Consider the following 113,745-nt stretch of genomic DNA (forward strand, 5'->3'; position numbering starts at 1 on the left):
TGTCTGTAGGTTGAAGTTTATTCCTCCAAATATATGCAAAACAGACTTTTAATAAAAATGTCACAATGCGCTTATCTCTGGCAACTATTTTGAAATGTAATGAATATGTCTGAAATTCTAACATAATGAAATGTGTTTTATTATTAATCATAAAATTAATTGAGACATTAGTATTTTACAGAAAAGCTATATCTATTATCCTCAATCATTGTCGAAAAACAAACAATAATTACTAATCTAAACTTTTCTGACAGTTTCACCGGTTAAAGAGACTGTAACTTTACATAAATGCTCATATTAAAATATATGTTTTGTTTCCTAATCATATAAACGCACTAACTACGTATTATTTACAAAATTAAAAATTAATTATATTTTATATATTTTTCTAGTAGGTCTTGGTCAACCATAGACATTAGATAGTTAACCGGTGTAGTATCTTTTTGTCACTGCTGATAACAGCTTTGGCAGACGAATTGTTTCCGAAGCAGGGCGGTGTAGCAGAAGAAAATTTATACAGTGTATTTTATTTATATTTGTAATTTGTAACATTATAGCCTAGTTATATGAGATTTAGTAGTTTCAGATGTACTTATAAATAGGATTAAACATTAGGTGTACGTTTCACCAGTCGAAAACTTCAATGCTACATTTGTCAATGGATATGTCTTCATCTGGTAAGCTTATCAATAGTGTAAACATTTTCTGCAGCCTGTTGCAGTAATCAATACTTGGCTGAATATGTTCTCATAATTTTATTTAACGATATAAAATTATTAATTTATATTCCTCAGAAATGTAAATTTTAGTATCAGTACTTATATTTATGCAAACTACAAAGTATAGTTTGTTTTGTAAATGGTCCAGGTTGCCATTTAAATACTAGGCTAACTTGTCTAGGTAGGCCTAGGCCAGAAGAAAATGAAATATATTAATTTAGGTTGCCTAAATTCAAGATAAATACTTGGCAAGCCTCGTCTTTGCTATATATGTATAGAACTATAGTATAATTAATGTATAAAATGACAGTTATAAATGTTAAAGACCACATCTCTTTAGAACAATTAGGTTTGTACTCAAGAGGGAGAAGCAGTGTGTTACATGTATGCTTGGCTCATTAAACTGGTAATTCTGAGCTGTGGTTGGATCAACATAAATTTGGTTTATTCTTTTGATTAACCTTTTTAACACCACAAGTTAAGGTAATTATCAAAACTAGGCCTAGAGCGGCAAACATGAATTGATTCTGCTGCAAGTGATGAGTTCAAAGGCCATATGGCACATTAAAGCATTATCTGTATGGCAATCATCTTATCTGCAAACCGGATATTAAAACTGGATAATACAGATTGTGAAAAAAGTTCACCTATAATAATTCATTATTAGTATGGTGTCAATTGTTTAAGGCGTCTTGAGTGATCGGGAGTTTGGTGGAAGAAGCTTATTTTTTTTTTTTTTAAAGATTTGAAATCTTGTAAAAATGGATTGTATAGAGCAGGTCACTCAGGATGCTCAGAAATTAAAAAAATAACTCGAGCTTGCACTTTTCTCAACCACATGTACACCTTTAATATCCAGTTGGTACCATAGGGATAATGGATAATTACCGTGAACAAGGCTGGGCTACTGTGGGGATAAGAAGCGTTGTGTGAACTTTTAATTTTTTCGCTGAAGCATCAATTCATGCTTTGCATTGACATTTACTCATTTATTAAAAATACCATTAATGTATGGTTACAGAATAATTTGATTTCTTTGAGATGAATCCTGTCTTCTTTTTAGCATAATTAAGCTCATCCCCTTGGACTTTTATCCTAAAGTGATATACATACAATTGGAAAATAATATATTTAATAGAAAAGATTATATAAAAGTACTTCAGTTCCAGCGGAGCAAGTACTTTTGTGATTCAATATCTATTAAAATTAAATTATATATCTTTTTAAAAAGGTTAAAGTCTACCTGCAATATATTAGACGCCCAATAATTTTCATGTAAGTTGCACCTTGAGATAAATTGACTCATCTACGATATGAGTCATTGCTGGCCATTACTCAATTAAAAGACTGGTCTTCAGCCTGCCTTCATTCAGTCGTCCAATACCAGTATTCAAAGAACTCCTAAATAGTCTCATTCCAGTAGGTTCTTTCATTGCGTCAGCTATCAAGGTTTTCTACCCATTAAAAATTCCTAGTGGTTGCCTAGTTTGAATTGATAGCATGTAGCGAAATACTAACCTGAGATGTAGCTCATAACTAACCAGTGTTGGAAGATCTTTTAAAATGTAAAAAAATTGGAGCAGACAAAACATTATGAAAGCTCTCATATCACAGCCTCCTTATGGCTCATATTCATAGAGTCATTATTGTTTAGTACGGGCACTTTTGAAAGGGATAACCATAAGACTACCAGTATTTAGATTGTATCATAATTTTAAAGACAAATTTTAGGCATTTTGAAATTTTTTGTTTAAAGATTATACAATCATTAAATAACATAAAACATATATTTTATTATTATCAAAATACAAATCATATCAAATGCTAAACATGCAAAGAACAATAAATTATAATTAATTACACCATAAAACAAACCGAAAAATCAACCATATGTTCCTAGGCAAAATTTGAATTGAAGGTACCATATTCTCAAAACTATTTGTAACTGTTTGAATAATTACAGGTAGATATTTTCATAAGTTATACAATTTTTCATATTTCGTCATTGTCAAGAAATAATTTTTACATGTCATATTTTTCATCGTCATATAATTTCACAGTACATTTTTTAAAACTATTTATTCAAAAATGGCTTATTTTAGTAAATGTATATAACTAAATTTAGTTCTTCTAGTATGTTTAGAGTAAATATAGCTTATAATTTTATTTGCCTCTAAAACATCATATTTTGTATGTTAGAGTGAGTCAGTGGTCTTGAAGGAGGTGTGAGGATCACTCACTTGCACTGATTCATCAACGTTTTTAATTCCTCCCATTTTTTGTTTCTTTTTGTTCTCTTAGGAAAAGAAGCTGAGAAATATCTCATTGCACTTGTAGTCCTTATAGGACCTTTGCGCTGCTTCCAAAGTGACAGGATACGAGTAAGGGTGAGCGTAGGAGTCAAGATCATGAGGGCGAATTACAGGCATTATATCTCATCCATGTCACCTTGGAAGATAGGTAGGCCAGCTCGGTAACAGCCTCTTCAGCCAAAGCGGGCAGGGGTGGCACACCCACGTCCTTAGGAGCAAGTGCCTCTAACACTTAAGGAGACCCACCAACTCCCAACAGTCATCCTCTGCAGTAGAGTAGACCTATTGATCTATCCTTGCACCCCAATATCTCGGCATTTGCAATCAGTGAGTGATGTGCTGCTCCTGGACATCCATCAGGTTTCCCAGACTTAAGTGACACATCAGGTTTTGCTATACCCAGTGTAGGTTCAACTGGAAAGTATGAACCAGCCAGAAATGAACCCTCTTGTTGGTTACTGCCTCTATGTTCTGACAACAGCTACCTTGCAGTAAACAGGCTTGTGAATTTTATTCAAAGTAATTACTTTGTATAGCCTAAATGTATATAGATATATACTTTGTAATGTCTTCCAAGTAAAAGACATAATGTTATTTTCTGAATGTTCATTTTATAATAACTTATAAACATACAAAGTACCATAGTGAATGTCACTTGGGTGTAATAATATAACATCACCTCCCTAAAACTCTGCCAATTCTATAAAACTCTTTCAGTGACTTTTTAAAATTAATTAAAAATATAAAAACTCACATAAATAGTAGTTGCTCATGAACACTGTGTTCAGAATAAAGCACACTATACAACAATTTTCAAAATTACATTTCATGAGTAGCTGATTGATATAAGCTGGTATAGGTGCTTTTTGTGTTATGCTCATCATAATCCATAAAATAGCTATGCAAATTTAGAATATATATATATATATATATATATATATATATATATATATATATATATATATATATATGACCTTTTAATGATCTGGTCAGAGTGGTAATGTGCTTCAGACCCAATTCTTGTATATATTGATTAGAGGTTTCAATTTTCTATAAAGTCAAAATAAAAAATAGTTGTGAAAATGTTAAAAGTTCTTAAATTGTAAAGTTTTTACTGTATTATAAATAATACATCCTTGAGAAAAAAACCAATACTCAAGAATCAAGAACATTTTATTGTCATCCCACATAACAATTTATTGACAAAGTCATAGTTTAGTACAATATTCATAAAAAATGTACATCAAAATATAAATTTCAACCATGGCCTACAAGAATACAGCTTATACAATGATTTAGTGTATAAGTAACCATAGAGAACAGAGCATAGATTACATGAAAATCACTTAAACTACAGGACTATATTTCTTCAATAGAATAAAAAGCCTTTCTTTAAACCATTTAGACACAGATGTTTTAACATTTTTACAAGAAATGTCTCTTACTAATATGCATTATATATGTTTTTTAGAGCCTAAAAATCTTTTGATTGATTAAGTTTTGATTTCTGGTATAATGATTGTAGATTGAGATTCTCAATTTAAATAATTGCAAATTCATTATACACACATTAAAAGCTGTAAGACAAAAATAGAGGGAAGCGTAAGAATATTGTGTTCTATGAAATATTATTTACAGGTATCACCATAACTAAGATTGAAAATTGTACGTACAGCGTTCTTCTGGTACAGGAAAACCTCTTTAGTGCCACTAGAGCCATTCTAGAGAAGGGTACCATACATAAGGTGAGAGTGGAAAAGAGAAAAATAGGCCTTTAAAACTAAAGTTTCTTAAGTAAAAATATAACCCTAGATAGGCGAGCACATAAGGCATCAGTATAGGTTTTCCAGGTGAGCTTAGAATCAAGATGGAGACCTAGTAACTTGACAGACTTATTCACAAAATTGGCACTTAAGCTAAAAATTAACTCTTAGGCTAAACCAGAGGGGCTACTTGCAGTAAACCAGAGGTAGGGTCTCTCTTTCATATCGTTCACCATTATATGATTCAGTTCTGGAAGTTCACTGGAGCACATCAAGGTAGTGTCGTCAGCATAAAGGACACAGGGGCCATCCCTAAATTACGTAATGCTAAAATCAGTCTTTTCAAACCCTTCCTCCCCTGCTTGTAACGGACTTGTAACGATATCATTAATGGTGCGTAACGCTGCTGAAAACCCCCTGGAGTGTTAATGTAATTTAGAGAAGGTCCCACACTTGTTGGGTAGGAATTTTGGGAGGTCAGTAATGAAAATCACGAACAAGAAGCGGCCTAGTACAGAACCCTGAGGAACTCCCACTGTCACCCTCTTAAGATCAAACATCTGGTTGCTTATTTTGACAAATTGGTACCTATCAGACAAATAAGAACTAAAGAGGCAATTCAACAACTTAAGCCCGTAATTTACCTTTCCAATAAGTTCTGATTGAGGAACAGTGTCAAAAGCTTTGCTAAGATCCTACAACAAGGTACTTATCTCTTGTCTGTCTTTAAAGCTATTAATAATGTAAGAGACAATCTTTTCAATTGCCTTAACAATCGAGAGATTATGTTTGAAACCAATATGTTAGCTTTATATAGTCATAAATAACAAAGCTATGAATTGTTATGTGAATACTTGTAAAAATGAGTTGGCAGTCTGAGTGGGCATATATGCCTTTGCTAAACCGCCTGGCTGCATTTGAGGTGCATTTAGTCAATAAGTTGTTTGGCAGTGATAGATATAAAATAGGCTTGTAATTTTTGCTTACATTTTGAAATATCAGGTGGTCTCAAGGGAGTTAAAATTTTAAAATCTTAAATTTTAGGACAAATATTTCAGGATTAGAAACCTACAACATAAGTTCTCCAATTATGTGCTACGTTAGTCATTTTTAGGTTCTCGTTACCTGGTAATAAATGTCAAATGTGCATACAGCAGTTGCTCTGTAGCTAACATTTTTGACCATGATATGTCCGATAATTTATCTCCAGTGAACTTTCTATCGCTTTAGGGAGATTGAAATACTGAATATTAAAAAAAAGGCATACTCATTCATTCGTTCATACGTCTGCACAGTTTAAAGGTCTGAGATGTTGGACTTCGTATCTGTATTAGAAAAAGTGCAGGCTCAGCCAGAGTGACCAGACGCAAATTCTTAAAAGAAGGACTTTTGGGGGTAAAAAAGGAGGACATTAAAGCAAAAAGGAGGACAGTAGTAAATATTCTTTTAAACTTTGCGGAACACTTTTACTTATACATTATTAAAAAACCCCACATTATAAATTAGTAATGTATAGCTGCTTGTAATGCAAATAAAAAATTCAAACTGAATTTGTTTTACATATAAATCGAAAAATAAAATAAATTCATATTATTACAGTGTACATCGATGGGCTAGTGATAGTATTATTTGAGGCTATTATTTTGTATGTGGCATAAAATTGAATTACTTATTGTTAGAATTTTTCTCTTTACAAATTATAACTGATTTGAACCCAAATTTTTAGAATTGTATTAGAAATAAATTTTCTAAAATAGTTGGAATTTATTCATTGTGTTGGTTCATTACATTATTAGTAAGCTTTACTAACTGGCATAAATAAGAAATTATCACTATACAGAAAAATATATAATGTATTATAACAAAATTAACTCATAAAACATAAATAGGAAATCAAGGGGTGTAGCGCCAGTGTAGCTGAGCGGATAGAAACAACACACACACAGTCAGTGACACTATAGACAACACTCAACATACAACTGAATCTAACAGCAGTTCACATGCCATGGCATTACGTGTGCACTGCAATAATTTGTCATGGTGTATCTTCGGGATTTCGGAAATTGGAAGAAATTTTTAATGTGATGCTAGTGTTTGTGAACATTTAAGCGTCCACAAAATAGCCCACATTTGACATAGTTTTAAAAAAAACGGGAGGACAGTACGACAAACATTAAAAAGGAGGACATGTCCTTCTAAAGCCGGACGTTTGGTAACCCTGGGCTGACCCAGCAGGGATCACTTCTGGCTGGTTTATACCTACCAGTTGAACCCACCACTGGCCACAGCAAAAACCGATGTGCCACTTCAATCTGGGCAACCTTATGGATGTCCAGTAGCGGCTTATCACTAACCGCAAATATTGAGATTCTGGGGTTCATGGGCAATTCAATAGGTCTAGTCTACTGTGGAATATGGCTGTTGGAGTTGGTGGGGTTTGTTCCCTTACCTCAGAGGCTCTTGTTAACCTCAACAAGGGTGTGCCCCCCTGCCTACTTTGACTGGAGAGGCTGGTTCACAGCTGGCCTCCCTTCTTCCGGGATGACTTTGAGATGTAGTGCCCTAATTCTTCCTCATGGATCTCGATAGGAGGCGGGCCCCTACTCCCTAACCTTACCCATCCTGAATATCCTATCACTCCGGAAGCAGCGCAAAGGTCCTTACAGGACTAAGTGCAATTTATAAGCTTCTTGTCCTAAGAGAACAAAAAAAAAAAAAAAAAAAAAAAAAAAAACCCTGGGCTGAAATCCTGTCAGTGATGGTAGTACTTTTTATCAGTACTAACCACTATACCGACTCTCCCTCTTATTCTCTTTTATAAGATAAGTTATGGTACTTTTCTTTGATATCAAACTTGTAAGTTGTTTAGAATTTGCAGCATAGAGAAAAAATATAGCTGTGTTGTTGAAACACGTGATTAGGCCTAGTCATGGCCTTGTCTGGACTAGTCCGTTTCTAAAAAAAGGAATATTTTTAATTGATAAAGTATTAAAAAGCATCAATACTAAATTATCTCAGAGATATATGACTACTGTCTTATTTAAAGAAATATTCTGTTAGAAAGCCCCAAGATTGTTTTTCCTCGTGTAGTGGGAGCCCAAGTACGGCTCATCTGCTACTAATAGCAGCCTTTGTGAATATTGGTTGTACATGACAGCAAAGGTTGGTGCTCAGGGGTTTGTGCTGGTACTGACTCTCAGTAAACATTCTTTAGAAATGATAAGTGGAAAGTTTACTTTTATCTTGAGTGTGCTCGCATATGAATAATTTCCCTTCACAAGTCATAGGAATAATGCAATAAAATCCCTTAAGCTTTTTGGAGTTCATTGAATTAATTATTTATACCCCTGAAAGCTTTCCAAACTTTCCAGATTTGAAAAAAATTGAATTTGAATCATATTTTTTGTATCATACCATTTATGCTGTTTAAGTTTGTGTTTATTCATTAAACTGAAGTTTGAGAGTTCCGTTTTGTAAACTTGACATCCTTTCAGAGAACATTACTTGAAATACACCAAAGTATGTATATTAATAAACATTTCCACAGTTGTGGGAGTTCAAGCCTTGAGCTGTCAGCTTAAATAAGTAAGTGGGTTTAAAATCTGATAGATAAAATCGACTACGTATTGCTGTGTAATGCAGCCTATTTAACCCATAGTATAGACCCTTATTCAGGGGGCCGGGAGTTCCGAGGGAGGTAGCCCCTAATATGTGTTACAAAAATAATACAATTGTCTAGAGACAAGGGTAAAACTCTAGCATAAAATAAAATTAATCCATTTATGAGTTTTAGCTTTAACAAATTAAAATAAAAATCTTAGATTGATTTAGGAGTTATAAATCTGCATTAGTTACTTCATTCAAGCCCGTGATCAAAAGAAACTCGTTCATCTAGTGGCACCGTTTCGTGACACGGAGCAAGCTCACGTATCATGTGTCATATCTTGACACTTGGAAGCTTAACCCTCCGAGCGTCCATCATATTTCCCTAAACGTCCACCTGTTTTTATAGGTTTTGCAGTCTTTTTTTTTGCATAATTCATAAAAAATCTTAAGAATGGTTTAAATATAGAGTATTATACATAATTTTTCTTGTAAAGAATCACAGAATATGATTATATAAAAAGAAAAATTAAAAAGAAAATTTTCTTTTTGCAACAGCCTATGAAAGGGAAAGACATATTTTAGAAAATATTTTTTTAATATAAAAGTATCCACATGTTATTATTATACTACTTCTAGAACAATTTCATAATAGGCAAATTATAGAAAATTTAGTCATGAACACATAAATATACAGGGTTATAGGGTTCTGTGAATATATTCATAATGTTATACAAACTTACATGGATATGCACAAATTTGAATTTTTGCCTATTTGGTATTGCTAAGTAACACAACAATAAAATGTTCTATTGATGTTGGAGCAGGCTGAGGAGATACTTCCTCTGGTGCTGTTCTTGTGAGTTCATCAATTACAACCATCACAAATTTTCTTCTGGGCTTAGACTTGTCTGGGTTTTTTTAATATAAGATGAAGGAGTCAAAAATTGCCATGTCAAGGAGATTATAAAAGATTTTTTTCCAATAGTGAGTGGTGGTCCGGGAGTATGATATGTGATAGATGGATTTATCATTCATGTCCACTCCACCCATGTATAAATTATACTGCTGTATCATGTATGGCTTTATAGCCTCACAGTGACTTTTGAACCGGTAGGTCTTGGGCATGACAAGCTGTTGACAAAAGGTATACTGGTTTTCGGGTTTTTTGTTTGTTTGTACCCTACTGCTAACACAGGCCCTCTTCTAAAATAAACACTCTGTTGTTATATTATTATAATATTATATATATATATATATATATATATATATATATATATATATATATATATATATATATAATATTAATTATGCCAATAATAGTGCGGGTTGAATTAATTTGATTGGCAAGTGCCCGCCGACGTTTAGAGAAAGGTGCCGTCAGCCGATGCTCGGAGGGTTAACTTTGTCAATAGTGATTTGAAGTCTTACATTTAATTATTTGATTATAACCCAATTTCTTATAGTTATGAACATGTTTGCAAATATCATAGAAATCTGCATAAATAAAACAATTTAAATTTCAATTAAACATTATTTATTGCCTGGTTGATTGATATTACTTGCATACATTAAGCATAGGAATTTCATTTCAGCTAGAAACCTACTCGTAATTATTTTCAGGGCCGACTTTCAGTGTTGTAAGGTTAGTGAAAGTAAGTTTGTTATTTTACATTCGTTATGGCTGCAAAGTAGATAGGGACATTACTTCATGGACTTAATTCAGTGGGTAATAAATAAATGGTTACTGAAGCTGTTATGTCTCAATGCATTATCTGAACAATAAAATATTCTTACCTATTTATAGAAGTAATGGTCCATTTTTCAAATATATCCTGCATCTTCAATAAATAATAAGTAAAGATTATAAATGATTGAAATATCAGTCTACTCCATTTACATAGAATATGAGTTAAAGAAATTAGGTTCCTAAACTCAAATCCTAAATATGCTACTGTACAATTACATACATTATCTACTCCCCCACTACTAAAGAATAGGAATATAATACTACGTTATTTGTTTGGAAGTTTAGAAGTGGGTTCATTATGTAGTGGGTATTTATAACAAAAATAAAAAATATATTGTGTGAAAAAGTTTTTCACTAATTTTCTTCTGATTTCAGATAAAAAGCTGAAGGAAAAGCTAATAGAACATGTCACAAAAGAGGTGAGACAATTAAGAAATTTCATTAGAATTGGTATCAAGTTGAAAGTTGACATTATTGATGTGCTGTATGTATTTTGTTTTCCAATTATTCCCAATTTAGTAAAGTAGAAATTTATACAAATTATAACATTAGGGGCTCTCTGTGTTACGTGTTGAAATTACTTTAATTTTTGAGATTTTGTCAAGGAAACAAACAAAAGTTACTAATTGTATAGGTGTTCAAATTATCAAGGTTCAAAATAGTGAAGTTCAACTGTAAAGTAAAATAAATTACAGAGATGAGGGAGTCATGATTGTAAAATTTAAAACATTTAGAGCGCAAGAAACCATGTCGCCAACATTAGCAATAGTTTTAAGTATTTCGCCAAATTAATGCAATTATAGCACTACTATTGTTTCCAAGTGGTTGACCATACCTTAGATGGGAATGAAAAATGGCGTAATATGTCGTGATCAACATTTCAGTACTGATACACTAGATGTGCAATTATCTGATGTTGATGGGACCAAAGATATTTCGGATAAGGTGAACCATCATTAAAACTTATTTCCAGTTGGTATTGATATCTATAAACTGAGCAGCGGCATCACACACGTGTATACGCCTATAGTGAAGTTCTGTATTTGCTATATATAGCCATAGAATGTAACAAATTCCTAATGAAAAGCTAGCTAATAGCATAATAGTGTATATCGCTCTAAGTATAATTATTAAATGTACTTCGGATAACCTGGAACTTCAGATAACCGCATTTCAGATAATTGCGCCTCTAGTGTACTATATTTTAAATTTTAGATAAGGTATGTAACTTTGGCTCGTACAGACTTGTATCAGCATCCCAATTTAGTCAACAAACCACATTTATATATATATATATATATATAAATTCCTTCCTATTAGTTTTATATGCTCTGTATGAATATGAATATTCTTTACTGAACATATTCTTAGAGAACAGTACAATCGTCAGATTTTATTTTTTTACAGCAGGTTAGAAAGTTCTGTTTAAAAATTAATTTATTATGTAGAATGGATGGTCTTGAAGCCAGAGTTTTAGTTTGTGTCCAAACTGCAGTCGGTCTCTCCTCTTCAGTTCTAGTGGGAGGGCATTCCACAGCTTTGGCATTCTCCGTGGACGCTAGGCGGTGAGCTGGAAGATGGTAGTTTGCAGCATGCCGAGTGTTGTAGTCATGTTGCTGTGCTCCAGTCATCACTTCATCGGGTGATTTCAGGTGTACGTAGGTCACAGCTTCCAGGATGTATAGGTTAACCACAGTGAGAATCTTCAGTTCTTGAAAGGCTTGCCTGCATGATTCTCTTGTGCGTAGGCTTGCAAGGATCCGAATTGCTCTCTTTTGGTGTGTTAGGACCCGTTGCAGGTTGCCTAGTGTGGTACCTCCCCATAGTCTGTATGTTTACTTTTGAGGTAGAGCTTCCATCAAGAGTAAAAATTAAATTTCCTGTTTTTTTATTGTTTACTACCTCAAGTTTTGGCTTAAGCCTTTAATAATTTGTGAAATTCCTCTTGTTATAAAATTGTAAGTTTCAAGACTTGTAGGACACCTCTAGACTGAACTTTAGGATGTTATTGTATGTTTAAGTAATTTTGTTTGAAATGTCCCAAATATTAGACAGTACTATTTGTAATATACTGTAACGACTTGCACACTATTGCTTGTACCAAAATAAAATGAATATCTCACATAAATATAAACACAGCAATGCGTAAAATCCATAATTTATTCACATATACTGTTTTAACTTAAATTATAGATTATACTGTACAACTAATCTATTGACAGTTAATTAATTATTTAAAAAACTAATGTCACTTAAAAGCATGAAGATCTTTAAAGACAAAAGGTTTTACACAGTAAAATTAACAACGTTAATTAATTATAAGAAAAAAATATAAAATATATACTATATTGTGATTCAGGAAAATTTCTTATGTACATTTAGAAAATTGTTTTAATTTTAATTTCTGTGGACGGATAAAACCATATATTCTTTTACATACAGTTGGAGGAATTTAGCTGTGCTCGTAGGGTTCTAATACTACCCTTTCAACAAATAAATGCTATCTGTGTGGCGGGTTGCATTTACGTGCTAGCCGCTGAGATGAAGGCGCAACAATCTCTTTAACGACTTTAAACTCACAATTTCGATTTGCCGATTAGTATTGACGAATACGTTATTTTTAAAAACACTTTAGACAACACTATAATAACTTAAAAACAAGGATAAGTCCTATTATTGCTATTATTTGGTATTCTCTTATTATTTAATTCCACACAAAAATCAGCACTGTCACAAAACAGACTGGTTGTAGTGAGTGTGATGAGTTATTTGGGTCAATGCGATTCCTGAAAGGAGGGTTTTACCCATGAGTCACAGGAAATGTTTTCGGGACGCAGCGCATAATGCTACCCCGCCACCCCTCCCGCCTATCACCACACACTCAAGGTCATGCGCGCAGCTAAAGTCCTCGAACTGTATTAGTGGCAATCTAAAATTAATGGGATCTAGAGGTAAAAGCTTATTTAGAAACTATTTTATTAACGATGATAATTTTTTTTTACAATGGTTGAAATACCTTAACAGTATGTCATATGGCCCCGCCCTTCTAGTGGTGGTATTGTGTATTTACTAACAAACAGTTGTATACTAAAGCAAATTGTTTAGTGTGACGACTTTTTTCTACATAAAGTTAAATACTTGTTTTGTGTATCTAATATTAGTATGAAATCCTTTTTCTAGTTAATATTTTAGATTTAATTAGGACGTTTGTCTATTTCCTGTTCATTTCTCGCTTATTAATTTGTTTTAAGTCACATCATGTTGGGATGTTAATTAAAAACAAAACTGAATAAAATCTAATTATATTTTTAAGATTCCAAAAAATGTTGTTGTGCAAATATGTTTTCCTTTTTAGGTCAAACAAATTATGGAGGAAGCTGTTACACGAAAGTTCGTTCACGAGGACAGCAGCAAAGTCACATCCTTATGTGGTATGTTTTATAATAGTATTTTAATAAAAATTATGTTTTAATAATAAAAATTCCATTTCTATTTTTAGTTCATAACAATTCATCTAATTAAAGTACTGGAAATAAAATGGTAGTTTATGTCAATTAATGTGTGGTGTCTTAAACTCTACTTTTATTTTCAATTTTTTCTGGTTTTAACATTTTAAAAATACAGTACTAGCCTAATGTCAACTGTAATATATTGCAAATATATGCAAAAGCATTCTGTAAGATGTTTTACCTGTGGGAGAATTACGCAGTGTTTTATCATTCATCAGATATTGATGGAAATTTTCAAATTCAGGGACAAAAAGTCTATTATTGTTCAGCCTTTATTATAATTTGCTTGTAAAATTAAATACAAGTATTAAATTAGCTATTTATGTAAAGTAGTTCAAGTCCATAGTTAAACGTAAGCTATGTAAATTTGTGTTTGTTAGTTTAAACATTTTGCAAAATGTTAAGCAAAGTAGTGTAGAATATTCATGAAGCAATATGGAGTGAAGGTTACTAAGTGATATGGAAGGACACTTTCCCTATTAAGCTAACCCGTTTCTGCTTACATTTTCTCTCTATAGCTGCTGAAAATTATCATTGTAGGTAGTATTGATAATATTTTATAACATGATTTCATTATGTAATCCTTCAATAACCAAAGCTAAATCAACAACTTTTATGTTCTTAATAAATAGAGTTGGTGTATCAGTACTAGTACAGAGTTTTCCAGTCTGAGGTATAGTTGTATAATACAAATAAACAGTACTAGTACAGAGTTTCCAGCCTCGGGCAGAGTTGTATAACACAAATAAACAATACTAGTACAGAGTGTTCTAGTTTCAGAGTTGTATAACTCAAAAAACGGTACTAGTACGGTGTTTCAGTCTCAGGCAGGGTTGTATAACACTTATAAGCAGTAGTAGTACAGTGTGGTCTAGTTTCAGAGTTGTATAACTCAAAAAACGGTACTAGTACGGTGTTTCAGTCTCAGGCAGGGTTGTATAACACTTATAAGCAGTAGTAGTACAGTGTGGTCTAGTTTCAGAGTTGTATAACTCAAAAAACGGTACTAGTACAGTGTTTCAGTCTCAGGCAGGGTTGTATAACACTTATAAGCAGTAGTAGTACAGTGTGGTCTAGTTTCAGAGTTGTATAACTCAAAAAACGGTACTAGTACGGTGTTTCAGTCTCAGGCAGGGTTGTATAACATATATAAGCAGTAGTAGTACAGTGTGGTCTAGTTTCAGAGTTGTATAACTCAAAAAACGGTACTAGTACGGTGTTTCAGTCTCAGGCAGGGTTGTATAACACTTATAAGCAGTAGTAGTACAGTGTGGTCTAGTTTCAGAGTTGTATAACTCAAAAAACGGTACTAGTACGGTGTTTCAGTCTCAGGCAGGGTTGTATAACATATATAAGCAGTAGTAGTACAGTGTGGTCTAGTTTCATACAGAGTTGTATAACACAAAAAACAGTACTAGCACTTAGAGTGCCATTCTCAGATAGAGGCATATAATGTTAGATAAACAGTAATTAATTTTAGAAGTAATTAAAATTGTTAAATATATCTAACTGAAAATCAAATTTCATACTCAGATTCTTACTCTAAGATCATCTCTTAGACAGTAAACCATGCCAAAACAGTAGCAGTCATAGAAGGTAAACAGGTTTTTATATCAAGAGAATATTGTTTCAGAGTCATATTTAGTATGTAGGCTAAAGCTGTTAAAATTGTGTATTTATACCTAAATACCAGTTCTATACTGCTACAGCATTGCCAGTATAGACATCACATATCTATGTGCCTCTGAACTACTCTGCTTTACTGTGAATGAGTCGAAAAATATAAGTTGTTTTGAATTCTTTAAATACCTGAAATCTGATCTTGCACATGTAAAAGTGAAGAAGCAATATTGTAATGTATAGTTAAAAGTTGTAACTCTATACACTACTCCAGTTGAGGTAAAATGAGTTTTTAAAACTCTTATTCATTGATGGTTTTTTTGTTTATTGAATGAAATAAAGGTGGGGACTACAAAACGACAAAATTTAGGTTAATACATTTGCCTAATAAATCTATCCTAATATTCCACCATGTTAAAGTTAGCTATGAAATGAGATGAAAATTTCTTTGTTTTGACAGGAAAAGTTAGGCCTCATGGTCTTTTTTACACTTAACTTGCATTTAATACAAATAAATCAATCAAATAATCAACTATAAAAATATACAATGTTTTAACAAAAATGTATTAATATCAAAGATCTTACCAAATACAAAAAAATCACTCACACATACACACATCTGTCCAGAGTACTTCGGACAATTTGATGAAGGTCATATGCTCTATATATCTTCTTTACTCCACAATATAGCCACAAACTGGGCACAGCCTTCTATGGTAAGAGAAAGGGAATTCCGCAGGCAGTGGCAGCCCATAAAGTAGAAAGTTCCTGAACATATAAAAAAGAAGTGAGGAAATATAAAAAAAATTAAGCATCATAAAGCTTGAAATGAATATAAGAACTAATATTGGCTTAGTACTCTTTGGCAAAGCAGTCATGTAGGTGGTGAACAGGTTTTAATTTAATCACCTCTTAACAGTATTGATTGCTAATGCACTAAGAGTGCATATTTCGTCTGAAGATTCAAGAATATTATTGAGAATCGGGTTCGTAATAAACATGTATGATGTATAATTTTAAATGCAAATGTTTTATACAAATTTAGATTCTATTCAGCAAGTTCCTATTCTATTTTCTTGTTTGAGTCACTTAAAATTTCAGCAAATTGTAGAGTCATTGATTAATCATAAATAAGTTATTACTAGTAATCATTGATTGAATCTTAATAATTTAGATCAAAATCCTAGTACAATAAATAATAAAGGCGTAATAGGAAAGAAATTCCTCTCGTTTTATTTCACAAACTTTGTTGCGAAATGTAAATGCAATATTACAGTAGCATCAGTTAGTAAAAAAATGGTTTGATTTGTTCAAAATAGACTTTAAATAATTGGATTTTGGTAAGCTGCGTTCCATTTTTTATAAAAGTAATATTAATGGAAATGAACAAATATTTAACACTTCACCATTGAATATAAAATGTTAAATTTTTTAAAATTTTATATATCCAACCCTTCATATAATGGAGTATATTGTTATAGTTATGTAAAAAAAAACCCCTTTGAACGAACGTGAACGCTCTTGGAACGAATTATTCTCCTTTCATGTTGGAAACATTTATAAATATCGTAAAAACAAGCAAACATTCCTAAATGTGTCAGATGCTGTATGTTATATCCTGTGTCAGAATAATATTAAAATGGATGCTCATTATAAAAGTATTTTCTCAATGTTAAACTCTATAAGGAATCTCAAAATTTTGATCTCTCATATCTTTGTTATTAAGGGAAATATCAAAAATGTTTAAAAGTCTTAAAATAAATGATTTTTTATTGAAAACAATAGTAATATAAAGGGTGTTCCATAAGAAAAAATAAAGTTGACCGCCATATTCGAAAATGGTGGCAGTTTTAAAAATGTTGATGTAGATATTTTTAAATGCTTCTAAAAATCAAAGGTAAAGGTTCTTCATTTAAAGTTTCCTGTCAGATTTGTATTTTCCAAGATCATAATGGTCGCCTACTTAATAAATCCATCCTGTATAATGTTGTAATTCATTTTAACCCATTCAATTTCTTGAAGATTTTGTAAATAAAGATTTTCATATTTGTAATAAAATACCAATATTTCAATTGAAGATGATAACATTAGAGTGGATCTGTCTTTACAGGAGCAGTAGAAGCATGTCTGTCACAAGGGCTGAGAAGGAGGGCTTTGGGCCTCTTCAAGACCAGTTCCACGACTGCTCTCCTTCATAAAGTGGGGAAAAACTTTGAGCCTGCTGATCTTATCTCTAAAAAAGTCAGAGAAATCGAAAACGCTGATCCCAATAGGTGAGCATCAACTTTATTCTTATGTGCCCCATCCTTCTTGTATTTCAATATCATTCTGACATATGTTGAATTTGTAACTAATGAAATATGTTTCAATTTTGCTCACGTCAGATATGATTTTTACTGGCTAAATAAACTTAATTGACATTATCTTCATTGACTGGACTATCCCAGACATGAAAATCCGGGACACTAATCCCAACCTCGAAACCTTCCTTAACACACTCAAAAACTTCTCATATCTCATTATCTGGAAAGTGTTGTCTTCTTTAATGTGGGTCTCAAACTTGAGCATTCTCCACAACCAAAACATAGACGGCTATTTTACACCAAAAATAGTCTGTTTTCCCGTCTCAGAAAGCTAGCAGCTCCCAACCAAGAAAAATGAAACTTGCCTATCAATGGATAACCAAATCCCATGACTTCCTAACCTCAGAATCAGATAAATAATTCCACCTGCTTTCCAACCATCAGATTTAAAATCAGCAAACTACATTAATTTATAATTGCCCGTTTGAAGTCTTTATTGTGCTACAATTTGCATCCTCAACTTATGTTGTTGGACAACAGTCCATAACCTGTTGTGTGTTGTGAACTTTTTTTCTGTCACCGTTGCTGAGGAAGCACTCATTAATACTTTTATGGTACACTTGACAAAAGTCAGGGTTGCAAAAGTTTTGGTGCATTTCATTCATTGATTCATTAATTCAAATGTTTGAATCAAAACATTTGGTTCGGTCCACCAAACGGACTAAAACACTTTGGTTTGGTGAAACATCTGTTTACTGATGATGGCTTACCACAAGGAGGCCATTATATTTCAAGATTTAGATTGTGTTAGCAATTCCCCATCACGGTTTGAACCAGAAAACCGTGATGATAGTCAAAACTCAGAACACAGAATTGTTTGATGTTTTTTGCAGTTTAACATTTTTCTACCTAGGCCCCTCTAATAGGCATATTAGCTTTCTTTAGTAACCTTTCCCTTTTGTTTTTCATTTTGTGAATAATATGTCCACCATTGTAATGTGACTGTCACTTGCAGGCGTTCTTCATCTAGTGGAGACAGTATGAACCGTATCCCAACTGCCAGCATTCTCACCAACAGTTCAAGCTTTACGAAACCTCCTCTACAGAAGAAGAATTCATCTGGGAGTGGTCTCACTGCTACCTGTCAGACCCCTAAATATCTCTGGATTCGTTTGGCTCTTTTTGAAAAAGTACTTGCACGCATAATAGACCATTTAGTTCAAAATAGCAGGTACGTGTGGGTGTATTAAAAAAACAATTTTTCTAATCTTTTAATGGTGTTTACGATAGTTATGAATGTAAACTTTTCTTTAAATAAATCCTTATTTGCGACTATCGATTGTTTATTTAGCTTTTAACTATATGAATAGGTCCAGACATGGCAAATCGTATTATCTGATTAATTATATGAATAACTTGTGTTATAAAAATACCTCTGATGTGTTTACTTTTTGCATATGACATTTAGTGGAGAGCAAAATCAAGTTTATTATTTCTATAGGGTAAAATATAGAAAAAATATGAAAATTTTTGTTTTTTGTTTTGATTTTTCTTTCTATTTTAAGGTGAAAAAAGCTTAGTCTACTAATAATTTTTTATTAATTTTTTTGCTCATTCTGGCATTTTACTATTTTTATGATTAAGGCGGATGGAAACAACTGGCCTACGCACAGGCAGACTGCCTGTGTAGGCTTTCCTATAGATTATTATTTTAATATAGTTAACATTTCTGAAAAAAGTAAGATATTTATAGATTAGTTATTACACTAAGTTTTATGTATTTATAATAGTTTAATAGTGTATTTTGTGTACGTTTTGACTGGAATAAACTTATTCATTCATTCAAAAAAGTTGAAACAGCTAAATATGATACAAAAACCATATGTCCACGAGAATAAAAACATAAACTATTTAGTGTGAAATTGATGTTTTAGTTCATGTTGTTACGAACGGTTGTTGCTGTTCTCAACATAAATAATACAAATATTTCAATGTATTTTTTGTAAACTTTAAGTACAATGTGATATGGTTGATATCGTTTTTAAATGGCTCTTGTTAACCCTTTTACTGCCGACGTCCGACATATCGGACGTCAGCATTTTTGCCGAAAACGCCAACGTCCGATATGTCGGACGTCTGTTTTTTTTATCGTTACTGGCTACTGTTATGTTCAAATGCCAAAATATTCTGTATTTTGGTTGTTTAGGAGCAAAGGATAATGAAAGAAGCCATTTGAAGAACTTCGGATTTCTATTTTCGTCGTCTTTGACTAGAATTGACGAACTACCTAGACAGCTGTCAAAACCAGTTGATCGGGTTATGTTACTGAAATCTTCGTTCATTGTTGTTGTTTACAATGTTATCGAAAGTTTTTTGAAGTGTTACTTTTGTTGATCAAGGATAAAATGAGTAAAAGAGTTACATCTAACTCTCCTGTGAGTGAGGGAACAATAATTAAGTGCAAGACAAACTGAGTGACGATTTCCTTCAGAATTTGTCAGATTCAGATGCCGAAAACGAATCTGATATTATTGTTAGGGCTATTGATGACAATCAAAGTGATGTGGATGACACTGATGACGATCCTGACTGTATCTTACCATCAGATAATGAGGAGTTATTAGATAGTGAGGGGATGTGGCACAGATAAGTTTACCTTCAATTTCCACTGGTAGGCCTAGAGGAGGCCTACCAGTTTTGGGAAAATCCTCATAATGCAGCTATGTTTCAAGGTAGCACCTTCAAATGTGGTATATGTTCTAAGCAATTGCTCTAGTTTATAATGATATCATGCTCATAATTTTAGTATAATTTTAAAAATAAATTATCAGATGCCAAACACAATTTTTATTTTTTTATTTATTTTTTATTTACATCATTTTTAAAATTAAATAATGTGTTTGTTTCAAATTAAAATGTCTTTTTATTATTTAATAAACAGCATTTAAATACGAGTAAATAAAATAAAAATTCATGCAAATCTAATGAAAAATAAAAAAGATACATCATTTTTTGTAAATGAATGCACAACAGCGATTTTCCTCCTTGGCAATTTTGACTGGTACAATAAAAAAATGGCCGGCAGTAAAAGGGTTAAGATTAGATAGGTTTGTGCAATTGAATTTAATTTATTCAAATATTTATATGTAACAGTCAACAAAATATATATATATATATGTATGTATACAGTGAAAAATCCTCACATAGACTATACGATCTGTGAGTGGAGACGAGTATCTTTATCAGTCCGTTAATATCTTAATTATCCATGGACTACTATCCATGTACAGTACCATTTTAGAATAGATTACAAAAATTATTTATTTCCAAAAACATATACACCTATATACAGTTGATAAATTGTAAGTTACCCTTTTACTATACTTACTAAGCGGTGATAAAATAAAACAGTTTAATTTTAAGTACAGTAGTTGGATAAATATTATTTATATAATTTAAGTATGAGTTATTAAACTATATATTACAGATAAAATATAGTCTACAATGGAAACTAACCTACATGGGCATGCAGCCTGTGCGTAGGCTATTAAACAAATAACGTACTTGTATGTATTACAACTTGATTTAACTATTAGATAATAGCAGTCAATGTGAATTAACTAATAAAATTATTCACTGAATAATAATTTAAAGTTGTCAGCTTTTTCTAAATGTTGTAATTGTGGATAAATTATTTCATAGTAATTAAATCAATTTCTAAACTAACTAATACAATATTTAATTAATAGAATACAAATATAATTTTTTATCCTCCTGAAAGTTCACAACTTGAAAAAGGGCTTCAAAATTGATTTTCATGTCTGGTATACCACAGTAATGATAAGAGTAAAGCAATTAAATTACTTTAAAACGTTAAAGCAAAATTTTAAAAAATAGTTTAATTTTGATATAATTATTGTTATTTAAATGAAAAACTAGACACTCCTGTTAAAACAGTATTTTACAAGGAAACAGGTAAATTCTAGCATAAGAGAAATACTTCATTTTAATACTCCATTTATTTCATATCCTTGTTAGAATTGGAAAATTAAAAAAATAATAAATTATTTTGTAAAATGTGTTAATTGATTATAGTTGTATGGAAATGTAATTGGATTTTTAATTTTCAGTAAATACTATGAAAAAGACTCTCTAGTGGCAGATCCAGAATACGGGTCAATCCTCAGCTCTCTACTGGGTAGGTCTTTTTTTCTAGACTTCTTAATTATGTCTTAGAAGTTCAGTTTGTGTACCTGTATTACTGTAATGTTAAACTGTAAACTCTTTTGCAGTACAAAATTTTCAAAAAACTCATATTGTTACGAAATTTGATTGCTAAGAAAGTAAAAGTTGTATTACTAGATGGTCAGGCATAGAAACTCTTCAAGTACAAATATAAACACTAGATACTCGTAGTATATAATTTGTATTGAGAGAAGAATGCTATGGATCGAGTTTGATTCATTTTCCTGACTCCCGAGAGGGTCTTTCTTCATGAACTAAGATAACATTAGTGTTGATAAATATGTTATGTTAGTACTGCCTAACATAACATATGTATCAACAGTAACAAACTAAAAACAGTTAAACCATTAAATTGTTTTCCGTATAAATGTATTCACGAAAAAGTGGTTTTCTAACCAATTTTTTTTTAGTTGAGAAGGTTACGGTGGATGTTATAGAAGTGACTAAAAACAGTCTTTTAGAAAAGAGTCAAACTACAACTATATTAAGCATTGTTGTATGGTTAATTGAAGGTGAATTTGGAAGAAAACATTTACAGGAACAGTTTTCTTTGTCCTAACAGCTTATTGGGGTTAAGGTTCCACCAAGATTTTAAATACCCTATACTCACCACATTTGAGTTCCCAAAATTCAAAAAAAAATTCCTCAGTATGAAAATATGGCTAGTGGAGAACAATTTTGTTCAAACAAGGCTGAATTGTCGAAATAAGCCTATTTTGCAACCTTGGGCAAATCCTATTGATTAGAAGGGATTCTTCTTGTACGTTGGCAGAATTTTTGTATTTTCCCATTCTTTTTTTTGTGTGCACTTTTATTTTTTGCTACTTGTATATACAACTAAAATACACTATCACTATAATGATATGTTAAAGTGAACTTATCTTTTAGTTTGCCAGGTTTTCTAACCATGGTTGGAGGTCCTTGGCTTGACCATGGTTACACTTTTGTAACATTTGTGATTGCTGCATATTTAAAGTTCCTAAATGTGTAATTGTTTCCTGTTTAGTAATTTATTTGCACAAGTTTTTCTTGACCTTCACTTCATGCGCTATGAGAATTTGCAAATTTTTGTGGCTGCACCAGTTGTATAAAAAGTAGTAGGGAAGAACCTTGAGTATGTGGGTCTAAGTTAGTGCATGAGTTTCCTGTTTTTTCCACTTATTTGCATTCCAGATCAGAGCTCCTTTTCCTTGGGGAGTTGGGTTTTTTAATTTAATTTAGAGTTTCAACCAAAGATGAATTTCTATTTGTATAGTATAATTTTTATCCTGTAGATCTTCAAAGTCCATCTGGTGTCTTGATTTGTTGGTATCTGAATCAGCAATGTATTTAGTTAAGCAAGAGTTTTGGATAAAGTTTCTACCAATGAAAATAACCATAAATGTCTATGGAAAGAAGAGGTCACCATATTAGAGCCATGCACAATGTGGTAAGGCCAGGGTATTTTAAGAGGTCAATTGCCTGATGTATTCAAGGCTCAGTTCGAGAACCATCACTCCACGTGCCAATGAATCTTTTCAGCACAGTTGAAAGTTTTGGTGTGAGTGCAACGATTCTACAAACAATACCTTACAATAGGGAAGTGCTATTTGTGCACAAATGTTGTGTGAAAACAGTGTCATCTCTAGTCGGATGTTGTTCTTCACCACACCTTGTGATTTTGCAATGCTAGAGCCGAGGGGCTAAGCTAAATTAAGCCTATATTCATGTCACCATTCCCCAGAAGTTACTTCCTTTGCCCTTTTGTTGTACCTAGTATTATCTCTTTCTTTATCACAATTTACATGGCCAAGCTGGTTTGTCATTTAACATTTCATTTTAGTTCTCCACCTCATACGTCCGTAGGCCTATCTCTAGGTTTTCTGCACTGTGTCTCATACTTTCCAGCATCCTGTTCTTCTTTATCCTTCCACCCATGTCCAAACCATTTTATCCTACACATAACGTAATATGGTAAGAAGGGTTGATGCAGTTTGAATAAAGGAAGGCCATTTCACTCTATCACTTTTATTTCACAAGTTTAAAATTAAGTTAGCTTTGCCTTATGTATTTCAATAATTGCTGTGTTGTATATCATTATACAATACAATAATACAATACAATACATTATACAATAATGACTGTACCATCTATGTATATATATTATTGTTTAGTTAAAGTTAAAGAAAATCTGAATGAGTATGAGATGCGTCATGACATTCATAACTACAACACAAGGGCCAAACATATGTTGAATTTAATTCCTGTAAGACTTGAGAAATTAAAAAAAGTCACTGCTTTATGGAGGTTCAGCTTTTCAATAAGTTACCTGATAGTGCATGGAAAACTATCAATAAATTTAAAATTGTTCTTAAGAATTGGCTTAAGATGACTCCCTTATACACTGTTGATGAATTCTTTGCCTGTGATACAAGTACCTTAATATTTTAACTGTAAACTTTGTTGTTTTTAAATTTGTTTATTATCTGTTCGTAACTTTGTTTTGTTATTTATTAGTATTGTTTAAGTGATCATTTTAATTGTTTAAATTTCAAGTGTTAACGTTGAAGCTTTCTAGTCACACTGATAGTACTAAGTTGTTTTATCTTCCTCTTTTGTGCATTTTTATTTAATAAATTATGTATTTTGTTTGATAAAATTTTAATGTCTACCACTAGATTAATGTTTTTCTTCAGACAACAAATTTGTTAAGAATTTAAAGGAAAACATTTTAGTGTAATCTAGTTTATATTAGTATAATAGTACATGCTTACTATGTTTATGACTATGTCTATTATACAATTTTGTATTTAATGACAATAAAGCTTCTTGACTCTTGACTCTTGATTAAAAGTATGTAACCAAGTTGATATTAACTGTGCACTAGAATCATTATGACTTGATGAAATAGTTTGAGTTCTTTTAATCTGATTTATGTTTCTATTCCAGTGGGTCCATGCGCTCTGGACTACTCCAAAACCAAGACACAGGATCACTTCTGGACTGACCCTCCAGCAGATGAACTTGTCCAGCGACACAGAATCTCCAGTGGAGTGTCCACTCATCTGTCCTGTCCTCGTCCTGTACTTAATGTGAATATCAGATACAGTTTTTAGTGACTTTTTTTGCACTTAACTAGTTTTTTGAACAAGTAATTTCTTATACTCAATTTGATTATTTATTACTTCATCCTTTCATTTTCTTACAACTAAGAAGCTTTGAACACAGTTGTTTCGCTTTAATGGGTCACACATTCATTAGAGTTAAAAATTCTAATGATGTTCTAGCTCATCCAGCTCAAAATGTTATCCCACTTTAGGAACATTTCCATCCTTCAAGTATTTTTTAGACTTTAAATCTTCCATTAGATGCTATGAACGTAATTATGTTTTTGTAGTATTGCAAATTTATGTATAATTTTTTGTTTCCATCAAGTATTTTATTTTTTAATTGCAAGGCTTTGATTATATTTTTACCAACTTAATAAGTTTAGATAAATTATTATCTGGTCTATTGATATTAAACTATACAATAGTACAATGAGATATTTGTAGTGTAAATGTTCAAATAGATGAAATATGCTTAGAAAAGTACTTAGACCTTTGTGGTTATGAATAGAATTGTTACGTTAAAAACTGTATTTTTTTGTTTGGATTATAAAAATTATATTGACAATCTTGCTTTACAGAAAAAGTAAGAAACCATATTATTTAAGAAATTTCATGTTTAACCCAAATATTTTACAAAATGGTCATGTCTAACATATAAATTCATATAGAAAATAAAAACATTATTGTTTTAACCTCAGTTTTTTTTATCTGCATCTATCAACTTGGAATAAAGACTTTAAAGCTCGATGCTTGTTGGATGTACTAATCCACACATTCTCCCTCATCGCTCTTTAACCCTTTGAGTGCCGCAGCGTCTACATAGTAGATGTTGTTAAATGTGCATAAATTGCCGGCATCTACCCAGTAGACAATTTGTATTTAATTAATATCACATATAATTCATTTTTGTTTTGACAAATAACTTATTTCACGGCAATCTATAAGTTTCGAACAATCAATTGTGATTGATTTTTATTGTTCACCGCCCCCTTGTAGTTATTTGCCATCAGAAAAAAAACAGATGACGCAATAGTTGGTCAGCTGCTACTTGTTGCCATTAACTACACAGTTTCGTTTGTTGTGTGTTTACATTGTGCTAGTTTCGTGTGTTTATGCTGAAAACTGTTGTTATTACTATTCTGCAATTGTGTTCAGTAAAACTTACAATGCATTTATAAACTTCTTTTTTCGTGTTTAGTGACGTACATTTTATTGTTGGATTGGTGATGAAGTAAAACGCAAGTTCCAATCAAACTATTGATTTTAGGTGAAATAAGGTTATATTGTAGGCCTGTGTATATTTTTATATACTTTTTATATAATTAGTATTTTACAGTCGTCTTACTTCATTGAGTGAAATAGGATAGTTATAATATTGTTTCTAAACTTTTGACAAACTTGAACAAAAATTGCTTTTTGTTGTATTTTGTATATATATATTGCAGTATCTGGTTAAATATTACTGTAACACACCATATTATGCATGATTTTTGTTCAGTTTTTCATGCTCTTTCATATGGTATAGCTAAAAAAAATTTAAAAAAATATTGTATAAATAAAATTTTAGTTCAAACTTGAAATTTTTTTTTTTTCACTTTTTAGTTTTTTTTGTTATAACCTATATTCTTTTTGTGTAAATAAAAATAATATTATATGGAAAAAATACCTTGTTTTATAACACACAAACTAAAAAAAAAATTATTCAAATCGGTTGAATAGTTTTTTTAATATAGTTTTTTCCACACACGCTTGCAAAACAGAAGGAAATGCTCCGGCAATTTATGCGTATGACTTGGGAAAATATGCCGTGGCACTCAAAGGATTAATTCTCCATATGAATTTTTTTGTATAAAAGTTTCAGAATTAAAATGGTTTTTAGCATGGGTAGTTGTGTAAAACATGATAGTAATAATTTTAAGTACTTAAAGGTGTTGAGTAAAAGTATCAGTAAGCTTATAATACCTCTTGTTTTTGTACCTACAGTATCGCAGGAGTCTCCATGCTGTCAGTTCAGAGGAGGGGAGACAGACTCCGACTTGTGCCAAAGATTACGTCGAATCGTTACATCAAAACAGCAAAGCAACACTGCTCTATGGCAAGAACAACGTTCTTGTCATACCAGTAAGTAACTCAATGATTATTCATCATCTTCAAAATAAAGTTAAATAATTAATATGTTATAAAAGTGTTGTACATCTACACATAACGTAGCAATGGTGGGAAGGGTTGATTCAATTTGAATAGTTTAGCTCCAGTTCACCTTCCTCTTAGTGTAGCATTAGGAATTTAATGCTATCACAGACAATCCATGTTTGTTGCATACTCTTCTGGATCTCTTCAGAGGAACATGACCCCAGATTCCAGGAGTCAAGTCTGAGACAGCTTCAGATTTCAAGTGCTCCACTAAGAGAAAGGTGAACTGGAGGGTAATTCTACTAGACATTTGTCCTAGTCTAGTACAAAGAATTATTAAAGTTTCAATCTGAGCTATAAAAAGGTATTTCTGATAAATTATTTGCTAAGAAGGTATCAGTTAGCCTACCAGTTAATAACTTAGAATTAATGAAAAATTAAGCAAAATATGTTATTTTTAATGATTGTACAAGTGGGTGTTGTAAGGTAAACAAATGAGTGTAAGAGTTTATTTTCATTTTTTATGTTTTAAGGGAATTTAAAGAATATCAAACTTGTTTAAATACAATATAATATTAAAATTTTTATTAAACGTTTTGAAAACACATAAGGAGCATAACAAAATTAACCTGTTGATTAGTAGCGCTGTGCGCCAAGGTATAGGTTAGTGACGACGCAACTGTTGTGGTTTGAACAGTTTTACTGGTTAGTTTCACCGCAATACTTGATTTCTAGACATCTAGCAGCTGTGGTAAGTACTACGGAACATCACTGGCCCAAGTAGTTCTCAGAGTATCCGCTAGATCGTAGGAGCGTTCAATTTTGTTTCGTTCTGTAACAAAGCCCTACAAGTGGCTTCTCGGGAACCAGTAGTTTACCTCTTGCCATGACATTGAAACCCGTGTTAGAGGTTATGTTTTTGTTTTTCTCATGTGATAAGTCTGATTTATTACAAACCTAATTAGTTTTGTTGCCAATGGCTGGCCGTAGCCATCTAAATGATGATGAAATACGCGAGTTCTTTTTGGATTCGTGTAGTGAAGACGAAGAATTGGATAGTGATTTATTTCCTAACAGTGTGAACGCATTAAGTGTTAGCCTAGATGCAGATGTAGGCCTACCTACAGCATATACAAATAAAATACTCAAAAATCCAAAAAATTAAAAAAGTTAAAAAAACTCACTTTTTGAACCATGCGCACTAAAAAAACCTCACTAATCAACAGGTTAAATAAAAAGAATTAATAAATGGTTGGACAAAAAACACTACATCCAAATACTAAAAAGATATTTGTGCATACACTACAGGTTGTAGTTATAAAGTTGGTTTTTTCACCCAATAAGTGTAAATCTTACAATTAATATGAATTTCAATTACATATGATTCATCTGTCAAGCCTTTGTTCATTCTGGTGTGTTTCTGTGTAAACATCCATCTTTGCCGCTCTAGAAATCGTAATTGTCAGTTGATTTATTTGGGCTGGTTTATTGTTTTGACAGAAAGATTTGACAGAGCCGATGCCCGGTTACCTGTCACTCCATCAGACGGCTCACTCCCTCACGATCAAGTGGACTCCCAACCAGTTGATGAACGGGTATCCTGATGCAGAAAAGCAAGATAACAAAAAGTAAGCTTATTCAATCCTTACTAATAGTATTGCGCAATTGTTCGTATGATTTTTAAAAGTAACGTGATTGTAGAAAAATCATTTAAAACGTAGAAAGTTCTTCTAAAAGTAAGTTTCTATTCTTCCTTTTATAAATGTCTCTTTTTCTTAAACTCTTCATAATAAAATAATGTAATAGATAAAATAAGCTGAAACTATAAATTTTCAGTTTGTTATTATTTTTTAAATATTTTTTAAGATTTAAGATATTAGAACCCTTTATAAACAATTTAAAGTCTATTTTTTAACATTTATATTGATTTAAAAAATTACAGATTTTCAGTGAGATTACAATTAATTCCCCAAGTCATTATCGCTACAAATTGTTAACAACATAAAAAACCCAAATAATACCTATCTGTACCCAAATTGTAATTATATTTTTTAATTACTGGTATTTGTAGCTAATTGGCCTTCAATCCAACTAAAATATTAGTCAAGGAACTACTCTGAGGTATATTTTTTAAGTAAATACCATTTTTATATTTAAAAAGAAACAAGTAAACTTTTGTAACAGTTGTAGGCTTACGTAAAATCATTCACGTTTATCTACTTTCTTCACAGTTGCCACCAATATTAAGTCACTTATCATATCAAACAACAACCATTTTATACTATCTTCATAGAAGTTTGCCACCTGATTTGAAAACTACGGCAACACTGTCTTTTTGACGCTACATTCGTGTTGACCACCAATAAATATGCTTCTTGATTGATCGTTGTTCTTCCATGTTTTATCACATGTGACGATTTGGTTTAATAATCATCACCTTCAGCAACATAATGCTAAAGAAAAGTTAAAGCACTACCAAAACGTTTGTTTTTATGCACCTCAGTTAACATTTTTGTATTCATCTTGGGCACAATTTTTGATAGTTTAAACATTCTCTAACAGTTTCATAAAAACACTCTTGATAACGTGAGAGATCATAGAAATCGTGAAGTGTCTGTTCATTTTCACTTTTTTGTTCACTTTCTGCACCAAATCGTCAGTGATCACTGAGAATCATCAACTCTGTTCCATGTCATGAACATTGTTTTAGCTATCTTTCAAAGCTCTTACCCGTTTGAACAATATTTCATCACTCGTAATGTTTTTTCCATAAACTTTCGTGCCTTTATCACCATTAAAATGAATAACAATGCCTACTTCACAGTCTGCAGGATTCTCAATCAGCAGAAAATACACACAAAAAATGTATATATGATTTTTGCCATAATGGTTTCTGTGGGTTCCCTACAGATGTCATACACACTGGCAGTCTACAGAAATACATGTGGCATCGACACAGTACTGCAGTGGCAAAAATATCAAAATGTAATAAATTTATACATACAAATTTAGTTTCAGAGATTTTAAACTGCGATTTGTTGGTTTGTAAAGTTCAATTTTTATCCCACCAGTTACTTGGTAAAAACTTAACTGAGAAGGGTAGTAAAATGTTGGCCCCTTGGTTCCAGTCAGTTATTGCGTGACATTAGTGAATTATTTAAAGATTTAACTTTGTTTTAGTAGATAGATTTACTTGGTTTACAAATTAAATATTAAACTTGATGTTATATATTTGATTAATTAAAAAATATAATTTTCTATGTCATTAGTCTTATTAGTTCTTTGTACTGCTAAGGATATTTTTTATGTAGTATTATAAACTAATTAAAATTTCTCAAATGGTACACTATAAATATAAATAAATAAATATATATATATATATATATATATATATATATATATATATATATATACGTATTTTAATATTTTAATACTTTTGTGTTGTGCCATATTGTATAATAAGCCCTGTGCTATACACTTTTAATCCTCCAAGTGCAAATTAAATCACTTGAGATTGGTGGGATATTTTCAAACATACTACAGTTGTACCTCAGTTATCTGAAATAATAGGAGAACATGTTTTGAATAACCAAAATTTCTGACAATACGAAGAACTTCTGGGAAATATACGTAGGTATTCTCAAATTATAACATTACCGTATTATTTTTGAATTCGTACAGAACAAGAACAATATTTTATAGATAATTTATAATCAGCTGAATTTAAATTTATTTGTTCTTGAAACAATCAGAGGCAAGAGTAAAAGACAATGAACTCGTCATTGTAAGGCAACCACTGAGCGATAATGAGGAGACAGATGTTACTGCTGCCAGCAGGGTTGGTGAGTGTGGCACTGAAAATCCAATATAAGATGTGCAAGGAACGGCAAGCATTTGGGGGGGGGGGGGGAAGATGTGAAGGATGAGACTCATCTACTGATGGTACAGTTATGATTGGGTGGGTGGTTATTAATGAAAGCTCAGATGGTGTTGAGAAGGAGGGTTTTTTATGAACATAGTTTCTGATATTCTGGATTCCAACAATCAGGATTTTACTGTACTTGGCAATTTGAAATGTTACATTTCATGAACAGTATTTTAAATATCATATTAAATTTTTTCAAAAAAAAAATGTGTTGTAATATTAAGAAAAACTAAAATACTTACTATGTACTTTCCAAATCGATTCCTTGTTGATTGACAGAGTTTTCAGTTAAAAAAATTCTGATTGTTGAGATAAATATGTTTTTAAAAATAAAGTAAACACAATTCCAAAATACACAAATTGTACCAAATTTAATTTTGAATTAAAAAATTACTTTGCAGCATTTATAACTAAAATTAAGCTTAAAAAAAAACAAAAACAGCAACAATATCCTTTTGCTGCACATAGTGCGATAGTAGCATTTGGAGGATTAAAAAATAGCTCAACCAAGCTACCAAAATACTAAAATGTAGGTATATTAATACTTGATTTTCATATAGCATGTGAATATTCTTTTATGTATACAAAACAATGAATTGTCATAAATACAACTTTATCTAATTATTATTTAAACACTTAGGAATTTTATTTACGTTTCAGTTTATTTTTAGTTTCATGTTTTTAGTTTGTTATTGTATTTATCAGTGGAGACAGAAGATTCAGCTTGCCTGCGAATAATGTTTACACACAACCTCGCATACATAAAGCACTCCAGTTTCGACGGTCTAGCACAAAAACTCAAATGGTGTAAGTTAATTATGCATGACATTATTGGTATTGTTTATTGTTTTGTAACTAACAAAAGAACAAGGATAACAATGTTCTGGAACATCTCTTAGTTGTAAAATAAAACAATCAGACTTAAGAGAAACATAATTAGTTATAGAAAATGCAATTTTTGTTAGATCATTTCATTTATTTGTTAACCGAAATGTGTTGTTTTTATTACTAATCTTACTAGACTATCATTTCATAGTCTCATAGAAAACAATAAAACTAACTAACTGAAAGTTTCCATTCTCAAAGTACACCTATTACTAATTAGATGAGCTGTTAGAAGCCAGCTAGCTCTTCTAATGTATCTTGTGCATTCAGGAGTAATCCACTCTCAGCTTAGCTTATAACTCCCCGAACATTGATTGCTGTTTGGATCCTGGTGTGACATGACAGACCCAAGTTTCATCACCTGTCACAATTTTTTTTAAAAATCCTCACCATCATCACTGTACTGTGTGAGAAAAGCCAAAGCACTTCCGTGTCTCTTGGTTTTGTGCACGTTAGTGAGCATTTTTGGAACTCATCGGGAACACAGCTTGCGATAACCTAAGTGGTCCGTCAATTTCGTACAAAAGAGTGTGTGAAATTTGTTGGAAATCGTCAGATAGTGTTGTCATAGTGAAACGTCTGTTCTCTTGGATTTTTTCGTCATCTGCCCTTACCAGATCATCGGTGACGAGAGAAGGCTGATTCTCATCATGTACATTTTTTCGATTGCCATTGAACATTCTAACCCACTTTCTCACCATTTCCTTCACTCATCAACGTCTTCCCTGTAAACATCTCGAAGTTGAAGATTTAATTTCAGCCGGTTTCACTTTCTTTACGTTCAAAAGTCTTATTACAGAACGAATTTCACAATCGGTGGGATCACTAATTGCCTTTAACATTTTAAACGTTCAGAGAAAACTGAAAACACAACGTAGAACAACTAAAATGGCGTGAGTCGATAGCCAGTGAACAAGGACAACTAGTGCGCATTCGCGGAACACCGATTGCAGCAGTAAAATGAAACGGTACTTACTTTCTGAACATGCCTCGTATTTAGAAAATCAGGTGCTCTACAGAGCACGTGTGACACATATTAAACTTAGATTATTAACCCCCAAAGTGGTAATAGTAATGTTTTGGTGGCAACAATTGTTTGGTGAAACACAACAGTTTTTTCCAAAAATAAAGAAAAGTTTGTCACTTAATGTTGTCATACACATAATCAAATGAAAGGTTACTGTGATTAATACATCAATCACCTATGCTATAAAATATTCAAACATAAAATTAAAACAAATTATAACAACAATAAAATTTTACTTTTTCCCTCAAAAGATAGTAAACTTTAATTTTACAGGAGAATTCAGAAGTAAAATGTGAGAAATTTATAGTTGAGAAAAATTTATAATACATGTGTCTATTTCCTGTAAAACGTGTTTTTTGGCAATTATAAAAATTATCAATTAAGAACATACACTTTTCAATAGTTTTTTTTGTAAAATAAGCTAAAAAAGTATGTAAAACATATATGAAAAGTTTTCATAGTATACTTGGAATATTAATTTTTAAGTAAATGAAATAAGAAATACATTTTTAGAGATTTTGTAAAACTTTAATCACGAGTTTCCAAAATTTAAATTTGTGTTTTTCTCAGTAAATTGTTACATTTTATCAATTTAGCCATATGAATTTTGTTTTGTTCCAATGATATATAAACTTAGGGGAAAATATTGTGAAAACCAATCAATGTAAAATGTGAAATGGTGTGGTTACAGTGGCATAATCACGTTTTCTCGTAAAATATTTACAAACATTGAAAAATTGATGTGTTTATATATCCCTCCGAGCATCGGCCGACTTGTTTTAAGTCGACGGCACCTTTCTCTAAATGTCGCCATCTTATTTTAAGACGGCGGGCACTTGCCGATCAAATTAATTCAACCCGCACTATTATTGGCATAATATTATAATAATATAACAACAGAGTGTTTATTTTAGAAGAGGGCCTGTGTTAGCAGTAGGGTACAAACAAACAAAAAACCCGAAAACCAGTATACCTTTTGTCAACAGCTTGTCATGCCAAAGACCTACCGGTTCAAAAGTCACTGTGAGGCTATAAAGCCATACATGATACAGCAGTATAATTTATACATGGGTGGAGTGGACATGAAAGATAAATCCATCTATCACATATCATGCTCGCGGACCACCACTCACTATTGGAAAAAAATCTTTTATAATCTCCTTGACATGGCAATTTTTGACTCCTTCATCTTATATTCAAAAAACCCAGACAAGTCTATGCCCAGAAGAAAATTTGTGATGGTTCTAATTGATGAACTCACAAGAACAGCACCAGAAGAAGTAGCCCCTCAGCCTGCTCCAACATCAGTAGAACATTTTATTGTTGTGTTACTTAGCAATACCAAATAGGCAAAAATTCAAATTTGTGCATATCCATGTAAGTTTGTATAACATTATGAATATATTCACAGAACCCTATAACCCTGTATATTTATGTGTTCATGACTAAATTTGCTATAATTTGCCTATTATAAAATTGTTCTAGAAGTAATATAATAATAACATGTGGATACTTTGATATTAAAAAAATATTTTCTAAAATATTTTTTTCCCTTTCACAGGCTGTTGAAAAAAGAAAAAATTCTTTTTAATTTTTATTTGTATATAATCATATTCTGTGATTCTTTACAAGAAAAATGATGTATAATACTCTATTTTTAAACCATTCTTAAGATTTTTTATAAATTATGCAAAAAAAGACTGCAAAACCTATAAAAACAGGTGGACGTTTAGGGAAATGTGATGGATGCTCGGAAGGATATAGCACATTTAAAATTGTGAATAGTATAAAAACTGTAGATTAGATAATTACTGACACATTGGTATGCATATTCGTAGGATTCTACATTGTTTTATACATTTAGTTTTATTTTCAAATAAAGTGATGTTGTGAGGTTGGAAATGTCAAACCTTGTCACTTGAAGGGTTAATTACTACTAGAACAATTTCAGTTTTTAAAATGCCTTTCATGCCTGGATGAACACTATGGCAAAATCACAAAATAATTTATTAAAAACTCTGGTGGAGAAATGATGGCCTTGTAGCATAAGGAGATAATTTTGAGTCTAGGTTTAAATCCTGCTTGAACTGGACACATTTGACAGAAATAATATTGAAATAGCATGTTTTGTTAGGAGAAGAAGCAGAAGAAATCTCTAACTAGACTTGTTCTCTTAAGACAAGAAGCTTATAAATTGCACTTTGTCCTATAAGAACCTTAGTGCTGCTTCCATAGTGACAGGATATTCAGGACGGCCGCCTCCTATTGAGATCCATGAGGAAGAATTAGGGCACTAATCTCAGTCACGTCCCCCCGGAAGAAGGTGAGGCCAGCTCTGAACCAGCCTCTCCAGACAAAGCAGGCAGGGGGTGGCACACCCTTGTTGTGGCTAGCAAGAACCTCTGATATTTAGGGAACAAACCTCACCAACTCAGAACAGTCATCTACCGCAGTAGACTAGACCTATCGAACTGCCCTTGCACCCCAGAATCTCGACATTTGCAGTTAGTGATGTGCCGCTCCTGGACATCCATAAGGTTGCCCAGATTTAAGTGACACAATCGGTTTTTGCTGTACTGTACAGTGGTAGGTTCAACTGGAAGGGTATAAACCAGGCAGAAGTGATCCCTGCTGGGAACTAACTGGACTTAACCTTTTAGGACTTTTGTGTGGGTCCCAAAGTGAAAGCATATTCAGGAGTAGGGAGTTGGAGTCGCCTCTTGTCGAGATCACAAGGTACCGCCATCACGAGGAGGTTTAATGGGCACTATATCAGTTACGCCACCATAGAAGAAGAGGAGGCTCTCTCTGTTTTGGAAGAAAACCAATCAAAGCAGGCGGTTGGGGGGGAAGGGGGAATGTTGGTATCCCTCATGTTTAGGCTTGCATAAACCTTTAACACTAAGGGAGCTCACCACTCCAACATCCTCTGCAGTAAATTAGTCCTATTGGCCAGCCTTTTACCACATTGTCGACATTTGCAGTTAGGGAGGTGCCGCTCCTGGACATCCATTGTAAGTGAAACATAATTTTTTGCTATATCCAGTCTAAGTTATACTGGCAGGTATACACTATCCAGAAATAAACTCTCCTCAAGAGTGAAAGATTTACCTGATCAGTACCTATTCAAACTGGTATCCTGGTGGACCTTAATCACTAAGCATTTCAAACTGAAGTTGTCCAATATAAATTCTTCAGTACTCGCTTTAAATTTATTGACGAGGCCTCAGCATCGTAGTCAGAAACTTTACTGCTCTCATTATTGCCAAAACGGTGTTTGTACACTAATAACAACATAATACCAAAAGCCACCTTTGTCTTGTCCTGAATTTGATCTCACCTTCCGTAGAAGATGTGGTTGTCAAATGCGTTCCTAGTCAATGAAGCTGTGAAAATCTGTTAAATTAAAGGTTGAAAGTGCTCTGGGATTCAGCAAATTCCATCCTGGGTTAGTTCTAAGTTACTCAATACAGTCAACCAAACTCTAGCTTTGTGTCATCCTCCTAAATATACTGAATAAATATAGTGGTATGTATTTTTTAATGTTTTTTTAATGGCTTACACTATTAACAATATGTTTAGGGTAAGAATTAAGCACTGCTTTGTGTAAATGTTTCCTGCTTTATAAATCATGTTCTGTGTGTTTTGCTTTGTCTAACATTTGTGTTAATAACATATTGTTTGTGTCTTTTCTGGATTAGTCTATTAAGTAGCTCTATGTGAATGTCAAGTTTAACTCCATTTCACCTTCCTCTTAGTGCATGCAGCGTCTGAAATCTGATGCTGTCACAGACTTGACTTCTGGAATTTGCAGTCATGTTCGTCTGAAAAGATCATAAAAAAGTTGGTGACAAAGAATCTCAAAATGAATTCTTTACATTGTTTTGACATTAGAGACACCCAGATAACACAATATAGTGTAATCTAGGTGAAGAGGTATTCTCACTATCTCATCAGATGCACAGTTGAGTGCACTACAACGTTTTAAACATGTTCTCTAAGCACAGTAAAGCAAGCCGATTACTGATGAGACAATGAGAATACATCTTCACCTAGATTACACCACATTTTGTTGTCTGGTTGTCTCTTATGTCGAAACTATGTAAAGCTATGTATTCATTTTGAGCTTCTTCATCACTGACTTTTTTATGATCTTTTCAAATGAACATGACCCCAAATTCCAGAAGTAAAGTCTGTTACAACATCAGATTTCAGATGTTGCACTAAGAGGAAGGTGAAATGGAGTTAAACTTGACATTTACATTGATTCAACACTTCCCATAGCTACGTAACTACATTTAACATTATATGAAGTAACTCTATGTAAAAATTCAGTATTATAACATTTTACTTTTAATATGTTAATTAGTTGTAGTTTTCTGTCACTATTCTCGTACAATTGTACATTTCTATGCTTAAACAGTGAATGAAACTCAAATGTATCATAGCAAATTTAAACTGTTTCAAGCCCCATTAATCACTAATTTTATCGTGTTTTGGTTACAAATTATTTTGTACCCGCTAGAAGCTCTAAATGAGGAGAAAGGAATTGATATAAGATGATTGTTGCTGAGCTCTCTATTTGTGTCTATTTATTATATATATTTGGAAATCCTGATTTTTCTATTATATTTAAACTGACAATGCTTGAAGCCCAAAAGCCGATTGTACTGATGGTTATATTAATTTTAGGTTCTTCAAAACATTTGTAATTTTGTCATACAGTTATGTTAATTGTCTCCTTTTAAATATACTGGACATGCATCTAAACATTTTTGAGTTTTTCTGTTATTTTAATTTTTTGATTCAGAAGAAAAATCTCAAACTTTTTTGTATTTTATTGTTTAAATAATAAAAATAGTATGCACTTTGCAAGAAAAACTAAAACGCTTTTGGTGGGTTTTAGTAATATCTTTGAAATTATACATAACCCATTATTCTATTACAAAAAATAAGGGTGTGGAAGTGATTGAGGTTTAAAATTGTTCTTATGGGATAAAACTCAAGGTTGTTTCACTACGGCCGACGTCAAGTTTCTACTTCTACTTCTTAAATGCGTAGAGTTAGTCATTTTTACAAAAATGTTACAAATTAATTTTCATTATTGATTTTAGATAACATAAGGATACTTAAATGTTTGCTATTTGCAACCATCCCAGAATCGTATTTACGAATGTGTAGGCCTAGATTAATTGGCCATTTATTTCACAAGTATAGCAATGTTTAAATGGTGATTTCATTCCATTAGAATTTAACTGAAAATAACATTTTAATGTGTAATGTAATATAAAGTGGGACTTATAATGATAGAGATGTTCTGTTACAGCATGTATTGGGATTGTGCAATGAATGTACGAGTCAATGAGATTGTCTATGTTCACTGTCACCAACAAGGTTAGTTGCTTTCAAGGAGGAACCTATTTTTCAATACTATTTAACGGTTTTGTTGGACATTGAAAAGCATGCCAAAAGTGCCAACATTGGATGTAACTGAATGTTTGGATAAGTGCCAATGTCTAATTGTATTGCATGTCTGATAATAGAAAGATGCAGTCTTAAAATGCGTTTTGGCTCAGAAACAGCCCATTGTTTTTATCATTTGACACAAAACGAAATTTAGTGGAAAGATTACTCATTCTTAATAATATTTCAATGATTGCAGATAGAAAAAGGACACTTGAGAATTGTTCTAAGTCTAGAGGTAGGTCCTCTTCTCTTGGCAAATTCTAAATCTTGAGAGGATGCAACCCTCAGTCTTTTAAGAAGAGTGCTCCTAACTAAAAAATATTCTAATGGCAATCCAATCTTTCGTGATACATAATTGGGAAGGTAATAGGAGTCCAAGCATTTTGGCACAACCAGAAAGTCTATTGTTATTCATTTTAGGTTGACAATTCAATTTCACTCCTTAAAATAATTTGTAAATCATTAAGTGATAGTGGAAATGCTAATTTGGAATCACTGCTACAATAAAAATACTGTATAAATCTCCTTTAAGAATGTTTTATTTCTAAAGTAGATAACAAAATTAAGTTTTAGTGTCTCTATTAGCAATTAAATATTCTTCTAGATAAGAAATAATTATAAAACATCCGGTTTGTGCCAAAATTCTAGGTTTGTTGCCACTAGCCTATTATAAGTAAATGAAGGGGTGATGGCCATCTTCAAATGATTGACATCCTCTCAAGATTCTAAATATGAGTAAAAGTGAGTCCTCTAGATCTAGAAGTATCCTACCAAGTTTACTTCTTCCATTTGCAATCATCCATTAATAAAATTAGTGGGAGAGAGGAGACATTGATCTTTTTGACCACTCAGTATATTCAGTATTGTAATATTTAGTAGCTTTTGTTTGTATATGGTTCAGTACTCTTTGGATAACGTGTAGGTGTTGTGTAGGTGACAGTGGGGGGACAATCGTACTGGTGGGGCAAGATGGGGTACAGAGGCCCCCTATCCACTTTCCTGGTGGCGGACACCTACTTGCCTTCCTGTCCTGTCTGGAGAATGGTTTGTTGCCTCACGGACAACTGGACCCTCCTCTATGGTCACAACGTGGCAAAGGTACACACTTTTACGCTTTCAATTTATAATTAATAATTATTTAATTATTCATAGAGTAAATTATTTGGACTAATATGTACATTTTGACTGAAAGGTATAGTCAATGAATGACATGTGAGTCATACATGAAACCGACAACCTACAAGATTATACATTTGGTTGGTGCAGTTTTCATAAACGGGTGTGCAGTGCTTCACAAGTGTATTGACCGTACTATCTGTGGTAGAATCTAGTTCCGTAGTTGTGAAGGAGTATGGTTATATGGGGGGATTGAGCCCCCAAATCTGTCTGGTGAAAATGATGTGACTATACTTACCAATAACTTTAGTATTAAATAAAATTGCACATTTCATGCATTTTTAGTCTCAAATACTCAAATAAAAACAAAATATGGATTTAGGAATGATAAATCTGTATTGTTTATTTCCAAGCAAACCTAAATCCCTTATCTCAGCATGAAATCATCTGCTTAATTGTGATCGGTTCAGTGGTGTATGTAGTAAAATAAAAAGTAAAGTAAAGATGTGTAACTTTACTAGGCGAAGTTAGGGTTAAGAAGCCCTCTCTAACACTGCTTGCAAACACAGATCGCTCAGCGGTCACCAATCCAAGCAGCTGCCACACTCGACGTTGCTTGATCTGGTTATCTTGCGCAGTGGATGGCTCTATGTGTTTAATCATACCTTCATAAAATCTTGCTTTTTTTATAAATGTGTTAATATGATCATCATAGAAATTTACAATGGTAAAAGTTGATCACTACTTTTTATTACAGTCAAAATGAAATTCAGAGATTTTTCAAAGAGAACCTGCCACTCATGAATGACTTCCTCCTCATGGTATCATCCCCTCTGTGCAGGATGAGATTAAAATTATCTTCTGTTATATATTTTCAAGCCTATATAATTTAATAAATATTAAACACTAATCCATACTATAGTATGAAAGTTTTCACAGATTGTGTAAATATCCGGTTTTAACCCTTCTACCCCCACTAATAATTCCATTAACTTTCCTATAAACACCAATACAAGTAAAAAGATTTTGTTTCTTTAAGTTTAAAGCTAATTTTTATTATAACTAAATTATGATATGTAAAAGCAAAAAGTATAAAACAGGGAATTTTCCTTAAAATTTACGTATTTATTGATACAAATAAAAAATAACTATTTACAATACTGTTTATTTCAAATGCATTTTACTATAAAATAAGATAAATATTTCAAACTAATCAGAACACTATACCTCTCGATTAAGAATAATAACGAAATACGTAGTAGACGTGCGTGCTCATGACAACTGAGAAAGCAGTAATACATGTAAAGGGATATGTTTGGTTATGACTCTGTAGGAGACACAGAACTGATGAGCAGGTGGTTGGAGTTAGACAAAAGGCGTTCCCCTCCCCCTGCAGAAGACTGTAGGTCGTATAAATACTTCCTTGGCAACCGTGATGAGCACGGAGTGTGCACCGGGCATTTCGAAGGCCTTTTGTGAAATAAAAAACTCTCCAAGAGACATAATCTATAATATGGAATATGACTGTATTTGGCGTTTTGGTCTAAGTCTAACATTCTAATATATCCCTCTATGTCATGGGAAGTTTTAAAAATGTATAATCTATAATTAGAATTCATAGAACAGCAGAAGCAAACTCACTGTAACAGAGCAAAAAGTTAGTGGACTGTAAAAGGCTGAGAACATCTGCAGTACACCACCCAGACAGAACATTTTAGGGAAGCAAAAGTGACACATGGTGTCTATCATTATACAAAAAATTAAGAAATCGAGGTTGAAAATTTGAATGCAGGAAAATTATTTAGATACGTAAGGGTTACCTAATTTTTATTCTTAGTAATCTTTTCAGAAAATTAAAAGCTGATTTTTTAAAAATATTTGTTTGCTGTTCAGATTTCAGAAGTTATTATAAGATTTGGTCTGTTACAGGAAAGGTTTTTCCGAAGTTGAGAAGAAAAGGGCGAGGTTTACCAAACAGCTGTGAGAATAGCAGTGATGAGTCCACAGACTATGTGTTCCAAATTATCAACAAAACCAGACATGAGGATTATTGTGAGTACATTTTCATATTTCAAATTGATACAAGGCTTTTATGTTTTATTTATTGATTCAATTTCAACTTTCAGATTCCAATTGCTTTTTGAGTTCATTAAGTGTAAGATAGTAGTACAATATTCTCAGACTTTAAATTCATTGTTATTTGATGAATCTGTGTCCTGATGGAAATATGTATGAAAGCAAATAAAAATACTATGTCTATGGTTTTGTTGTTATAAAATATTTAAAATATAATACATTATTTAAATACTGTAGAGCTTTCTTACCTTTTGACATTTGCTGTAAATTTATATTTTTCAATTTCTACAACCATTGACTATTATTTAACTTTTAGGGCATACAAATAAATTTGTTGTGTCCAACTTAATAACATATTTGTTCATGCAGTTTATATATAACATGTTTTTTCAATAAAATATTTTGTTCAAAATCACTTTTGTATTTTTAAATTCAAAATTGACATTTACAAATTGTTATGGGTTCTATACCTATTTAAAGTATGTACTTTATGCTTTCGTAGCTAGCTCAAGAAGAGTTCCAGTGTTTAACCTATTGGGTTAGTTGATATTTCCGGCAATAAGTGGTCCAAAATAGCAATTACAGTAGAGTCCCGTTAATCTGACCTAATTGGGACCGAGCCCTATTCGGATTATGTGATTGTTCGGATTAGCCAGAATTACAGAAAAATACGGTTTTAAACTTGAGATGGGTCTATTTTGTTATAGAATTATCAACATTGTTTATTAAAACATGTTTTCTGACTGTTGCATTGTATTTCTTGACAAATAAACGTGTTTGCGAATACCAAGCACATTTACCGTATTTAGTGTGAGAGTTCTATTGTTAAGCAATGTGAGCGTACTGGATATTGTACGGGTCCACGCGTTCAATAGTTGCACGAAACTACGCGTCATCCAATAGACTCTCTTCAATGCGACAGAAGACAATAACTGAATTTATGTCTTTTAACAATTAATATTGTACTCAATAATAATATCAGTACTGTACGTCCAATTTTTGTTTGATTTCACTTCTTAATACAGTAATTTAACTCATACTTAACCTATAAGTTTCAAGTTGGTACTGTATTTAACTTCATTATTTATGTACTGTACCGTACACAATTTGTCTTAATATCTATATGTATATCTATTTAATTAAAGTTTTCTTTGTTTATGTATGAAATGATGCACCCATTTTCATTTTTTAAGTAATTAGTTGCTATAACTGTTCATTATCGTTATAAATAATTCCTCCTGGACCTGTTCGGATTACACGTGTTCGGATTAGCGGGACTCCACTGTAATTTGGATGAAAATGTAAAAGTTTCCTATTAATGTTATAACAACTTTACTTGTTTACTAAGCTATTGTCATTGAATTCTATCTGTTATGTTTAAAGTAAAACAGGCAACAATTGACTTCTAACTGTAATTTTGGTATTTACAATTATTAAATTTATGTTAATTATAAAAGTGTTGTTTTTTAGATTTTAAAACTAAAAAAATACATTTCTAAACCATTTTAAACAGAAAAAACTATTTAAAATTTGTATTTCAATAAATTAAAAGTATAATAAAAGTTTTAAGGTGAACTGTGCATAGTTTTTTTACTTGTTTCCGAACGGGACTAGGATTTGTTTTTAAAGGAGAGGCCATTCCCCTCAGGATTACTGTAAGTTCCCCTTTAAAATAACTAATATCAGCAGAGCAGGCTGTAGTTTTATGCATAAGACATGTTAGTAGTAACGGTAATAGCTCTGCCAAACACTCGCAACCACTTAAATTACAGTGGTTTTTGTTTACACTTGATACAACGCTTAGTAACGGTTGTGAGTCTAGGCAGGTGATAGGTCCAGTGAAATGTTAAGGAAATGTTTACAAGAGTACACAGAGTTGAGAGAAATATTAATAAGATAGTAACTGTTTAATTTTTCACTCTGTATTAAAACCTTTGCTACACTAAACTAATCAGTTATCCTACTTAAAACTAAATATGTTACACAAATTGAATTACCTAAAAAAAAAGAAAATTTGATATGTTAGCAATTGTGAGTTATGTATTTTGAACCAATATCAGCTTTAGTGTGTGAAGTGCTCACATGCATGATCGCGGTACATGTTTTATGACCACCAAGAGATAGTAAAGACATGTGTGGGGACTTCACACACACATCTTATACTGAGGTCACCAGTGGGTGAATTGAAATAAAAAATAACCTTATTCGTAGGCGAAGTTAGGACTTCCATTTAACTTCAATGACGTATTTCCCTTTTTTAACACGTTCGCTCCCAGAGCTTTCATAATAAGTGAACTATCATGGGCTGCCAAGACAGGACGTTATACCACTTGTGAACAAAGTGTTAAATAAGATGGTTAGTTTTTCTGTGACTTGTATTTCAGTGAGAAATAGATAATGCAATTTTAAACTATGCATCAGCCTACATTTCCTGAAAATTTCACTTATATAACTGAAACTCTTTTGAGCTAGCTACTTAAAAACGAGTACAAAGTCAGTTTTTTAAGGTTATTCAGAACCCAAATAATCTTTAATTGAATTCCTTAAAGTTGGTTTTAAGTATTAGGAGACAAATTAAAGAATTTTTTATAAAAAAATGTATAATGTATTTGGTGATCAAATGCCCTTAACTTAAATTATATAAGAAGTGGAGTGAAAGTTCCACATTGTTTGCAATTAAAGTATGTTATGAATGATTTTTCTAGGTTTTGGACTCGCTTGTTGTTGGAGTCCATTCGTGTTATGTTTTATGGAACTGTGTTAGGGTGAAGCTCAAATTTGCACTTAAATGAAAAAGTTGTAAAAGGTAAATATGAAGGTCAATATTGGTTTTTGGATCTTTTCAGTAGATGAGCTAACAGCATGACTAGAGAATTAACATTCAAAATAAATCTTTCATCTGTTGTTGGTCTGTATTATCTAATTGTGTCAGTGGTGGGTAGTAACCAGTAATATTACATTTTACTTTAATGTGTTCTACATTTTATTAGTAGTATTATAGTAAGCTGATGTTAACGTCAGGGATGGTACAACATTTTATGTCGATTCTGATACTGAAAAAGTTAAAAACAATTGTCATTTGTGAAGGAACAGGATTTTTCCGGACATTTTGCCATCATTCAGTGAAACAAAAAAATCAGTAAAACTACGTTTCGAGATTTGCAATCTGATCTCTTCTTCAGGTTGGAAAACAACTAACCTAACACATAATTACAAACTAGGCTAAAATAAACAAATCATACCAGAGTGTTGTGACACACCTAAGTCAGGAATCACAACCACCATGTTGTGTGTCAACTTCACTAACTCTAAAACATGCACTTAATAAAAAAAACTAAACACAACACTAATCATTAAAACTGAACTACAGAATACAGGTCACAATGTTCTGCATTGGTAGATCAACCACCTATAACAGCGTAGTGTTACTGATTTTTTGTTTCACTGAACGATGGCAAATGTCCGGAAAAATCCTGTTTCCTTCACAATCCTTCCATCGTCAAAAATAAATTTCAAACAAAGAATTGACATTTCTTGTAAAAAACGGTTTACTTACTAATCTCATATTTAGCTCTTTCAATACCAATGCTTTTCCACTTTCAGTTCAAGTCTTCATATGGTAATGTTACTGTAATCTGTTAAACTAACTCTTGTTAAAACTGTTAGTCTAATAGTTTATATTTTTCTAACAGTGAATTTCTCCATATTCCATCCGGATTTACTTGAATTTATATGTAGCTTCCATCGTGCAGTTGGACTAATGTCTTTTCTGCCCTACTTTTAATATGGTGCAGAAGCTCTCAGCACTCAGCAGTTATTGAGCCCATAATAAAGGTCTTTAGCCTATTTAAAATCATTTAGCTCAATGAAAGCACTCTACATGCAGGAAATTGACAAGATGACTATAATGTGAATATTCTTCACTGTTAAAAGATAAATGAACAGATGCAAAGTATTTACCACCTTTGAATTTAAAACGGTAGTGTTAGTAACAATTCATTCGCAACACAAACTGCTTTGGTGGAGAAACATTCAAGCAACCATCAGCAACCGAGTTTTCTACACATAACGTAGACATGGTGGAAAAGGTTGAATCAATGTGAATGTTGAGTTTAGTTTAGGGCTATGTTATATGTGGAAAACTCAGTTATTCCACCATGCTTAGAGATCATGTCTAAAACATTGTAGTGCACTCAATTGTCCGTATTATGAGACAATGAGAATACCTCTTCACATAGATCACACAATATTTTGTAGTCTAGGTGTCTCTGATGTCGAAACGATGTAAAGAGTTCATTTTGAGCACTTCCAAACATTGCACTAAGAGGAAGGTAAACTGGAGCTAAACTAAACATTCACATTGAATCAACTCTTCCCACCATGAATTAATATTATGACTATATTATGTTATAATGCTTGATAACAGATCTTAAAGTTTACTGTACTAAGAGGAGTTTACTGTATCTGTAAGTTTACTTTGCTGTTAAAGGAGTATGCTCAAAGTATTTAGACGATATGAAATTGAGGCAGATCAACTTCTAGAAATATGTTAACCACTATCAAGAGAATGTCTCTCTGTCAAAGCTATTAGTGTTGAGAATAAATTGTCACCAACACTGCTGTTTTACATTCAAAGGTGGTAAATATTTCACATCAGTCCATCTATCCTATGACAGTGAATAACTGTGTGAGGAACATTACATTGTATACCTTTTTGAGTGAGGCTGTCATTTAATCCTTTTAGTGCTATAGCGTCTACGTCGTAGACGCAGCGTATTTTTATATATATATATTGGTTCAGTTTATGCAATTTACTGGCTGCAAACGATGACAGTTCATCCAAAAGCCATAGAGTAACGATATTTGTATATTTGATTGCCGACAACCAGCTGTTTATACGTCTTTGACGTGAAATAAAAAGAAGGTCAGTTCGGAAGGAGTTTACGTTGCGAGCGAACTGACGCTGTGCTTTGTTTACTCTGTTTTATCTTATTTTATCCATTAAATTGTGTTATAATTGTGAAATACTACTTCATTAGTATTCCAAATCATTGCATTACTTCATTTTTCATTTGTGTTTTCCGTGTGTATTATATTTTACTAAGTTACAAACTATGTCTAATAAGAACATTGATGATGAGTTATTACGGAATGGTGTTGAAGATGTTCTGGACAATGGAAGCAGCAGAATTATCATTGATTCTTCATTTATAAGTGAACCATTTGGTTTTTATGAGCAGAATGATGTAGAAAGTGACGAAATCCCAACATCTGATGAAGATATTCACAAATCGTCTTTAAGTGAAGTTGACGATTCAGACGAAGACAAAGACTATGAACAAAATTTGGTGCGGACAACATTTTTAATTTTTCATCCACACTTCTTATTTGTTGTGTAAAAATAAAATAAAATATATGGAATTTGCTTAGTTTTAGTTGCTCTTTCCGATAGTAGCATCAGAAAAATAATATAAAATTGTTTACATACTAAAATTATTGTATGCCAAAGTGAACACAAAAAATATATATATATATATAAATAATTTACACATTTTTTATAACAATCCAAATATGTTCAAATGTATTTTTTTGTATTTATTTCTGTTTATTGGTTAATTATCTTCAATACAAAAAAAAGTAATAATATATGACCTCAAATAAGGTAATATTAAGGAATTTACTAAAACTCTGCATTTATGCACTTAAATGCTTAGCACTCTTGGGTATGGCAATGCACCAGACCCCTTAGCACGAAAAGGGTTAAACATTGGCAGTATTCTGTTATCAGTCAATGCTGTTGGTTCTGGCATTTTTATCCAAAATCCATCCTGCTCAGTCTCTAGGAGTGCAGTATGCCTATGTGCTTGTCAAAGGTGTATTTGACATCATCATTCATGTGCTGGATTATTTTCTCCCATGCAGTAGGGAACAGTACTCTGACTAATTCTAAATAATCTCTAAACTCTCTAATTTTGTATCCAAAATATTTATAAAGTTTATTAACTGTTATGTTAATAATGAATTCTGCCACTTTATCTCTACACCAACATGTCTTCATGGAAGATTGCTTGACTACTAGAAAGTTGTCTGTGGTTGAATTTGAGGAGCAATGAATTGTTATCTAATTAGGATCTAAGATAAGATAAGAGATCTAATCTAAGAAGGATTTTTGAATAAGATTTTTCTTTTCATGTGTTAGGAAGTTTCCAATATAATTTATTTAAGTATGCTCAATACCAAAACACTTCTTTGAAGTTTCTTATTTTAATACTGCATTAAATCTTATTTCTTAGGAAAATAGGAATTACTCAATGAAGGAGGAAGATAGAGAGTATTCTAAGTTTCTAAAATGTTACTCTCCATTTTTGTTTACGAATGATAACATCTATTTTGAAATCCAATATCTACCTTAGCTTTATGATGATGATCTATATTTCTACCGATCACAGGCATTGTTTTTAAAAAAATGAATTGATATCAACTTCGTGCTCCGAAACTTTAGCAAAGACTTCTGGTAGTTAGTTACTATTATCCATCAAACTAATACCTCTGTTTTATGCAATTAGTAGCTGTGGAATAAAAAAGATCTGCTGTACAAAATTTAGCTATTATAATGAAAAATGAGTTGATGCTGAACTTGTAAGTAATTGTTTACCAAAAACTCTAGAACTGTATGGATTGGTGCATTTTTAACAACAGTTCTTGTCTGGTACTTAATAGGTCACTAATTAAAAGCTAACTCGAGGATTCCACATTTATCTGGAACAAAAACTGGGGTTAAACTGATAAGGCAACTGAGGTTGTGCAAAGGAATTTCTTCTTTGGGTGATAATGGAGTTTCCAGAGCTTTTGGAGTAATTTGTTCTTCAGGAACACAGACTGTGTGCCCCCCTCAACTTCTCTTACTGTGGCTGACAGATTGGCTGATGTTCAGCTCAGTGGTGCAGGGTCACAATGTTCTAGTAGGAAACATGAAAGTATCAGGCTATACATTTTGTTCAGTTATTCATTTATTAACAACTATTTTGGAGTAAATAATCCTGCAATAAGATGCACTGCTACACAAACAGTGTTTATAATTTTAGATTTAGATATGATTAAAACAAATGCTTTGGAAGTTTAATAAGAACCATGCAGATAGCATATGGTTGGATCCTCACACTCAAATATTTTAAGACATTTTCTAAAAAGTTTCATGTTCTGAAGCTTATGATGCTTTGGACAGTTAACTCTTCTTAGTTTTTGCTGGTTTGGTGTTGTTGACTAGTGGGACAATTGGTGTGGTATAGGGGTAAGCTAGAGAATTGGTGGGTTATAGACGTGAGCTAGAGAACTGGTGGGGTATAGATGTGAGCAAAAGAATTGGTGGGGTATAGAGGTGAGCGAAAGGATTGGTGGGGTATAGATGTGAGCAAAATAATTGGTGGGGTGTAGAGGTGAGCAAAATAATTAGTGGGGTATAGATGTGAGCAAAAGAATCGGTGGGGTGTAGAGGTGAGCAAAATAATTGGTGGGGTATAGAGGTGAGCGAAAGAATTGGTGGGGTATAGAGGTGAGCAAAAGAATTGGTGGGGTATAGATGTGAGCAAAAGAATCGGTGGGGTGTAGAGGTGAGCAAAATAATTAGTGGGGTATAGAGGTGAGCGAAAGAATTGGTGGGGTATAGATGTGAGCAAAATAATTGGTGGGGTGTAGAGGTGAGCAAAACAATTGATGGGGTATAGATGTGAGCAAAATAATTGGTGGGGTGTAGAGGTGAGCAAAATAATTGGTGGGGTATAGAGGTGAGCGAAAGAATTGGTGGGGTATAGAGGTGAGCGAAAGAATTGGTTGGGTACAGAGGTGAGTTAGAGAATTGGTGGGGTATAGAGGTGAATGAAAGAACTGGTGGGATATAGGGGTGAATGGGAGGATTGGTGGGGTACAGGGGTGAATGGCGGGGTCAACTTAGAAAATATACACGAATTAGGTTTTATAGTTGCACAATGTTGATCCAAGAATAGCTTAAGATTTTATACAGTTTGCCCAACAAGTGTATTCAAATGATTGAATAGCTACTACACAAAAAGGCATACCAAATTGATTATTTTTTATTGCTAGTCAGTATTGTAAAGTCTACACAATTTTGAAGTTAATATCTGTTATCCTACATAATGACGGCACTTGACAATAACATAATCTCCTTTAAATGCAGAACAAACAAGTCATGCTGTTTCATTTCAGTAGAAATGTTAATTAGTTTCTTTTCATCACTCTCACTGTAGTTGATAAAACAAGAATTATTTGTATAAACTGCATTTAATTGAGTTAAAAAGCAATCCCGGAACTTTTTTAGGACAAATAATTTTGCTCATTTTCAAATCTATCTACTACTACATATAGTAGCAGTGTACATTATGGTACAAAAATTTCGTATATAGACTAGAAGAAGTAGCATGGAATTTTGAGAGGATTCTTCTACAGCTATATTGTTATTGTAAAGGATGATCATTATCAATTTTAATATTGTGGAAGTACTTGTTTCTTTATATAATGTCCTAAAACAGTCAACACTGTTAGATCTGATAATATATACAATTTCTTTCATTTCAGATTGAAGAATGAGTTAATTGTTTTAATCTCTTATGTTTTTTGTTTCTTTATTATGTAGAGTAGCTTCATTTTTTTTAAATATACTAGGATATGTATCTTGAATTGTTAACGGATGAACATAATTATTTATCACTCCTTCATCCATCATAGTTATTTATAAAATGTCATGGGGCAGAACTCAACTGAAATTGGCACCAAAATTGTGATCTCTTTTGAATTAAGGCCCCGCTTCGAGATCAGGTTTTTGTTATTGCCATTATTTTTTACTAGTTATATTTACCATTGTCATTGCAATTGAATTAGTAACTTATGCATGCCATGTGATACACCTGACTTGGTACCAGTCACACATACTTTGATACAACCTAAACATTTTCAATAAGGAAGATATCCTTGTTGTGAAAATTGAATGTGTATAACATAACTAACAGAATATTGTAAGTTTAGATAGTATATAATTGCTATCATTTATAACATATATATATATAAAACTAGTTTTTACTAACTCTGTCTTGAGCAATTTAATCTCTAATCTAAGTGGAAATGCATGTCATAATTTCAATATTTTTGTAACAATATCCTAACAAAATAACAACGAAGCTCAGTATATTTATGTGACAACAGTTATATTATGACCATAAGTGAATGTATAAGTGGTTATATATTACAACACACACAGTTTTAACAACTGAAACCCAGTTTTATTGATTCACTACTGATAATATTGTTTTAACTATACATGTTTAGAGTATTATAACTACTGAAAAAAGAAACTATAGAAATTCATTTGTGTAAATGTTTTAATGTACAGTAGTGCAATTGCATAAATCAGTAGTTTTTATAAGCTGGACATAATCAACATTTCGTTCCCAAAATATATAGGTGCCAAAACGCTAATTTTCAAACCTGAAAATCAAAATTATGCTTCATATTAAACTTTTTCTATGGTGTACTCATGAATACAATTACAAGTGTATTTGTATTCATGAAGAATCATTACACCATAAGCTTAATTTTTTTGAGATGGTTTTAATTCAAAACTTGGAAGAAATTATGATTTTTTAAATTGCAGCAGTTATGCCACTTCATATGTTTCGGGGAAATGATACGAGAGTTTTTATTTTGAACCTTGGATTGTTTGTTACTCTTATGTCTAAGGCAAACCTAATTTGCAACTATGACAAATCACAGAATTAATTGTTTTGTTAGATTGTCATAATTAATTAATTATAAGGTAGAATTCAAGACTTTATCCAATCCTAATGCATTGTATTTTTCCACCTTCATGAATACACTATCAAAATCAAATTCATATTTCTGATAATAGTGACTAGTATAACGGAAACAAATAGGTATCAGTGAGAATAATATGGTTGGTTTTAGGAATATTAAATATTAATTAAGGTAATTCTAATTGTCAGAGTAGAATCAAAATCATCTTTATTAATAATCATCAAGATTACAAATAGTGCCTAAGATCTACTTTTTGTATTGGACTCAGGTCAGTTCTTGAAATTTCCTTTGAGAAATTCTTCAAGAAAGTAAAAGGGCTGGTCCATGAGTCAATCTTTCATTGCTTTTTTTAGGGAGTTCCCTTTCTTGTGTTAAAGTTCTTGTGGTAATGGTGTTGTGAAGTTTCCTGCCAATGGAAAGGTTTAGATTCATAAAGCTTCAGATGGTGTGCTGGAAGTTTGTATAATTCACCATTTCTGGTACTGTAGTCGTGAATATTTCTGTTTCTTAGTAGATCTCCTCCATTAACATACATTACAACTTCTTGTATGTATAGAGTAACTGTTGTTATAATTTTCAAGGATTTAAAAGCATCCTGCAACTTTTCCGGTGATGTAGACCTGCTCGGACTTTCATAGATTGTTTTCTGGATGATTAAAACTCTATTTTAGATTTTATTCTGTTGTACTGCCCCATACAGCAAGGGCAAATATTAGACAGGCTTAAAAAAAAGAAAAATAGGCGTATCTATTTGTGGTGTCCATGTCATATTACTATCTATAGTCAGGCCCTGCAACTTAACATGTGGCTCTATTTGTACATCAATAATGATTTGAATTTCAGATGCTAGTCTTCTAAATGCTATTTGACTGGTTTTAGTTGGGTTTGTAACCGGGTCATTTCCATTGCAGTATTGGCATGCCATGTTTAGGGCAACAAAGGATGATACTGCTAAGTCGTCTGATGATTGTCCATTCAGTAGCAGAGTTGTATCATTGGCATACATTATGGAGGTGCAGAATTTTCCCAGATGTCCAGGCATGATGTCGTTAAGAAATAAAATGAAGAGTGGTCCTAATACCGGTCTTTGAGGCACCCCCTTCGGAATGGGAGGGGTTTTGATTGTATTACTTCAGTGATACCATTGTGGGGGTTCTTCAGTTCTACTAGTTGTGTTCAGCCCTTTATATAGCTTTCAAACCATTTCTTTGCAGTTTTATGTACTCCTGAAACAAGCCCTTAAAATGTACACCTAAAATTGTTCCATTATACCAAAATACAAACTAAAATGTGATTAGGCTAAGCTAGGCTTACAACATACATCAGACCAAGTAATTAGTGGCACTTTATTTTTCTCTTATTGCACAGTAAAATAATAATTAGCACAGTATTATTCATTTTTCTTACACACCAGAAAGTTGGTGATAAACTGTAGTTACTTAAACTGAATTGTACATCAAACAGTAAAGCAGATGTTTTAGATGTTTAAAAAATGTGCTTCTTTCGTATGTAATGTATATTTTCCGTACTGCATGTTTGAATTTATAAAAGAAATTAACATAGAGTATTATATTGTTAATTATGAGGAATTATTATATTAGGCTAGATTAGGCTGATTGAGTAGTGTGTGTGGTTATACTTTCACAGAGCATAGTAAATCTAAACAATAAAAATTAAATTTAACTCTAACCCAGAATCATTGTTGTTGCAACTTATTGTACTCAATCAATCAGGCAATTATAATACTTCTGTGACACAACACCGGTGTACATTCTTTTATAGTAAAGGAGTCTTTAAACTCAATTACAGTTTTTGGATATTGTCTTATGAATTAATTACATTAAATTCCCATAATCCTTTTCTAAGTAGTAAACCAAGCAAACTGAATATTCATTTCTGTTTTAAAGTTGATGGTGTGTTGGCAGTGATGGGATCCAACCAGGAGTTGCTGGACCCACGCAACTGGCTGCCTCACACACCGCGCACAGCTCCTGCTAGTCCTGCGCCGCACACACGCGCCCACCTGCTCTCCTCCTCGACCAGCTCTACCTCCAGCTCCAAGTCCTTCTGTAATGGAGAGATGGATATGGTGCCTGTAGTACTGCCCCCAGCACCCCACTCCGCCCCGCCTATAGATTCCTCGCACAGGATATCCACTGGGTATTTATCGAGTTCAATTTCTCACATCCATTTTTGTAATTCAGTTATGGCCAGAAGTAAATTTTTTTTAACAAGTTTATTATAGCTGAATGTTTTGTCTCGAAAGTCAATATGGTTATACTCTTCTGATTATTTGTACTCTATGTATATCACTACATTTTCAGAATCTTTCAACTAACAATTTAACCCTTCGCACGCCACTAATAAATCCATTAACGTTCCTATAACGCCAATACAAGTAAAAAACTTTTGTTTCTTTAAGTTCAAAGCAAATCTTTAAGTATATAAAACTGGGCATTTTATTAAAAATTAGCGTATTTATTCATAAAAATAAAAAAGGACTATTTGCAAAACTGTTTATTTTAAATAAATTCTAATTTCATTGTAAAATTTGGGCGTTAAACTTTTAAGTTTAATTACATTTTACTATAAAACAAAATAAATACTTCAAACTAATCACAACACTACCACACTATTAAGATACGCAGTAGTTACGTGCACGAGCGTGCGCTCGTGACAACCGAGGAAGCAGTAATACACGCCATGGATATATTTGGTTATGGCTCTGTAGGAGACACAGAAACTGACAAGCAGGTGGTCAGAGCTAGACAAAGGCGTTCCCCTCCCCCTACCACAGAGTGAAGGTCATTTATAAATATTTCCTTGGCAACCGCGACAAAACATAGACCGTGCACCGGGCATTTCAAAGGCCTTTTGTGAACTAAAAAACTCTCCAAGAGACATAATCTATAATATTGGACATAACTGTATTTGGTGTTTGGTCAAAATCTGCCATTCTAATATATCCATCTACGGCATGGGAAGGGTTAAGGCACTTAATCAATAATTAGCTATTTAGCTTACGCCAATACTTAAAATTGATCTTTAAACATCATATAAGTAGTATTTAATTTATCATTTTTTTGTGTTTGTTGTATTTTTGTGTTGCTGCGGTAGGACTGTCATGGATCTTTGGGCAGGCTTTTCACTGCTCATGTGGTATAAATATGCTTGCATGACTGCCTAGTCCCAGTTCTCAGAATGAGATAGAGGTGTAGTGTAGCAATGGTGGCTGGCTCTGTTGTTTCCTGAGTTATTTTCCATGATGAACACATTTCGACAGTGTTGTTATACTTCTGCCTGTCCTCAGTTTTTCATGGTTTTAAAGACGACAAAGTTCTTAAAAACTCTTCCGCTTCCTTCTTCTGTGGAGTGCCTCTTGTCTAGCTGCTTAATCTGAACCACGTCATCAGTGAAACAGGATAACCTAGCAGCATAGTTTCAGTATTATCACAAACCATTGAAGATGATTTATCAGATCCTTCTGAGGAAAACCTCATCCTTCAGATTACACAATTTTCCAAAGTGATCCTTTCCAAGATCTGGCCAGTCAACACAAGTGCTTCTGTTGTCAACACCAGGCTGTCCCAGTCTTAGGTGACTTAGTCCTTTTATCGTGTCCATCACAATATCCGGCTGAGATGTATTGTATAATGACGAATAAAGCCAATATTAAGTGTTACAGTGATGTAAAGATTGGGTCTGCCCTCTTCTTCAGTATTCAACATTCAAAATTAAGTTCAAGGTCACATCACTATATTTCCGTTATGTTACAACTTTGATCGCTTTGGAAAATAACAATATACATTTTTTAACTATGAAGCAAGAATATGTAGGTAGTATATAAGATTCTAATCTATTTCACATAAATTACTAAATGTTTGTTTATGTTTACTAAACAACAGTACATTCAGATAAAATCGTTTAAATATTTTGATTTATAATTAATTTTAATTTAAGAATTATATTTTTTTTATTTATCTTGATTCAAATATTTTAATGTGACTAGCTTATTAACGTTTCATCACACACAATGTAATTATCATAATACAGAACAAAAGTATCAGTGAAAACTAGTACTAGATTCAAAGTTTACCATTTTAATAAGCAAAACATAACTTCTTTATATTTTTATAGCTCTTTTGAAATATATTAAACAGTTTTTTAATTGCAATATATTTTCCAGATTAGTTACTTAGTACTGCTCAACCATTCATTGTTGAAGCAGAACCTTAAAAATTAATTTTGCTTTATACTCTTTCATAATCCATAATTTATTCAGTAATCTAAATTATTTTAAAGAAACTTTAAACAAGTATCGATCAACAGTATTGATTAAGAAAAATTGTCCTTAATGTATGTAATGCATTTTTAATAAAATTAAAATTGGTTGTATTAATGAAAATGCTTTTTACGGTTGGGTACTAACATGCTTTGCTAAGTTGATAAAATTTATTTATGAACAGAAAACTTGTTCTGAATATATATTAACTAACTGAATTTGCAATTCAATCAATAGTACAGCAATGGGCTTATGTAACAGAAATGTTGTACTATAGCCTTGAATCAGGCATTTTGTAATGCCTCTGAAGATTCTATTTACTATGTTTCTACAGACCAAACACTGGCTTGCACTGAATGGAAATGGATACAAGTAAAACATTTTATATTGAATTAAATTTATTCTTTAACTTTGTGCTTGTTTATCACTGAGTTTAAGTTTGAGAACTAACTGTTACACAAACTAAATATTCAGCTGTGATGAATTAGAATTATTAATAATATATACTTTGGTTGTCTTTGGTTGTTGGATGAATGAAAAAGAGTTATTTTGCATCAATTGTTATCAGTAAAATCAGTCACGATATATAGCCTATGTAGATAAGTTCTAATGAGGTAACTTCTAAATGGTTTACTTTTTGGTTATGTAATGTAAAATTGAGTTTTGAGAACTTTATCCTTTTCTTAATCTGGTTGTATTTATAATAGTTGCTACATTTAAATGTTTTAACACATTTAAATTATTTCATGGTTCATAAAATAATTAATTATTTAATACAAAAAAAATACAAGTCAATGAAGTTATTGGTTGCTATGCATTTATTTGCAAGGCTTTAAAATACAAATACTAAACTAACTGTGTTAATAAATGTTTCATTTACATATTTTTATTTTTAGTAGTGTTGTTTGTTGCATTGCTTATCATCACAATAACACGAATATTCAAGAACAGGCATGAGGTTTTAAATATTTGTTATCTTTGAACATAATCTATATTTGGGAGCTACTTCAGTAAAAAACATCAAACAAAACCATTTTGGAAGTCAAGTGTACTTATTAAACAGTCAAAAGTACTCAGTATACTATGTGTTTAGTTGTGTTTTGATTCATTTTAGATGTTGATATAGAGTTAGTACAAGTGTTGCAGCTGGAGCCCTGAGTAAATCTCCACACAAATATTATTTAACTTGATCCCATTTCAAAGTTTAAAATCATACTTAAACTCAATAAAGTTAAATAATTTTCTTTGAGAAAGTATTAGAAAGTATCATTGGAATGTTTTTGTACTTAATTTTTAGCATTGATCATGTTTTATTGGATGCTTAACTCTGGGACTGGCAATTATAAATCCTGTGGTGGCTTTTTATTTGTCATTTGCTATCTTTTTCATTCTGAAAATGACCCTTAGCAAATATATTTTGTATAATTTCGATTAGCAAGACCTGTAGAATAAGAAAACAATAATACTTTGTATCCTTTTATACATTAGATGTAATATTTGTACACTTGAGTTGAACCTTGGAGCTTACAATTTAATGGGAACCATTCATATTAAATATACAAATGTGGCTAGAAAATAACCGGAGCCATAAAACAAACGCAATAAGGCTGAATATCATACGGCCGGTCACGTGACTCCCCCTCCCACCCCACCTCGAGTTTCGTCTGGCTACCATACTTATTCTGAAAAATGTTGAGTTTCCAAAAAGAACCGCGTGTGAACATCAAATGTCTTTTCAAACTTGGAAAATCTGAAAATGAAACATTTATGTCACATTAAGTGTGCGTTGATGACAATTGATCGATTGGAAATCCCCTGCTTCTCCACAGCAAAAAAATGCACAAATGTCAAATCAAAATTCAAGGTCATGATGATTGTGTGTTTTGATATCAAAGGGATCGTGGACATTGATTAGTTACTAGAGGGACAGACAGTGACTCAGAATTACTACATTACCGTCCTGACTACTCTATGTGAGCATGTACAGACAAAACGGAACGATTTGTGGAAAAACTAGTTATGGATCCTCTACCAGGACAACTATTCAACTTGCAGCTTTGTCAGTGAGGACGTTTTTGACCAAACACAACATCCCTATTTTAGATCATTCACCCTACTCACCCGACTTGGCCACCTGTGACTTTTTTTGTTCCCTAAAGTCAAGTCAGCTTTGAAAGGAACAAGATTTGATACTGTAAAGGTAAACCTTGAAAGTAAGGTCTTATTTTACCAGGTGAAGTTAGGGCTAAGAAGCCCTCTCAAGCACTACTGACTGAAGCACCTAAAACACTAGCACTAGTTTTTTCTGGACTGTTGAAGCAGTAAAAGAAAAAGCGATGGAAGTTATGAACAGGGTTACGGAAAATGATCTGCAGCATTCTTATGCACAGTGGGAAATTTGCGTGGAGAGGTGGTAGAGATCAAGGAGGGGAGTTAGTGAAGGGGATAACACCAAATTGTAAATATCTTTAAGTAAAATTTGTTTTCAATCTCAATGCGGTTATTTTCTAGCCACATCTCGTATTTGAAATTTGGAAATGAATGATAGCCAATAGGTTTCAAAAGTTGTCTAGTTTTTGAAAATATAGGGTGTGGTAGGACTCATAACAAGAAATAAATAACTTATAAACCATTTCACTAAGAATTGGAGGTTTAAAATCAACTTTCACTAAGAATTGGAGGTTTAAAATCAACTTTCACTAAGAATTGGAGGTTTAAAATCAACTTTCACTAAGAATTGGAGGTTTAAAATCAACTTTCACTAAGAATTGGAGGTTTAAAATCAACTGTTATTAACTGGCCAAACATCAGGAATAACATACATTAAAAATTATAACAGCAATATTTTATTTTATAAACTACTCTTAATTTATCACAATATAATCAAAAATCCATCATCTTATGAAGGTAGGCCTTAGCCAGACTAACAGAGTGTATACTCTGTGGAGAGGGGGAAGAGTCAGCAGAGCACATTGGTTTAGATTGTCTGTCATCGTAGAAACTTGAAAAGAACCTGGGACAATAGGACAATAGACAAATTTCCTTTATTAGTGTTCCATTAAGAACAGAAATAGGGTCATGAAAAATACAAAGTACCAACAATATTATGTTTTTGTCAGTGTCAATGAAACATGCTGCGCTCAGGGTAATCTTATCTTCGCAGTTATGAATTTCTTCCAGGTGTAGGTTTGGCCTGCTCACTAGAAAGTCATGGAGTCGCTTCTTGAGAGCTGCTCATTTGAGTTGCTTTATTGGTGTTGGAAGAATGTTCCACAGTTTTCGGCATTGTAGCTTGGACTTTTCCCATACAGGGTATGTGCGATGTATTGGCAGGAAATAGTTTTTTGGAGTTTCTTGTGTATATTTGGAGTCTTCAAGTGCGGTCCTGTAGATTTAGCTTGTATCGTACTAAGATAATGTGTAAAATGTAATTATGATGTGGAATGTTTAAGTATTCCTAGAGTTTTAAAAGCTTGTCTGCAGCTTCTTGAGGTCCGAGTCTCAGCAAGAATTCGTATAGCTTTTTTTTGCTAGAAGAAGAAGTCTGTTATTGTTATTGGCTGAGGATTCCACCCCCCACACTGCCAATTCCACACCTTAAATGCGATTATACAAGAGCGTGTGGGACGTTGTTTGGCAGATTTCAGATCACATACCATTTGATTCGCCTCAAGGCATAGATTCCAGATAATGATTCTTCTGTGCATAGCATTATCCAACATGTTCTGTCCACGTAAGGTTTGTTTGTCCAGAACAAAACTCCCAAAAATGTAACAGAATTTTTTTTGTTGATTATATAAGTATGTTAGGGATAGGTGTATTTTTTTCTGCTGAAGATTTACTTGAATTGTTTTGGAGGGGTATTTATTGCTAGGTCGTTTACTGTTACAATAATTTGAAGGCTTTTTAAGTTGCGTTTGTAGCTGTTGGTGGATTCCCTGGCGTTGTCATTTTGACCAGGAGTGTTGTGGTCATCTGCATACATAACACAGGTGGTGTGTTGGTCTTGAACATGTCGGCGGTAAATCGTTAACAAAGAGCACAAAGAGGACGGGGCCAGGACCGATCCCTGAGCGTACGGTACACCACGGTTGAAAGGCAATGGGTTGACTTGACTGTGGGTTTTTACACGCGATTGTGGTTTGCACCTCGACAATCTGAGCATGCGGCCTGTTAAATAGTTCATGAACCAGTTTTTTGATCCTTTTCCTACTGATTACCCAAAGATGTTTAGCTTTCTTGCAATTATGTCATGTCCTAAGCAATCGAATGCCCTGTGCCTGAGAGTCTAGTTGCAGGGCAGTAAACATATTGTTCTTTGTCTATTTGAGTAGTAATAAATATTTACTTCAAGGCTGTTTATAGCCGACGAAGTTGACTTCTTTTAGAAACCCGTGTTGGCTGTTATTTATGAGCTTTTGGTGATTTTGAAATGTGCCATGGTGTCTATTTTGGACTACATTTTGCTTAATTTTTGTGAATGTCGCAGATCAAAGAAACGGCCGGGCGGGGGGACGGTTGTTTTTCACATCGGTAGTTTGTCCTTTTTTTATGTGTAGGGATTATCTTTTGTAGTTTTAGTGCTGACGGGATATTCACCATGGGGTAAGATTTATGAAGTTTAACTAGGATTGTGGTGGTACCTGTTGGTGTGGGCATTGTCTTAGTTAAGTCTCTCATTTTTGTGATGTGTTCGCGGTTCTGTCTCCAGGGAGTATTTTCAGTAAGGGGATTGGGTTATTGGTGGTTTATAAGAGTTGTGTGGTGTATGCGGGGTGTTGGTGGGTGTTGGTTGGTTTTGGCTTGGTAAGTAGGGGTAGGAGTGTGGTGGGGCAGGCGGTGGGGGGGGACGTTCTCTCGCGGGGGGGGGGGGGGGTGGGATGGGGGGGGGTGGGAGTGGCGGGGGGGGGGGAGGGTGGGGAGGAGGGTGGGGGTGGGGGGGGGGGGCGCGGGGGACGGGGGCGCGTGGGGGGGTGGAGGAAGTGGTGGGCGTCACTTTGGCTTATTGTTTTTTATTTATTTTTTTGTTGTATTTCTGTTTATTGGTTATTATCTTTTTTTTTTTTTTTTTATTTTTCTTTTGTTTGTTTTTTTTTTTTTTTTTTTTTTTTTATTATTATTTTTATTTTTTCCTTTTATTTTTTTGTGGTTATTTTTTTTTTGTTCTTTTTTTTTTTTTTTTTTTTTATTTTTGTTTTTTTCTTTTTTTTTTTTTATATTCTGTTTTTTTTATTTATGTTTTGTATTCCCTTTTTATTTTTTTTTTTATTGGGTGTTTTTTTTTAAATAATATTTATTTTATCTTTTTTTTTGTTCTTTTTTTTTTTTATGTTTTTTTTTTTTTTTTTTTTTTATTTTAGTTTTTGTTTTCTTTTTTTTATAATTTCTTTATTATTGTTTTTTTTTTTCTTTATTTTTCTGCTTCTGTTTTATTTTCTTTTTTTTTTTTTTTTTTTTATTTTTCTTATTTTTTTTTTTTTTTTTTTTTTTTTTTTTTATTTTTTTATTTATTTTTTTACACTACTCCCTTTTTTTTTATTTTTTTTGTTTTGTTTATGTCTTATTGTTGTTTTTTTTGTTTAGTGTCAGCTCTGTATTTCAGTGAAAAATTATTTAAGTGGTCTGCAACTATAGGAGGGGTTGTTTGTATTTCTCTTCATTTTATTGATATGCAGAGTTTCGATTTGGGTGATCCTTTTAAATTTTCCTCTCTTTGTATATACATGTGCCATAGGGCTTTACTTTTGTTACTAGCAGAGTCAATTGTTTTGAATTCGCTTTTTTTTAGATCCGAAGTTTTCGATATCGTAGTTCTTTTTCTTTCTTGCCATGTCTTCTTTGTCTAAGTTTATTCCCTTGGGAGCATATCTCCTCAGATCCCCAAGGATATCAGGAACAGGAAAGCCTCAAATCTGGATTGGTTGTTGCAAAAAGCCTCGACTTTGAGGGGCACAAAAATTAAGTAAGGGAGGCGCAAAGTCCTTTTAGAATAAGCGGGGGGACAAACTGTCCTTTTTCCTCAGGAAGGAAAAAAAAATCAAAATCAAAATCCATGATAAATACTAACTTCTTAGGTGTCAAAACTTCCTGACAAAATCTAATAGAATTGGCAGATAGAAACTGCAACAAAATGCTAACCTCATAAAACGAACCTAAACAACTGTAAAAACTCTAGCACAACATTTAAACATCCAACTCTTTGTCTCCCTAATGTTACCTAAATATTGATGTAAAAGGCAATATTAATAAGTGACTCATTTTACTATAAATTTTCGTCAATTTGTGAACAACTGCCACTGCAGCAGTAGTCTATGTTGACAAAATATATATTATTGACAAAGTTTTAAAATGTATCTGTTCCAGGATTAAAATGTATTGACACCATGTGTGACTTAGTATCTGAATTAAGCACTAATGGTTAGAATAGCACGAAAAACCCGTTAATTGTTGTGTTTTTTATTTTCAGGGATTCCATCCAACTTTTGTGCAACACAATGAAGAAACAAATCATATCTCGAGCATTCTATGGGTGGCTTGCGTACTGCCGACACTTGTCAACTGTCCGTAAACATCTGTCTGGCTTGTTCAATCCGAACATTGTTGACGGAGAGGGAGCAGAGGGAGGACTCACCAGGGAGGTGTGGGAGCAGCTTGTCAACAGTGGAGAGGAAAAAGACAAAATCCAGATCTTCCGACTGACCTATTATGGGGGCGTTAATCATGAAATAAGAAAAGAGGTAATTCTTGTTTTCCCTATTTCTATCTATATTAGTGGTATTTTTATTATATTTATATATTATACTATTATAATTATTTTATATATACTTTATAATGTATTTGACAGATATTACAATCTAATTAATGCAATTTCAGTTTCTTCAATGTAAAACATTCTTCATTAAATGATGTTCAAAATATGATTATATATATATATATAAAAGAAGGAAACAACTAAAATACAAATTCCCACAAACTGAGTCTCATTAAAACAAAAGAATATGCCAAAGTTATAGATGAGGTGTTTCTAAGAAATATAACTTTGCCCTTTTACTGCCATAAACATATGCAACTTGACGTGCAATGACTGTCAAGCACTTAAGGCCGCTGACGTCTGAACTATGCCAGCCAGACGCCATCTGGCACACTAAACAACGCTACAATGAAATTCACTAATTTTCTGATAACTGTTGAAACGATAATAAATCCGCTTATACAATAGCTATAGCTATCTTTTTTGTTTTCTTTTGTTCGTCTGTAATTTTTTTTAATGTTTTTAAAGTTTTAAAAGGCTATACTTGCCTTCTAATTTTATTTGTGTAAAGAAAACAAAATTTTAATTTCTTCCAAATATATCTTTTTAAAACTTAGTAAAGTGTATATGTAATTATGTTTTATGTGTTAATTGTTATTTTTCTTAACGTAATGAGAATACAGCAACAATTTTATGATTAAATATTGATAAATAAAGAAACAAGTAAAAAAGAACAAAATGTATATTTTTATAAAAATTATTCTTTGCAAAGAATAGATAGATCATTTCTTACTGTTCTGTCACAATAACCCTATTTGGGTTCTTACACTGTGTATGTTGCTGTTCATAATTAAACAAATTTACTATTAAATTCCAAAGAAATAAAATAAATATAGTAAAAAACCGTTTTGAATTCTATTTATAAATACGAGTATTTACAAAAAATGTTAATCAGCTGACATACACATCAACTGATGAAGCTTACTTGATATTTTTCATTGGTCTATCACTTATGTATACTAATTTTCTAATTTTATACAAAGAAACTATTTAAAATGGTTGTTTACCCATATTTTGGTATAAATTTTACGTTTGTCAGTTAAAAACAAACCGTGTGGTATAAAAATTACACAAAGCCGATCTAATCAGTCTGTGGCATTTTTCAGTCTGAATGCCTGAGCCGAGCTCATTGGTCCATGGCGGACTTTGATTCAAATCTGATGCACTATTTGATTGGCCTGTGGCGGTGCTCGGAATAAACTGTAAATCTGTATAAATCGGTGTAAAGGCAGTGAAATGATTAACAATATATTATTTTATGTATGTTTCCTCCAGTGAATAATATAACGTTTGTCAAAAATATTTCTAGTTTTCCTTGTTGTAATTTTATACCTGTTGGAATAGAATCAGGTAATTATAAAAGTACAAAAGTTAGTTTAGTTCCTCATATAAGTAGGTTTTGGGAAACAGTTTCTAATTGTGCATTTCAGTCAGATATTTTTCGATTTCTTGTACTATATTGATAATTAATTTAGAAATGATTATCAGTAAAAGAGAATAATGTTTCTTCATTACAATATTTTACAATTTGATTATATTGTACCGTTATTATAGTACATATTATTTATAAAGTCTGGAGCTAATTTTCTATAAATCAGAACAACTTTTCGGAAATACTTAATTTATTCCAAATTTTAAATTTCACTTAAAAATTTAACAAAGTTTTACAAAATCTTGATTTGCTTTTCTTCAAAATTTCTCTCAATCGGTCAAATCTAATTTAGAGTCTGATCAAAATTAAAAATGAAACTAAAAAGGTATACTTCACCAAAAAGGTTTAAATTAACAAAATAAAATAAAAAGTTCTCTTCTCAAAATATTCAAAATCAAAATTACACAATGCTTGATGTAAACTTCAGGATCAAAATCTAATTTACAATAATTCAAAAGTTGAATTAATTATCAGACTCTGTTATATGGCAAAATTTAGAAAATTTAACACAACAGTATAAAACAAAAGATGTTAAACTAAACGCTGGTACGGGACTTACTACTTTGAAGACTATGGAGGCTGAAATATTATTACGCACTAAAGGAAAAAAATAAATTTAAAACTTGACTTAAAACACACCGGGTAAAAATTAACTCTATATCCCAAATGTATAGGAATAGAGGAAGTACTATGGCTTCTGAACTGCACGTGTGGACGCTCTGCACTCGACTTGAAGACTACCCCTCTCTCCTCAAACCAACCGCGACCGGCTCGGGAACCTATCACCGTTGACATCTCTAACAGCTGGAGAGATCAAACCAACAAAATAATGTCCACGTACTGCGTCTAGTTAACAAAGAGCCTACTTCCTACCGCGATTCAGCAGAATGATTATAACTACGGTACAATATGAAAGATGTGGTTCTTTAAAATTCTTAACTTTAAGAAGTATTTCTGTGAGGATTGGGAGCTTCATCACGATTCTAATTCTCTAGTACTGCAAATCACTATGAAACATGAAAATAATAATGTAAAGTAAATTAACTTTACAGTTTTTAAATCTTGAAAACAATTGTTTTCTTTTAAAAGCAGTATACTCGATCCCATCTTCTGCTCAATCTTTTCTATGTGTTTATTATAATTTAACTTTTCTATATTGCTAACCATGGCTGTGGTAGTGTTTGATATCAGTGTTTGCTTGTAGGTTTGGCCTTACCTGCTGGGACACTATCAGTTCGGGAGCACTGCGGAGGAGAGGGAGGAACTGGACAAGAGCTGCAGACAGAACTATGAGACCACCATGTCAGAGTGGCTGGCTGTGGAGGCAATCGTGAGGCAGCGGGACAAGGAAATGATGGCAGCTAACTTGGCCAAGCTGTCGTCGGAGAGCACCAGCGGCGGAGATGTTCCTCCACAGACACCGACCACTGGGGGACTGGACCTTAGCAATGATGTAAGTCTCATGTAAAAATACATGTTCAAATTAAGTTATGTTGCCTAAGTTTGTCAATTAGTCTTGTTAAAACTAATTTCTCAATCATTTTGGAAAATGTTGAGATCAGTGATATTGGTTGGTAATTTTTAGGTTCTGATGGTGGTTCCTTTTTGTGTTTGGGGTATATTTTAGAAATTGTTAGTCCAGAGAGCAAATAACCATGAGCAAATGATATATTATTTATAATTGTAGTGAGGGGTGAGATTAATTCTTCAGGACAGAGGTTTACAATTTCAGATTAGTATTCATCCTTGCCACTAGATGATTTATTTTTTAGGCTTCACATTACAAATTTGACCTCTTTGTGAGTTGTGGGAGGTAGTTGGAATGGTTGTGTGAGAATAGTTGTAGTAGAGTCATGTTTTTCCACTAGTCTCTTGTCGCTCTGCGGTTGGTGAGACTTTTGCAGAGTAATTTCTGCTATCTGAGCATAGTACATGTTGAAATGTTTGGCTGTCAAGACTTTTCTGCTCATTTGTTATTGGAGAGTTTGAGTCATGTCGTTGACTTTTTGATAGCTAAGCCTACATAATTGAGCTCTGTGGTCTGATAATCCAGACATTACTGGATTATCAGTATTCCGCATACTGAGCGGAAGTCGATGTGTCAGATGTGACAAATCAATAAGAGAGGGAGTTTTCTCATAATTGTGTGTCGCGAGTTCATCATCAAACATCAAGTTCTCTTGGGTGTTTATGTTTAGTATGTCAATATTTATGTCACCTATATGTATGAATGATTTGTAAGCCTGATAGTTGTCCATGATGTTTGACAAGACCATTCAGTAGTTTATGGCCTGCAATTTAAACTTATAATTTTAGTCTTTTATTTATATATGTTAATATTGGACTTCATATTTTTATTTAATGTGTTTTAATCAGTTAAGTACTTGTAGATTGTTTTAAATTTTAAATACAATTTTTTAATGTAGTATAAGCTATGACATGGATATTTTTAGTTTGTATATTATTGTTACATTGACTTTGTTAATTACGTACTATATAAATGTGTAAAAACAATAAAATTCCAATTTTAATAAAGAGTACATCCTTTGGTAGTGTCAATATTTGGCATACAATATCCAAACATGGGACACATTAACACAAAAGTTAATTTTAGTCTTTTATAATAATTAAACTGAAAACTTTGGTGCCATAAAATGATTCATTTAAGTTGTGAAGGTTTCCCTATGAGAAAGAACAGCAATTTACTTCAATTAGTTTTCTATTTCTACTTTTTCATAATAATATAGCTGAAAATTTCCATTCCAGGTGTTTGTCAGCTTAAACTCAGACGATGAAGATGACGAAGATGATGATGAAGATGAGGATGATGACCATAATGAGGGGCTAATCGTTGATGACAGTAACATTGAAGATGCAGCTGAGAATAATGATGATAACCAGTCAAAAACTCTAAAATATCCAGTTGTCAAAGATGTGCCAAAATGTCCTCCAAACTCGTTAGAAAAGTATTCCTCATCAGATATCGAAAACAGTTCATCTGGTACAGACTTTGTTTATTGTCATAGCTTTTTAAATGGTGTTTTTTTTTTTTTTTTTTTTTTTTTTTTTGTAAGTAAAATGTTTTAGTTTCATTGGAAAGTGCAAATCTTGCATTGGTTTGTAGTGTGGCCAATAGTTGATCGCACATATTCCTCACTACAACATTTGTCACTGCCGAGTTCAAGTAGCTAGTTTGCACTGAGCTGCAGTCGCATAAACATGGCCGCATCAATTGATTCTCCCGCCAAATGTGAATTAAGGATTTTTATTTGTTTCCTGCAAGCAGAAAGGAATAGTGCCGCAGAAGTTTGTCGGAGAATGTGCCGTCTTTATAGAGAAAACATAATGAATAATGGTGTTATAAGTGAGTGGTGTAGAAAGCCAAATTAGTTTCATTGACACCTACAAAAATCGCCTAATGGCCTCAGCTGCGACATTTTTCGAATTGATCGTTAAATTTGACATTCAGCTCTCTTTAAACTTTTGATGCGATTCACGCACAAAACCATCACTCAATGTTTTCTCTTTAAACACAGCTCATTCTCCAATGGATTTCTGCTGCACTATTCCCTTCTGCTTGCAGGAAATGAATAACACTCCTCAGTTTACACTTGGCGGGAGAATCAGTAGAGGCAGTGATGTTTACTGCAGCTCAGCGCAAACTGATTACTTGAACTCGACAGTGACAAATGTTGAAGTGGGGAAGATGCACAATTGAATACTGCGCACACCACGGACCTGCCACATGTCTGGCTGTCGTGGTGTGAGATCGGAGGTTGAAAAAAATTATCCTCGTAGCTTTAGTACAAGTATTCTGATTAGAATAATTTAATATATTCTCCAGTTTCTTAACCCTTTTAGTGCTATAGCGTCTATGTCGTAGACACTGCATTTATGTCTAAAAGTGCTAGCGTCTACGTCAGAGACGCAGCGTATTTTTATATGTATTGGTTCAGTTTATGCAAGTTACTGGCTGCAAACGATGACAGTTCATCCAAAAGCCATAGGGTAACGATATTTGTATATTTAATTGCCGACGACCAGCTGTTTTTACGTCATTAAAGTGAAATAAAAAGGTCAGTTTGGATGTTTATGTTGCGAGCGCACTGACGCTGTACTTTGTTTACTCTGTTTTATCTTATTTTATCCATTAAATTGTGTTATAATTGTGAAATACTACTTCATTAGTATTCCAAATCATTGCATTACTTCATTTTTTATTTGTGTTTTCCGTGTGTATTATATTTTATTAAGTTACAAACTATATCTAATAAGAACATTGCAGGTTATGATGAGTTACTTCACCTTTTTTTTATAGTTTTATTACTGAATGAAACAATTATTTAGGTAAAAAAAAGTGTTAACTGTGCTTGAATTTCTTCTTTTATAAATAATAATAAAGTTAGTAAAGCATTATGCTAATAACAGTAAGTGTATTACTTTTTCTCTTGAGCGTTTCAAACATTAGGCCTTATGTAGGTCAACATTTGGCGTGGACAATACATTATATTTTTCATCCACACTTCTTATTTTTGGTGTAAAAATAAAATCAAATATATGGAATTTGTTTAGTTTTAGTTGCTCTTTCCGATGGTAGCCTCAGAAAAATAATATAAAATTGTTTGCATACTAAAATTGTATGCCAAAGTGAAAAAATAAATTATAAAAAAAAAATTACATTATAAGGAAAATTTTTTTTATTACAATCCAAATATCTATGAATGTATTTTTTGTATTTATTTCTGTTTATTGGTTATTTATATTCAAGACAAAAAAAAGTAATAAGATTTGACTTCAAATAAGGAAATAGTAAGGAATTTACTAAAACTCTGCATTTATGCACTAAAATGCTTAGCACTCTTGTGTATGGCAATGACCCCTTAGCACTAAAACGGTTAAATATTATTATATTTTTATATTCTAGTATATTGTATCAAATACAGTTTTTTAACTTTATTATTTTAAAAAGTGCTCATTCGTTTATATCATTGTCATTATATAAAACCTGAATCGTTTATTTAAACAATTTTTTAATCTTTGTCCTACTTTCCACTTTCTTCAGTATGCACTGAGCTATATATCTTACGTACATCGTTCCTTAAAAACAGAGTTCTGAATATAATGCAATAATATTGTGTATATTAATACAGAAATTTATTGAAAAGTAAAATCATTTGTTTTGTTTAAGATCCAGTAGTATTAAGCAGTACATTAGGGGCCGTCGAGGAGGCATCACAAGATCCATCAGGATTACCCCATCATCAGGTAATCTTTGCGACGTTACATTTCGGTAATGTACAAATTACTATTTTAAGATAACATATTACAGTAACAAAATATTTTGTATCTAATTGGCTATTTTAAGTTTTGATAATTCTAAATAGTAACTTACCTTATTTTCTTGTGTTAAAAATCCTTAATTGGTTATGTTTATCAAATTATAATAACAAATAAAGTTGAAGATACAATAAATAGCTGACTCTGATGACATTTTCAATCATTTCTATTCCATGCCTGGACAAATTGTTTGGCGTATAGATTTTTCTATCCACACAAATAAGAAATAAAGATTGATTCTGTTACATGAACTTTTATAAAAATTGTTCCTTTCAGTTTTCAAATGATTTTTTTCTCATCATCATAATTTATTTATTTGTACCAATTTGCTTAAAGCTAATGAATTAAACGTTCCTTTGTATTAACACACTCAGTGTGCGGTGGGCCTACCGGTGGACTGGCATAGAGCATGTAACGCAATATATCAGTGTGGCCAAGCCACTTGTGCTAAATGGTTGATTCTGTCCCGAACTGTTGTTGATGTCTTAGTGAGTTTTGTGATCGGTCTCGTTTACAGTTCTGTTTAACCCTCTCAGGTCAGGTCCTTAGGGATATTCTTGCTGTTCAAGAAATGAAAATGGTTTACTACGCATATGTGCAATCTCTTTTTTGCATTTGGGATCATTTCTTGGGGGGCAGCTTACAAATCTAATCTTGATCCTCTGTTCACAGTTCAGAAATCAATTTTCACGTAGTTTTTTTAAAATGCCATAAAATGTTTACCTTCCATTTTATTTCAAGAAACTAACATTCTAACAATAACACAACTTTTTATACATTTACTTTTAATTTATATGTATAAAAATGTAAATGATCTCTTTGAAAGAATTCAATACACCCATAACACATGTTATTCTAGATCTACAGGAATTCTACCTTTGCAATTAACTTAGTCTTTTTCAAACACCAACTCTTACTACCTAGTTCAGGTAGTTTATATAAATATCAGTAAACAGTTACCAAGTTTTTGCGTTTTAAATGTCATTTCTACAATTTTATTTTTATTTTTAAAAGAAAAGTTAATTAGTGGTTTTTTTATTGTCTATTGAGGATGAAGAAACACTGCTGTCTACAAACTACGGACAGACAGTCTGATCTGTGTTCGGCCACTTTCTTCTCTTTATCTCACGTTATCACTACGACAGGTCTCTTTTAATCTTCTGCGATACTGTTATCCTTGTTGCTTATATGCCTTATTGTAAACTACTTTTAAACTAATATTTCAGGCTTTAACACTTACAGATTAAATTCACACAATTTTTACTTCTTTCATTATATTTTCAATTTATAAATGTTGAGTATTCAGTCCTTCATTAATTTTAGCAAGAACAACTCGAGTCTGCATAGAGGCATCATAGCCCATGCAAGCTTATTCCCACTTTTTTATGGTGTTGTTTTTTTTCAAGCTACTTTCTGTAATTTTCAAAACTTTTTTCACTTATAAAGTTTATTTTTTAAGATTGCAATATTGTACATGTATTCGGGAAATAAATAAAAATTCATTAATTCATTCCTAACTACTATTTAATACTTTTTTTGTAGTACTGCTTAAAATACTGCAGCTATTTACACAAATAAGTGGACAGTGTTGTTTCCAGAGATCAGAGTCTCCTGATGAAGGAATGGGAGATGAAGTGGATGAGGATCCTCACGAGAATAACCATGACAGATGCCCTCCCATGCCAGGTTCGCATCTCTCTTATGTTGCTACTTATGTTGGAATACAGTCACTCTATAATGTATTTGAAAATCAAATATTTCACTACCAACTCTAAATTTAATACAAATTATTCATAATGTTTATGTGTTTTAAATAAGTTCTTATGTGCAATAATTTAATATTTGCTGCACAGGAATGCTGTGAAGTATTAATCGTCCGTCTGATAATAAGAAACTCCTAGAATGATACACTGGTTTTTGTCTTTGCACAGCATATTTTACAGATATTTAAAAAAATTTGTGCTTAATGCTAAGTTCTATATAAGTTTTATATATCAATTTTTTGTTAGAAACCAGAGATAATTTTAAAATAATTAATATATGTACTTACTTTAGAAATGTTTTTTGTATTTGTACATTAATTCAAAAATATGTATTTAAAATTTTTTATTTTCTAAGTTTCACTCTACGTAACTTTCACATGACTTGAGATAGTAAGATACTGTAAATGTACAAATTATACACAGTTTTGTAGTGAACAAAAGTATTATAACATATATACACTTATTTACAACACAAAAAAGATTTTTTATAAAAATGTAAAGTATGTAATACTTTTTTTGGCAGTACTCATCCATATTGGAGTTAGATGAATTTTTTGAGCAAGAGGAATATCAGATAATGATGTATTGTTGTCACTGTCATTATAAATTTGTTTACAACCCAACTCACATTCCACCAATTTATAATCATCTAGATTACCTGACAACAAATCTGACAAAGAAATGTCATATCTGACAAAGAAATATCATCATACAATTCATTTGCCGGTCACTTTCATCATCAGAACTATTATTTTCATCATCCAATAGTTGACATATATCATTTGAACAACGAGGATCGCCCATTTCACACATAACAATAAATTATAAACAATTAGTCTACATAATAACCTAGATATCAGCTGACAAAGAGTAATATTACGAATATAAACTATATAAAATGAATTGATATGTATTAATAGAGGATTCGACTGGTGCAAGTTACGTCTTTATAACAAACGGTTTTCGCGTAATAATAGCGGAAAGTTGACCAACGTCTGTGCCGTTGGTGATCAGTTGGAGGGTTAAAAAATCATCATAACATTTTAATGGTTCATCTTATAAAAATGAATCCTGATTCTTTACCTCCTTATAAGGATGGCCTGAGAAGATGATTGAAAATCTTAAATGTGGGCACAGATCAAATTGTGTGTCAATTTAGATTTAAGCACTTTATAGCACTTACATCTTAATGAAACAATAAGAATGGTATATATATATATATATATATATACTCGGTTACTCCCAAGGCCATTTATATCGGAGGTGATATTTAGCCGCACCAACAAAGCTCCTCCATCTTGAACGGTCCTCCGCATCTTCCTCTGAAGCGCCCACCTTCTCCATATCAGCCTTCACCTGGTTCCACCATCTCACTTTCGGTCTCCCACGGGGTCGTCTTCCTTCTGGGTTACCGTACATTACCCTCCTCAGTTTGCATTTCTCTTCTCTTCTCAAAACATGGCCTGCCCAACGGAGTCTTCTGCACTTTATTTCTCCTATTACATCCGTACTATTGTAGAGCTCCCTGATTTCTCTATTATGTTTTCTTCTCCATACCCCTTCTTCATATGATGGCCCATAAATTTTACGTAAAATTCTATTCTCGAAAACTAGAAGCTTTTTCTCATCCTTCTTATTTAGTCTCCATGTTTCGGATCCATACAAAAGCACTGGACATATAATTGTTTTGTATATTCTAGTTTTAGTTTTGTGAGAGAGAGATTTGGTTGAAAGTATCCTATTGCATGCATATGCACATCTATTTGCTGAGTTGATCCTATTTTGTATCTCTGGTTCATCTGTGTTTTTATTTGATATTGTGACCCCAAGGTACTTAAAGTTTTCCACTTGTTCGAAAACATGCCCATCAATTTGTAGGGGTCCTCCTCTTTGATTTTGATTCCTTCTAAAGTGCATATATTTAGTTTTTGCATCATTCGTCTTCAACCCCACTTTCTCTGCCTCACTCATAAATAGTCCAGTTAGTGACCTCAAATCATCTACATTTTCTGCAAATATGACAACATCATCTGCAAAAGCCAGGATGTTTAGTTTAGCTCCAACTTCCACCCCTAAATCCCTCTCTGCTTAGTTAAAATGAGTGTCACAGAGTCAAGAGGCTCAGTAAGAATTAATGGTCGGGACTGTGTACCTTTTGGGATAAACTCAGGAGTCAGGCAAGGAGATGGTCTTTCTCCAATCTTATTTAATATATATATATATATATATATATATATATATATATATATATATATATATATATATATATTTAAGGTTTTTTTAAACTAGAATACTAAATAGGCAGTTTCATTTCATTTAAAAAGTTTATAAAAGAACCAACTCAAAAATTAATTTTGGACTGAGAGATAATGTAACAAAAATTAATTTAATGTTACAGATAATGTATCATGAGTCAGGTTTTACAGGAATTAAATTTTTAAATCATGAACCACCCCTCTCCCCACTAAAGTGTGTAAAAATACCCTTACTTGTAAAAGATTATTTGTAGCACATGTCATCCTTTGCTCATGTTTATAAACCTTCGGTATAAAATTGTTTTATCTAATTAATATCTCATAATGATTTTGGCTCATCAAGTTCTTTAAATGACTTGCAACTTTACTTATGCTTATATTTTCCATTAATCATCATGGGCTGTCCTGAGAAGGTAACGCATCTATCGCTAATGACATAAAAAGTCCTTAATTGATGTGCACAGTTTTAGTTTTACAAAGTTAACCATTAAACAATTATTACACTTATGTGTTACTCTTCAGCACCTCATTATTAATTCTTCAAATATATACTGATCAATATAACAAGTATAAAGCCAAAGTTTGTTATGAGGACATGCAGTTGTGTAACATGAAAATGTATTGTGTAACAGGAGGTAACAGTCAGGCTGTGGCAATGGCAGTGATTGTTACAACAAACCAGTCCTTGGACAGCGGAAGCCAGTCCGAGTCCAATGTTGGCTGCCAAGGTATGTTACGAGTGTAGTCAAATTAGGTAAAATATAAATAAAATTGGAAAAGTATTTCTGAAACTTAACAGGATTGTTCATAAACTTACATGTTTTAGTCTGTGTAGCAAAACCAGAATCATCAAGGTTGATAAAGAAAATTGTGGGTATAGATTGCATTTGGTTTTGCTTTACTAAAGTTTTTCTATCGTCTAGAAGAGTTAAATAGAAAATAAGGCAAAAACGAAAAAAAATTAATTTGGAAGAAAAATAGATAAAGAAATGGAAAGAAAGGATGATTTTAAAGGAATGTTTTGTAATAATGCAAAAGGCTCATTGTTGCATTTTTCCTTCAATAATCACCATGCAACTGAAAATTATGATGATTAATATATGCAACTGGCATAGAAATACATATTGTAATATTCTTTTAAGTTTTTGATGTTGAGTCTTGTGGGTGGCAGGTCGCAGCGAGGCAGATGGAACGGAAGGGGTGGCCTCAGGTGAGGTGGATCAAGCGAAATTGGAGGTGCTGGAAGAGTCGTTCTACCAGGGCTCTCGTTCCAACTGCGTTTCTCCAGCTAGTTCTCAGGGAGGCGTTTACTCTGTGAGTTATAACTATTCCAGTATTCATTGTTTTAGTGTATATTACGTATTCAAATCAAGACCCTCTTGCAAGGAATGACCTCTTGCCAAGCAAGGAACTATTCAAGATTCAAGATTATTTATTGACCACACACAATACATACAATGAATCTCGTCAATGTAGAATACGATAATAAAAACTATTGTAAGGTGCTATGATAACTAGACTAAAGAAAATTGCATTCAAAGTATTAAACTACAGGGTGTATCAAAAAGAATCATCCGATTTAATAAAATCATAACTATTCTGTTTGTTGAGTTAAATGCTCTAACAATGTACTGTTGAAAAGAGTATCTTTTAAGGGGAGTCGAGAGCTCCATTTAAGCCCATGTTAAATTCTCAAACTTTAAGGAACATTTACAAAAAAAAAATATAAATGATAGCACTTAGAACTTTTATTTTTCTTGATAAAGCACAACAATATACATATTTTAACACAAGGTTTTTGTAAAAAAAATATTTTTTGGATTTTTGGCAATTTTAAAAAAAATACTCTAAAAATTACCAGTAATTTTTATAAATTAGTCGCAATAAAAAATTTTTCTAATTGAAATTTTTTTAAAACCATGTGTTAAAATGTGTAGAATAATGCCCTCATCCAAGATAAAAAAAAGTTATTGATCTATCATTTTATAGTTTTGGAGATAATGTTTCCTTATTTACCAAAAAAAAATTCATTTTCAGAAAAAGCCATTTATTTGGAACATCCATTAGCTTAGCAACTAAACTTGCTTTTATAAATGCATTCCTGCACCATATGAGGGATTGTCTGCTTCCTCTGCTTCATAGTCGTCTTCTAGCCTCTTTTTTGCCAGTGTAGTCTGTCTTCGACACTTTTTTCTATTTCATCGACGGCTTTATTCGTTTTTTTTATGTGTAGCATGTCCATGTCTTGAAGCACATACACACAGTTTACCCCAGGTACAATCCCTAATTTAGCAAACACTTCGCATCTGACTATATTGCCTTTGTTGAAGACACCAATAGCATCATATACCCCTAATTCTAGAGTTGATTAGTATGACAAAAAGTTCGCTTGGGAATACGAGCCCAAATCATGTTATTGAGCGATTTACTTTGGTTCTGTTCAAGCAGGTTTTGAAGAATTTGCAAATTTACAATGTCATTAGTGCCACAGTTACCTTAGTACTTATTGTAATCTGCAAGACAAGAACTAATTTTCTTACTAGACAAACTCTCCTTTTGAGGCTCTGGAGGAATTGGGGCTTGGTGCACTAGTCCTAGGTTCTGGGCTTTGTGTACTAGGCCTAGATTCTAGGCTTCTCACACAGTCACTATCTACAAACACCACTTTAGACTTCCCCACTTGCTTACGTTTTTTAAAGACTTTGTTACAAAATCTAGGCATTGCAATACCTTTGAAATAAAACTTCTAACACACAGAAAACACCAGGAACTTCAGAAAATAAACTGTGACATTTGAAATGTTATTCTTGGTTATAAACAGAAGAAAACAATAACAAACAAGGTAATGAAAGATAAAACAGGTGACAAACAACTGTACCAATAGCAAAAAAACGTAATAGTAATACAGCTCTATTTTGCACAAAGAGTTATAGTACAATATAAAATACTGTCTCCTTAATGCTGAAGCTCTCACCAAAAATTTTGAAGTACAGCCTTTAGAAAAAAAAAATTTATTCAAGAACTACTTAACCGATTTTCATGAAATTGGTCTTGAATTAACCGCTATGAGAAGCAGAATAATATTCAATAAAAACACCAAAAAAGTAATTTTTGACCCATTTGACCTCCCGACCCCCCTTAAAGTTTTACATGCGTTCCCGCTAGGTAGCAGCAGCGCGCTTGAGTGAACGCCTACTTCATTTTCTAATGAAAATGGCGTCTGCACCACAAAAAGCGTTTTGTGTTCTATGTTTTTCGCAGTGTGTGTCTGTAATAACTGTTCAGCATGACTTTCTTAATAAGTATGGTGTTGATCCTCCTACATCACAGAGCATTAGACAATGGTATGCACAATTTCAAGAAACAGGTAGTCTGTGTGTAAAGGCCAGTCACCGGGCGTCCCAGAGTGTCCAATGAAGACGTGGAGCGCGTCCGCCATTGTTTCACTCGCAGCCCTCAGAAATCTGTTCGCCGCGCTGCTCGACAGCTCAACATGCCTCCTATGTCCATCTGGCATGTGTTGCGTCGACGATTATACATGAAAGGATACAGACTTCAGATACTGCAAGCTCTTCGTGAGGGTGATATAAGAACGACAACGCGTGGAGTTTTGTAACTTTGTTCTTGATAAGATAATGGACGATGAACATTTTGTATTGCGCATAGTGTTTAGCGACAAGGCAACATTTAATTTAAATAGAAAGGTAAACCGCCATAACGTTAGAATATGGGGCACAGAAAAACCATTTGAAATTGTGCAACATGAGAGAGACTCTCCAAAATTTAATGCGTTTTGCACGGTTTCACAGGAAAAGGTGTACAGTCCATTTTTCTTTGCTGAGAAACAGGGTTACAGGAATAACATATCTCAATATGCTTGAGAATTATCTTTTCCCCCAATTGGGGACTGATTCGAACGACTTCATTTACCAACAGGACGGGGCACCGCCACATTGGCATCTGGCATTTGGGAATTTTTAAATCAAAGAACTCGTGACCGGTGGATCGGCCGCACTGGACAAAATTACGCATCCTTACATTTCTAGCCTCCAAGGTCACCGGACCTTACTGTATGTGACTTTTTCTTGTGGGGTTTCATCAAAGACTCTGTATATGTGCCTCCGCTACCAACAACAATGGTTGAGCTGAAGAATCGCATTACAACAGCAGTGGAATCATTAACTCAGGACATGCTCGCTGCAGTGGGGGATACATTTGAATACCGCATAGACATATGCCATGTATCTAAAGGTGGACATATTGAACACCTTTTTAAAAAGGTATGAAAAAAACTTTTTGAGTTTCCCTTTCAGCCAAAAAAATTACTAATTCTATATGTTTACTACTGTTCGAAATATAGACATGCCAAAATGGGATGATTCTTTTTGATACACCCTGTATAAGTATGGTTACAATTATATAGAATAAATAAGTAATAAGTCACACAACATGTTAAACGAAAAATGAATAAACAATAATAAAAACACACAAGAATTAAAAAGAATTGAAAAGAGCTAGATTAAACATGTAAGTTATTAAAATTTAATAAAAAGTACTCAGCAGTAGAATAAATAGAGTTGCTAACCAGAAAGACTTTCACTGACTGTTCTCAGATAGTTTTCTCGTGCCTACTGGAAGAACATTGTAAAATTTGGACCTGAAAGCTCTTCAGTGTTTTTTTAATATTTATTATATTTAATAAATAGGTTATTATCTTGCCTGGTATAGTCATGCATATTACTACAAAGCATAAAACTGTTTACATGCTTTTTAACATAGATTAAACAATTTAATACTGTATGTAGAGAGAAGTTACAGTGAGCATACTTAAACTAACAAATAAAGGCTTATAGTGGTCTCTAGGCTTGGCCCCACATATCAATCGAGCCGCCTTTTTCTGAAGAACTAATATCTTATTAACAGAGTGATGGTTACACCACAGCATTATGCCATAAGATATATGGCTGAATATGTGACCATAGTATACAGTGATAAGGGCATGTGAGATACACACATGCTAAGTACTCTTAACATTAATATCCTTTTTGACAACTCCTCACAAGCCCTTGCTCCTATAAAATTGCATACGATCGGTTTTTTAAGTGTGTTGCCCCTCGTTGTCTGTGCGACTTGCTTACGATCAGCTTTTTAACGTGTGTTGTGGTCCCCTGTTGGCTGAGTCATATTGTTCCAAGTCGGTATTTAAATAATGATCAAACTTCAATGTCTGTGGTGTTGTTGGAAGTGTACTTTGTGTTAGTGAAAGTAGGCTACACGTTATATATCACTAGCACTAGGTCTATATTTATCTCAGGTTTTTTAAGTAGGTTGAATGATAGTTCAAACTGAATATCACTCTATTGAAGGCTCTGATAAATATGATTATTTATATCAGGATAAAGTTCACAAAGTGTTCACTGGGTTCTCGTCAATCACTTTGATTTTAATAAGTTTTGAAATTTAATATTCTTTGAGCTAAAGCTTATTTTCTTTACTTACCACACTTCTTCGCAGATGGGATAGTCAATGAAAAACAAAGCAAATCACTTTGATGTCAATTTATTTTGATGAGATAATGACTAATTGTACTCACTTTGCTTTGTTAATTTATTCACTAAAACAATATCCCATCCCTGATTATAACTTTAATGCACTATTGCACAATTTCGTATTGCATCACTACTGTACCAGGTGGATCTACACAAGTACACGTCCTCCCTGCTTCAGCTCTAGAGAAAGAAGAAAGATTCTCCGGCTAAAACCCCGTGTGCCGGCTCAAACAATGCTCATCCCCTCTCCCATTCAAATCAGCGTCTTCACGATTGAATATAATTTAATTCTTTTCTCATAATTATCGAAATTTATCACGTTCACTATAATTGATCAATTTAAAGTCTTTCTATTTTCTTTTATTATTTTTCTATAGCTTTTTATTTAAATTTTTGCAACATGTGCTTTCTGATGTCATCAATACGCAAGTCATTTTATCCCACAATTGGCTTTTTTGCGTAATTTTATTTGGTACTTTTGTAAAAATGAATTTTGGTTATGTTTAACTCATTTTAATTGTTTTAATTTGTTCCCGTATAAAGTTTAATATATTTCTCCGTTATTAATTAAATAAATCTCAATTCCGATAACATGTGATTTACTTACTGGGAAGTCTGCTAATTCCCCACGAATATTTAAATGTCGTAATTTGACCTATCACAAAATGAAGCCCTTCAAGCTTACAATTTTAGAAGTCCCACAAAATTCTGTAAACACCAATCAGGTCTTCTAAAGAAACCGACAATCCTCGTCCGAATTGCTGAATATAGCAAAACAATCCCAAGTGAACACAGGACAGTCTAAAGACAAATTTTTTGAATTTTTGTTTTTGCTGATTGAATAGCCTACAGTGTGGATTATATTTTGAATATATTTTCTCTGATACCAAAAGCCTGTGATTAGGTCCTTAAAAATCTGCTTTGTTCAGAGATTAGTTGCCATCCTACAGGACGGGCAATGAAGAACAAGCTTACTCATCCTTAAGCCCACAAACATTCTACATTTCCTTGTGTGTTGGACATGCGTCCGAAATAGTTCGAGTTTGAAATATTTCTACACGCCTGGCGGTTCCTTAGAATGATTGATTGGTTTCCTGTCATGTTTGATAATGAGCCTAAATTCACTAAGGCAACTGCCCTTTTATTTCCCATGACCATCTCATTGGAAAGAATAGGATATAAAAAAAATTATGGTTGCCTGTAAAGTCGGTTTTACGGGCGAAGATTTTACGTGACAACGTCTTTTTCTCGGTAGAATATTTATTGATATGAATATTATTAAATTGCACAATAGGAACAAGGAATTGAATGAAAATAAGAATTGCACAAATTTTAACTATAGAAATATATTTTGTTTACTAAAACATTGTACATAATTTGAAATTAATGAAAATTTGTTATTGTAAATGGTAAAGTTGAATAAAACATTTACTAAAATTGGAATTTGAAATTCTTGCTAAACACAGTTAAATTCTAACTCCGCGCGTGGTGATTGGTCGGTTTAGTTCGTTTGTTTGGTCGCACTGTTATGACAGGTTAGAGGTTATAATTTGTTATTTTAAATGTTTGACTAGCAATACGCGCTGTTTCTTCTCAATCGACTGAATTACGATTGATTGCAGAGTGATTTAAACTAATAATTTACTTAACACTATCAACATTTGTCAATAGTATGACATAACCTATAAACTCAGTTTCTCAACTTTTGTGTCAATCTAACAATTAATCAATCAATCATAGTTTACGATAATGAAATATCAGTGTACAATTATTTACCTTTATTGTTGTAGTTGTTGTAAATGACGAATCTAAGCACTCCACATTTTCACGAATAAACATAGTTATCTGCTTTATCCCGTGCGGCGGACCCACAGTTATCTGCTTTATCCCGTGCGGATCCCGTGTGGCGGACCCACTGGACGGGCATCGTAACGTTACCGGGCGTTACACTTTTTCATGAGTGACTCCGAGCCGCAACCTAATTTAAGACGTTGTCACGTCAATATATTGAAATGAAAATGAAAAAAATTTTTGTTCAAACCGGTAAAGTTAAGGGCATATATTATGGCCCTTTCGTATACTTAACCTGTGACAACAAGAAATTAAGAAATTAAAAAAAAGAAAAAAATTAAATTATGTTAATGATATGGTAAAAATAATAACAATCTCAGACAAGTTTCAAGTTGTAAACTAAATGCCTTCAAAGCTGCCTAACCATAAATTAAAATTTGTATTGTTCTGTTCCTGTACTGGAGACAAAGATTCTCACAAGATTACTCCATAATGGCAGTGATAAAAAAAACAAAAACACTTATGGATCACCAGTTCTCAACATGTCACCTTTAGTCATCAGTAAAACGTTTAAGATCCGCAGGTGAAAGTCATTTACTACTTCAAATTAAGCCTCTATGGGATGCATGGATCAGTAGCCTGAAGGGTTTATGTAAGGAAACTTTTACTTCCGCTTCCTCCTACTTCTACAGTATATATTCAGATGAACTAACAGCTATACAGAAAACACAAAAAAGACTGTGTCCAAGGCTGTTGACCTGTACTGATTCACTGAGTAGTAGCCTGTTGGCAATCCGGGGCATGTTATCAAAATACCTCCTAGTATAAAAACTCCATTGCTCCATTCATAAGTTGGATTTATGGAGAACCCACATTACCTTCATTTATGTCTTTAGTCAGTCACACTTGAATAATAGGACTGAGGTAACTAGGTGCAAAGGAATCCTGTGTGTATAGAAATGTTTGTACCCACATAAAAGCAGTTTTGAAAAGCGCTTTAGAACTGGCTGTGCTGGCGGCCATCTTGATTTTATTCCCTTAAAAAAATGTTAAACTCCAAACACTTTTAGGTCTTTACTTTTGGTTGTAGATTTGTACGAGCTGTCTCATTGTAAATATCTACTTAATATGCATCCTAAAACTCTTTTTAATTTTTTCAATATTTTTATTAGTAATGAATCTCAAACCTTTATGTATTTAGCTAGACATCATTAAGGATCACTTGAATGGTTGTGTGTGTTGTATTACTCACTAAAAACTTTATTATTGTAAATAATTTGCAAGATATCCAAATAAAAACCCACACAAATAAATAAATATTAGGGAAATGGCAACAGCTGAGTGAACTGCCTGAATATTTACTGTAATGGAAATCTAAAATAATAATTTACTATCTTATGTAAATAGAAAGTTTCTTTTTCTATTATTACTAAAAACAACACTGTATGATTCTATTTTAGATGGAATAATATTAAAACATAATACATTTGAAGCCTGATATTGAGCACTTTATCCAACTCAGAAACTTTCATCACTGCAACTGGAACACTATGTTACAAGATTTTGCCAGTTTCAGAGTTAACTGGCAGAGGGAGTCCCATAGCCTACCAAAAACTCTCGGAGAACTCTTTGGAAATCAGGAAATACCTAATTTAAATAATTAAGATGTTTACAGATGGCCTTTCTAATCTCAGAGATCTAGTTACGTATAAGTACGTATTCATATGTATTTTGTTTTTATGCTGTTTGATCATTAACCACTTTAATTCTGTAATTCTTTAATTACTTTTATACTTATCATTCCTGTTTTCACACTTTTGGTTGTTGGCAGAAAGACTTGCTGGAGACGTTTGGTCTGAACCTGCACAGAATAGACAAGGATGTGCAACGCTGCGACCGTAACTACTGGTACTTCACAGTGGACAACTTGGAGAAGTTACGCAACGTCATGTGCACGTGAGTACACTGCCTTTAGTCCAACCATGCCTGTGCAATTATTGCTTATTTCTATACAAACCTTTGCTGAGGAAAGTAGAGTTTAGTAATTGTGAAGTGTAAATAGTCCTTGGGGAAAAAAACATTTTACAACTATAAATTTTAATTCTGGGTGAGTATTTTTTACAAGTAGTTTTTTCTTGTATTAGACCCCTATATCCCACTATTTTGGAATAAAATCAGCCCTATTTTAATACCCTTATTTAGAATTTCAATTACAATAATTATAATAAATTGTTTGACACAAACTAATCACACTTGCAGAGGCAGGACACCAGTTATTTAGCTCCACAAAAGTTCTCTATTTAAGTGGTTTCAAAGTGATTTTTTTAAAATAAATTTTTTATATAAAATTGTGTAGTTTTTTAAGTGCTATAGATAAATGGTAGTAAGTTATCACTATATTTATTATAAGTGTGAAAATTTCCAAAACATTTTTTAATAACTTTGTTGGATCTGGCATAATTAAATTATACATAGATAAGGAAGGTCTACTCTTCTTATCAAGGATAGCTGACCTTTGGACAGTGACTGACTTATCTCTGACAACCTAATCTACCTTCATCTACAATAAACTATCATTGTCTAGTTTGACTTATATTTTCATATCTGTTGGATGGCTCAATGGGTTGTGTGACAGACTTTGAATCTGAAGGTTCCAGGTTCAAAACTACATCTTAACTTTATACTTTTTTATGTCACAATTTAGTTAAATTATCCTCTCTTAATTGAAATATTAATATATTTTTTTCATTCTCTTTTACAAATTCTTCCATATTTTACTATATATTTCATTCGTAGGCCTATTTTATAATTTAAAAAAAAAAAAAAATCAAAAAATGAAAAGAAAGCAGAAGTCTTATAATTATAATTTGTGGAAACTGTTCAAAAAAAACTATTAAAATCAAAACCATCTATACAATGTTCTGGTTCAGTGTCTACAGTTGGTATCACTTGCAATGTACAGACATAAATTACTCTCAATTTTAAAAATTATTGCAGAATCCAAATCAAACTGGAGCTGTTATATGTGCACCAATAATAAAAAATAACAATCTATCTGATATCTGTGGTATATCCAAAGTATTGGAAACTAAATCTGATGAAGGTAATGATGATGAAGATAGTGAATTTATAAATAAAACTACTAGAGAAACACTTGAAACTCTTAACTTAGTTGTAGACACCTTAAATAAAGACTTAATAGCAGCCAATGAAGAAATAAAACAACTCAAGATTCATAACAATAACCTAGAAATGTTAGTCCTCCAAAAAGAAGAAGACATAATGAAATTATTAAATAAAAATACCAGCAGTTTCTCCTACTCACAATCTCCAACATGTTTGCCTGAAAAAATGAAAAAGAAAACTTTGATAAAGACAAAAAAACTTAAAACATTTACACTGCCATTGAGAAACTCTTTTCAAGTGCTTGAGGGTCGCATTGATGATCCAGAGGAAGTTTGTAGTGTGATCGGAACCTTTTACCTTTAAAACTCCAGTAGATCTAAAAACAAAACAAAGATCACACCGGACTAGAAAAACACAGCAGAGTAATCCAGCCAAAGAAAAAATAACAAAGAGGAAAATTTTGCTTGCTGCGGACAGTCATGGCCGGGACCCTTGCACCGATTCTCGAAGCCAAACTAGGCAGCGGTTACGAGGTAACGGTAGTCAGCAGTTCGGAGCCCCTTTTAACTACGTAGCCAACAACCTGCAGGACTTGACTAGGAGTTTTACCTTTAATGATCATGCTATCTTACTCGCTGGGACAAACAACATCACAGACTCCACTAGTGCTAGTGTAGTTAATTTTAATTTTAATTTTTAATACATTTTCTAATATAACTCTCAACACTAACATGTCAATAATCGGTATCCCCTCATAGATTAGATCAGCCTTGCTCTCAATGAGAGTATAAGAAAAGTAAATGTAAAGATTGAGGAGGCTGCTAGTAATGTAAAATTATGTAATTTTATTGACACGAGTTCACTACATCTTACACATTATACTAAATTTGGACTACACTTAAATAAATCAGGTAAACATTTTTTTAGCCGAACTAATTCATCAGTCTTTAAAGGTGAAAAAAACCCAACAATTGTACAAAAAGACATCCATACACCAGGACAAACAAGTAGTAAAAGCAAGCTCCTTCACACCGGAGAAAACAACTCCCACTTTTTTAATCAATAAACCCCTCACACTTCATGTGGCAACTAACGATCCATCAGCTGACATTATTCTACATAACATCCATGCATCAACACCTAATGAGAACTCTGCAAAATGCATAAATAAACCAAAAAACATCCAGCGCAAGAAAATATTAACAGTAACCTAGCCTGTATATCACATTCACAAAAACAATAACTTCTTTAACCTGTAAGAACCGTATAGATTCACAAAAAACAAATATTAATAATATAAAAACCTTAACCTTATTACACCAAAATGCTCAAAGTATCCTAAATAAAGTTATACAGCTGGAGTATCTGAGTCATGATGTAAATGTAGATATAATTGCTATAAGTGAACATTGGTTGTCAGCAAAAAACTTAAAATATTTTCAGATAAAAAATTACGTTGTAGCCTCAATTTATTGTAGAATTAGTTTGACACGGGGAGGTTCTTGTCTTCTTGTAAAAAATCATATACAATTTTATTGAACGTAATGATATTTTGTAAATTTAGTGAAGACTTTGTTTTTGAATGTTCCTCTATAGAGTTAATTTCAACTAAATTCTAATAAAATTAAATATTTTAACTGTTAGATTGTTACAGAACACCAGACTCCGACTATTCATATATTCATTTCCAAGTTGCAATTGTTATTTGAATTAGCTTTGAAAGAGAAAAAGTACTTAGTTGTCTTAGGTGATTTTTAACATTAAATTTATTAAACCATAACTCAGAGTCTTTAGCTTTTAAGAATATTTTAAAATGTTAAAATTTTAGATATTTATAAATGAACCTACTAGAGTTTACCAAAAATGTTGAATCTTGTTTAGATAATATTGTTAGTAACATACCTCAGAATCTGCTATCAAGTCTTAACCTTCACTCTGGCTTTTCAGATCATAATTTTTTCTCAAATTTTGAAAATAAATGTCAATAATTTTTTACTAAAAAATGAAAATAGTAAAATAATTACACATAGGATATTTTCTGAGCAGGGTCATAGAATGTTTCATGACTTTCTGCAAAAGGAGGACTGGTTTGATGTGATTTCTGGTGAATCGGTTGATGCAAATTTCTCAAAATTTGTTTGATAAGCTGATATTATATTATGAATTAGCATTCCCATTAAAAACAATAACAAAACTTAAGTCAAGTCCATATTCCTGGGTAACTGATGTGGTTAGGGCAAGTGCTGTCCTGTCAAGGGAGCTGTTTGCCAGAGCCAAGTCAATAAACACAGAAAATAGCTGGAAAGAATATAAAAACTTTACCTTAAACATCATAAGAAAATAGTCCCTTTACGCAAAAAGAGAACCCCTAGTAAATAAAATACAATCCTCTAAAAATATTCCAAGAACAACCTGGAATATCATTAATTCAGAGACTAAATCATTCGCTTCTGTAAAAAACATTAATCTAATTGTTAATGGACAAGATATTACTGAGCCAATGGATGTTGCAATAGCATTTAAACAGGCACTTCACAAGTGTACCTCATATTATCTCAAACCAACTTGACTTGCTGAATTCAAGGCATTACGATCCACAAAATTTTTTGCCAAATCCATTTGTTAATGGTTCATTTTATCTCTATCCTGTTTGTGAAAAAAGAGATAAATTGAAGTTATAAGTAAATTTAAATCAAGTAAGTCACCAGGCCTGGATGGAATACCTCCAAGGATATTGAAGGAACACATCCACATCCTGTCAAAACCTCTTTTGCTCTTTGGTGAATAGCTCCCTGACTCACGGAGTCCTTCCCCTGAATGTCTCAAGGTAGCCAGAGTAACTCCAATATTTTAAAAAAACAATAATTCAAATCTTGCAGAAAATTACAGACCTATTTCAGTTCTTTCAGTTTTTTCAAAATTATTAGAAACTATTGTAAAATTACGGCTTGAAAAAATTTTTTAAAAATCATTCTCAATAATAAATAAAAAATCAATTTGGTTTTTCAATCTAATTTGTCAACTTCAGATGCTATCATAAGTTTTAACTGATTATGTGCTAACTGCCTTGGACCAGGGACAGTCGAACCTGTGGCCTGTTCTGTGACCTCCAGAAGGCTTTTGATTGTGTAGACCATGAAATTTTGTTAAATAAATTGGAGTATTATGGCATCAGAGGAGTTGCTCTCAATTGGTTTAGTAGCTTTCTGAGGGATCGCAGCCAGGTTGTAGAGATAGTTCAAAACAGTGCTGGTTCTGTCCATAAATATCTATCTCCTGCCCGCTATTTGGAGGCAGGCGTACCCCAAGGGTCAGTTTTAGGTCCAATATATATTTTTAATTTTTTATAAACGACTTACCCAAGCAGTTCAATTTATGTGACAAATTAATTCTCTCTTTGCTGATGACACCACTAGTTTGATTAAATCTGACAATAAAACTGAACTATCTCAAAAATTATATGATAACATTAGTTTGATTTTTAAACTGGCTTAAAGCTAACAAACTATCCTTAAATATTTCCAAAACATCCATACTTAATTTTCACTTTATTAGAAACTTTAGAGAACAACTTGAAATAACTTTTTACCAAAGTAAACTTACTTCTACAAAAAATTGTAAAATTTCTTGGTGTTACTTTAGATGACAATCTTAGATGGGAAAATCACATCAGTCAGTTAAATGGGAAACTAAATTCAGCATGTTATGCTATTCGTAAAATTAGAGACTTGACTGACTTAAGAACAGCAAAAACTATTTATCTTGGCTATTTCGAATCTGTGTTGAGATATGGAATTGTTTTCCTGGGGAAGTTCACCATTTATTGAACAGGTTTTCAAAACTCAAAAGAGAGAGCAATCCCGAATTCTAGGAAATTTGAAATTTAATCAATCATGTAGAGGACATTTTTTTAATCTTCAAATTTTAACAGTAAGGAAGTATTTACATAATGAAGTTTTAACTCAAACATATAAAAGAATACAGTCCAATCCCTTTATCTCCCATCATAACTACACAACACGTAATAGTTATTTTCTACCTGTTCCTATACACAGAACAACCCATTTTAAAACATCTTTCTCTTACAATAGTCAGCATTTTTTTAACAAATTTACCTTTAGCATGGAGAGAGATTCCTACATTAAAGGCTTTCAAAAAAACTATTAAAGAATACATGCTTCAAACTGAAATTTATACTTTTGACGATTTTCGTCCGAATTCACCAGAAAATAATTAAGATGTGAAATAATCATACCACCTAGTAATTAGCTATATGTTACTTGTGTTGTAGTTAGTATTTTTTTTTAATTGTTATTTAGTATTTAGTGTTATTATTTCTTGACGAGCCTTATAACATTGTAATGTTCTATTGGGTTAATAAATAAATCATTTCATTTCAAATCATTTCATTTCAATCATTACATCTTTATATATATTTCTTGTGTCCGTGTGTATGTGACTGAACTCCTCCTAAACGACTGGACGGATTGTGATGAAATCTTGTGTCTGTGTTGAAGGGGATTCGAGAATGGTTTAGATTCGTGATTTGGTCCGATTTAAATAGTTTATTTCATTAATATTTTATTTATAAATTGTTGTTGATGTTTTATATTGGATCCGGCAGATTGCGCTACAACACATAATACAAAGTGAACTGATACTTTCAGCTGTTAACACTTTCAGCTGAAGTTCATCAAAGAGGCAGAAACATTTGTTTATATTGAAATTTTAGTAACTATTAAATTACTGTAAACTGCTTGATCAGTAGTTGTAATGCAGATGAAGTTACTATCTAATTTTAAATTTTGATTGCGCCAATGATCAATAATCCATCTAATGCCATGGAAATGCTATTTATACGCTGTTATAAAAACTACCTCAATAAATAAAGCTGTGAATGTTTGCACATAAAGTAATCGAATCTGATTATCTCCTTTAACATTGTGTCTGGCATTTTTACTGTAGTTATTGAAAAGCAAATGGGGATAACACACTCTTGCCCTTATACTAGAAGCATATACCCCTTATACATATTTATTGATCGGTAAAATTATCAAAATCACTTAATCACCAAATTTTAATCTAAGTTGAATTCCAAAACCAACATATGAGACCATTGTTTTGGTTAGTGCAACAGCATAAATCAATTGTGGAACTGTAAATAGATTAGACCGGGGGTGAATTTATACTACCAGAACAGACTCATATTGACCGCAGTAACTTTTTAGTTGGACGATACACTTTCGTCATTGGGATAAAAAGGCTAACTCTTATTGTTACTGAAATCGTCGGAGCACTTCAATAAATTGTCATGGAATGTTGGAGGGGGAATACGAATCTTATAAAAACTGTTTCACTTTACGACTTCAGGACTCCAAAACACTGTTCTTTAAACTTAAATCTAAAATGGATCAGGAGATTGGAATAGCTTTGAGTGACTATTGATTATCTCAGGAGTGTTTATTATGTCATAGATAAAGAATACATGAATATATTGTCCGAGTTTTCAACAGGAAAATGCGTGTGAAGCCGTGGGTAACTGCTAGTTGATACATAAATAAACAAAGACCATAGTGACTCTGTCCCAACCATTTGGGTGGGTTAACTTTTTTTATTTCTCTTAATATAGTATGTGAAAGATTTATCGGGTTTCTAACAACGATTTGTTGTAGATATTCTTAATACCTTACATATGGAGTATAAGTAATTTTTGCATGATCGACAAGAAATGTTTAAATTAAAGTAGCTGGAAGTGATGCACATTTGATGTCGGCAGGTATGTGTGGGAGCACCTAAAGTTGGGGTACATGCAGGGCATGTGTGACCTGGTGGCACCTCTGCTCGTGATATTTGACGACGAGAGTATCACGTACTCGTGCTTCTGTCTGCTCATGGAGCGAATGGGAGCCAACTTCCCGCACAAGGGCGGAGCTATGGACACACACTTCGCAAACATGAGGTAAACTGTCCGCAGTTGAAGACAGCGAACAGTTTAAGGGATAGTACTTATTACAAAACAGTTTTCCAATCCAAACATTGACTGTGAACAATTTCACTGATCCAAACGCTTCCTCCAGTATTATTTCCTGGTATTCAAACACAGAATATTATGATGACAATTCTTTTTCGTTTAAACAGGAATGTAATTGAGACATTTTGGACTAACGATTAATTAACAAATTAAATTATCAAATATTTATTAATCACTTTATTTGTGAACCACTTATTTGATTCTACTACTTTTATTTACATACAGTATATAAAAGGTATATTCCTTGTGTAATATACCTTTTAAGAGTCATTTTGCCATTTAAAAGGGTAAGCTTTTAAAAATAAGTTTTAAATACCAAATTAGTTTACTACATTCTCACCTTACTTTTCCACCTAATCGTCATTCAGTTCTAAACGCTTGTAATGTTACATCGGCTACTTTAAACTGTCTACATAGAACAAAATCTCCGAATTCTTCAAAACACACGTGGGAAAATCAGTTGACAACAGCAGTCTTGAGTTGTTCATCTTTTTCAAACTATTGTACACCAGGCAACTTTTAAAATGCGAGAAGAGGAAGCAGTCATTAGGAGCAAGATCTTGACTGTATGAAGGATGTAAACATGTTCCCAATGAATATCCTGATCCTCTTAGTTAAGGCAGCGGATTTAGGGCGTATTGTCGTGACAGAGCATTATATCAGAGACAGTTTCCCGTGTTACCAATTTCATATGGCACAACACAATGACACCTTTTTCACTCAAACATTTTTAGCTATCATTTTTTGACTTGAGTACAGACATTACTAATTTTCAATTAGGGTTGAATTACATTCCATTCAACTGCAAGTTATTTTGATTCTGTTGGTGTATAGATCCACATCTTTTTGTCTTTAACAATGTGTTAAAAACCTCTCCATTTTGTTTATGATGATTCTACACCAATGGTGGAAGAATCGAATGTCATGGATATTGTGATCTGCTTTCACAGGAAAAGACAACTGCAGTGGCCTCCAAAATAGTCTAAATAAAAAGACTGTTTTTACTTTAGGAATATGCCTCGTAACTTGTACAAGTTCTGCTACTGATATTTAAGTAGTTGCTTCACAATTTTTTCCAGGTCACTGATACAAATTATGGACTCAGAGATGTTCGAATTGATGCATCAAAACGGAGACTATACTCACTTCTACTTCTGCTATCGTTGGTTCTTGTTAGACTTCAAAAGAGGTGAGTTAAATAAAGCACTTAGTTATTTTTGGTTCTAGTTGTAACCGTACCAGAGAAGTTATTATGCTTACTAGTTATCTCCTGTGTTTTAGTTACTTTCTGCAACACCACATCGTATTGAGTACTCAAACATTTGAGAACTGTTTATTCAAAACCACTTATTAAATAATGGCGTATTTTGGTAAATTTCTCTAATACATAATGATTGCAGTAGCATTGAGAGTACCAGATACCGTATTTATGCATTCAGCTAGGAATGTATTAAACATCAACTAACATTTTTATATTTAATACCCCAGGGATAACTTCTGGCTGGTTTATACCCTCCAGTTGAACCCACGGTGGGCACAGAAAAAACCAATGTGTCACTTAAATCTGGGTAACCTTATCGATGTCCAGGAGCGACACATCACTGACCGCAAATGTCGAGATTCTTGGGTGCAAGGGTAATTCGATAGGTCTAGTCTACTGCGGGAGATGACTATTGGAGTTGGTGGGGTTCATTCCCTAAGTATCAGAGGTTCTTTCTAGCCTCAACAATGGTGTGCCACCCCCTGCCTGCTTTGACTGGAGAGGCTGGTTCAAAGCTGACCTTCCCTTCTTTCTGGGGGGACATGACTTTGAGATTAGTGCCCTGATTCTTCCTCATAGATCTCAATAAGAGGCAACCCATACCCCCTAACCTTACCGATCCTGAATATCCTGTCAATCCAGAAGCAGCGCTAAGGTTCTTATAGGACTAAGTGCAATGTATAAGCTTCTTGTCCTAAGAGAAGAAAAATCCCCTTGGGTATAATTTTAATCCTGGTAACTTGTATAATAAGTAAATGTAACATTGTTTGTGCCTTGAAATCATTTCTGAACTCTATTCCTTATGTATTACAAGGATAGAACTCTAAGTTTCGAGGATTGAAATCTAACCTCTTCTTCAGGTGTGAAAAGACAATACATAAGGTTAACCAAGCACAAATCAATATATGGTGATTAGCTCACCAAAGTCAAGAAATTTACAACAGAAAAAGTTGTACAACAAAAACTCAAGCTTGTACCTGTAATTCATAGCTGTGTGTGGAATCAAAAACCATGAACTGCACCGATTTGCCGTAATTAGTTTTAACTGTGTATTATTTTGGTAACTGACAAGGGATACTTGTCTTGTAATTGCTGAGTTTGTGTTATAACAGTTCAGTAGTTGTGCTATAGAGCTATAAATGATAAACTCTATATATGATATGATATATTATTATATTGGGTTACTGAGTACATTGTGTTTAGAGGTTTTTTTTGTAGGTGTTATTAGAAATTCAAGAAGATTAATGAAAATCTCTGTTGTTTTTGCTATCAAGGTTCTACTATACAAGGGGGGTACCCAAAAGTAACCGGAATTGTATTGCTGGCAGCCGGCAGCGTGTAGTACACATTCCTGCCGCTAGGCGTGTGTCGCGCAACCCATTGCGAGCTCAGTGACCCCAGTTCCGTTGTCCTAGTGCATTCTGTTCGTTCGTTCGTAGTGACTGTTTTCGCTAACCCTGTTTTGTTCTTGTTTCGTTTTTTGTCATGGCAAGTTTCAGTGAACAACGTGTGCAGCTGTGAAATTTTGTTTTTTACTTGGTAAAAATGCTGCAGAAACTATTTTAATGTTGAATACAGCTTACAAAGATGATGCTATGGGGAAAACTCAGGTCTACGAGTGGTTCGCTCGATTTAAAAATGGCGACATGTCGAATGAAGACAAACCTCGTTCTGGACGTCCATCAACCTCTCAAACAGACGAAAATGTTGAGAAAATTCGTGAACTTGTGCTCACCGACCGTCGACAGACAATTGAGGAACTATCAGAGAGTAGTGGGTTAACTTGGAGCTCGGTCAGCGAATTTTAACAGGAGATTTAGGACTGAAAAGGGTTGCTGCCAAATTTGTTCCTCGACTTCTGACTGACCATCAAAAGGCACATCGAGTTGAAACTTGCCGCCTTCTGAAAGAACATCTCGAAAATGATCCCGATTTTCTGGAAAAGGTGATGAGTCATGGTGCTATGGTTATGACCCAGAAACGAAGCAACAGTCAAGCCAATGGAAGTCGCCATCTTCACCTCGTCCAAAAAAAATGTCGGCAAGTCAAATCAAACATCAAAACCATGTTGATTTGCTTTTTTGATGCTAAAGGCATTGTTCATTCTGAGTTTGTTCCTCCAGGTCAGACTGTCAACCAAACATTTTATTGGGAGATTTTAAGAAGATTGCGCAACAGTGTTCGCCAGAAAAGACCCGATTTGTGGCAGACTGGAGACTGGTTCTTCCACCACGACAACGCACCGGCACACACAGCCATCTCAGTTAGGCAGTTTTTAGCCAAAAAACGGCATGGTTCCGCTGCCCCACGCACCTTACTCGCCTGACCTCGCTCCATGCGACTTTTTTTTTATTTCCACACATGAAAAGAGGCTTGAAAGGTCAACGATTTGACAGCGTTGAAGAGGTTAAGAAAAAAAACGAAGCTCGAGCTTGCAGCCATTTCTAAAGATGACTACAAAAAATGTTTTGATCAATGGAAATACCATTGGGACAAGTGTATTAGTTGTAATGGAGATTATTTTGAAGGAGATAAGGTCGTATTGTAAAAAATTTGATAATATATAATTTTTATAAAATAATTCCGGTTTTTTTTGGGTACCCCCTCGTAGTTGATAAATTCAATTAACTTTCACTGCCACAAAATGCTATCCAAACATCTGTGTTTCTACACAGATCAATACACATGTTTTGATGTCTGTTACAGAATTACTATACGAGGATGTGTTCAGTGTGTGGGAAACTATCTGGGCTGCCAAGCACATCTCCTCTGCCCATTTCATGCTGTTCATCGCGCTTGCGCTGGTGGAATCCTACCGTGATATCATTCTCAGTAACAGCATGGACTTCACTGACATCATCAAGTTTTTTAATGGTAATTATTCTTCTCAGCGTAATCACAACAGAAACGATTTGTAAAATAAGTATAGTTGTATAATGACTCAAAACGTTAAGTACAAGTCAATCCCCGATTATCCTGTGTAAGAACATAAACTCTTGGTTGATTTAGTGTTACGTGAAAAAAATGTTGAATTTTTTACGCTTAATCGATGGGACTATTGTTTGGAAATGTTTTCCATCTTGCAATTTTTTAAATCTAAGATAGCCAAAATATGCTAAAAATTCAAAGTGAAATAATTTATTTTTCATAGACAAAACATTGTGTAGAACATAGTCATGTACAAACAAAGCCGAACAAATTACCTCATTATAACTTTAGAATTTTAAACAGACTACTTAAGACTATGAAACGCCTAAGGAGCACAATAAGAGAACTAAATTAGGACAAGTCTCCTAAATACTCTTCTACTTTATGGCACAAAAAACTTCCTCTTATTTTTTCTAGAGGGCAGTTTTTCAGTTACATCCTCAAAACGAGCAGTTTGCTTGATGATGAAAGAAACTGAAAATATATCCCCTAATTCTTCTTTTAGAAGTTGAGAACAATGATGCCCATGGCTGTCGGCAATCAGTACAACCCTTTTTGTCTTGTTCTATTGGAGGAATTCTTATTCTGTTTGCTTATTAAGCTGCTTGATTCTATTTACTTGTTCTTAATATTGTTTATTTCCCAAGAGTTTGATTACTAAGTGTTTCATAAGCATATCCTAGGCTACGAGTTAGTGAAACCTTTAATGTTGGTCACGCTTGTTGAAACATTGCAACTTTGTAAGGTTATAATATTTCTTTTTGTTTCAGAAATGGCAGAAAGACACAATGCCAAATCTATCCTGTCTCTGGCAAGATATTTAGTCCTTCAACTACAAATGTTGATCGAGAATAAGTAAATTATCTTAACCCATACAAGGTCATTGTTTCTAGTCGAATATGTATTTATCAAATATTATTTTTTATCTATCCTGTTGTTTAAGTGTGAAATAATGTTAACCATCTCAACTGTCGTTATCTTCATATATAACATATATTTTTTGTGGAATTATATAAATATATATATATATTTGTATACAAAGTGAGAAATGAAAAAATAATAATGTGCGGCTGTGACTTACGTTTGTGGTTAAACCATCTTCCTTAATTTTACCCTTAGTAGCTCATGTTCATATATAAATAATGTTATTGACTTTTATGATGACTAAGATTACCAAATAATTTAATTAATTAAGCCCTGTTAACCCTTAAACATAAGTTTGTTTCCACAATTTAGAACAACTTATTTACGAGGTACAAGTGGTATTAACTACTACAAGCACTGTGAACGGATTGTTTTACCCTAGTACATTTCGTTCCGCTTTGCATCGAGTATTCAATGTAATTACACAATGATTGACCTCAACTGTTCAAGTACAGTACCTTACAATTCGTTATGAAATGATCTTGATGTTTTAAAATATGCACATTCAATAAACTGTAAAGCACTGTTTTGTAAGATGTCTGAGCAAAGTGTTAGTCATTTTAGACTTTCTTTTCATCCTGAAAGAAGTAAAAATGAAAATATGCCTCCTTGTTAACTCTAGCTGTCTACAATATCACTTGTCAGTTATCAATATTGTAATGAATGAATAAGTTAACTCATTTTGGCTACAATTTAAAATTAGTAATGTTTAGTAGGTTAAGGTTTCCCTGTCAAGAGAAGAACTTACCTCATTGATCATTTTCTTTGTTTTGCTGTGGTAGTTTTGGCAATCTTCTTTTCCTCGTAAACACTTAAAACTATTAATCTTAATAGAATACATAAATATTGACACAAAATACTGAGTCATTGCTGTTGTTATAGTTGTTATTATTCGTTTATTACTAACCAGAGGCCTTAAACAAATAGCACATGCAAGGGTCATCCGGAAAGTAAGGAACATTTTGTACTGATGGGTCGCGCAGTTCCACCACCACTGCAACTCTGAACTCAAGCTTGTAACCTTGTAAATCTTGTTGGAAAAATTTTTATCTCATTCATAAAGCAGAAAGCAATGTGTAACATATTTTGTGGCATTGAAAAACTGTTACCGAACCACATTTAATTTTCAACTACAAGAACTCACAAATACATAATGCCGGTGAATCAACATGACTGAAGCACCATTGAAAACTTTAGATTAAAAGCTAATGTTAGGTATATTTCATTCTTTGTGATTTGCTGTGATGTCAACATCTGTAAAAAATAATTTTTTTCCTACTCTGTTTCGCCATATATATAAAATGTTATGGGTGATTTCAATTAGAATTAATTAATTAATTATGATGTGATGAAACAAAGTTATTAACCCTTTCACTGCCGACATCTGTGTGTCTATGAAACGTTAAAAGAAGGTTATTTGTATCCAACCACCATGAAACTACATCAAAGGATGCAAAGCAATACTGGCTCCATAAAAAAACACCTTAGTCATCTCTGATATAAAATCAGCTTTGCAGATCTTTGAAATTTGTGTAAAATCAGAAAGAAAGGTGAAAAGCCACATAATGTTGAGATAAGATTTTCAGAAGTGGATCTTTTTGAAGATAGAGTCATAAACTTTTGATTGCAAGTCAACAACATATTTAACCTTTGTAATGCACATTCAGGAAATGAACTAATAATTTATCTAAACAAGGACAAATTCAAACTAAAAAACATTTATCAAGTTATATCTTTTTTAAATGTATTTATTAAAAAACATTAAAGTATACACAATAATAATTCTTTTTAACACAACTGCATCAATGAAATAAAATAATATAATTACAGAATTTTATTAAAAGTAATAAAATAGAGTGCATTATATATAGCCATATGATTTGTCATATGTAAGGGCTTGTCAGTTTTTGGGGTTTTCGAATGTACCACAATAAAATATCCAGCAACCAAATGGTTAACCTGTTGACGAGTGCGCACGGCATTTGCCGTGCCCCTGTGACGGTCCATACTGAGTGACTCATTGACCAGTGACAGACTTGTTAGGGAGTAAAAAAAAAAACTTTTAAATGATAATAAACTTGTTTATTATAGTTTAAATGTATATAAAAATACATTTTAGATTGTTAGAAGCAATATCCTCGTTTCAAAACTTTGCTAATGTGTGATACTTCTCAAAACAAGGATATTTACAAAGGGCGACCTCACATGTTGAACATTCATAGCTGGTTTCTTTTCTTCTTGTCCAGTTCGAGTAGTGTATTTGCACACATAGCACTGCCTGAGTAGTTATCGCTTTTTTGTGTCATTCTGGGGGAGTGGCCTTATAAAATGGCGACCTTGGAGGCGTAGCGGGTCTTGTGTCCCGCCTCCGTAAAATAGTTTTTAAAGTTATCACCAGGTGCCATCACAATACAGGACTAGCAACACTGTACAGAGACACTATTAGGAACAACTGAAAAGTTCCAAAAATCTCCGCTAGACGTCACAGTAAGTCAGTGAGAACGAACTGACAGTCATTAATCTACAACGGAAAATGCTGTGCTCCCTCATACGGGACCAAACGGCAAATGCCGTGCGCACTCATTTGGGTATGTTTTGCTGCACTCGTCAACAGGTTAATACGCAACAACAGAAAACGTATAATATCTATGCTTTTATTAAATTGTAAAAACGTTTGAATGTAAGAAAGGGACATGTCACTATAACTTTGCCTACAAAATTGAGAATTTTCATTTTCATTTCAAACATTTGGTACATGTTTCATATTGCCCTGAAGAACAGGTCAAGATATAAACTCTTGAAATGTAATACTTGAAATCAGCTCAATAAACATGCAAGAAGCGAGTAATTAAAATTTACAATCTTCTGACAAAATGGTGAAACAGAGTAGGAAAAAAATTATTTTTAACAGATGTTGACAGTACCTAACATTAGCTTTGAATCTAAAGTTTTCAATGGTGTTACTTATTTTTATTTTTTTTTTTAATTAAAAAATTTGCTTGCATGATGCCCAAAAATTAATTATCGGTACATAGTGAAATAACCGCCACTAAGAGGAAGTACTACGACTTCACGGTAAACATGTCACGGATCATTGTTCGTTTACACTGAGTGGGAGTGTTGGTATCACTGACTAAGCATTTGGTGGTCAGAGGACTTTTTACTCAGAGTCAAAATGTTCTTTACTTTTTTTCTTTGAAGCAATTTGAAAGGTTTTCTTTTCATTTACTGGTTGTAAAATGGTTTATGGATTGTTGGGATATTGCATGGTAAAATAAATATTTATAGTTTTCTAAGCTCCTGTATTTGAAATTGCACAAAACAAGTTAAGTTTTTTTGAATTTACACATCTGCATGAGCAATAACATAAGTCAAATGTGTAAACTACTGCCAAACGTGTAGAACAAACATATAGGGTTTAAAGCATCATGACTGTGTTCATGGACTATTAAAATCTTTTGAGGTGACAAAGAAAATGCTGAGTGACAACTGTTGTTTTTAGATGTAAAAGATCAACTGTTTCTTACTTTATTTCTGACATCTTGAAAGAGTTACACTGCTTACTTAAGAAATGGGCAAGAATACACTGTATCATATGAATATTAGAGGTAAATGAATTCAATTTATGTAAACCAGAAATTATCTTGTGTGACTCTGAACATTAGTCATGGAATGTTGTGTCGTAGCTAGATATAGAAATCATATGACCAGTCAAGGCTTGTGATTTGTCAACGAATAATATCAGCTACAAATGTATACATTTTTGAATACAATGCCTTCTCTGTATTGTTAAATTATATGTTTACAAATTTGTTAAATTTATTTCTCTAATGCTCTGTTTTTTTAATAGTATACTTCATTTATTTTCAGTTTTTATTTTAAAAATCGTAATTCTCCCTGTATTATTGCACTGTATGAGATTAGGTAAAGCCATTAAGATTGGATATTCTTCTATATGCCCTAAATTAACATTTTAGAAGAATCGTGCATCTTGGGAAAAAGTAATAAAAAGAATCTTAACCTTAGCTTAACGTTCAAATTATGAAAGACTATTTGTTCAAGTTGGAGTGGATTCCAATCATTATTCAATTTAAAATGTCAAAGTAGTAACCTATTTGAAGTTTCCAGGTGCCACAAATACTGTTCATTAAAACAGTGTTTCATTAAAGATTTTCTCAATAGATAGTTTGTAACGTTTGAAATCCAGATGAACGATTTACATCAACCTTAAAATTAATTTAAGAGATTAGTCCAGTTTACTGGACATACAACATAATGTACCGAACAATCTTACTCCTTATAAAAAACTGATCAACACAAAGAACGGTTGGCACATGCACAGTTGAACTTTGAAGCATTTCAAAAACACGCCACACTGACATTGTGTCAAGGAATAGCACTCATTCATGATTTGTAACCCCGCACTAGGATATACAGGGTGGCGCATATGTCAGTTTCCCCATAAATTGAGATATTTTGTTTCGATAAGTTGGTAACAACGTTAAGTTGGCAGCAACACGGAGTAAGTTCATTGTTGTATGTTTCAGTAGCTAGCGTAAAGTGACGCTCTTTGCATCTGTTATTTATTTGTGTGTGTTTTTAAAATGTTTACAAACTAACAAAGATTTTACATCCTTTCAGTTGAGGTGGAAGCAAATAAAAATCTATAATAATTGAAGAATTTAGTAGTAAATATCCAGGTGTCGCAATACCTACTTGACAGTATATGCGGAAATTAAATAAGAAATTTTAAAACACAAGAAGCGTTTTAAATGCCTCCAAGTGTGGTCATCCACGATCAATTTGTAATGAAGAAAACCTGCAGACAGTTGCTCAAGCTTTGTAGCCAGTCCCGGTAAATCGACTCTTAAGGCATCTGCTGAACTAGAAATATCAAGAAGAAGCATACAGAGAATGTTAAATGAATTAAAATTTAAGCCAACGTCCAACATTACTCCAAGCGCTTCACGAGGATGATTCCGATAGGCAATTGGAATTCTGTGAGACAATAATTATCCACTCAGAGGCTGATCCAAATTTCTTGCGATCAATTTTGTGGTGTGATGAGGCATGTTTCAAACTAAATGGACGCGTTAATTGGCATAATTGCGTGTACAACAAGATGGTGCCCCAGCACATTTCGGTATCCAAGTTCGAGATTTTTTTAAATAATACATTTAATTAATGGATTGGTCGCTGTGGTACAATCGATTGGCCCGCGCGCTCGCCAGACCTAACTCTATGTGATTTTTCACTGTGGGGTATTATAAAGGAGACTGTGTATGCTTCAAAACACAAAATCTCAGAAACCTAATTAGAAATGCATTTGAACTTGTTAATAATGATAAAACTTCAATTTTGATTCAATTAACCTCTAATGCCTTTTAATTTCTCTTTTTGGGAAACTGACTTATGCGCCACCCTGTATTTGGAATACATATGCTTGGATTTTGAAAAGTTTGTTTGTTAATGAATGATAACGATAATTACAAAATAATTCATTACTCTCAATATCAGATTTTGAACACTAAGCCTACAATATTTACAGAGTTTCAACATTTTTAATTTGTATCAAACAAACATAACTTATACAAAAATATTTCAAGAATTTTGCTTAACCCCAAAATTGGCAATCAATGGAATCAGTCAATTGTAATACGTTTTGCAGGCGGCAATCGGCAGATTCTGTCAGTCGGTGTTTGGAATACATATGCTTGGATTTTGAAAAGTTTGTTTGTTAATGAATGATAACGATAATTACAAAATAATTCATTACTCTCAATATCAGATTTTGAACACTAAGCCTACAATATTTACAGAGTTTCAACATTTTTAATTTGTATCAAACAAACATAACTTATACAAAAATATTTCAAGAATTTTGCTTAACCCCAAAATTGGCAATCAATGGAATCAGTCAATTGTAATACGTTTTGCAGGCGGCAATCGGCAGATTCTGTCAGTCGGTGCTTTCCGAGATGGTTCAAGATTTATGCTTTTATTTTTATGCATAAATTTATTGTTATCTTTAATGCTATTTTGTTCAAAAACATAAAACAAAAATACGATTTCCATTTTCTGCATTATATAATGTTACAAATTATACATTTTGGGATTTTTATTGGATGATTGTAGATTTTTTTAAATTATCTGTTAAATCTAGTTTTTGTCCTTTCCATGAAATATATTTTTAAATAATTACCTAATTTATTATTGATTCTGAGTTATTTATAATTATAGAAGCATTATTATTTCATCTCCGTGTGTTTATTCTATAAAACAATAACTGAATTATGGTTATTTTACATAATTTTGGTGTTCTGTTAATGTAAGAATCAGATTGAAAAACATTTCAAACAGACAAGTACTGTTCAAATCTCCAAAGTAGAAAATACCTAATGAGGTTTTAGAAATTTGTATTTCTGTGTGGAAAAATAGAATATAAAACACATATCTAAAATTATTTGGATGTAACAAATTATTTTTTGTTGACACTTGCAGTAGACATTTTTTAAACAGTAAAAAGAAAATCAGTTTTACTGATAACATATATTTTTTACAGGAATCATATTTAGTGATAGTTTTTATTACAAATATACAATAATACGGTTTGACCACACAATGTGTATTGTATAAAGGATTTACTGAACTTCTGTGTGTAGACCAAAAATGGTCTGACGCTCACAGAATTAATTTCTACTTTTTTGGTTAGTAATTCAAACCATCCATGAGTTAGTAGACATGAAATAATATATAGCTTCATTAAAAAAAAACTAAAAATAACCTTACCTTACAAATGAATTTATAGTCCATTAGATACTAATAATTTCTTTAAGAATCTCCATAACAACCTTGTTTAAATATTATTAAAAATTGAATCTTAATTATGATGGAAACATAAAGATAGGATAGTTTGGAATCTCATGATATAGATAAGCTTTCTAAAATGGTTCTCTTAGGATTTAGATTTTTTTCCACATACATTATACGTTTAAATACATAAGAAAATACCACAAACCACCTTCCTAAGACAAGTAATTATTTTTCAAAAGTTGTAAAATATTAATTTTGTATTTTTTTATCAATCCTTTCAATGACACTTCATAGCTAAAATTGCCAAACCATAATTCATCTAAAATGCAAAAATAGCACATACATTAGTAAGAGGCAAGTCATTTATTATGTAAATCTTAAGTTATTTTTTTCATTATACATGATTATTCAGGCTTTCCAACAATAAACATGTATGAAACATTTTAGTTTTATTTTATAATTAAAAAATTGTTTAATTTGATTTCGAAATGTTTTATATATAATTTCCATATGAGTAAGGGAAATATTCAGCCGCTTTCAACTGACTAATTTTGTTATTGAGTTGTTTTCTAGCATCCATTCACAGTTTTAAGCAGTTACCCTTAAATATGTAGGAGAAATTCAGATTATTATATGAACTTAACATGTGCAGGCTAAAATTATGCTGCCAACAAAACATACAACATTCAAAGACCACAAAAATTTTGTTAAAAATGTGTAATGCAACTACCATGAAAATACTGTTCCTGTATATCAGGGCTGCCCAACCTACGGCCTGCGGGCCGGATCCGGCCCGCGAGTCAGTTTTATGTGGCCCGCCTTGTTGCCAAAACAACCAAATTTGTTTACAAGCATTTGAAATATTAAATAAATACAAATTTTGAGAACCAAGCAGTCCAGCCGATTTCACGTAGAACGAGCCGTATTCATTTGGTGGAGTATGAGTGTTGAAAGAAGTAAAGTAGTTGCAGACAGATTTCACTGACTACGGTGGTGGCTGCCGGCTGGCGAATAGAGCGCGCGTAAAGCACGGCACAGCGCGCGGTGCGGCGACGTAACCCCTACCCAACTCAAGGTCACCACTCGCCACGTAATTTGTATGTCCTAGTATCCTAGTAGGCTTAATTAAAATCAATGTATTCAATTTATTGGTGACTTTTTTATTGTTCCCTCAGAATTAGAGCAAACATCCAAAAGTCTGGGTTTATATTTATTTCTACTAAAAGAACCTAAAAACATAATATATTATAAACCTTTACCTAACAACTAATAAATAATAAGAAATTACAATAATCAGGAAACAAGGGCCAAATAACCTTAAAACTCATATTTTGAACAAGATTTCTGGAACAAACCCCGGGCAATACGTTTTGTTTGGGGTTCCAAATCCCCTGGGATGTTGGCCCGCCTGGCCATAAAGGCTTTACAATGTGGCCCTTGGGTAAAAAAGGTTGGGCACCCCTGCTGTATATCACAGTCGAAACTGCATTATTTAATGCGATTTCAAAGCATTTAGATGATTGGAAGTGTAAAAAAATAATAAAGTGAGTGATAGATATATAAGACCGTAACGGTTTATGCTAGTTACCAGGGCGTATCGACCATGCAGTGAAACTGTGTTGTACATCAGGTACAGCAAGTTCTCTATATTCTCAAAATTTGTGATGTAGGCATACATTTTTAATGTCATTCCATGCGTTATTTTTACTTTCTGAAACACATAAGTTAGATTTAATCTTGTATTTGAAAGACAATCTAAACTGCTGGTGTATTCCCAATACTGCTTTGAGACTGGCAAGATAGAGTTGCCAGGAAAAGAATCAAGAATCAAGAAGCTTTATTGTCATTAAATACACAAAGGTACAATAGACATTGTCAGACAATATAAATATAATCTATTAAAGTTCTATGGTGGTTATAACACAGTAATAAATAATTTTTTTTCTGTAGTAAGTTTATACATAAGTGGTTTACTTGCTCAAACTATAAAAAAAATTGCATAATAAATATTCACCAGTGCTAAAATTTAAATACTTACAAATAGGAAACACAAATGAATAATTTATCACAAAGTTTACATTGACAAATGAATATAACAAATTAAAATAGTTTGACTAGAATGCTGAGCTTAAATTAAAAGATTTCAAACTGGTACAATGCAGCGTATTCCAGTGTATTGGAAAAGCCAGTGTATTCCCAATACTGCTTTGAGACTGGCAAGACAGAGTTGCCAGGAAAGCCAGTGTATTCCCAATACTGCTTTGAGACTGGCAAGACAGAGTTGCCAGGAAAGCCAGTGTATTCCCAATACTGCTTTGAGACTGGCAAGACAGAGTTGCCAGAAAAGCCAGTGTATTCCCAATACTGCTTTGAGACTGGCAAGACAGAGTTGCCAGGAAAGCCAGTGTATTCCCAATACTGCTTTGAGACTGGCAAGACAGCGTTGCCAGGAAAGCCAGTGTATTCCCAATACTGCTTTGAGACTGGCAAGACAGAGTTGCCAGGAAAGCCAGTGTATTCCCAATACTGCTTTTTGACTGGCAAGACAGAGTTGCCTGGAAAGCCAGTGTATTCCCAATACCGCCTTAAAGCTGTCACCAATTCATTGTTACCAGATATTGTTGCTGGTGAAACTAGAATATTTGTCTTGAAGCTGGCAAGAGTGGGCTTCTAGATTATAGTTAACAACTGCCATTTCATAGATTACTAGAGAAAGTTAAACAAAAAAATCTGTGTTTTGAGTTGTACGCTGTAAACCTACTTACCACATTGAAATAAATACCAGATTGCAGTTTCATTATGCCAAATATAATTGTTAATCTGCCTTGTATGGCAAAATACTATTGAATGTTAGCGTGTTTGTGTGTGTGCATGTTTTAGACTCAATAAATTTGTTTTTTTTCTAGATTTGCTTAGTTGCTTCCATCTGTTACTATTGTATCCCGCACAAAAATAGTCCGAAGACATTTACGACGGTGCGGTGTTGCGATATTGCTGCTGACCAACAGTTGTTCTCGCTTTGACGTGGTTTATAGTCATACACTATTCGCTTGATTTACATGTTGTCTGCAAAACAGACGAATTATTTCTGCAAAAATCAAGTACGTCAATTTGTTTACAGTAATATTGGTTATACTTGTGTATTGCAACAAATGTAGAGATGGGTCAGTAATTTTCCGTACATGTTACACTTGCACGAGTGTTGGTGCAGGGTGTAGGGGGGGGATTCAGATGTGCTAGCACTCATCGGAATATTTTTGTGCGGACTACTCACGAAATCAATACATTTTAATCAAGTTGAGGGTACATTCAAATTATCTCATTATTATCTTGCCTTACACAGTTTATTAGATTATATTTTGATTTGTAAAAGGATTGCTAGTTTAAGAACACATTGTACTGTGATAAACCATAATTGTTTAATTACCGTTCGCATTATGGATTAAAAATTACATGTACGTCCTCTTCAATTTCTTCAAGCACATTAAAAAAAATCTTCAACACTGTTCGGATCTATATCATTAATTACACACTCTCCTCACGAACATTTGCATGTTTTAAGTATTTATCTAGTCTTATTAAAATATAATATGTTATTGTATCTGTGTTGCCCTATATTTTTGTAATAGTTTTATTTTACTAGAGTTTAGATTATATAGATGTCAATTACTTTACTATGTACTAAACGCACATAGTACCTTAAACGATTGGGTTTGTACTAACCCAAACCTGTCAGTATATTATACATATAGAAGTCTTATCATATTTGCATGATTGTAGCAGAAGTATATTTGTCTCTTGTCATCTTGCGTCCAATCCTCCCACATGTTCCACATAGAGTTCCCGATTTTATATTGTATTATTGATGTTTTGTGCTTGCTGCTGTGTTGTATTATACATTGTAATTTATTTATTTATTATTATATTTCATATACCAAACAAAATAATTGTATATACTTAATTGTGAATAACATTGAATCTAAATGTATTAAAGAGTATATAAATAATCGTAATATTATTACAGATATTCTAAACTTGTGATTCTCAAGAATATTGTTAACATTGTGTGGGCGGAGTATTTACATTGTGGGTGTTCAGTTGGTATTCCTGGTAATGGCAACACCGGTAACCTTAAAATTAGTTCTTTCCCACAGTGAAATAAAAGTTTGGGTGTAAGTAAAATAAAACAGCAGAGAAGCATAATCAGTTTGTGGTTTCTTAAATGAATTTGTTATGTTTCATTGAATTTATAACGCATTTCTTTTTTTGAACAAGGGTAACAACATTTAACTAAGTGAAGTATAAATGTATGTATGAGTCTGAAGGTCCTCACTAACTGATTCACTGTATCACCAATTAGTGATCCCCTCTTCCAAATACTCTAAACTCTATCTAGTCAGTTGTGGCCCCTGAAATGTTATACAAAGTGTGGCTAGAAAGAAACCAGACTAGTATTGTTGTAGCCATAGAAGGAATGCAATAAGGCTCAAAATTGTATGGCCGATCACGTACCCCCTCCCCCCACCACCTGCTGCTTGTTTTTCATCAAGCTCCTGCACTCATTCCGCCCCGGGCGGCAATTATATTTTGTTCCTGTATTAAAAAATGTTGAGTGAAAGAATATCAAATTTTCTTTTCATACTTAAAAAATCTGCAAGCATACAAGTATTACAAGTATATAGTAATGATTGTTTTCACGAACTTCAGTGTCAAGCAATGAATGGTTTAAGCAATATATGGCCTTGAAGGCACAAGTAATGACACACAAACTGGGAAAAAATTGGTGAGCTTGTTCGACAACATCGCTGTTTTTCGACAACATCAGAGCAATGTCTGATGTTTCAACATGAACAAAGTGTGATCAAAACTGGTTCCAAAGTGTCTCACAACCGAATAGAAGAAATGTTGAATAATTATTTGTTCTGACATCCTAGAAAACATTGAAAATGTTGTTACTTGTGATAAATCATAGATTTTTTTATTTGTGATCCCGAAATGAAACGTCAGACAATGCATTGGGAAATCCTCTGGTTCTCCATGGTAAACAGTGAATCAGCATTACTACATTAGCGTCCTGACTAACCTACATAGGCATGTACGGAGAAAAGAAGTGATTTGTGGAAAAACAAGTCATCGGTCCTTCACCAGGTCAAATCCCAGCTCACAATGCTTTGTCAGTCAAGATGATTTTAGTCAAGCAACGTCCTTGACTTAGACTATCCACCCTACTCATCTGACTTCATCCTCTGTGACCTTTTTATTCCCTCAAGTTAAGGCAACCTTGATAGGAATGAGATTTGAGACTGTTGAAGCAGTAAAAGAAAAAGTAACTGAAGTCATTACGGAAAAAGATCTGCAACATTGTTACGCACATTGGAAATTTCACATGGAACAGTGTAGAGACAGAGGGGGGAGTACATTGAAGGGGCTAATATCAAATTGTAAATATCTGTTAGTAAAATTTTATTTTTCAGCCTCAGTCCATTTCTGAAAAATACACACCATCTATTCTAGCCACACTTAGTGTTTTTACCACTACACACACACAACCACAAGTGTCCACCACAAACATTACTACCTGCATGAGTTACCTACTGTTGCCATATCATACATAATCTACTTGTTAACATTTTAATGTAATGATATAATTTTAAATAAGTTTAAACATTAAATGTATAATATGTTAAAGTAGTAAAATGATGATTTTATGAGGGTCGTTCAGAAAGTAAGTTGCTTTAGTAAATAAAAGATAATATGTGACTTTTAATTACTCATTGTATACATATTTTCAATACCTATTGAATAAAATTCCATTGCCTCTCCTAGTAACTGATCATGGCAGTATCGGTAGTGACAAGGTGTAACCCCACTCCATTGATTGGTTTTTTGTTCAAAATTGACATAAAAAACTTCGGTTTCATCACTAAGTGGTTACAACACTTACGCTGGTCCCTTTCTCTTCGTTTAGAGCTGGTCCCTTTCTCTTTGTTTAGAGCTGGTCCCTTTCTCTTTGTTTAGAGCTGGTCCCTTTCTCTTTGTTTAGAGCTGGTCCCTTTCTCTTAAAGCTGTCCCTTTCTCTTTGTTTAGAGCTGGTCCCTTTCTCTTTGTTTTTTCTCTTTGTTTAGAGCTGGTCCCTTTCTCTTCGTTTAGAGCTGGTCCCTTTCTCTTCGTTTAGAGCTGGTCCCTTTCTCTTAGTTTTAGGTTCATCAGCCAAGAGTTTGGGTACCCATCAGGCGCAACATTTACAATATCCATGTCTCTTAAGTCACAATTTCATACACTAGAGATTTTTTTCAATCTGTGGAAAATGCTTTGAAAGATCTGTAATTTTCACTAACCTAATGAATGATTTGATCGACGAGGTCATCAGCAACTACAGACGATTGGCCATTTCGCTTTTCGTCATGAAACAATAGGCACCAATTTTAACTGCAGTAGCTCATAATGTCTACTCCATACACAGAACACAATTGAAACACAAGATGAATTTCCACCGGTTGCGTTTTCTTTTCCAAAAAGTCTAATGACGCTAGGAACTTGGGAAAACGGCGGCCATTCTGAACACTAGTTTTCGAATGTTTAAAATGGCATAGCAACCTTCACTATGGCACTGCCAGATGCGTACTGATCTTAGCCACACATTGCCGCTCAGACTGCGCCGCTACAAGTACATGCCTAGCAACTGACCATCATCATTCTCTGATACATTTAATTTCAACTTTGCTGTTATGTTTGTACATTGTATTTAGATTCATTTTCGTTATTTTTCCATGAAGAATATGTATGCAATAAAATTATCGGAATTAAATAAGAATTATCACAACTGATCAATGCACATCGGGAACACATTAAATGATTTAAAGCACAGTACTTGTGTCAGTAACCATTTATATTCCATCAGGGGCCTGGGCTGTCCGAACAGAGTATAGAGAGTTTACATTCAGCAAGTGAATAAAGCTCTCCTGAAAAGATAGGTGAGCCATATTGATTTTGGTTGAATATAATACAACAGTTCAGGATGTACTTTTTTCTGTAATAAGTACAATATTCAAGACTCAAATGGAATTGGAATTTATTTTAATGATATTTCTACTTAGCTCAAAATGTGTCACTCAGAGACCATATTTGGTTGTAAAAACCAAAGTGTAACTGTATTTACCTTGTTTTACAAATTTTTGAAGGGTAGTATTTTCTGTTTTAATTTTTAAAATGCTGGCTGACGTGATCATAGAGTATATTTGATGCTAGTAAAAAGCATGAAAATATTTGTGAAACAAAACCATGAGGTGTAAAACAAATAGAATCTCAATACTACCATAGATTTAAAATAATGTATTCCATAACATAATTATATAACCCACTTTATCGTCAACTCCAATGAACTCTTTCTTTTAGTACAATGTTCATAGATTCAATCATACTATTTCGTAAACTTGGTTCTTTATATGTCTGTAAAAATGTAAGCCATAAAATAAAATTATGTTTTTCTCCTGCCACCAAATATTTAATAATATTTATTCTTAGTAAATTATAACAAATATCCTTTATTTACCTTGCTTCTTTCAAAAAAATGGGCAGATGTGATGCAGCTATCTTTAATAAATTTAAGTTGTATAATGCTGGTTTTATTTGGGTCTATAGCACACCGCAATAACAGAAGTATAATCAGCTAAATATTTTTAGCCAGTGACATCAGTTACAGTTTTAGTAAGGACATAAATCATTATTTATTTGAGATGAATATTGTTCTTTTAAGACTTGGTAAACAACAGCTAATGGGCATGACTCATAAAAGTCCACATTTCAAACACATATTTAGATTTATTTGATATTCCACTGATTCTGAATCATAAGTTTCCCATTAGAAAATACACAACTAGAAAGTATAATGTTACTTATCGTGAGTTAAATAGTGATGCAATCTGTTTACTTTTATATTTGGTGATTGCGTTACACTATACTTATATATGTGCTTCCAGTAGTGTGTTTAAATTTAGGTATGTATTTTAATTGCTAACCCGATCTATGTACGGTTATTTTAAGTGTACTTTAATTTATAACTTCTTCTCCAGAATATGTTTCATGTGCGAAAGAAAAGACAAATATATTATATCAATACTTGACTGTTATTTTTAACAACATACTTTACTATTCCCCTTCCTAATTTCTGCTCTATACAAACTGTGTGAAACCTTAAAACAATTGAATTCCCTTAATTTGTTCTGCAAGAGTTATATAAAAATTAAACAGAAGTCGAACTTTAAGTATTAAACAGATTTTTATTATCTATTAAAGCGCTACAGTAGTGTGAATATGTATATGCAACACAAATTCCCAAAAGAAGTTTTACGTGTATAAATCTTGTGAACAAAAATTAGTTTCATGTTTTAAGGTATTACATTCTTTTTGTGAGCAAAAAAACTAAATAATTATTTCAATACAACCTTTAAGAACATTCTGCTCACTATTTAATGTGCTTTACGTTATCCCTCTTTTCCTCACAGCAAATAAATATGAAAAACAAAATCTACTCAAACATAGTCCTCATAATATGTTTTTATGTCCACATTGTATAATTTACCCTTCCAAATTTCTTAAGAGATAGATATATGCCCTTGTTGGTAGGGCCTTACAGAACATTGAAGAAGTCAAATAGTGGTAGCATCTAAAAAAATCTGAAAATATGGTAATGTACCTTATCAAAACAGTTCCAAATGTGATAATGCTTCACATGGGGCAGTCAAAAAATTAAAATGACATTTACAGACAACAAATAAATAGTGTTGTTTTTAATTTTTGACAATTCCGTGTTGTGGAGGACTATCATGTTTTTAACCACCTGATGATGGAACTGTTCTGACAAGGTACAGTACAGTTCCATAGCTATGTATTATGTATTTTATATTCATAGCATGCTGTGAGGATATGTAGTTTTTTTTGGATCTATGTAGACAAACATGACTCCAGATTCCAGGAGTCAAGTCTGTGACAGAGTGAGATTTTTGATGCTGCACTATGAGGAAGGTGAACTGGAGCTAAACTCAACATTCACATTGAATCATCCCTTTCAACCATATCTACCCTGTGCATAGCTTGCTGTTTTAATGGTACCGTACCTAGTTATATTTCTAGTAATATCTGGTTGATAGCAGAATTATTAGTCATTTTCACACACTAAAACTTCCTTAAATATCCAACGAATTGCTGTATTAAGTTAAACAACCACTCAGTCGAATTTACACTACTACCCACTGGGTAGCATTAGTGATATGATCATGAAAATCTGTAGTAAACAGTGAGGTGCTGGAATGTATTTAGTACACAGTAATCACATCGGCAAGCTGCAAAATTTAAATAATAACAGTAATAATATACAAAAAAGTAGTAGTACATGTATAATTTTAACAGTTTCATTTTAATCCAACGAATACATATATAAAGATTATATAGATAATTACTATGTTGTCTTAAACTTTACAAGACAACATCTTTAAGACCAAAGTCTAGTTTATTGTAAAGCTACTAAACCAATTAATTGTTTATGGAACTAAACATTTTACTATTATTAGGTGAGCATGGTCTCAGAAACGCATGTTCACTATATTGCGAGGAACACAATCAAACTAATATAAGTGTACTGAACATAAGATAAGTGGAAACTATTGCAATAGTTGGGACAACAGGTAGTATAACAAGTGTGTTTCAAACATCTGAGAATCTCAGGGCTGCAGATCATCACTTCTTCAAGTAGTTAGTGGCCCATCACCATGCACTGAAGCCTCAAGGGTCTTTTGCACACCCTAGTAGTGTACTGTGAAGCATACCAGTTTACAATTTTAGCAGCCCCACAAAACACAGAAAACAACCGATCAGTCCTAGGGAGATTCACCACCCTTGTCCACAATGTCAAAGATGTCACAACACTCCCTTATTGCAGGGCAGTCAAAAGGTGTCTAGCAGATCCTCTGGTTTATTACACAATCTACAGAGCAGATTATTCCTAAAAATATTGGCTCTATGAAGACATATCCATGTACCGTAATCAAACCCTCAAGTTGAGATCTACTTAAGGAGAGGAAATCAGACACTACCCTGAAGGAAGGTGATTAAACTCGGACTTGACCCCGATGTGATGTCTACCTTGTCACATGTTCAGTGTGAGTTTACTTTGAAACAGCACAAGATGATTTACACCTGGGAATTCTACTGAATGTTTGATGACATCATATAAGCCATTTAGTCCAGGTTAGCCAAAGCGTCATGCCTTTCGCCAAATTCACACTAGATACACAGGTCTGGTTCCTACAATCGTAATTTCATGCTTGTGGTCCCATAGATCGCTTCCACCTCACCCGTTAAAGCATTGCATACTCATGCACACGTATAGCAAAAACGTTGAAGTAACTATTATTATTACCGTAGTTGCTTTACACCCGGGCACACAGCAAGCCGGAGGCATTTGGACTAATGAACATTAATAATAACATTGGTTAGACACATAAATACTATGACGAGAGAGTCAACAGCACGTAAATGTAAGCAATCACGCGTCAGTGAGACTTTTGTGGCCTTGAACTGAGCACTACCAAGTCGGCACATTGTGGGTCGCGCACTACATCTGTGAAGTGGCGCGTAAGTGGTGTGGGGAGCAGCCAGGCTTGACTGTATTGCGTGGTCTTGACTTCGTTCCCAATGATCAGCTCATAAACAGGGACAATGAGATTGATGATTGTGCTGAGAGAAGAAACAACCTGATAAAAACCCGAGATAAGTTTGCAGTTAAATACACAATAATACACAGGGACCTTCAATGCTGTTTGGTTATTTGGAAAAATTATTAAACGTACTGATCATATACAGCAGACGAAGAATCTCACGAACACATTCCATTATGACAAGCACTTTTACCTGAAAACTGTTAAATAAGGAACCATATAGACTATCAGTTCCCTATCTATAGTCTCACTCTGGAATTCCATGTTTATGTTTTAAAGCCATCTGCAAACCATTCAGGCTCCACTGGTGGAAGATGATTTCTTCTCTTCGACTACTCCTGCCTAGAAGAATCTGAAGGATTTCTTGAAGGTAAATTTTTTAAACAATGTGCAAGACATCAGAATGCTAATTTTGTAATGCCCACTGCTGCAGTCCAAGATATTTCAAAGCCCTATCTGATGCAGCCTGGCCTAAGCCTGATCACAACGTCCAAAGGAGCTATAATAAGAAGGCACCAGTGATAACCAGGCAGGCCATCCCTCGGATACTTACCAGCCTTGCCTCCACCCTCTTGACCGCCGACCAGACTGCAGCCCCGAACGTCGCTGACTATAGGTCATAGCCACAACTAATATTGATCAAGCTCCCTCTTATTATTACAAATTAAAAGTTCAACTAATACTGGACGATCCCATTTTCTTTATGTATGTAATAAGAATATGTACTGTAATCCAAAAGTCATTCACAAATTAAAAGTGTATACACAACTTACAACAGTACTAAAGTAATAACTGCTTGTAAACTGCTAGGCTTTGTCAAAAGAAGAAAATAGAATGTAGAAGCGATAATTTATTAGAAGTCTGCATGTTCTCTTGTGTGGACCAAGGCTGCATCGCATCGCAGCAGGCAGAGCTTGGCTATAAGACGCACCACTTTGTCTATTTACAACATCTTCCTGTTTTATAGAATAAGAAATAGACTGGTCTGCCCACCAAGAGATGCAGACCAGAGCTTTTTGAAGGTAGTTACTCGAGCGATAGCACATAAACGAAGTCGAATAGCATTGTTCTTTCTAGGTCGTTGTCACAAGAGCAACTGGGATTAGTGAGGGAGGTTTTACCTCCACTAATGCATGGCCTTAGAGAATTCAGACGACTTCTGCAACAACTAAAGTGTCTGGGGGCTTATTTGGAGGCTGAATTTGCAGGCTAGTGGCTACACATAAAGAGGAACTCACCCCACACTCAAAGTCTCGCAATTACTAGAGACCTAGCACGCTGAGCGTTAAGGAAAGATTCCCGCAATCCACTACTCCTAGCCAACGACCGACATTCGTCATTTGTCTCGATTGAATTTTGAA

The 113,745-nt window shown here is 33.0% G+C and overlaps 1 protein-coding gene across 3 annotated transcripts; it reads left to right on the forward strand.

Annotated features, from left to right (window-relative positions):
* The first annotated feature begins 474 nt into the window (after positions 1-474).
* Positions 475-95,090, forward strand: LOC124368843 (small G protein signaling modulator 2-like). 3 transcript variants are annotated; one of them, XM_046826275.1, is made up of 26 exons: positions 475-677; positions 10,523-10,566; positions 13,503-13,578; positions 17,387-17,549; positions 18,595-18,810; positions 21,710-21,777; positions 24,753-24,895; positions 26,897-27,034; positions 28,547-28,674; positions 31,677-31,778; positions 38,210-38,277; positions 39,283-39,447; positions 41,395-41,517; positions 53,274-53,526; positions 62,115-62,385; positions 65,096-65,344; positions 66,658-66,892; positions 69,080-69,156; positions 70,827-70,914; positions 73,879-73,974; positions 74,418-74,560; positions 82,418-82,542; positions 89,489-89,671; positions 90,823-90,932; positions 93,711-93,878; positions 94,703-95,090. In XM_046826275.1, exons 1-26 carry the CDS (start codon positions 644-646, stop codon positions 94,789-94,791), a joined length of 3,555 nt encoding a protein of 1,184 aa, XP_046682231.1. In that variant the 5' UTR covers positions 475-643; the 3' UTR covers positions 94,792-95,090. The 3 variants fall into 3 exon arrangements, with proteins under 3 accessions (XP_046682231.1, XP_046682232.1, XP_046682233.1); XM_046826276.1 differs by having other exon boundaries at positions 53,292-53,526; XM_046826277.1 differs by lacking the exon at positions 31,677-31,778.
* The last annotated feature ends 18,655 nt before the right edge of the window (positions 95,091-113,745 follow it).

This window comes from Homalodisca vitripennis, chromosome X (genome assembly GCF_021130785.1).
Source record: "Homalodisca vitripennis isolate AUS2020 chromosome X, UT_GWSS_2.1, whole genome shotgun sequence".
NCBI classification, from domain to species: domain Eukaryota; kingdom Metazoa; phylum Arthropoda; class Insecta; order Hemiptera; family Cicadellidae; genus Homalodisca; species Homalodisca vitripennis.

Excerpts from the sequence above, each read along its gene's own strand:
- LOC124368843 (XM_046826275.1), top strand. The coding sequence starts at position 644 with ATGCTACATTTGTCAATGGATATGTCTTCATCTG. Across the intron at positions 62,386-65,095 it reads ATCATGAAATAAGAAAAGAG|GTTTGGCCTTACCTGCTGGG; the intron begins GTAATTCTTGTT and ends GTTTGCTTGTAG. Across the intron at positions 70,915-73,878 it reads CAGATGCCCTCCCATGCCAG|GAGGTAACAGTCAGGCTGTG; the intron begins GTTCGCATCTCT and ends ATTGTGTAACAG.